Source organism: Lygodium microphyllum, chromosome 17, assembly GCF_053477565.2.
Source record: "Lygodium microphyllum isolate KBCC chromosome 17, Lygodium_microphyllum_v1.1.10, whole genome shotgun sequence".
Lineage (NCBI taxonomy): Eukaryota > Viridiplantae > Streptophyta > Polypodiopsida > Schizaeales > Lygodiaceae > Lygodium > Lygodium microphyllum.
In genome coordinates, this window is record NC_141151.1 from 52,099,138 (window position 1) to 52,243,316 (window position 144,179).

At 41.1% G+C, this 144,179-nt stretch overlaps 1 protein-coding gene and 1 pseudogene across 1 annotated transcript; one reads left to right on the forward strand and one right to left on the reverse strand.

Moving 5' to 3' along the window:
- Nucleotides 1-31,624: 31,624 nt before the first annotated feature.
- On the reverse strand, nt 31,625-71,852 carry LOC148021890 (uncharacterized). Its single transcript, XM_087697407.1, has 6 exons — nt 71,696-71,852; nt 71,481-71,600; nt 65,966-66,020; nt 65,276-65,356; nt 32,689-32,807; nt 31,625-32,588 (listed from the first exon to the last, which is right to left on the reverse strand). The coding sequence occupies exons 1-6, from the start codon at nt 71,746-71,748 to the stop codon at nt 32,381-32,383; spliced, it is 636 nt and encodes a 211-aa protein (XP_087553533.1). The 5' UTR covers nt 71,749-71,852; the 3' UTR covers nt 31,625-32,380.
- A 42,158-nt stretch (nt 71,853-114,010) lies between these two features.
- On the forward strand, nt 114,011-115,702 carry LOC148021891 (18S ribosomal RNA; annotated as a pseudogene).
- The last annotated feature ends 28,477 nt before the right edge of the window (nt 115,703-144,179 follow it).

Genomic DNA, 144,179 nt, shown 5'->3' on the forward strand with positions numbered 1-144,179 from the left:
GACAAATCCTGGAGGTGACCGAGCTCCAGCTGAACGACGAGACGGAGACACCGCGTCCGTGTCTCCACAGCAGCACCCCCCTGATCCTCTTGCAGTCGCAGTCCCTTCCTCTGGCCCAAGTCGCGAGCGTCGAGATCATCTGCTCGAAGCTGAAGCATCTGATCGCGCTGAAGCTGATCTAGCAGAGCGCCCTGACGAAGAACGAGACAGCTCCTGATCTGCTATCTCTCTGAATCTCCCGAGCTGATCTGGAGACATACGTGCCATCATCTCCTGAAACTCCTCATCGCTCATCCCTCGACTCATCCTGAAAATGTCGATACCTGCACAGATAAAAAATAATGTTAGAATAATCAATTTAAACTATACAAAGCACATTAATATAAATCATTTTTGAAAAATCCCTCTTAAAATGCATATCTTATCTACCTTTATGGAAGATCTAAACAACGAATTGAGTAATACAATTCTCCAAGAATGAAGTATTCTATGGTCCCATGTTAATCTCCTGACACAACTCTGCATACACTGGAAGGTCGATAGACATGTCACCACAAAAGAACGAGTCTGCCTCGTTCTCAAAAAATTCTACGACTTCTGTATTTCCATCATTGTTAGCCGATGTGGGCTCCAAGCTTGCGGTGGCCTCCACCCCTTGTAATTTCGATCCCTCTATTTGCATATTTTCTTCATCTATACCTGGAACATCGCTTTGATCGTATACTCTCGCACCTCGAGGAGTTGAAGGTATAACATACCACCATCGAGGTTGTCAGGGATTTGGATAGAAGATTACATGTTCATAAACACTTACAAACCGTCTTCAAACCATTGTGACATAAACCATGTCGTATTACAATTAGCAAGCAAATGCCTAGTTGTACCTGTTCACAATGGGCCGGCAACACAAAGGTGTCGCTCAAATCCATCCATTTTTTTTCAGAATCTATTTCGAGAAATCTAGATGGACCTCGTCGAACTGTTGCGCCAGCTCCTCCAAGTACCACTTTGAACCACTGCACGTCGAATATTATCATGGAGAAGCTACGGTAATCCACCGTAATAATACTTTGTAAATTCCCAAAATACTCCATCTCATCCACAACCGTGTTCGGATCCGTTGCTCGTCGCCGGCTCTCTTGCTCAAACCTTGCCATGACACCACAATCCATTGTGGAGTGCATTTTATCAATATGCTCCACCCAAAAATGCCGTCCGCGCGACCACGCTGCACTATATATTTTGTACTGCACATTGAAACACTCAAATTAGAGATAGCAAGCAAATTTAGATACGACACATTCTAAACCCCTCATTACCTTTGGACTACATCCCCTCGAGAACTCCCACTCCTCCATTGAGACCTCTGTCCCTTCGCTGGATGCTGCGGTCAAAGCTCCATGCAACCATCGTGTTGACATAAACCGCGGCATCTCCTCCATGCCTTCGGGATATCGAATCGGTCGGTGACGTGTACTGCATCAGAATTCAGCTCGCACTTCCTCTCGATCTTGCCTTGCAATCTGGTACTTGGCGAGCCACGTCTCCATGGAGGCATGGTGCAACATACAAAAGCGATTCACCTTCTCTTCCATTGAGGCATCCATTCTTTTTTCTACCCCATTTCCAACCACCACATCTCCAGTCAGCCTGTCATCGTCCTTCAGCGTCCATAGCATTTCATTGTCTGGTTCCACCGTTGGTAGCCATTGTGAGATATGCACTAACACCTCTGATACCAACCAACCTTCCGCCATGCTACCTTCCGGACGAGCTCGTTGTCGCACAAAGCCTTTCAGGGTTTTCATGAAGCGCTCCAGGAAGAACATCCATCGCGTATGGACCGGTCCAGCAATCTCCACTTCATCCACAAGATGCACAAGAAGGTGAACTTGTATCGTGAGCATGCTAGTGGGCAGGTATTTCTCAAAGAGACAGACCGTCTCAACTGCTCCCCGCCTTGCGGATTCAATAGAGGACGTCTTAATCTCTTTCTGTGAGATCCATTGCACCAAAGTCGACAGCTTGTAAATGGCCCCGCGAATTTCTGGAGTTAGGCATCCCGCGATCGCGATCGGTAGGACAAACTGCCACAAATGAGAAAGCATTAAGAATAATGGTCACTTTTCAAATTTCAAAATGTCCACGCTAATTAAAGTCCATTCTGTTCACAAACCTGACATATCTTATGCCAATCATGGGATTTTAGCCCAGAAATCTGGTCATCTTTAGAAAATATGGACCTGAGAGAACGCATCATACCCGTCGCAGTGCGGATAGACTTGATTACTTGCTTCACAATGCGCTCTTCTTTGGTAGACAAAACCCAGGGAGCGCGAGGAAGCTGCACTCCCCCTTCAGCACTCGACTACGGCCAAAGCGCCTCCATCTTACCTACCTCCTTTAAATCCATTCGTGACCCTATAGTGTCTCTCTTTCCTGTGATGTGGTCCCATAGCAAGCTGCCCACATTTTTGAAAATATGCATGGGATCCAACAAGTGGTTGACCTGTAAGTGGGTCCAATATGGCAACTCGTAGAAAACTGAGAACCGTTGCATTCCATTTGGATGTGAATCCAGGTTTACCATTTTCAGCTTGTACCAGCTTGCAGCGTTCATATGTGCTGGAGGTCGTCCAAGAAAATCTTCCCTGAGTTCATGATCCTCCGGCAAGAAAGCGGCGTGTCCTTGATATACCATCTTCTTCATGGTTCGTGACCTTCGGGAGTCTAACTATGGCCCACACAATGGACATGCATGATAACCTGAGGTAACGAGACCTGCAAGGCAATCCATGACCTAGTGAATACTTGATTGAATGAAATAAAATATAGATATTACCGGTGAGAACAAAGGTCTGCTCACTTGAGCACTCTCCCAATCCCGAAAAGTCATGCATCGTCCACATGAGAATGGCTCGAATGTTGGCTAACCGCCGACCATCGCGCCTGCTCATATCTTGCACCGTGGCCCCCTCCTCCCACAAAACCTTAAGCTCATCGACTAATGGACGAAGATACACGTCCATATTTTTTACTTTGTAGTGGCCCGGGACGAGCAAGCTAAGGATGAGATGTCCTTTCTTTGTAGAAAGCCATGGAGGAATGTTGTAGTTGACAAGCACTATAGGCCACACACTGTAAGAAGTCGAGCGCAGACTGAATGGGTTCACACCATCCATGGCGAGACCGAGCCGAAGATTCCTTGGCTCTCGCGCAAAGCCTGGGAAGGTAGAGTCAATGTGGCTCCATGCGCGCGAATCTGCTGATATTCGTTGCACTCCATCCGTGGACCTATTCTGCACATGCCACGTTGTCAAGCTTGCCATGGCAGACGTGCGAAACATGTGGTTTATGTGGGGGATGAGCGGAAAGTGTCTGAGGACTTTTTGAGGGATGGTCTGCCCTTGCAAGTCCTGTCGATACCTGTGAGCACCACACTTTGGACATGTCTCCATAGTCTCGTATTCATCTCGAAACAATATGCAGTCGTTGATACATGCATGGATGTTATTGTAGTCCATGCCAAGCTTTCGTAAAACATGTCGTGCATCATCACGAGACTCAGGCATGGTGTTTGCAGGTGGCAATATATGATATTTCAATAACCTGAAAAAATCATAAAACACCTTGAAAAATCCATCCATGTTTGCAATAATACTATTTTTTTTAAGAAAACAATGAAGTCTGTGTGCAAGGTACCTGAATAACTCAGTCACACTCGTATCGCTCCAACCGTATTTTGCTTGCACACTTAAGAGTGCAAGCAATGTCTTCAACCGAGATACTCGGCACCCATCATATAATGGTATGGATGCTTCCTCTCTAAGCGGGTCAGATGTCTCAACATCCATGGGAATCAATGCATCGATCATTGCCTCCATCTCAGGCTCCAAGATTGTAGGCAAGTCGGGAAGGTTGTCTGTCTCCTCTGGCATTGACGGTATAGATGGGCCTTGCGAGTGGTCGATTGGCTCCTGCAATCCATCCATCGCACGTCCACAAACTCTTCTAATTGGCCGCAAATAGTGCACTCCCCCTTGGGTCAAGACATCACCCCCCTGGATACAAAATTTGCCAACAAGACCCAATCTTATTGTGTATGGTTTTCACTTAGCTTGAGAGTACAATGCATGAAAAATGCTAACTTCAAATTACCGTTTGCTGAAAGTCTGCAATCGCCTGATCAATGATCTCAGATTGAAACTCGCCAAATCGTCGTACGTGTTCTATAGACAATCGGGGTTTTCGTCTAATTGCCAACTTGCATTGAGAGCAAGGACATGGGACACGCTGATTAAGATACGACTCACGGTTTTGAACAATAGGACCTTCTTCGTTTGCCATCTTATCTACATTATAGCAAACGAGGCTTAAATGGATAGCTTTATGGAGATGTACGTCAAGTTGCAAGTTGACCATAAACCTTGCATTGTATATAGTAGTCGAGAGATTTTCCGATGTTATATCTCGGCCTTGTATCATGCTCAACGATTTGTTTGTCCCGGTAGATAATTTTTTGTTATATCTCAACTTTGAGTATAAGTAATCCATTTTAAAATTAATGCGCGCCATCTATGAAATTTTATAACTATAGTAATAAAATTTATTTCAATCAATTCTACTCATAGTAATAAGACCTGAGAGAAATTATCCTATACTCAATTTAAAAGTTTCTTCTTCTATAACAATAATTTTGGGTTCATTTTGATGAAGTACGTGGCCGTATGCAAAGCACATTGCATACCATTATCAATACGTATATTATCTTAAATTTCCTTCCCTTCCCTCTCCCTCTCTTTCTCTCCCTCTCCCTCTCTTCCTCTATTTCTCTCACCCTCTCCCTCTCCCTCTCGTTCTCTTTCTCTCCCTCTCTCATTTCCTCCCTCCCCCTCCCTCTCCCTCTCCCTCCCTCTTTCTCCCTCTCCCTCTCCCTCGCTCCCTCTCCCTCCCCCTCCCTCTTTCTCTCCCTCTCTCATTTCCTTCCCCTCCCCCTCCCTCTCCCTCTCTTTCTCTTTTTTTCCCTCTCCCTCTCTATCTCTCTTTCTCTCTCATTTCCTAAACAAGCAAAAAATAAAGTGATTTAAACATCCTCCAAGCAAAAGGGAGAGGGAGAGATACAATGCACTCTCCCTCTCTTTCTCTTTCTATCCCCCTCTCATTTCCTTCCCCTTCCTCTCCCTCTCACTCTCTTTCTCTCTCATTTCCTCTCCTAAACAAGCAAAAAATAAAGTGATTCAAACATTAAACAAGTAAAAGGGAGAGGGAGGGAGAGAGAGAATGCACTCTCCCTCCTTCTCCCTCTCTTTCTCTTTCTCTCCCTCTTCTATTTCCTCCCCCTCCCTCTCCCTCTCCCTCTATTTCTCTTTCTCTTTCTTTCCCTCTCCCTCTCGCTCTCCCTCTCTTTCTCTCTTACTCTCTCGTTTCCTCTCCTAAACAAGCAAAGAAGAAAGTAATTTAAATATTAAACAAGCAAAAGGGAGAGAGAGAGAGAGAATGCACTCTTCCTCTCTTTCTCTCCCTCTTCCTCTCTTTCTCTCCCTCTCTCTCCCTCTCCCTCTCCTTCTCTTTCATTTCCTCTCCTAAACAAATAAAAGAGAACGATTTAAACCTTCAACAAGTAAAAGAAAGAGAGAGGGAGACTCACCAATGAGATATGGCGAGCGTGGGCGGCTTCTCTTTGCAACGAGGGCTCCTCCTCTCCTTCCCGAACAACGACGGTGGCGGTGGCAGCGGCGGCGGCGGCAGCAAGTCTCTTCCTCCTCTTCTCTCACAAATCCTTGGCTCTCTCCCTCGCTCTCTCCCTCCCTCTCGCTCTCAAAAGGCGAAGAAAAGAAAATGAAAACGGCGCTCTGGTTTCGGCCGCGCTTTTTTTCCCTGCGGCGTCGCTATTTGCGTCGCAAAATGTGACGCAAATAGCGATGCATATAGCAACGCCAATTGCGACGCCAATAGCGACGCCTATAGCGACGTCGATATCCGCCGTCGCTAATCGGCATCGCTATTGCCCCATTCCCTTGTAGTGAGCTATGTGCCACTCAATCTCATAGTTCCCAAATCCTTCAACAAATAGCTCCTGATCTCCTGCCTGCTTGTTGTCTCTTAATAACATTAGGTATTGGTGTTCAATGAAAAACCCAATACAATATATCAAAATCCTATGTATCTACTTTAAATGCTCCTAGCCACTAGATGTTGTGTTCTGATTAAACACTAAATGACATTGAGTGATTGTAATGATCTGATGAAAGTGCTCTATTCATCAAGATTATAGAGACCCTCTCTAGTTTTGTACATTTTAGAATCTCACTTTTATCAAGTTTAACCACAAATCTAGCCACTCCTTGTACCTCTTCTAGTGACAAGTCATAGAATCTAATCATTAAACATTATAGGATGGGAAATTCAAGGAAAATATTGTTAAATTCATTGAATACAACTTCCTTTTTCTTTCCCTTGAAGATATCCTTGACATGGAAAGGCTCACACAGAATCTCCACCATTTTGTTATTCACTCTCTGTCTAATAGTTCTAACCACATATGGCCTTAGGAATACGCAATTACGTACTTGTCCTTGCCTCATATTTGATTGTAAAAGCTAAAAAAGTTGTATATAAGCATCTTGACTGATACCAATATTATCGAATATCTTCTATACTAACTCAATATCCAAAGAATGATCCTTTATAAATGACTCCAAGCATTTTTCTTTGCCTTTTTAAATTTCTTCCTCTCCAAAATATCTTTTGAAACTACTAAAGGAAGAAGATGATAATAAAACTAAGATGCTTTCGAAGAATCTCTTTCACTTGCATTTGGTTGAAGAAGAGATCTAAACAAAATCAACATCACAAATCAATATAATTAATTATAAACAAAGTCATATTTCATATTTTTAAAGTGGAAAAAAATGTACATTGATTTTTAGATTCTTTTACTACAACCACCTTCTCCTCATTTGAGACTCTCAATATTTCTAAGAGCCTTTTGTTGATTTGTTGATTTCGAAGGTCTAAAATTGTTTGTTTTCGTTGATAAGATTTGATGTGTTTCTCCAATGAATGCATCCTCTCTTGATAGCCCTCTAGCTTCTGTAGTAACTCATTGTTATGTTTTAATAAAAGATGGTTCTCCAATTCGAGGACATCCTTTTATGCAATCAAGTTAAGTGTATGACCTAGAAACCCATTATAACTATCACCAATGAACCTCAACAATGAAGAGCTATTATAGAAAGGCGGACTGCTATTTTTGCTAGGATCTTTGGGATATAGCCACCATCTAACCAAAGATCGAGATTCTTCTTTCCTTCAAACTTGAGTATATGTTCTGTAGACTCTATAATAGTAATGGGTTTTGTTCTCATCCTTGTTGGTTCATACTCACTATCCAACTCAATATGAAGATGATAGAGAGGTCTTTTACTAAAGCTACAAAGATCATTGGATGAGTGATCCATAGCTAAGGATGTGTTTAGAAGATTGAATTGAAAAACTATGCGAATTAGAAACAAGAAGGAAAATGAAGAGGAAACTAGTAAGGATGGAAAATAAAGAAGAGAGTGAGAATGGACAGAAGTAATCAAACGTCGAAAAAAATTCAAATTGAATATTAGTTTTCACTTAAATGAGGATGAGTAAGATCTTCATTATGACAATCTTTGTCACCTTTATGTTGGTGGCCTAGATTTCTGAGAGATTTTTAGGCTTGATCTAACCATGAGAATATCACGACAATGACTTATTAACAAATTTTTGTATATCTACTTATCAAAATATAAAAGTTTTTAAAAATATAAAAATTTATTTTATTTTCTAAAATATTTTCTCCCTCGAGGATCGCTTACAGGGCATTTTTGAGACCTCAAAACTCCCCAAATGATCTGCTTGTTGTAGTTGCAAACATCTTCCTTGTGTGTACATATGATTATTGTTTTTTGGTGGACAAAATCTAGGACATCCTTCTCGTCGATCATGCACTGATATAAGCATTCATATATCTCTCGCTTTATTAGACAGCGATGCCTGATCACTTGTAGAAACTATAGGAATGGTAGGTCACACATGTGGCGAAGAACTGAGATTTGGAGAGTGTGTTGCTTTCCATGTGCCCAATACGATAAGTGATGTGACATTCTTTGTAGAACTCGATTTGATGGCTTTACATATATGTAGTAACTTTGCAAGATTGCCAAATAGTATCATGAGCTTCTTGCTGAATGGACTGAGCAAGCGAGCCTTAGCAAACACTCACTATCTGGTGCACTATTATATTGAACGTTATCCTTGTTAACATAGACATCACATAAATGATGATTGCATCAGCTTCTCTTATTGCAATGTAGCGTTTTTTTTTCTCTTACAACTATACTAAATATTGTTGTACTAATAACTAGAACTAGTAGTAGACCATGGTGGATAAGTTGCATAGTCTAGTTACAGGTGCTCATATGCTTGTTGTCAGCAATACGATATTATTCTTGGCAATGATGTTCTAGTTATAGTAACATATGAGGAAGCTCTTTCCACTACCCAATATGTTGCTAATGATATGTAGGCCGTATGTCACACCGATGAGATGGTTGTAGGCAACTTATAGTTCTATTTTTAGAGTACTATTAGGAATTGTTCGAAACTCTTTGATGAGTTGTAACATCTTTATCCTTATTGATGCAACACTTCTTTTGTAGTTAGAAGGTATTGTAGGTAGAGTGAATGTCACTAGGTTGTCTTTGATGAAAGGTATCTTTTGAATGATCATGTTTATTAGTTGGTGGGTTCAGCAAGTTTCTTTGCATTTGTCGTTAGCCACGAGACCACGAAGTTGGCACTCGATGTAGTAGTATGGAAATCTATACTTGCATTTACCATGGCTATTACTTTTGCTTATGTAGCATGCATGACAGTACCTATGAATTTGTTTTGCCATCACGAGTGCTCTTAATTTTCTTGTCAACAACAACGATCATCGTTGGATGGAATGTACACACATATCTTGTTTGTTGTGTTCAAAATGTTTGCATCATGTAACCATAGGCTGACATGTGCATGTAACGAACCCCTATGTTTGATCTCATACCTAATGACATGGTGCTGGATACGCCCAACACAAGCAACTCTAGCAAGGATGTATTGGTTGAAGAAAAAGTAGAACTTGGTGTGAAAAAAGATAGCGTACTCACAGATGGGACATTCTTTCCATGAGAATTCAAGATTGAGCTCCTTTACAATGCATTCCAACTTGTTGATCTTGGCCCACCTTCTACTGGTGGTGACCTCATCTACATTGAACATAAGGAAGAAATGAGGCAGGTCCCGTATGTCTACCATTGTTATAAGGTCCTTCAAGTGACATTGGTGCCAAGATGGGGATCTTGGTATTGAAGCAGGAACACTGTAGTGGAGGATGTGCCTAATGACCTCCTCATTAGAACTATGCATGTTTGCGCACCTACAGTTGTTGGCGGGTCAATGTCCCTTTGCAAGCAAGTTGTGCTTATGCTATTCACAATCAAGATAGCATGTTTTAGCTGGTATAGAATCAGGATGTAAGGCTTGTGTAAGGTGTATAGAGAGAATAGGGCTAATGCCCACATCTTGATGCATTCACTAAGATAGATGTTGCCATCGTAGGCACCGTGACCAAGTAGGAAAAGGAACAAAAACACTACATTTTCCAAGGTGATATCTAGGCAGGGCGAGCTTCTTGCAGGCAAACCATCCATCTTGAACATTTTTGTTCTTTCTACGAGATGGTTATTATTTCGTAATATGATGCATGCAAGCTCATGTTGATCGGCTCTTTGGAATGCATGTGTCGACTTGGCTCGACTATATTGTCCAGCAAATTATAACCTATCTCATCCTCATGTTCTACTTGGAGCATTGGTTTGAATGGAGAGCTTTCACGATGGAGCTCTATAATCCTTTCGATAGATTGCTTGCTAAGAATGCAAAGCCCTATCCTTGGATGTAGATGTTTTGTTATAGCCATGTACTTTTGGATTAATGGATTATGTAGCATGTCGAAAGTGAGTACATCTGCAATATCAAATGTAGTCAAGTCAATTCTAGTAGATGGCCATGAAAGCGATTCATGATTCCAAGAGACTAGAGGGTTATCAAGAATAGATCGATGGTCCAAGGTACTGTTTGCAATTGCTCTTGTCATTTTATAGACCAAGACGGATGTATCAATGATGCTCAATAGTTGAAGTCATAATAGCTTGGCATTGAGAATTTGTTTTTTGTAGTCAAGGAATAGTGAGACCATGTATTTGTTTCTATCTTTGCTCACAAGACATGGTCGGCATTTTGTTATCGTCAGGTCGACTCCGTATTGATGGCATGCAAGGATGAGAATAGTGCTTGACAAAGCTATTGTTATTTGTATTTCTTCTGTAGATGGATCATTCTTTTGCGAGATGACACCATGATGTTGCATTGCGACTATACCATAGGATGTGCATATTATTAGTCTTCCAATGATGCTTTCACATTATGTTAAGCAAGATTATTCGAATTTGACTATGTCGTACCAAGTTGTAGCAAAGGGTTTTAATGATGTTTTTCTACAAGTCATAGTTTTCCTTTTCCTAGGAGTCCTAAAGGATGCCCAATTTGTTTTTGCATAGCGTCCATTAATGTTGATGAGAAAAATACATTTTGATCATTCAACTACGCTACACTTGTTCATGAAAACAACATGCTATACTTTGTAAATACATTTCTTTAAAAGCTAATTTATGTCATTCATGTACGAGGACGATGATTTTCTTTTTTTTCTTATAAGTCTAACTAGCGTAAGTCTATCTAATAATAATATAACTGTTAATTATTACAAGTACTACTGATATTACACAAGTATAACTAATTAACTAATAATACTATAACTACTAATAAGTCTAACTAATTAACTAATGCTACATAAGTTAGTACTAACTAATATATTTACTAACTATAATAATATAATATAATCATTTAAACTAATGGTTTAAATTAAGATGAGGAAATCTAGTCTAATCGTTTAAACTAGTCATTTGACGTATGATTAAACTAACTATACAAAACAAGGACAAAGACTAACAAATCATATTGACTAATTATAATAAAATAATATTTAAAAATAATTGTTGTGATGACTAATCACATTAAAAGAACGAAGGGCAAAGATTTGAATCTAACCTTTTGTCTTGCAAACGTGATGACCGACGGACTGATGTATGCATCTCCACACACTTACATATGACCTTGCTTTATGAGTATGCTGAGAAAGAGGAGGATCTTGGTGAGTTGTAGAGTCCCAAAGTTGAAATCATGGACTATAGGTGCCTGTTTGGCAACAAGGATAGGTCTAAGTAGTCCTTGAAGATCAAGTACCTTCACATAAGTTATTAATGATGATTTTGATGAAGCCTTTGATACTGAATAGGGCTTGTGGGCTGCTCCTTTGATGCAGATAGAGATGGATATGTCTCTCAGGCTTAATCATGAGCACGGGAAGTGATTACGATAGCATGGACAACTAGGACAATACATGGGCAATGCATACCTTCTCTCTAGTTGTTACTGATGATTATGATGGCTCTTTTGTTGCTATATGGCATGGATTTTCCACTGGTTTGGTAAAGGAGATGGTGATACTTGATGTGTAAAGCATGGAAGTGTTTATTTATTAATTCAACAACTTTCATAAGGGAAAAAAGAACAAAATAGAATCTTCTAGAGGACCAAGGAAGATTCAGCATACACCTTAATGAGGATGGATGTTCTAAAACCATTCATTGCTATGTTAGAAAAATCAAGTGAAACTTCTATGACAAAACAACGGCTGAAGCATAGCAATTACTTAATCAATTTAGTAGACAAGTACTAACAATGGACAAAGAATTAACAGGAGGGTTGTTGATTATTAAAACAACCACTCCATCTTCTCCAACATTCATCAAGAGACCAACCATGAACTCATCTTGATAGCTTCCCAATATTCTTCTCAAAACACATATGCACCCGTCATCAGTACAAATTTTTGCAATCTACAAATCAAAATAAGCATTTCTTTAAAGAAACCATTTGTAATCAACATATGACCATTGCAAGATGGAACTCAAGCAACAAATACACCAATCAAGATACAATCCACCAAGCTAAACTCGGTTCGCATACATGCCATTGTGAATTGAAATAGTATAACTAGGGTGGTATTCACATATTCCACGTACCAACCAAACATCAAGATAAAAGCGTATATGCAAAGAATGAAAGAAAAATGGTATGGAATCAAGTGGTGTGCAAAGATACAAGATACACCATGTAAAGAGGGAAGTAACAATAGTAGTGTACCATCCATGTTTCATTAAAACACAAACAAAATTCGAACAATGTCAATGTTTGATCAATGTTTCTACCTACATTACCTATGCTTATTCAATCAACACTCTAATTTCCTTGATCAGGGCTTTGATTGAAGAGACTTGATGAGAGAGAGACAGAGAGACAAAGAGACAGAGAGACAGAGAGACAGAGAGAGAGGGATGGACAGACAGACATACAGAGAAGGAGGGAGGGAGGGAGGGATGGGGAGAGAGAGTTAGAGAGACAGAGAGATAAAGCGAAAATGACATTGATTGAACACAAAGTACAAGGGAAAAGAACCCAAGGTAGATTATTACAGTAAAGAATTTAAACTTAACCTCATGGGGTATGTAAAAAGAAAGAAGCAAGTTAATTCAATGGACACTTTTTTGTAGTAAGGTGAAACTCTTCAAGTGCATATGTACGTAGCAAGGTAATGTTAAGCATCCATTTATTTATTACTAATATGAATATAAAACTTTGCTTTTTAATTTATATATAAGGATACAATTGATACAATGGGTGAAGTGGATGTTCTTGACCATGCACCAAAAACTCAAAAATAAATGCACATGTGCTATGCAAGAATTAAAAAAATCAATGAGCTACATTCATTTATTATGAGTCGTACACAAGGACACCTAGAGAAAAGTCTTCCTTCAATACTATATGTGTGTGATTCAATAGACATTAGTTGACAAGCTTATGAGACAATTTCCTTGGCAAGTCAAACTCATATGAATAAAAATATATGCAAGTCTCAACCCTACCAAGACTTTGGAAATGTAAGGATTCCAAGTTATTATGATAGTAGAAATGTGGCAACTATGTATAGAAGAAAATAGATTTCTAGACTACATCCAAAATAAGATATTGGAACTCTACACCATATACACCGTGATATTTGTGGTCCAATGCAAACATTCTCTTTTGGAAACTACCTATACTTTGCGGCTTTCATTGATGTTTCATCTAGGATTGCACGGGTATATTCTTTGAAAGATAAGTTCGAAGGATTTTTGTGCTTTAAACTATATGTATATGGCTCAAAATTTGTAAGTACATAAAGTGGGAACTCTCTAGTACTCTTGTCAAGAGAGGGGACTATATATCTGAGTTTAATGCACATCTAGCTAAATTTGGGACAAACCACAAATGTACAATCTCATATACACCACAATAAAAAGATATAGCTAATTAAAAAAAGAGATCTATCATAAAGATGTTGTGATGCATGGTTAAACCTCATCTTTCCTACCCATAATGAAAGCCAACACTTTCCTAGTTGCATCATCAATGAATATGGTAAAGTAGGATGCCCCCCTATGGACTTTGTAAGAATATGCCCACATATGTCACTATGCACTAAGTCAAGAGGCTCGCTCCCTTTTCTATTTAAGTTTTTATTATGGATTGAACATGCATGCTTTTGATATAGACAATGGTCATAAACAAAAAAAATCAAGAGAAATCAAGTAACCAAATGAGATAGCATTTCCATTTCTTTTTTGTACATATGTCCCAACCAATGATGCCACAAATATACATTTGGTTGCTCATCGATTACTATGACTATATGATATTTGATCAAAGACACATGAAGCAAATATATAGTGCCACATTTGGCTCCTTTAACAACAATAAATGATCCCTAGTGGACTTTCCATGACTAACTCCAAAAGTAGTAGAGTATCTGAAATCATCTAGTTGACTAGTAGCTATCAAACTCTTAGTAAGCTTGGGCACTTGGCATGCATTCAAAAGAGTAAAGGTAGATCCATTCTAAAAGGCAAACTACTTATCACTTACATCAAATGTGTCACATACATAGTCATCACCAAGATGGACAGATCCATGTTTACTACTATCATATGAGTAGAACTACTCCTTATAAGGAGTCACAAGAAAAGATACACTAGAATTAAGTATCCAATCTTGAGCCAACTATCAATTTGCTACAACTAGCATGTGTGCAAGAAGAGTGGAAGTGAAGAGCACTTCACAATCATCCTTATGTGCAACCGCTACATTATTTCTTCAACCTTCACATTTCCTTTACCTTCCTTCTTGTCAACATCCTTATCCTCTGTAGCAATCCTTCTTTATATGTCCTACTTTTCAATAGTTGTAGCACTCTATGTTGTTTCTATACTTGGATTATCTCTCTTGTGTTTGTGGTTCTTGCCTTTGCCCCGTTGCTTGCCTTCATCTCCCTAAGTTGCCAAAGCTTGTCCATTCTTTCATTGACCCAAAGATTTTTTGTGAATCTCCTCAGTCAATAGACTTCCAACCACATTGTTAAACTTCAGCATACCCTTTGGAATTAAATTACTAATGGTTATCTTGAAAGTGTCCCATGAAGTTGGTAAGCAACATAGCAAGAAAATGGCTTTCACCTCATCATCGAACTGCAACCTTTGGGCATGCATCTAATTGAATATCATGTTGAATTCATTAAGGTGGGAATTTTGATAGTGCCCTTCTTCATATACAACTCAAACAACTTTTTTATAAGATGCACTCTATTAGAAGCAATTTCCTTCTCTTAAGTGTCATATAGCTTCTTCCATAAGTCATGTGGAGTGGTCTCATTCACAACCATAGAATATACAAATTCTACCAAGCATAGCCTAATAATGAATTTAGCCAATGTACCAACAAGCTCCAACCAATCCTCTTTAGATAAGTCTATTAGTGGGTCTCAACTACTTATTTTGAATAAGGATATATTGGATCTGCTTCAAGTTAGTACCATCAAACTTCTTGATATTATACATCTCCCTATCCATTACAAATGATGAAGACATTTGTGAAAGGCAACAATTAAGGATCAAGTAACAACAACCAACAAATCAACAAATGGTACTATGAAACTAGCACAATTTCTCTGGCACCTACTTGGTATAACCAAAATTGAGAGAAGATATAACATGAATCATTGCTCAACAATAGTGCTTATATCACTATCCAACCACTATAAAAATTGCAAAACGTTGTATCACTACATCAATACTTCCTTACAAATATAGTAGCATAACAGCATCCAACTATTTAGTACATCACTAAATTGATTTCCTTGGAATCACTGCAATATATCAAATAATAATGTTGTTGCCCATTCACAAAGCAAATATGCATGAATGGCATTTTGTAGTTATAAGAGTATACGCATCTCAAGAACTACTACTACGTATATATCAAAGTCTCTACTCCAATGATAGTTATTGCATACAATGGCAACTAATAATAAACTCCAAAATTGTGAAATATATAATCTACAACCTCTATCAAATAGGTTGCAACTTGAAACTACTTGTTTCTAACAGTTTGTCTCAGTGGTTACCAATACCTAGTAGCCTATATACAATGTCCATATAGTGAACAATGTAAGCCTTAACCTATTTCACAAGTTTTGGACAACTTGTGCAAAGTTGCAAAAAAAAAGACAAAAAGTTCTATGGAACACTTACAGTTTAAAAGCAAAGCCCAAATAGTCTCAATTCAAAAAATGGAGTAGACTACACCCTTATAGGATGTCCCCAAGTATTTGTTGGCCCCTTCATACATGTTGAATCTCTCCAAAATAGAGACTCTAAAGATTTTTGCTATGGCACTGGCTAGAGACTCCCGCTACTCTAGTACTGCTTGATGGAGCTACAAGGAGAATGGAGTTCCCACACATATGCATGCACACACAGAGAATATGCTATGCATGTGGTGCCTCAATATCTCTCTTGTGAGTAGCAACTTATTGCCTTTTCACTCAAAAACTAATGAATGGGTGTGTACATTTATAATTAGGGTTAGTGAGTAAGAGGGGCACCAGGCCATATTGGCCTTTACACTAATATTAATGTTTTTAATCAATTGTGGGTTAACTTCTTGCAAGCATAAATTATTAAGAGAGATAAAGTTATGCCTTAGCCATGACTTGATAACTTGAGGTGAGGTATCACTTCATTCGTGGGGTCGTTATTAAGGACAAGTCTATTGACCTTGTCAAGATCTCAAACTGACCAAAATCTTGCAGACTTGCTCACGAAAAGCCTCTCTACAGAGCGCTTTGCCTTCCTTAGGAAGTTGATGGGTGTTGGATGAGATGACGTCTTTCCTCGTCCTCTTGTATCTATGTACATGTTATACTATCTTTTTTCTTTTTTCTTCTCACATTTCATTGAGGCAAATTTTCCTTTAAATGGGAGGTTGTTAGGGGTAAAGGCACCTTTGCCTAGTTGCCCGTGTATTACTACACTAACAATACCCGCACTTGCACATTGCAGGCATAGCGCGCGCCCATCATTGTTGCTTCATTCTTTATTCTTTCAGTGACATTTGAATAAAGGGAAGGCTGGTCACACATTGTGACTATTGGAGTTCCCACATTTGGAGTCGCTCTCTTTCTTGCTCTTACTCCATCCACCATAGCTCTCACCTTAGTGCTCTCTTGTCTGATCCTTCTCACCTTTCATCTTTACCTGACCTATGGAACTTTAGCCATTCTACTAGTGGAATTCTTCGTCCCTAGCCTGAGAGTGGCCATCCACAAGAGAGATGGGATGGAAAGGAGGCATGGACAGAATTCCTAGTTGAGCTAGTATGCCTATATTAGAGACTCGACTTCAGCAAGAGGTGGACACCACTGCCAGAGAGAAAAGCAAAAATTAAGAAGAAGAGTATGAGGATGTTCGAAAAAGTAAGGAGAATATTGAAATCCCAACCAATAATAGCCCCAAATGCACCCATACCACCACGAGAAGATTGTTTTCCAATGGATTGGAATACGGAGCTCATAGTGTGGGAGAAAAAGAGAATGGTGGCCAACCCTTTGAATTTAATTCCAAATTCCCCTCCACCCTATGTAGAGTACTATATCAAACAAAGTGGTGGATGAGGTGATAAGTATGGAGAAAGGCTTGGTGATAGGTGGAACCAAGAGAGGGAGAAGCATCCAACGCAGTGGGGAATGGAAGCACCTGATTATTGGAAAAAAAAAGTCATGGAGGTGCCCATGATAGTGAAAGGCTACGAGTCCCAATCAAAGTGGAGGAGGAGAATCTAGGATGGCAACATGGATGCCTAAATGTCATTTTGCAACACACTACCCTTCAAGAGAGAAACAACCCCACATACATGCCATATCCGAGAAGGATAGGGATGGACTTCAACCCTGACATCCAACGGCAGGACGCCTTGACCTTCTCTGAGAATGACTTATGGGACTCAATTTCCCACATTCTCAATATGAGTTCACTTTTTGCCTAGATCCCACCTTTACCACTACTTGTAACTATCTTAGATTACTTAGGGTACTACTTAGATAAGATCCTATACCACAGGAGTACTCCCTCCCACTCCTATTTTTTTATCTTAATGTCGACATAGATAGTTGTGCCATGGCTAGGTTGATTATGCGAGCTGCTCTCTTACCATCCTTTTGCATGGCCCTCTTAGAGGACACAAACAACAACCGCTTCCCTAGGTGCAACCACCCATTTTTGTCTACAACTCCTCTCCACGTTAAAATGAAACTAAAAGAATATATGCAAGGAAAAGGCTTCCTTAGCAAGTCCCTTAAGCCCTCAACTTCTTCTCATGACCATGATGACGAAGATTAGTTCTTCGTTGCCTTCAAAAAAAGAAAAATAAAAGAGTAGGAAAACATAGAAGAAAATCACAAGACGAAGCAAGAAACTCACTACATGAGTGCCACAGTCACTATACCTAGGGGTCCTCAAGTTAGGTGCATCCAGTGGCCTCATTCAGCCGACTCTATCTCCCTAACCCCCTAGCCCCTTTTTGATTCCCCACTCCATACTTAGAGCACATCAAGGGCAGGGCATACCTAGGGAGGTCACACTCACTATGGTTAGACCTGTCTCCCTAAGCTTCACCCATCACACCTCCCTTATGCGCAAATCAGGTCCTCAAGTATGGGACAACACCCAAGCTTGGACCTACCACCTAATTCCACTAGCAAGAGCACATTACATCACACAATAAGGTGGACACACCCCCTAGGTTGTGTACTTTTCTTCTCCTTTCAGGTAAAGACAAAAGTGACCAACCACCGACCTCGGAGCCCCCACCACCTCAATCATTCGATAAGATTCTCTTCCATGACCAATCCCCACAAGGCCCTATCATCAACTCACATGACCACACTTCAACTCACCGAGCCCTCATCAACAAGGACCCGCTACCACCAGTGCCATCATGGAACTGGCACTCGACTAAGAGGGGGGTAATGTTAACCCTAGTGCAGGACAAGAAAATAAAAATAAAAATGAACCCAAGAAAATTCCAAAATGTGGACCCAATGAAGTCAACAAGAAGGAGAAAAGGCAAAAGCTATAAAGGCAACCTCAGAAAAATGCAAAAGATGGATGGTGCATTTTTAAATGAAAGATGCCCCTAAATTTTTATAAAAGAGCGCCAAGCTTCCTCTTGTGCAAATTGTAAAATCTAGACAGACATAGGTGAAGGGATAAGGTAAATAGAAGGAAATAGGAAAAGAGGACCTTGGCAAGATGCCCGGTCGTGTTAAAAAGGGGATGGGTGCCCAAAGGATTTAGGGCTTGTATATAAACTCAAAAAGTGAATGAGAAGCTCATTCTAGGTGTGTTGAAAAAGTAGCTCTCTCTTTTTTCTCTTCTCTTCCTCTTGCTTGTGCTTGAGAGAGGGAGTGTGAGAGTGTGAGCGAGTGAGTGTGTGAGGGTGAGGGACTGTAGTGGAGAAGCTCTCCATCTTCTCTCCTCTTCTTCTCTTTTCTTCTCTTACGCACACGGCTATGGTGGATGGAGCTTGAAGGTAGAGGGTTGAGCTTGTTTGAGCTCCCATCACGGATCATAGAGCTATCAAAGTGCTTAAGGGAGGAGGCTACTCATTCGGACACCAAGGTAAGCTCACTACACTCGTAGGATCATAGGTGTGTCGGCTAGGTGAGAGATAACCATTAGAGCTTCCTTAAAATGCTTGAAGAAATATGCGGTACATGGGTCTTGGCAGTTGAGCGTAAGCTCCAACTTCAATCCTACTTGATGATCTAACCTTTAGGATTGCAATAATAACGTCATTGAACCAAACATCAAGATCCACTATAGGATCTTTGCTAAAATTATCAAGATTTTGGTCCAAAGCAATGAGACTACCACCAACATAATGCCATCTACTATAATAAAAGCTAAGGATGAAATTTTGAGTAGCAACCATATATTTACAAGCTATGGAGTCTTGATCTATCTTACATATATTTTTTCCTTCTATCCTAGTGTCAGAGTCCTCATCAACAAATTGTATGACATGATCATATGTTAGTCTCCTCACTGAAAGCATGGCCTTTGATATTCTTATCTTAGCCATAGAAAAAAAATAAACAAATATATTAATAGACATAAATAAAGTAACTTTGCTTAGCGTGCTTGAGATATTAGATTTTAATGCTCTCTATATCTCAGAAAATATTGTATATCTATAGCCCTCACTAGTACCTGGACTTGGCAAAGGCCACTCAAAGCTTGAAAAAACTAGCAAAGGAAGGGGAGATATCGATCCCCATTGGTTGCACTGCATAGGGACAATATAAGAATGCTCATAAAAGAGTATTCCATTCTCTGCAAGCTCTATCTTCTTTCTACCTTTGTACATTTCTTCTCCAATCGAACCATGCATAACATCAATAACATCAACAATAGACTCGACCGATTGCCATTTCTTAAGATTAGAGGGGTAGACATTTACAAGATAAACAAATGTTATAATGAAAAACCTTAAACCAAGTTAAAGAAAAGAAAGACTTTAAGAATCAAATCCTTATAATTTGGTCTATGCATTGGAAGATTTGAAGTTTCAGGTTCCAAATATAGCTCTCTATGCATAAACACATGTTGCACCAGGACCTCTTTTATGCTATTATTATTTACTCCAAGCTTGAAATCTCGGATTTTACCCTTCTAAGCAAAGATGAATGAGCTCTCATATCTTCGTCTTTTTCCACGTTTTGCCTACTGCGTGGTGATCCAACTGCCTTTGCTAATGATAGTAGGAATCCATCTTCAATCTATTTGGAATGAGTTGAACACTAATATGGATGTGATTTGGGAGCTTGAAGGCCTTGTTGAAGGTCAAACTTTTGTATCCATGGCACAGAGAGAGAGAGAGAGAGAGAGAGAGAGAGAGAGAGAGAGAGAGAGAGAGAGAGAGAGAGAGAGAGGACTAGGTTACCACAAAGAAGGAAAAAACACGAGAGGGATAAAAGAAAGGAGGGAAAAAAAAAGTGCCAAGCTTTTTACTAATTTGAATTTAGATTAAACAAGTCATTATCATTAATCCAAACATATCATTAAATAAAAGTGGCTGAGACTATATGTCATTAATGCAAAGAATGTCATAATCATGAATATAAGAGGTTAAAAATAGATATTGATAATACAATTTGTGTATACATATATTTATTTATTTATTTATTTATTTATAAAATAATTTTTTACATTTTTTAAATAGAAGTTTCAATTTACAGAGGCTTTGCTCTTACTGGTCTAGAGCACTCCCTCTCTATCTTCTAAAAGGCGTTTTCGAGACCTCAAAACTAACCTAATGTGCCATGGAGGAGAAAGTGAATCGTTTTTATATGTTGCATCATGCATCCATGGAGAAGTAGCTCGGTAGGTGTATAAGCAGGCTGCCAAAAGAGAACAAGAGAGAGTATGATCAGAATTTCGACGCAATGCACACACCATAGATCTATTTGATATCTCGAGGGTATGGAGGAGATGCCATGGTTAATAGCTACGAGGTGGTTGTATAAAGCTGACTGCATCTTCATGCGAAGAGGTAATCTAGATTTTATACACAACAACTAACCTAGCCATTTTGATGTACAATACAAAATCTATAGTACGGCTAGTTTTTTTTTGCGGCAACATTTTCGAGTTGAGCACATCGACGAAATGAGATCCACATCGGACAATGATGTCATGGCAAAGTTTGAGCAAGAGAGTCGATGGCGGAGGGCTACAGATCTGAATACTATAGTAGATGAGATTGAGTATTTTGATAGCTTTCAAAGTGTCATCTCACTGGATTACTGTAGCTTCTCCATGATCATATTCGATATGCAATGGTTTAAAGTGGTATTGGAAGGAGTTGGGGTAGCTGTTTGGCGAGGTCCATCTGGATTTTTGAAGGTAGAATCCAAGAAAATATTAAATGATTTGTGTGGCATGTTTATCTTGTCGAGTCATTGTGAATAGATGCATGACCTTTTTTTGTTATTTTTTTATGACACAAAATAGTCACAAATGCTAATTCACTCTTTGCGACACACGTATATGTGATATTAAACAGGTAATCTTCTATCCAAATCCCTCTGCAGCACTAGTGTAGTGCACATCCACTAGGGTGTGCTGATGTGGGTGAGATGCGATGGTCAAGTGCACGTGTGCATTGAGGGTGCACTAGGTTATGTATGCAAAGGACTACAAAGGATAGCCCATGAAAGTGGTGTACTAGTGCATGAGGTATGTGCATGTGTGTGGTGTATGCACTTGTGTGATGTCCTATCGCACTAGTATGCAAGGTGTGTTAGTGCACACACGGACAGGGTGTGTGCATGTGTGCAGTGTGCTGGTGCACTAGTGTAATGCACTAGGAGTGTACTAGTGCACATGAAATAGTATGCAATGAGCCGAGTGTTATGATGTGGTCAAGTGCACATGTGGATTATGGAGTACATGGATATGGATTGAGTTGCAATGGTGTGCACCCAAGGGCGTGCACATTGGACTAAGTGTAGGGTGTTATGCTCACATTGGACTAAGTGTAGGGTGTTATGCTAGTGCACATGTGTACAATGATTTGTAGGGGATACTCAAGGTGCATTGGTGCATGTGTGAATAGTGCACAATGGTGCATATACGTGTGTACTAGGAGTGCACTAGGATGCTAGCTAAACTGTGCACATGGATATGCACTAGGAGGTGTGTGCTAGATTTGTGCAAGGTAAGTGCACTAGTGCAAGTGTAGTAGTGGGGGTACTAGTACACTTGTGTGCACTAGTTTTGTGTGTTGGGGTGCGTGATGATGTGTGCACTACGATGGTTCAAGATGGTGTGCACTAATGTATAGTGTACTAGGTTGAGGACACTAGTGTAGTCTGCATGTACGGTGTGCCGTATGCTAGTGCACGTCTAGTACACTGGTGCACTAGGATAGTGCACTAGGGTAATTCATGTACAACATATCCTAAGGGATGTGTGCCATAATCAAGGTGCAAGGTGAGTGCAATGGATGGTGCACAATGAGAATGCTAGTGCATGTGTACACTAGGGCATAGTGTCCTAAACTAATAAACTAGGGAGTGCTAGTGCACTAATATGCACTAGGGTGGAGTAAGGGAAGGAGGTGCATGTGCACCCCCCTTAGGCTAGTGCATTAGGGTTGTGCAAGGTAAGTGCACTTGGTGTGTACACTAATGGGTCCACAAGTGCACTTATGTGCACTACGGATATGATGTTGTGCCCTTGAATGCAATGGTGTACCCTATGTGCGAGAGATATGTGTAATGAGCATGTTTTGTGCACTATAAAGAAATATAATAGGATGAGTGCACAGGGATGGGTCAAGCAATGATGTACTAGTGCATAGGGCTAGTGCACTAAGATTCACCACAAGGTGCCACCTTCCTCTCTCCTACTTCTTGTTGACCCTCCCTTACGGACAAGGCAAGTGTCAAGAGTCAGAAGAGAGAGAGAGAAGAGGAGCACTATTGGGTGCACAAGTGGATTGGGCTAGGTGTAAGGATGGTGTGCACAGCGCATGTGTGCTAGGGTATGCTAGTGCACAAAAGAGACTCCAGAGACTCATGAATTTTACTCTACATGAGATAAAAGACTTCAACCCTACTTCAAAGAAGTAGTGAACAATCTTTCTCTTATCACTATTGCATTCCAATAGAATGAATTCTCCCTTGGCCAAGCCATCATCGCATTCTCAAAGAGGCCATGCTGCAAATGAATTGACCTTCACTACACCATTTATTTCATTGCATAGATGCACTACAAACACTCTTATTATCGCACAAGTACATGGATAAACTATGTATTTCACACAGGGAAAGGCTTCTTCTCTTCTTTCCCCTTTTGCTTCCACTCTATATGCATGGGAGGATCTATGGAGATTCAAAAAGGAATAGAAATGGAGACTCTATATTTGGTTGCAAGAGAGAGGGAAAGTTTCTTCTGGATTATTCCCTATGTCATTCCACTTCCCATTATCTTTAAGTATTGACTTGGTTCCATTAATTAAATCTCAAATGTTGGCCACCATCTAATGTTGCACACTTAATTTTCTTAAAGAGCTACCCTCATTGAACATTAAGGAATCTAAGAGCACCCACCAGTGCACATAGCCTAGTTGCATTGTGCATCATGCACCAATGCACCTAACTTTATTGCATACATCTCACCCACACTTTGCATCTTAGTGCACATACACTAGCATACCTTGTACACACCACCCACGCATTTGGTCAAACAAGTAAAGAAGCTTTGACCGCTTAACTAGCACCACCTTCTCCAAGCTAGATGTCACAGGTATCTCTTCAAAAGGTCCAAACTTGGTTAAAGCCCAAATTTTCATGATTGTTTCCTGCCCTCATGGTGAGCACTTCTTATGGAAGACCACTAAGTCTCCAACAAGGTTGCCAATGTACTCCTTCAAAGTTGAATCCTTATGTCGATCCACATGCCAAGCTCCTCCTTGCCTTGATGCAAACTCATCTATATACAGTATATCCTAAATGACAAAGTCACACCACTGTACACCCCCCATGTGCAATACCTTAGTCACACCTATGTGCCCTTGCACGCTAGCATCCCCATAAGTGCACATAGATTGTGCACTCCCCCAACACCAACATCACTTTGTCTAAGATACATCTCAATTCTCTCACTAAATCCTATTGTACAGTGCACTATCCCCATCCTTGCATATCAACCATTATGCACAACCCTTGTTCACTAGTGCACTACACTAGTGCATTAGCACATTGCACACATGCACTACACTAGTCTGGTGCACTACACTAGTGCATTAGCACATTGCACACATGCACTACACTAGTGCACATTGCACACCCACCATAGTGCACTGAATACCCCTCTAACCCCAAGACAAGTGCACACCACTATGCACTAGTGTCATGCACACTATCCTTAGTGCACTACACCTTGTGCACTACCCCAGTGCACTAGTGCACTCTAGTGCACATGCACTATGCACTAGCCCCATCCTAGTGCACTACTCTAATACACTACACCTAACACTATGCTCGTGCACTACACCAATGTACACACATTGTTGTCTCGTAGTGCACATGGATCCACACACACTTTACATACCACTATACCCATATCCTAACAACTAAGTGCATTTGCCTCACTATTATGTTAATCTCACAAGTTGCATACACCTCAATGCACTATGCACTAGTGCATAATTGTGTTTCAAATTTTGTGCTCATTGAGATTGTGCGAGTAGGCCAAACCCACAACTGTAGGAGAACTATGTCATATATTATGCCAAGTGAGCCACAAAATGTAGTTCCCTTTGTGATTCCAATTTGTGTGCACACCTTCTTGGATTTCAAGTTTGGAATTCTCTTCTTGGCCAAGGATAGGTATAATATACTAGATGTTAGTATAAGCTAAAGTAGACAGAGGCTAGACTAGGCACCATAATAGGTGCAAGTGTAGTCATAGACCTAACATAGACTGAGTGTAAACTAAACATTGGTGTAGCATAGGTGTAGGCATAGGCTAAGCATAGGTGTAAGTATTGTTGTAGGTCCAAACATAGGTGTAAGCATAGGCTAACTATAGATGTAGACATAGTGTACCATGCTACATTTATGCCATGTGTATGCCTAGTATACACATATACCTATGTGTATGCCTAGTATCCACAGATACCTATGCCATGCCTAGGCTATGCCATGTGTGGGCTAGGCATGGTATACACTAAGGGAAAATGTAGGCATACACCTAGAATACACCTAGTCTCTATGTTGTGCCTAGCCTATGCCATATGTGGGCTAGTTCTCATAGGTGTAGGCTAGGTTAGGCATGACATACACTAATGGCCAAACAAGTGCAAGCCTAGACCTAGCATATACATTTTTCTATGCCATTCCTAGCCTATGATGTTGGCTAGTGCCTAACTATCTATGCCTTGCATGGCATGTGCCTAGCCTACGCCAAGCTTTAGCCTACACCTACCCTATGGCATGTGTGGGCTAGGCATTGCATAGGAGTAGCCTAGCCTAGCCTAGGAATTGTATAAACTAAGGAAAAGAGAGGAAGTGATGGTAGGATGCTAAGTCAATGGATTGAGGGAGCAAGAGGGGGAGAGATAGAGAGAGCAAAGCACACATAATGTTCTTTTCTTGTGGATACAGTGATGATTATCCTTGTTCTTCATTATCTTTGCTTATATATGAATGTATACTGTATAGATATATAAGGGGTACCCACCTAGCCTTTGGCCATTGGCCTTTTTCCCAACAACCTCCCACTTAAAGGCCAATCAAATGCATAAGGTAACTTGGCCATTTTAGCCTTCTCACCTAACTTAGGTTTGTTCTCTTGGCTAAGTTTCAAACATGGAGATAAGAGAATACTTATAGCCCTCCCCCTCTACATATTGAAATGGTCAAGTATTTTCCCATTGTAATCTATTTGAGACAAATAAAGAACTTTCTTATGTTTTTTCTCATAATCTTTATGCAAACAGTATGGCTTGCACTCCCCAAATCCTTCATATTACAAGTTTCATGAAACATTTTCTTCAATGTATCCATACAATAGAGACTTTCTAGTAATAGCCATGTCATCCACATTAAAAATGAGAATAATAAGACTACCATCCATAGCCTCCTATGTGTAGAGAGAATAATATCACTTTGTTTGTATCCTTGAGACCTCATAAAAGCACCAAACTTATGATATCATTCCCTTGAATATTACTTCGGTCCATATAAGCTCTTGTGAAACTTACATATCAATTATTCCTTGACTAGCACAACAAACCCATGTGGCTATTGAATGTAGTTATTATCATGCAAATCCCCATGCAAGAAATTTGCCTTGACATCCATCTGAACAAGCTCCATATCCTCCTTGGTGACCAATACAAGCATTGTATGAAGAGTAATCACCTTGAATACTAGTAAGAGAATCTCATCAAAGTTTATCCCCCTTCTCTTGCTTGAAGCCCTTGGCTACCAATCTTGTCTTATACTTAGGTAATGTATGTGATGGTGACATTTTCAGCTTATAAACCCATTTTCTTAGTATGGCATTGTTTATGAAACACTCAATCTTTGATTGCATAGCCTTGTTCCACTCATGACTATCATCCCTCAACATAGCATCCTCATTACATGAATTTTCTCCACAATTTGTCACCGTGACATAATCTAGAGATAGATTATACATTTGTGGAGGTCTCAATACTCTTGTAGATTGTCTCAATACTTGCTCAACCTGAGCATTTTGTTGTCCCAATTAGTTATCATACTCAATTTGAGGCTACCCACCTGGTTGCGGTATATCTACCTCAATATTTTCTACCTATGCTAACCTACATCAGTGAGACATGATATTGATACAATTCTTTTCCATCCTCTTAAAACACCACCGTGTGTATCTCAATGGTGTTTACATGTTTATGCATATTCTCTTCATTGAAGATAACATCATGGCTACGTACTATCTTTTTGGCCTTTGGATCCATAATCAATATCCCATCTCTCCTAAATCTCTATTTCCAATAAAAATGCATTTCCATCACTTAGGATCAAGCTTGTTCCTCTTGTCTTTTGACATATGCATATTGGTCTCATAATAAATATGCATATGCATATTGGCCATGGACATATGCATTTCCACAACTAAGAATCAAGCTTGTTCCTCTTGACTATGGGAATATGCATATTGGCCTCATATCTAAACATATATAAATGATTTAAGAGGGTTTCATATCATACCGCACCTCTTCAAGAGCCTTTCTATTCAATGGCTTAGCAAATGATATCTTAGTCAAGTGAAAATAGCCTCATTCCAAAATCCATAAGTAAGACCTGCATTTGACAATATACTCAGTCCTTTCCTATATGTTCTATTCAAAAACTCCCTCTTGATACCTTGCATCTCACAAACATTCTAAAGGATATGAGAAGCATGCTCTCCCAAGCATTACCAGTGTGCAAGCATTTAAGTTTCTTTTTTGATTGATTCTTTGCATAAGCTAAGAATTTTTTAAATGCACCAAATGTATCACTCTTTTTATGAGTAGAATGAGCCCAAACTTTTTGTGGAGAATCATCAATAAATGTGACAAAATATCCCTCCAATGAAACTGTAGGCATAGGCCTACACGTGTCATTTGTTGAATCTTAATGGTTTGGGCTTCTTTATAATGGCATTCTTCTTATGTGACATTTTAATTTGCTTTGCATACATACAATTCTCATAGATTTAAATATTTAAAATTTTCAAAGAAGGAAAATACTATAAACGAGATAAATTATTCATTCCTGTCACAAACATGTTACCCAAATTGCAATGTCAAAGAGATACAGATGACTCCTTAGTGGCATCTACAATATTATTCTTTATATAGACACACACAAAGAACACAAAGATCCAAACTTTGGCCCTCTTGCAATACCAAGAGACCCTTTTGCATATCTTCTAAGATTGATTGCCTAAGACCACACAATATCCACAATCATCTAATTGTCCAATTGAGCTCTTTTTTAGGTCCTATGCATGTCATACATTTTTTTGCACAAAAAAAGAACCATTACCAAGTGATAGATGTGCATCTCCCACTCCAATAATACAACTACATGCAAAGTTGTTGCCTAAACTAATACATCCTTTTCTCCCTACATCATCAATAGCAAACCACTCCCTATGTGAAGTAATATGGAAGGATGCTCCTAAGTCAAGGAACAAATCCTGTGACATACTATCATCAATAGCAACAAGAAGTGCATCACCAAGAGTATAGACATATAAAACATCCCCATCATCACTGTTTCTATAAATAGTTTTTACTTCTGCAATCTTTTGACTTAGATTTTTCTTCATTTTTTCCATCCTCCTCACTCTTTTGCTTGCCTTTATCCTTGATATTCCATTCAATGTAATTGTTTTTTATATGAGCTTTTTTATTAGAGTAAAAGCATTCCACATCTTTCATTGTGTGAGAATTGCTTCTAGAGTTTCCTCTTTCATAGGATTTCCACCTTGCATTTGACCATTACACTAGAGCCCTTAATATCTACATTATTCAATTGGCTGAAGACAATGTTAAACTCACTCAAGTGGTTGGACCTAGATATCCCCTCTTACATAGGAAGATAAATGAGCTTCTTTAATCAGTAAACCTAAGATGTAGCGCTTTGCTTTCCATGGAGGTTACATATTTTTTTCAAACTCCATATGCATCACCATCTGTGTCCTTTTATAAGAAAGTGAGTGCCATCCAACTTATCAATATCGAAATGTATATTTTCTAAAGTAAATGTTGAATCTATAACTACTACAATAGATGCAAACTAAGAAGCAACTAGAATAGTATTAATTACACATCCAAGAAGACCAATACAACTGCAAAACTAGAGTGCCATCGCAAGGGCTGACTAATGGAAAATACAATGCAAATTAGCCCAATGTTGATGTCAAAAAATATTCCCATCACTCCTCAATGCAAGTTTTTTGCACCTTTTTGTAACTTTTTTGCAATTTTTCTAATCAAAAAAATCCCCCAAAAGATTGCATAGAAACATCTTTCATGTCCTCCAAACAATCAATCAACTTCTCTATAGTTTAAAGACAAACTAGCTAAACCAATTCACTAAAATATCCAAATCCAAGACTACAATGTGAAAGGGTTCCAAATCAAACAAATTCCTATAGGCTCAATGTGAATAGGGATCAATTAGAACGAGCTCAATTGCCTTAAGTGTGAAAAGGATTTAATCCTCAAAAGGTTTAAGCGTTTCGTTAAAATCCTCACCATACCTATAACTAATGAACAAGTGGCCTTTTTTCCATAAACAACATGAATGGGTGCAAGTTATGACATTAAAATTGACTCCTTCAATCCGATCCAACATATCCTTGATTACTAGTCGACCGAATTCAAAGCCCAAAGGCTTATCAATCAAGCACAAACAAATTAGCTTAAGCACATGAGATCCACTAGCCATTGGATGCAAGAAAAGGTTTAGAAAAATCTAATAGACCAAGAGTTCCTTGCTAATTAGGAGAGAGGAAGGTAATAACAGAAGGAAAGAGCAAGGAATGGGTTCACTACAATGTGTCAATTAGTGGGTCGAACAACAAAGAAGGGTGGCATTAGAGATCTTTAGGCCACAATAAAGGGAAATGCCCCAAATCCAAATGGAACCATATGGGTCATCCTAAATTTCTTTATTATTGCTAATTCTTTTTTTCCACATCTATACAAGCAAGGCAATGAGGGCAATTCAGGGAGCAAAAAAAGAGGGCAATAAGGAGAAAAGGGATTCAAACAAGGGATGATGATTATAGCTCCTCAGATGAAATTTCCATAAAAGGTGTCAACTTTTCAACATAAAACTGGATAGAATTCTTTAAGCTCACTTAGAATCATTGCATCATGAATCAAGATTGTGTTTTCATGGACAAGAGCATCCCGAGTTATATTCTTCACAAGATATATGAGATTCTGGATATTCACAAGTGTTTGTATAGGGATAATACCAAGTACTTCCTTTATTTGTGGCTAACTATGTAGGGCATTTTGTAGCGCATGAACTAGTTTTCAATTTTCTAGAAAATCCCCGAATGTATTCAAGATCATAGAGAATATATTTATTCTTCCAGATGTTCCATGCCCTTAAGGGGCTTTGTATATGCTTATAATCTAGATTATGAGATGTGTTTAGTAGGCAACAATTTTTAGTATTATTAGCCTATATATATATATATATATATATATATAATTTTACATACATACATACATATATACATATAAAAGGCAAACTTGGTGACTTCCATGTGATATACAATGTACGTTATAGGGCACATATGCATAGAATCTTGCTATTAAATCATTTTGAAATTGTGCAATTTGTTGGATCTTCTTAAAAGAACTCTCCATTTACATAATCAACAATAGAAGACAACGCTCACATTGTAATTTAAAAAGAACCATGTAGCTATTCATAGCAAAAATGCATACTAGCTTGTACACAATGCAACCAACACCTCGTTGCTTTTTTTAAGAAACCAAGATTGATCGCTTTTTATAATCATGTTTATACGTGTGGCTAAATGGCAAAAAACAAGCATGTTTATAAGGGTGTTTGTTTATGCCGTTACCCACATGCAATCTCAACACAATTGTAAGTGTGGTCTATAAATGTGCATATAACATGACTAAGATGCACTTGTTAGTTGTTATGTTTAATTCATAAAATGTGTATATTACTCGTCAACATACATTTTCCCTTGTAATATTCATTAATTATGTGTGTTCATGTCTTCTCTAGGACAGAAGCTAGGTCAAGAATTTGCATACTTAAGATGTTGAAGTAGAATATTCCTTACAATTCTAATGCTCATATTAAACCTTGTTAGTGAGCGTCTAGATGAGCACATGGTAAACATGTTTTTCTTCTTTCCTAGTTCACAAAGTTCTCAAGAGAAATAGAAATTGTGTAGCATTATGCATGCTCCAAAACCCTTCTTCATAGAGCAAGACTTTGGGGTTAAGCTTTGGGATACATCCCCTTATGAAATGCCAATTTGGCCACCACAAAATAGTAAACTACTTCAAGGTGACTTGCACATTTGCATGCATTTCCAAATGCCAAATGTATGAAATGCATACATTTATCAACATTTGTATTCGTAAACTAGCATTTGCAAACTATCATTTTAATTTGGTAAACTAAATCCAAAACTGCAAATATGTTTTGATATGGAACAAAGTATTATTTACAAGATACCAACAAGATACCAACAAAAATTCTCTACAAAAATGCTTAAACAACAAAAGTTCTCAATATGTTTGATATGCTTGCATGTCATCTATGAACAAAGAGTTATAGCAACTTTTGTTATACGTCTAAATGTCATGTTCTGTCTCTATTTGGTTTACACCTTGTAATCCTTGCAAGTATCATGTATTGAAGCCCTCCCTGAATGTGCTTTCACTATCTTGACCTTTATTTCATGATTCTTTGACCTTAGGTTCATGCACTTTTCTCACAATAATATGTTTGCACGCTAACTAAACTCTAGAATAGCATTGTATTCAAGAGTAACATAGGCTATGGCAAGATAAGATTTGGACTAGCTTTCAAAGATGAATTATTGCTGTGAGGAGGAAATTTTTGTTGAGAAGATAGCAGTTGGTACACATTCATGGCAACAAGGCATGACATACTCTGGGAGTAATATTGATGCAGCATGTGTCTTGAAAGAAGACACAGACACGTAACATTTCTATTCTCACCACCCACCAACCGGTCCAACAGCCACTTAATTGCCAAACATGGCAAGCACCCTTTGATAGCCAGTGCCTTCTTAGTCGATACAAATTGAGTTTTTATGATTTCGTTCCTAGACTTGGCACCCCATCAAAGAAGAAAAGTCTGATGAATATTTCTTTTTGGACTGATCAGTGTTTTCTTCATAGCTCGAAGAAATGATAACTACAACCATGAATTTTGGGGAAGGATTTTTCCTTCTCACACAATTTTGAGAAGGCTTTTTGAAACTTGAACAAGCTCTAGGATGAAGCAAACCTATCTTTTCCCAAATCTACTCGTGAGAAGATACCATTAAGAACAACAAAATGGGTGCCACATACATGCAGGAAGACAAAGTAGTACCTGTCCTCAAAACAGCAACCACACTGAAAGACTAGGAGACCCAAGGCTTAGGAAATATTGTAGCAGCTCTACTACTGCCAATCAGTCTCCCTCCTTGACTACAGCATTGGTCAACCAACATGGAACTTGAGATCCTCTAGAAACTTTGGACATCAAAAACTTCCAGCTCTCTGTGCAGTCATCATTTCCAATTGTCTTCACTTCAATACATGCAGAAGCCCTCTGTTCATCTGAATTCACTCTCACATTCACAATTTCATAGCTCTTACAGAGGATCAGTGCTTTGAACCTGAAAGTACCGAAGAATGAGTTAAACAAGGCCCATATTCTGTGTAGCAGGCCCATATTCTGTGTAACATCAACCTAAACAAAGCACTTGACTGCTTTACCTGGATCTGAACTTCATGGAAAAATGACCAAAATGATATAGGTCTGTTGGAAATCCAAAGTAGCAGGAGAGAGATCCTCCATCCAGAGTTCCTTCAGCATTTGCAAAATTATACATGACCTGAAAACATGCAAGGCTCAAAGTCTGGTACAAACTGGGAAAAACAGTCCTTCGTGGTCTTCCAGAAGTGTGGTTCTTTAACAAACTTTCTAGCCAAGCATTACGACTGAAAACAAGAAATCATAGACACAATGGAAATAATTTTCCCAGATTCACATACCTGCAAGAAAGAAGATTGAATCAGAACACCTCAGAAGCATCAACTCACTGTTGCAAAATGACAGCCAGCTATGGAGGAGAGAAAAGAGAGACAATGAGAGCATGCTGAAGCAAAAGAGTAGAGTGTACTTGCTGAACTCTAAGAGTGGTGACACAACTTATAACTTTAGTTGTGTTCACACTAAGAACTGAAAAAGAACTAAAGACTAAAACATTGGGCACTGCCCATAGAATTGGCAAATTCTAACACCCCCCTACAATGCCAATGTGGTAAAGGATAGGAATGATCAATCACCAAAGAGTAGCAAGTTTAAGGACTCGCGAAAAGCCTCAAACTTCTCATGAGGTAGTGCCTTGGTGAAAATGTCTGCAACATTTTCCTGTGTAGGAACATACATCAAGCTGATCTCTCCTACATAGCATCTCTCTCTGGCATAATGGTAATGCACCTCAATATGTTTTGTGCGAGTATGAAACGCAGGATTTCGTGCCACTGCAATAGCACTATGACTGTCAGAAAGAATGGGTCTAGGACCCTCCAATGGTAAATGTAGATCAGCCAACAATCTGCGCAACCATACACATTCCACTGTCGCCGTGGAAGCTGTCCTCTACTCAGCCTCACAGGACGAGGTAGCCCCTATAGGTTGTTTCTTGCTTAGCCATGAAATGCATGAACGGCCCAAAAAGAAATAGTGTCCACTAGTAGACTGCCTAGTGTCTGCATCACCAACCCAATCTGAATCACTCAAGGCCTGTAATTGCAAGTCCCCCCCCCCGAGAAAGAATAATGCATGTGGCTGAGTACCTTACACAAAAATACAAAACCCTGCAAAAGAGATCAAAATTTGCAAGCATAGATGTGAGCAGGGAGAAGCTCCAAAAGACAAAACAGAAAATAAATAAAAGAAAGAAAAGCTAAGTGGAGACAGTCACAGTAGTCTGCTATGGTTTTCTAGGAGGAAGACCATGGGCCTTGATATGACACTCCTCATTCACATGGCCCGACCTCCGGCAATGTGTGCAAAACCTATTTTTCTTAGGAATTTGCTGCCCAAGTTGTCGTGTTTCTTTGTTTCTGTCGAAGGAAGTGGTATCACCCTTATTTTGGCTTGCCTTCGCATCTTGTGAGTTCTTGCCACTGCTGGTTTTGCCTCCCAAAGAAGAGACAACCAACCCTTGCCCCTCTGAATGGATGTGTGTGGAGGACTTCTTGTGGACTTCATCACGCAACCTCGCGTAACGCAGCACTAACACTCCCAACTCGTAGAAGGTCAGCAATCTAGATAGTGAGATAATGTGATGGATAAAATAGAAGTATTTGTCGGATAGCTTGTTTATGAAGAATGTGACTTGATCATCATTTGGCTTTAGGGAGCCAGTAGTAGCAAACTCGGCGAGTAAAACACCGATATTCAACTTGACTTTCAAATCATCCCCTTCCTTAATGGAAAACTCCTGAAGCTCAAAATCGAGATTGATACGTCAAGTACGATCGTAAGCCGCATAGTAATCAATGAGATGACTCCAATGCTCAAATGTGAGGGAAAAATGCTGTAATTGAGAGTGGAACTCAGAAAGTAACCCCTGCATTAGCTCAACATTGGTTGTGGCATTGTGGCCTCTCCATTCATGGATGTGGTCTGGGTGAGCTAATCTAGGATCTCGGTACCAACGACAAGGTCCCAAAGTCCTTGAGATTTGAGCACTTGTTGCATGAATTTCAACCAAGTGGTGAAATTTGATCCATTAAAACGAGTCTTATGTGTGAAGACATTCTTGGTCGTTGCAACATGAGTGGTAGTACTAGGAGATGGACAAGGTGTGTAATGGGGCTAGAGTGGATAGGGAGGATAGGGAGATGGAGTGGAGTACACTTGGGAAGTAATCCGAAAGTGCCCACTATGCATACGAGAAGTGTGTATAGCAAATCCAAATATGGACGAGGGCAGATTGGGTATGAACATGGTAACCACCTACGGAGCCCATGGTAGAGGGATAGAGACATGGGGAGCAATGGATGAAAATCCCTGTGTAGGAGTGACCCAAGGGATGTGTGACGACAGTCCATAAGTAGACAATGGGTATCCTTGCATCAGAAAGGTCATGTGGGCGGTTTGTGAGTGTTTAAGGGTAGTGAGGGGAATGCCCATCACAGCCGTCCCAAAATGGAAGGATGGGGTAAAGTGGGGATAGGTGGAAGGTACAGTGTTAAAGGGTGGCATTCTCCCTAACCATGCACCAACAGGTGGAGTGAATGGAGGCTAGGTAGATGGTGGGATGGAGAAAGAGAACATGTTTTTTTGAAAGTAAAATGTGGCTAATTATATTACTCAAAAAAACTGATTACAACGGAGTGCTCATGCTCAACAGACTAGCTGGAGCTTATCCAAAGTCACAAATACATCATGTATACAAGCCTCTCAAGGTGGTTTGGGGGGAATAGGGGCAAGAAGCCATGGAGAGGGGGTGTATCGCCATCTGGGGCTGCCTACATCCATCACAAAGAACAACTCCTGGCCGCCCCAAGTGCGCATGAAATGACAACGGAGCTCCTGACAGAGCCTTGGACTCGCCCTGCACCTAATCCCATCGGCTACGAAGGGAGTGGATGATGTAGGTCCAGAGCTCTGCTAAGGTTGCATGTACTGAAAGTCTCTCTCCACCAAAAGCCTCTTGACACCGCACCTTTCAAATATGCCATCTAGTAAGACTCCCTATGATCTCCCATACCTCAGAGAGGTCTGCTATGCACTCTAGTACCTAGCGCATGGGTAGAGCCTCCAAACCGACCACTGCGCACGACCCAGCCTTGATAATGAATATCGTGTCTTGCATCCCGGCCTCTCCAGAGGTATCGCTGTGTCTATCTCCCTTCTCCTCAACTCCACTTCTCTCTAGCAGCCTGATACACACTGCAGCACCTCCTCGTTTGCCATCCTGTACACCTCCCGCCAAGTCTTGATGGTACGAGCTGGGCCAGCCTCCCAACCAGCCCACTGAATGTGGGGACGCTCGCCAATCTATGCCCCTTCCCGATCTTTGACTTAGGAGTTCCAGACCACCGGCTGACGGTATCTCCTCCTGGCAGCCTGGGGGGCTCTGGATTAGGGCCTTACGGAGGCCCTACCACATGCGGAGTAAGCTGCATAGAAAAGGTGATCTAGGGGGGGTGATCTGGGCTGACGTGAAAATCCATCTCAGGGACGGCCTCCATTCCCCGCCAAGTCTCGGTTTACAATCCTTAAGACCCTCCTGCAATAAGACTTTCCAGGTCTGCCCGCCTGGTGTGAGGCCACGAAACTTGCCCAAGAGGGCCATGCTCAGATACTCTGATCTAAATCCTAGGTGGACGCCCCACTCCATGCTAGAGTCCGGGTCTGTGAGAAAACCAACCGACTTTCACCAATTGATTTTTGCTCCCGCTGTAGAACAAAACACCTCAAGAGCCAGCCTCACTCTCTCCAGCATCAACTCATCGTCCTCTATGTAGAGCGTTGTGTCATCTGTATACTCTGAGTCTAACAACTCAGTCTCCTCTCTCAATGGAAGTCGAAGGCCGCGTAATCCGCTCACACGTGACCTAAGGAAGTGAGACATCGCCTCTGCAAAGAGTAGGAACAGGTATGGGGCTAGGGGACAGCCTTGTCAAACCGATCTCTCCAGGCAAAACTCCTCCCCTCGCCTTCCACCTATAAGGATCCTACTGGTGGCCAATCTGTAAATTGCGGAGACTCCGCGGATCCAAACTTGGGGAAAATCCAACCTCACCATGGTACTCTCTAGGAAATCCTGATCCACCCTATCATAAGCTTTCTCGAAATCCAAGAGTAATATGGCCAGTATTTGCCCGCTGTGCTGAGCCCACTCTGTCGCCTCAAAGAAGGTAAATACATTGTCTAAGATGCTTCTATCCTGGATAAAGCTTGTCTATGTGTCATGGATGATGTTTGGAAGCACGGGGCGTAGTCGTCTCCCAATCATCTTTGCCAGTGCCTTACAAGCCACTGACAATAAGGTGATCGGTCTCCACTGGGAAAGCTCCAACCGGTCTCCCCCTTTGGGGAGAAGACTAAAAAGGCCTACTGAAAAACTCCTTGGCATCTGTCATGAAGTGAAAATCTCCTGGAAGGCCATCATTAGGGGATCCTTCACCACTTCCCAGTAAGTAGTGAAGAAGTCCTCCCATACTGATCCTGAAGGCTGCGTATCCACTCCCCTGTGATGTGAGACTGGTGCACCTGGAAAAACTCCCTGCACATCGTGTCCCCCTTCTGCGCCCAGAAGGCTGCTAAGGTGCGGAAAGAGAACTCCGAACGCATGTTCTCTAGGCCAGCAATGGCTGCTCGCGCGCGCACCTCTTGTGCGTAGAGGATGGGATCCCCTAGTACCTCCTATAATAATCTCTGCGTGGCTGCGAGGTCCCGCCGGAGTGCTCTCTCCTCCTCCCAGCTCTGCTGCCTGGCCTGTATAGCTACCACTTGGTAGATTCTGCTCGACTCGGCTAAGACCTCTACAACCTCCTCTGTGATCTAGTCCCTCCTGTCCCACTCCCTGGTCCAAATCTACTCTATTTGTCTCATCACCTCCTCTCTCCTATAGATCAAGTCAAGGATCCGACAGGATCGTGTGTCTAGGGCAGACGCTGGGGGATCAAGTGTAAAGAGAACTAGACAATGATCGGACAGCGTGGTGCCAGCCAACTACTCAATCTGGCCTCCACGAAGGTCTCCCCACTCTCCCACATAAAACTTGTCCAACCGTTCCAGCAAGACTCCACCTAGCCGCCTATATCCCCAAGAGAAGTCCAACGAGCTCTCCCTCTTGTGGAAGGCAGGGTCTCTCTAGGCAACGCGTGCTCCAACTACCAGTAGAAAGACCTCCCATGTCTCCTGTTCCTCCCCTGCCATGCCCTGGTAGTTTCGGCCTCTGCCCTACTGGTCCTTTAAAGCCTCCAGGTTGTTGAAGTCTCCTCCAACGATCCAGGAGTCTACCTCTGGGAGTCCATCCGCGATCTCTACCCAGAACCTACTACGTGTCCTAACCTTCGTAGGGGAATAGACATTGAGGACTCCAAGGCACGAGTCCCCAATATCCAATCTGATCCATAGAACCCTCCCTGCCACTATCGTCCCATGGTCTCGTACACAAGTGGTGAGACTCCAGTAAGAAGACAAATGATAGCAAGAAAGAGAAGAGGGACAGTCAACCTAAGAAAAGCAATGTAAAAATTGAAGAGGTGAATGTAGTCACTCATGACAGTGATAGCGGGAGTGACGTACTCTTTGTCTCTTCACACTTTGGTGCACGTGCTTTACTTGCAGATACGGATGATGACATGCATATCTCGATTCTCGATTCAGGTGCTTCCTTTCATGTCACCCCTCATCATGAGTGGTTTTCCGCATATACAAGGGGTCGACATGGTATTGTCCATCTTGGGGACAACTTTGCATGTGACATTTCAGGTATTGGCAATGTGCAGTTACATTTTCAGCATGGCTCTGACTTTCCATTTCAACATGTACGGCATGTATCTCAGCTCAAGAAGAGCTTGATTGACACAGGGCAGCTAGATGATGATGGCTTTCATACCACCTTTGGTGATGGAAAATGAAAGATCTGTAAGGGATCTAGGGTTATTGCCAGAGGTTGCAAGAGTGATACTTTGTATCCACTTCATGTATCTAGTGTGCGTAACCATGTTGTTGTCATGACCAAGCAGCCAAGCGTTTCTTTGTGGCATGGTTGGTTGGGACACATGAGTCAAACAGGAATGAAAGTCCTTTCTCGTTTGGGTACTTGCCTTGTCTTCGTTATGCTGATTTTGAGCATTGTGATCATTGTATTTATGGCAAACATGCATAAAAGTCTCATAAAAAGTCTCTTTCGTTAAAATCTTCTCCTCTAAAGTTAGTACATTCAAATGTATATCAGATGCCAGGATTATTTTTAGGGGAAAAGAAATATTTTGTCACCTTTGTCGATGATACTACATGGAAGGTACGGGTTTACTCTATTCGTAGCAAGGATGAAGTGCTTGACAAGTTTAAAAATTTATTGGCATTGGCTGAAAATCAGACAGATAAGGCACTCAAGTGTCTTCGCTCTGACAATGGTGGGGAATATGTGTCCAAGGCCTTTCAAGCATTTTGTGACAGCAAAGGAATAAAAAGGGAGCTCACTACCCCTCATAATCCACCCCAAAATAGAGTTGCATAGCGTATGAATCAGACCATGCAAGATAAGGTCCGTACGATACTGTCTCATGATGCATTACTCCATGGTTTTTGGGTAGAGGCTGTTATGATAGCCGTTCACTTAATTAATCGGTCACCAAACAGGTCTTTGGGAGGGGGGAGTTTCCCAAGAACTGCGGTCGGGCAAGCCACCTTCATATAGGAGTTGAAAGTGTTTGGCTGTGAGGCTTTTATGCACATTCGTAAAGAAAACGCAGCAAACTTGAGCCAAAGTCTTGTAAATGCATTTTCCTAGGATATGGTAACGAGAGTGAAATGGAGTATAAATTGTGGAATCCCAAGAAAAGGAAAGTAGTACGCAGCAATGACGTTATCTTTAGGAAGATCGCATGCATAAACAGCCCGAAAAGACTGAGGAGGTCCGAAGGGTTGTATTCCGGGAAGAAATACCTTTTGGACAGCAAAATGTGCCCGCTATGCATCAGCAAATACCTATTGTAAATGAACCTGTAAATGTAGGAAATGATGCTGGAAATGATCAGCCAGCTATTGCCCATGAAAATGAGCCACTACATATGCCGGATCAGCCAGGACAGCAAGCTGTTAATACTGATTTGCAGGCTGAAATGCCAGGACAACATGTTGAAAATGGAAATCTGCAGGAATAGCCAGCAAACAATGACCATTGGGTTAGGAGATCGTCTAGGGCTACTAGACAACCTGACACATTTGTTCCTGGTGCAAACAATGTGGCTGATTATGTCATGTTAACAGACTATGGTGAATCATCTTGCTTCAAGGAAGCAATGGACAAACAGGACACCAAGAAATGGTATAAAGTTATGTTGTTAGAGATGGAATCTCTGTTAGCAGTCATGTTTGTCATGCCTTGTCATCTCCTGCCTGTGAGCCTCAGTCTGAGTCAGATGAGGACTTTAAGAGCTCTGACTTGTCTATCACTTGTTTTGACGGAGGAGGTAGCTCATTCTAGAGCACTCAGTTTATTGCATTTCAGTGCATTTTCTCCTCCAGTCGGGATTTTATGTGCATTTCCCGGGGCAGTTTCTGCATTCTTCAGCCTGCCTCACCTACCGGACATTGTCCACCCTTTCCGGGATTTTTCTGAGCATTCCTGGCATTTTTACCAGCATTAAATGCTGGTCGGACATATTTATGGCCTCAAATTTCAGGTCAGCCAGTTTTTGGGTTTTTTGGCTATTTATAGCCATTTCCCACTTGGCAGTCAGTTGTATTATCATCTTCCCTCCTCCTTTGGCAGGTGCACACTCCGACTTCGTCATCTTCCTCCATCTTTGGTGCTGCCATCATCATCAGCCTGTTCTGGTGCCCTCACTGACGCTCCGGGCTGCGTGCAGGGACTGATCAGTCCATTTCAGTGTATTCAGCATTCATTTCAGTCAGTGCAGATTTTCTTCCTTCATTCCCTGCTTTCTCTCTCCTCCTTTGTGTTCGTGTTCTTCTTCCGTTGCGCACTCTCACATGGTATCATCGCCTGACTGAGAGCACGGAGGACCTAACCTTGTGGAGAGATACATCACCCCTCTTCTGCTACTGTCCCCTCATCTCCAACTGCCCAGGCAGCCCCTCCAGGTGGCCATTCTTCTTGCGTTTGCTGCAAACGACTACTCCCGAGGCTGCCACGTCATCAAATGACCCCTCCTGCTTGCGTTTACCATCAGGCGGCCCCTCCTTCAGCTAGGCGACACATCATCAGGCTGCGTTTTGCAGATCTGGTGGTCATTTCCACTCCTGGTGGTTCATCTCCTACTGGCAACCCACTCCCAGGCTGTGTTTTGGTGCTTTCGGCTTCTGTTCTGGTGATCTTCATCGGATACCCTTGCGTTTTGCAGCTCCAAGTGTTTGTAGGCTATCACAGTCAGCGTTTTGGTGGTTGGTGACCAGACTGCTGGTCCTACTTCGACTTCGGCACAGTTTTCTTTGGTGTTTGGTGTTTTGCAGATTGGAAGACGTCTTCTCATCAGTTTACGGGCTTTGATGACTCAGATGACGAGCTTTTGTCTCGACACTCATCTGAACGGAGGCGTGAATTTTATCACAAGGACCGTCGTCCGGAGTCTATTCCTTTTTCTTGTCCCCCTTCTATTCATGTATCTCGGCGAACCCCTTCCAGTGGGCCGAAGATGCAGCCTTTGGTACCCCCTGTACAGGTACCCGTACTTCCTCAGCTGCCCAAAGAGGACCGGTTGGATGGCTCCAACTTTTCTCTATGGTCCTGCAAGGTGGAGTGTATCTTGGACTCCTTCGATCTTTGGGAGCTTGTTTCTGTTCCTATTCCCCGGCCTAAGGTGGATCCCGCAGATGGGACATCTATGGATCGTGCAGCATTATGGGATCGGCTCAATTCTAGAGCCAGATCTTTCCTCTTTCTGAGTTTGCAGGATTCTGTCCTTGCTCATGTTCACAGGTTGAAGACTGCAGCAGACGTGTGGAGAAAGCTCGCGTCTCTCTATCAACAGAAGACGTTTGCCCACCAGATATCTCTTGAAAAGAAGTTGCGGATGCTCGCTATTGATGATAGTCCTTCCATGAAGGACCACATCAACAGATTACAGGATATGAGGGATGAGCTTGCATCCCTCGATCGGACGATATCTTCTGAAGACATGGCTATGATTCTTTTGACTCAGCTGCCATCGCCTCAGTTTGATGTCTTCTACACCAGCCTTCTTACATCGAGGACCCGTGAGAAGCTTCTATGGGAGGAGCTATCCCCGCTTGTCTTGGAGCATGACGAGCGACTCAGAGAGGTCAGTGCTAGTGGATCCGACTCCACTAGAGCCTTTGTTGCAGGTTCGAGAGGATAGAAGAAGAAGAAGAGGTCAAAGGCTAAGAAGAAGGACAGTTCTTCAGGCTCTGACTCAGATTCAGAGCGACCGAAGTGCCCACACTATGGGAATGGGACACATCCCGAGGAGAAATGCTGGAAGAAGTACCCTCACCTTCGTCCGGGAGCGAAGGGTGGATCTACATCGGAGCCTTCTTCTACCTCTACACCCGTTGTTACCCATGAGTCAGTGTTCCTTCATATCCATGCTTTGGAGGAGGATCCTTCTTCCGTGGCTGCAGTGTCTTCTGCGCAGCCTTGGTTAGTGGACAGTGGTGCTTCGAGTCATATGACTCCCCGAGGTGATTTGTTACAGGATCTCTGTCCATCAGAGGGTTCAGTCACTGTTGGTGACATTTTATCGGTGCCTATTAGTGGTGTTGGCACATTGCCTTTGTTTACCGACCGACCTTCGAGCTCCTTTTCCCAGGCCCTACATGTTCCGGATTTGGGCCTTCCCCTCCTCTCAGTTTATGGCCTTACGAGGCTTGGCACACGAGTGATCTTCACCGAGCATGCCGTTGTTATTGAGGATTCTTTTACAAGAGCTGTCTTATCTACAGGTTGGCAGGAGAGCGGGCTTTACAGGCTCCATTCCCCTTCTTTGAAGCAGGGTCCTCCGAGGCAGTCTATTGCTACACCCGTTCCCGCTTGTGCACCTTCTATTCCATAGGTTCCTTCCCATCCCCCACCTTCTCCTCCAGTGGTTCCCTTGTACCCCCCATCCCTTTCAGAGGGGGACAATCTCGGTGATGCGGCTGTGGATTCCCTGGCCCCTAGTGTTTTAGAGGGGGATTCCCAGGATCGTGAGGAGTTCATTCAGCAGCAGTCTACATCGACGGACTTCATCGACCTTGGCATTCCTCTTGCCACCCCAGGATCCGTTTCTCCCTTGGCCTTCAGCCACATCCAGGATCTGAGAGGGGGTGTTAGCAGTCATGTTTGTCATGCCTTGTCATCTCCTGCCTGTGAGCCTCAGTCTGAGTCAGATGAGGACTTTAGGAGCTCTGACTTGTCTATCACTTGTTTTGACGGAGGAGGTAGCTCATTCTAGAGCACTCAGTTTATTGCATTTCAATGCATTTTCTCCTCCAGTCGGGATTTTATGTGCATTTCCCGGGGCAGTTTCTGCATTCTTCAACCTGCCTCACCTGCCGGACATTGTCCACCCTTTCCGGGATTTTTCTGAGCATTCCTGGCATTTTTACCAGCATTAAATGCTGGTCGGACATATTTATGGCCTCAAATTTCAGGTCGGCCAGTTTTTGGGTTTTTTGGCTATTTATAGCCATTTCCCACTTGGCAGTCAGTTGTATTATCATCTTCCCTCCTTTGGCAGGTGCATACTCCGACTTCGTCATCTTTCTCCGTCTTTGGTGCTGCCATCATCATCAGCCTGTTCTGGTGCCCTCACTGACGCTCCGGGCTGCGTGCAGGGACTGATCACTCCATTTCAATGTATTCAGCATTCATTTCAGTCAGTGCAGATTTTTTTCCTTCATTCCCTGCTTTCTCTCTCTCCTCTGTGTTCGTATTCTTTTTCCGTTGCGCACTCTCACAATCTCTTGAGAAAAATGGCACTTGGGAGTTGGTGCACTTGCCTAAGGGGCAGAAAACACTTCCATGCAAATGGGTTTACAAGATGAAGGTCACTTCTAGCAAAAAAAAAGGATTGCAAAGGGGTACAAGCAGGAGCATGGAATTAACTTTGATGAGATTTTCTCTCTCGTAGTCAAGATGACTACATTGAGAACCATTTTGGGCTTGGTTGCAGTTGAGGATATGGAGCTTATACAGATGGATGCAAAGAAAGCATTTTTACATGGTGATCTGCATGAAGACATCTATATGTAGCAACCTGAAGGGTTTGTGAAAAAAGGGAAAGAAAAGATGGTATGTAAACTCAAAAGGAGTTTGTATGGGCTGAAACAAGCACCCAGAGAATGGTATCATAAGTTTGATACATTCATGCAGTCTCAAGGCTTTCATAGAAGTCAAGTGGATCACTGCTTGTACACCAAGAAGGCAGCAGATGACAGCTTGATTACTTGGTTTTGTATGTTGATGGCATGCTGATTGTTGGCACAGATACTCATGCCTTGGATTCATTGAAGCAAAGTCTTCATGGCAACTTTGACATGAAGGACCTTGGTCATGAAAATCACATTCTTGGGATGCAAATACTCAAAGCTAGGTCGACAAGCTTACTCTATCTATCTTAGCAGGAGTATATCTCCAAGGTTTTGCAGCATTTCAATATGGAGGGGGGGAAAATAATTGGGGTTCCATTTTCTCCATATGTGAAACTCAGTGCAGAGGACAGCTCTACATCTGATGATGAAAAGGCTGAAATGGCCAAGATACCATATCCTTCAGCTATTGGCAGTTTGATGTATGCTATGGTTGCTACACGTCCTGACATTGCCTTTGTAGTGGGAATGGTTAGCAAATACATGGCAACCCCTGGCAAGAAGCATTGGAATGCAGTGAAAGGTATTATGAGATACCTCAAAGGCACAAAGGAGTTGTGCATCTGCTTTGGAAAGTAGAAGGCATTTGTTGTTGGCTTTACCCATGCAAACTATGCTGGTCATGCGGATTGCAGAAAATCCACTTCTGGGTGTGTGTTTACTTTCACAGGAGGAGCAATCTCTTGGATCTCCAGGCTACAAAAGTGTATTGCATTGCCTACTACAAAGGCAGAGTATGTGGCTACCACTGAGGCATGTAAGGAGGCTTTATGGCTTTCACGTCTGGTGGAAGAGCTTGGCATCACAGAGTTACCTGTTCTCCATTGTGATAGTCAAAGTGCTATCATGCTAGCACGGAATCTTGTCTTTCATGCAAAGACAAAGCACATACAGGTGAAGTACCACTTCATTAGAGATGTACTTGACAGCAAGAGCATTGAGCTTGTCAAAGTACATACAAATGATCATCTTGCAAACCTTCTTACGAAGGGACTTCCAGCAAAGCGGTTTGCTCATTACCGACAGATGATGGGAGTTTGATAGAGATATGTATTTCAGCTTTGCACATACCTAGACTTAGCTGATTCTTTTCTCCTCGTAAGGCACATTGCCTTTAGGCGGGAGGTTGTTGGAAATAAAGGCCCTCATGCCTTTAAATGTGCTCGGGTGTGAACGCACCCTTAGCACTTGTACTTACACATATATATCTATCTAAAAACCTAAAGGTACACACTCATCATTGTACCTAAAATCATGCACACTCTCTACTCTGCTTATTCACACTCTCTGTCTCTCGCTGCACGTAACGACTGACAGTCTCGATCTTCGTGCCTAACCCGTCACTATAATAAACTCCAAGGTATGTGCAATATCATGCTTACGAGCTTGCCTTCTAGTACAACCAGCCATGGGTGCATCCAGATGACTATCTTTCATAGTCTGTAAATACCATCAAGGCATTTGTCTTGCCTCCTGACTGTGCATAAACTCTTGTTGAATTTCAATTTCAGCACTTTGCTGAATATTCAGATCAGCCAATGGCTGATTTTCTACATTTTCCAAAGGAGCAACTGGCTGAACATTGAGTTCACTTGCTGAAACTCCAGCTGAATCACCAAATGTAATGGGCAGCAGCCCTTCAAATTCATCACGAGCAGTCTCATATGTGTCTAAACCAGCCAGGGACGGTTCTGATTTTTCATCAAATAGTACATCCCTACTGACAAACACCTTTTTAGAAATAGGATCATAGAGTCTATAGCCTTTGCTTTCACTGCTATCCATGAGATATAGGAGTTCCATTACCCCTGCATCTCATTACCCCTGCCCTGATCCATGAGATATAGGAGTTCGAGGTACAGTACATTCACTGCATAGTGTGTTTGCTGCATGAGCATCGTATATTCAGTAGTCATATCACGTCATTCATTCATTGTGTTCATTGTCTCTGAGTTACCCTAACCCTAATTGTGTTCTTTTATCAATCTGTGCTTTGTCGTACGGTTTCTGTTTTTGTTTCCGTGTTAGGGTATTTATTTACATGGTATCAGAGCCTAGTACTCTCTGAGAAACCTAGGCCTTTGATCTGAAAGTTCTACACAAGAAGCAAGAACAACAGTAGGTTCAAATGACTTCGAACACAACAACATCAATTCAGTCTCCAAAACCGACTATGCCGAGAATCGAGCGAGAGTGAGCCAATCAGCTTGCTCCACAAAGTTCTGACATGGTGGAAGACACTTCTGATTACATGGAAGAAAAGCTAGGCAAGCTGACCTCTGAAGAATACAAACTAATCATAGCTTATAGACGAAAGAAGATTGAGGAGCTCGATCAAAGAATTGCCCTTCAAGAAAAGCTTCTAAATGAAGGTATGCATAAATTTCTCTCTTCAGATGTTACACGTAAATCTGATGATGTTGCAGGGCCATCGAGACCTCCATCAAGGATGGGCCCCCCTCTTGGAGAACAAGACCCGGAGTATGTTCCTTTCTTTCATCCTCTTCCGTCCACTCCAGTGCAAGGTACTTTAGATTCGTATTTTGTTTCTTCTTTTACCTCTTCTACTTTGCAATATTTTGATAGAGATTATGTGGAAGAAAAAGTCCAATCTGTTGACTACAGAAAAGGTTCTCTTGAGGACCAATTCTTGTATGTTAGCGCACGTCATGGGGATTACAAGAAAAAGCCAGGTACCTCTTCTTCTAACCTACCTTCTTTTCAGTCTACTTCACAAAATCAAAATGAATTTGGTGTTTCTTTTTCTTCATTACATGGTGCATCATTATCTTCACACTTTCATTTCCAATCATTAATGTTAAAAATGAACAAAATGCATATACACCTCACACACCACATTTTCAAAACCCACTCATCCCACCACATTCTTTCGTTGCTTCTCCACTTCCATTCACACCATTTACATTTTCATTTCTCATACCATGCACATCCTTTAGGAACTCATTCTTCATTGCAACCTAGGTACCCCCCCCAGTCTCTCCCAAGTGTGAATCAGTTGACTCCACAGTTTGCCTCCATGGGTTTACCTAGTGGATCTTCTGGTTATACTGTTGTGCCCCAATCTCACTTTGGACAGGGCTTCCGTGTCCCAATGCCTCCACCTACACTGGCACCTTATGGAAACATTCATGTTCCAATGTCTCTACCTCAATCGGCACTCATTAGACACTCACAATCTACTTCTACCTACCCACCTCTACCCTCTCCTTCTACCTATCAGACATATCAACCTCCACCATCTTACCCCCCACCATCTTATCCCCCACATCCATCTTACCCCACCTACCCAACACCTCATGGTTCTAGCTCATCTTCTGCCAAGCATGAATTTAATGACAAGACTCGTTTTAACGGGTCAAAGCTTTACCACTTGGTCGAACTTGATGAGACATATCCTTGACTCCCAGAACCTATGGGATCTTGTGCAAGGGTTGGAATCCCAACCCGATCCTGCACTTGTCCCATACGAGGTTGTCCACTCATGGAAGGCTAGGAATGCCTCTGCTATTGTCGAGCTGATATAGGGCTTATTGCCCGAGTTTCATTCTTAGCTCCAGCATTTTAACTTAGCGTCTGAGAGATGGACAAACTTGATTGACCGCTATGCGGCTCGGGATAGGACCCATCGTATCAATCTTGACCATGAGCTCCAGCTTTTCAAAATCACTGACCAAGATGACTTGAAAGTCCAGTTGGCTGAGTATCGACGTCTTCTCGTTGAATTCTCCACTATAGGGTCTCCCAGGTTCTTTGGCGATTAGGTCACATTGTTCCTAAATTAACTCCCCATAAAATATTTCAATTTTGTGGAAGGTTTAGTTTCAAAGCCTACCATGCCTACATTCTATGAATTTGAGTGTCAGTTGTTGCGTTAAGTACGGTTGTTTAATCAGTTTCGTATGAATTCCTCTTCAAAGGGGGCTCTTGTAGCTCATTCTCAAAAAGGGCAACAAGGGAAGGGAAAACAAAATCAAACCTCTACTCAAAATCAAAATCAAAATCAAAATCAAAAGCAAAAGCAAAAGCAAAATCAATCCGGGGAATCACAAGGAATATCCCAATCTCTCAAACCTGGGTGGCAGAATGTACCTAAAAAGAATAGGTATTATCAACATTGTCCAAAGGCTGGCCATTTTGACGACGAGTGTCGATCAAAGGCAAGAGGCACAACACCAAAATCTAAGTCACAAACCCCCGCCCCTCAGTCGGGCAACCCCCGGCAAGGGAGGCAGGGTGATGGCAAGGGGCACTTTAAAGGTCAGACTCATACTGTCACCACTTAGCCATCTCAGTCAACAACATTCTCAACTCCAGAGGGCTTGTCTAACTAGTCTACAGAGACCCACATCGTCTCCATAGAGACATTCGATGCGAGTCTCATCCACATTTGTGAGTTGCCTCTTGACGAGGTTACCACAAAGGCCCACTTATCACAGTCGAGCACTACAGCTCATGTTTGGATTGTGGACAGTGAAGCTACACATCATATGACTCCTATAGCTGACATTTTTCATTCTGGAGCCCCTGCAGCCGAACAAGTCCGCGTAGGAAACAACTCCTCGGTCAAGATTCAAGCTCAAGGTTGCATTAGTTTTGCCACTGACAAGGGTCCGTATCTAGCTTCGCTGGACAATGTATATCATGTCCCTCGGCTTGGAGTGAACTTGTTATCTGTTCAACAGCTTTGCCAATTGAGAGGGCTTGTCTGACTAGTCTACAAAGGCCCACATCGTCTCCATAGAGACATCCGATGCAAGTCTCGTCCACATATGTGAGTTGCCTCTTGACAAGGTTACCACAGAGGCCCACTTATCACAGTCGAGCACTACAGCTCATGTTTGGATTGTGGACAGTGAAGCTACACATCATATGACTCCTAGAGCAAACGTTTTCTATTCCCAAGCCCCTGTAGCCGAACGGATCCGCGTAGGAAACAACTCCTCGGTCAAGATTCAAGCTCAAGGTTGCATCAATTTTGCCACTAACAAGGGTCCGGATCTAGCTTCGCTGGACAATGTATATCATGTCCCTCGGCTTGGAGTGAACTTGTTATCTGTTCAGCAGCTTTGCTGGTTGGGGCGAGCAATCTTCTTTACAACGACCATAGTCGAGGTCCTTGACTCTCAAACTGGTTTAGTGATTGCTCGCGGTGAGACACAACCTACTGGCCTATACCACATGACACATTTTCTGATCAAGACAACAGCTGCAGGCTCCGTGTTCCATAGCTTCCAGGCCTTAGCCACATCTCGGGAGCCTACGAACAATGAGCGCCTTTGGCATTTTTGTTTAGGGCATCTTGGTTATGACTCTCTTTATGAGTTGTCACGTTGTAAGGCGGTTAAGAGCCTTCCACGCTTGAAGCTAGCTCAAGATGTCTGTAAAGCATGTCAGCTCTTGGAAAGCAGCACCGTACCCCATTCGCTCAGCAAACCTCACATCGTGCAAAGGTGCCTCTCAGATTGATTCATGTTGATCTTTGTGGGCCGACATCCACTGCCGCCTTGAACGGCACACTATACTTCTTTTTTATAGTGGATGATCATTCCAAATACATGTGGGTATACTTTCTCAAGCATAAGTCAGATGCTTTCATGTATTTTTCTACTTGGATGCTGCTCGTTCATAACCAACAGACTAGTTGTCGCGTCAGTTGCATGAGGAGTGATAGCAGTGGTGAGTTCATCTCCCACGAGTTTTTCGAGTTTCTATAAGAGCAGGGCATCTCCCGCCGGCTCACCTCTGCCAACTCCCCTTCTCAAAATGGAGTTGTAGGGCATAGGAACCAGACAGTCATGGAAATAGCACGCTCTATGCTATTCGCAGCAGAGCTCCCTCAGCGCCTTTGGGTCAAGGCTATTAACACTTTGGTGTCCATCCTCAACCAGTGCCCGACTACGGATCTTCCTCAAAAGACCTTGTATGAGGCATTTTTTGGCTCTCGGCCTATTATTTCTCACTTCAGAGTCTTCAGGTGTCGTGCGTACACACACACGCTTGATAACAAGATAGGAAAGGTCACTCCTCGAGCTGATCTCCTTATTTTTGTGAAATATTCCTCTGAAGAAGCAAAAGCCTACGAACAAGGTGATTGTTAGACGGGATGTCATCTTTGACGAGGGATATCATGTAGTCCTCTACACAGAACTCCGATCCGATTCCTTCTTCCAAATCATCAGAGATCGTGCCTACTGAACCTGGTCTACTTCTCACTCCTAACATTTCCGCAGATTCTTCTGCTCCCAAGCCTCCTCCTCGAGACCCATTACCTTGCTAGTACCAGCAGACCATGCGAGATTCGGGGATCCTACCACTGGATTCCACTCATGAGGAACCTAGAAGATCTGCCTGGCTTGCTCCTCAAGCATCATTTGCATCATTGTTTACGGTTGATTATATAGCGCATTCTGAGTCGGATACATAGCAGAAGGCTCTTCGGTACCCTCAATGGCAAGAGGCCATGGAGAAGAAGTTAGAGAGTATTGACCGAAATGAGTCTTGGACATTAGTGGATCGTCCGAGCCACAAGAAAGTCATCGAGACAAAGTGGATTTTTAGGACCATGCTAAAAGCTGATAGGACTTTAGACAAGTACAAGGCTCGCCTTGTCGTGTAAGGGTTTCAACAGAAGCATGGCATTGATTATGAAGAGACCTTCGCCCCTACTGCGCAGTTGACTTTCTTTCAGTTGCTACTCGCGCTAGCCGCTCACCACGGTTGGCCGATATATCAAATGGATGTCACGAGTGCCTTCCTAAATGGTTTCTTGGAGGAGAAAGTCTATGTGAAGCAGCCACCAGGCTTTCCTTCAAGGAACCCTAGGGATAAGATATTCCACTTGCATAAAGCTCTTTATGGACTGAAGCAAGTGCCGCAGTCTTGGTTCCATAGGATGGATGAGTTCTTACAGACTCATAGATACCATTCTACCCCTTATGACCCGAACTTATATGTTCGATCTACTGCAGAGGGGCAGCTATATCCTGTAGACCTTGATGACTTACTCATCACAGGCTTAGATTCTGTTGCCATAGCGGAAATCAAGGAGCGGAAATCAAGATTGAGCTTAAAGCTACATTTGAGATGACAGACCTTGGTTTGTTGTCCTGTTTCTTGGGGATGGAGATAGTTCGTTCTGGGGACTGTCCAAAGAGCAAGTTGGGCTAGGCACTATTCGCCTAGGGTTTCTGCCATCATCAGATAATTCTACAAATATCTTAACCAAAGCGGTCAATCGGCCGGTTCTTCAATACTTGCTACCCAGGATCAGCTTAGGTACACCCTCCCCTACTTCTTCAACTTGGCGGGGAGAGGGTGCTTCCCTCTTGCTTTCCCTTCCCAGTTTGAGAGGGGGCAGCTTTACACTTTTTTTTTAGATATTACATTCATTTATTCTTTTATATTGTATTATGGACATTTGTAACTTCATCTCCACTGTCAGGATGACATGATTGTAAAAGGGCACTTGGACAAGTAAACAATTCCCTTGCGCGAGAGCACTGTCCCAATGACACCGTTGCATAGCATATTACATGAGCATGATACCTTGCATCTTTCTTTGCATTACCCCATGCATTGGCATTCTGTTCATGTAAACATGCATCTGTGTGCATTTATCCCTTTTCGGTTGTTTGGAGTGGTCGACTCTAGCATCCACCATATTCGTGGCATTGCACACGACAGTCTCCAAGGCAGTCTTTCCCAGCTTGCTTGCTTGCTTACTTTGCTTGTCTTGCTTGCTTGACATATTTGCTATACACACACCTTATCCATTTTCTTCGTCATCGACACCCAGTAATGGTAGGGATAGTATGCTTGTTTTGTAAAGGTCTTGGGTCTAACCATCCCTTATCACTCTCCCATTTGGGGCACGGATACTCAATAGGACGAAACTTAATTTGCAACCCTCACTTAATGCTTAATCTATCAAACCTAAAAAGCCCTAAAAAAAACAAAAAAAAAGTCCATAGTTGATTTCATCCGCCTTTGTAGGGCTTGGTAGGCCACTGGGCAACCGACGTGCACCCTTTGTCCAATACCCTATCCTCTCTAGGGTGATCACTTGGGCTCCCTTGGTAAGATAACCATTGCCTCTGTAGTCTTAGTAGGATACTAGGTAACTAACACACACCCTTTGTCCGATGCTCTGGGTGTTTTGGGGTGGGACGCCTTGGGATAAAAGATAAACCAAGAAAAGGCTTGACTAGCCTCTATTCTCATGGCACCGTTGTTGGACCTAAGAGAGGGTGTTGAGCTAAAAATGCATTAGCTTTACTTAAACAGCCCCAAAACATACTTAATTAATAAAGAAACCTTGTTTATTTAAAAGAAACGCGATCCTAGAGAGTTTCTATGTCTCATAAGCACAAACCCACTTGGGAGGGCCCAGCAAGACTGTAGGGTTTGCGGGGTGGAACACGAAGTGAACTTGGCAAACATGGAGAAGAGAAGAGAAGAGAGAAGAAACTTTGATGAATGGAATGATGAAGATCTGAATCATGGAGTGAATGTGATACAAGGGAACAAGGGTGCCGTAGCACAAGGAAGATGATGATGACAGCCACGAACCACAAACTGCAATGTCCTTCTAAAGGGGTGTGAGGGTAGGGGAGAGGCTGAAGAAAAGAGGTGACGGGCTAAATGAATCAGCCATGAGGAATGAATGAGATAGTGGCCTATAAATAGGCACAGTCAGTCTAGAATGGCACCCCTTTTTGGGACTGCAAACCCTAAACGCAAAACGCAGAAATGCAAAAACGCAAACTGCAGGTGAAGAGTGAAGGGTTTCTCTGATGCCAGGAGGCATATTCCACGGTGAATTCCGTGAGGTTTTACGGTGGATTCCGTAAACTTAGATGACCGGGGCTCATACACAAAGAGGATTCTTTGTGCGAGAAGTTGATGGGGACGCCTGTCCTTTTCGGGCGTTTCATTAATTTAGTGTGTACATGGGTGATTCCATAGCGGGTGATTCCGTAAAATGCATATTAAATTAATAAACGTTTATGAGTTTAGAGTGCGCACTCGCAATAAATTAAGGTTAGGATTTATTTCTAACCAGTTGATTTATTTATGTAGCTGAAGACTGCTAGGTATTCACTTTTGTCGGTTTAATTGTATTATTTTACTAACGATTGTGAATGCTTCAGTTGATGTGTAGAGATAGCAGCAGTGGCGGAGGAAAGCATTGGAGTCTAGCGGGTTTTCGACTTTTGGACTAGATTTTGATAGGCGCCACGCCTATATTTTGTTATGTCTATAGAGACATCGATTATTTATTATTATTTTGTATGCGCTTATGCGCCCGGATATATTATTTCTATTTGGACATTGAGATTGGGCGTGCCAGACACTATGGGCACCGTCCATTAGCTTTATTTTCCTATTTTTGTAGAAAGCAAACTCAAAAGCTAAAAGCTTGTCATATTTTTGTAATTGGGCTATTATTGAGCATGAAGATTGGAAATATACATAAAATACATGCTTTGTGAAGCACTCACACAAGGCATGGGGGAGATTGAACCCAATTTGTCTCTTGCCTCTTGTCGTACATGCTTTTACATGGGTTTTTGTGCAAAAAGGTAGAGTACTTTGTTCTTGGGGACCTTCCGGGATTCACCACGTGAGCTATCTGCGACTGATCTGCGCACCAGTGGTATCAGAGCGGAGCAGAGATCAAGAGCTTCCAATCGCTACCAATCTCGGGCGAAGGCGGAGCTCCAGGAACAAACGGGCTCTACAGTCAATCTCGTCGCGAACCGTCGATACAGGCAGACTTCTGGCGATCAAGAACCCCTGTTTCCACTATCAGATCACGAAGGACCAGGCTCTGCAGGCGGAGGACCACGCAATCATCTCCATCAACAAGTCGTTGAAAACCAGTGAGACAATTCTTAATCCTCTTCATTAAAATCTTAATCTTAAGCTTAGAAGCTTAAAAAAAAGCTTCAAACTCCACAAATCTTAATCGAGGTATCAGAAGATAGGCCCGAAAATCTCGCGCGGCCAAAAAAAAGGCCCCCCCCCCTCACGAAAAAAAAACGGCGGCCTGTTAGTCCTTAAGCTTCATAAGCTTAAGCTTAATTACTAAAGCTTAAGGCTTTCTGCAAGTCACACAGATCAAACAAGTCGGCAAACTCCGGGTCTCGCACTTCTGAAGTCAAGTTCCGCAAGTCGACGGTAATCAAGTTCTGCAAGTTCTGCAAGTCGGCCTAAGTCCAGCAAGTCAACAACTCTGCAAGTCTGCTAAGTCTGCAACTCTGCAAGTCAGACTAAATCAGAACTGACTAGTGCTTAAAACTCATAGAAGACTTGTTCGTATGCAAAAACTCTGAACTGGAAAGTTGTTCGCAGCAAGCTGTTCTACCTATCTACAAGTTCGTTGAAGTACTTTCAGCAAACGGAGACAGAAATATTGCAGAATTTCTGAAAATTGAAGAAGAAATACCCAAAAAATACATAGCCTTGTAACCCCAAATTTGAGCTACGCTCATCCCGCTAACCTGATTTTGAGTGAGAAAGGTTTGTTGAGTTTTACAGGATGACTACCCCACAAATGGATGATCCTATGGCTGAAGACGACCTACCCGAGCCTACCATGGAACAAAAGCTGGATCTAATCATGCTACAATTGGAAGAAGAGCGAAGGGCTAGGCAAGCATTGCAAGCGCAATTGACAAAGCTACAAAGAGCGTCCACTGATAAAGAAGAACCTCAAGCTGAAGATTTGATTCGACGTACCATCGACGCCACTCTTGAAGCACAAACCATTTACAAGGAATCCAAGATAAGTAAACGAAGTTTCAAGTTCCGCACTTTCAATGGCATAAGAGAAGGAAAGACTGTTTTATCATTCATTAGCCAGTTTGATGACTATTTCCATGAGGAAACTTATCCTGAAAAAGATAAAATCAAGTGTGTTACTAATCATCTGATAGACAGAGCATCACTTTGGTGGACTGTAGTCCGCAAGAGTATAGAATGTCCTGCTACATGGGAAGAATTCAAGAAGAAGTTCATGCAAAATTTCCTTCCACCGCAATTTCATGAGAAGGCTATCAAACAATGGGATTTACTTCAACAGCGAGATCGTGAGCCTATTCCACAGTATACAGAGCGTTTTTGGAATGCACTTCTACAGCTACGCATGCTTGAAGACGTACCAGAGACGACACATAAGCGGAAGTATATGTCTGGACTTCTTGGACATTACTACGCTGAAGTGAACATGTTCAAGCCTGCTACCCTTGAAGACGCCATCTCCTTAGCTCACGACACTGAAGATAAGTTACGCGGAAGAGATCGACGACCACAGTCATTCCAAACCAACGGTAATTATGGATCTAAACAATTCAATTCCAATTTCAGAAGGTTTAATCCAGGTCGTTTCTCATCACCATCTTTCCGCAAGAATTGGCCTAAACCACCTGCATTACCATCCACTGTCAATCCAAATCCAAAGCCTATTTCACAAGCAACTCCAAATATACCCAGACTCCCAGCCATTGCAAATAATGTGACCAAAGCTAAGCCAATAGTATGCTACAAGTGTCACCAGTCAGGGCATCTCGCAGCAAATTGTCATTCAAAGAAGCCATCAGCACATATTAACTACCTTGGAGCCATGGACGAAGAAGAGCATGAGGATATACCAGATTTCACTGAAGAAGATGATGATCCTACTACTACTTCCGACACTTTACCAGGTATGCCTACTTCACATTCATTGTTGACTATGAAATGTATGGTGCATGGAAAAGAAAGAACTATATTGCATGATGACGGTAGTACCCATGACTTTATTTCAGCAAAATTGGTAAAGGAATTAAAATTGCATATTGTACCTACGCATTATCGCATAAAAGCTCCATTTTTAGGCACTAGGTACAATGGCACACAAGAAGTTCAAGATTTAGAAATTCAAATTGGTCCATACATTGAAAGAAGAAATTTCTTAGTTGTCCTATTACAGTCAAGCGACATTATTCTAGGAATGCCATGGAGACACCAACATAATCCCAATATAGATTATTCCACACACACAATGAATATTAATTTTCAAGGAAAATCTATTACATTATTTGGTATGCATGCATCTCATATTTTTCCACTGCTTTCGCATACTCAAGCAAAACGTGCACTACGCAAGAATACTAAATCATATCTCATTTGGGTGAATGAATTGCACGCAAAGGAAAATCATATGCACCCTAGACATAAGGAATTTCTCGCATATTTTAAGGACTGTTTTGCAGAAGACCTACCACCAGGTTTACCTCCATCACGTCCAGAAGACCATAAGATTGACCTAATACCTGACACACAACCACCTTGCAAAGCCCCATATAAGCACAATCAAATAGAGCAAAAAGAAATCCAGAGTCAAGTTGAAGAATTACTAAATAGAGGCCTAATTCGACCTAGCAGTTCTCCATTCGGTGCAACTGTGCTCTTAGTCAAAAAAAAGAATAATACTTATCGTATGTGTATTGACTACCGAGCATTAAATAAGATCACTGTAAAGAATAGGTATCCTATACCTAGAGTTGATGACCTTATGGACAAACTGCAAGGATCTTCTATATTTAGTAAAATTGACCTTAAGTCTGTATATCATCAGGTGAGGTTAGATAGATCCGACATATTTAAAACTGCATTCAGGACACAGTTTGGCCATTATGAATTCTTAGTCATGCCATTCGGATTAACTAATGCACCTGCTACTTTCAGTAGAATGAAGAACCGTATTTTTCTGAAATATCAGTATTGTGTGATTGTTTTTTTTGATGATATTTTAGTGTTCAGTCAAAGTGAAAAAGAGCATTATGAGCATTTATCCTTAGTTTTTCAATTACTGAAAGAAAATCAATTGTTTGCAAATCCTGAAAAGAGTGAATTCTTTAAGACAGAAATAGAATATCTAGGTCATATTGTATCAAAAGAAGGAATAAAAGTTGATCCTAAGAAAATTGACGCAATATTGCATTGGCCTGTTCCTAAAAATATACATGAATTACGCTCATTCCTTGGTCTTGCTAGTTTCTATAGGAAGTTTGTACATAATTTCTCATTACTTGCTTTACCATTAACAAAACTTCTTAAGAAATGAATTGTTTATCAATGGACTGAAAATCAGCAGAAATCCTTTGATTTACTCAAACGTGCATTAACCAATGCCCCTGTTTTACAATTGCCTGACTTTAATAGACCATTCTTTCTAGTTGTGACCAATGCTAGCGGATCAGGAATAGGAGCCGTATTAATGCAAGACAACCATCCAATAGCATATTCTAGTTCTAAGCTGAAACTCTCTGAGCTTAAATATTCCACTTATGACAAAGAACTATTAGCAGTTGTACAAGCATTAAAACAATGGAAGTATTATTTAATGGGTTCAGAATTCATGATAAAGACCGACCAGCAAAGCATTAGACATCTACTTAGCCAATCCCAAATTTCTAACCGTCATATCAAATGGGCTTCCTTCATTCAAGTTTCCATCCTATCATTCAATACCAACCTGGAAAAGAAAATGTAGTTGCCGATGCATTGAGTAGAAGACATGCAATTCATAACATTTCTATCATATCTTTTGATTCTTTGATTGCTATGAAATACACATATCACCAGGATATTACTTTTCATTCTAATTGGCAAAAATTAGTTCAAAATAATTTCATTCTTGTTGATTCATTGTCATATAATGATGGATTTATGTTCTTTGAAAAGAGACTATGTGTTACTATTCCATTCCGATCTTTTGTTTTAAATGAAATTCATTGTCCCCCATATCAAGGTCATAGAGGTATCATTTCTACATTACGCATTTTAACTGAAGATTTTTATTGGCCGCATATGGATGCAGATGTATCTAATTTCGTTTCTGAATGTTTGATTTGTCAAAGAATAAAGAGACATCATGGTAAACAGTATGGATTATTAATACCTTTGTCTATTCCATCTAAACCTTGGGAACATATTTCTATGGATTTCATTACTTGTTTACCAAATACTAAATCTAACCATGACATGATTTGGACAATTGTAGATAGATTTAGTAAGCAAGCATATTTCATTGCATGTAAGAAAACTTTAACAGCATCACAAGCAGCACAGTTATTTTTGAAAACTGTTTTTACTAACCATGGATTGCCAAAAGTGATTATTTTAGATCGAGATTCTAGATTTTGTAATAATTTTTGGATTACACTGTTTGCAAATCTAGGCACAAAGATTGATTTCTCATCTGCATTTCATCCAGAAACAAATGGACAAACAGAAGCCACAAATAGCACCATTTTAGATCTTTTACGTGCATACACTATCTCTAAACCTCAGACATGGGATACTCATTTACATTTATTACAGTTTGCTTACAATAATACACCGCACACATCTACAAAGAAAGTACCTTTTGAAGTTATTTATGGATATAGATTACCTACACCTGTTGCATCTTTGTCTAATAGAATTCAGAGTGCTGATGATATTGCTGTTATGCATAACACTATTTTTGATGAGGTAAAGGACATGATTGCTAAAGCCCAACAATCATATACCAAACAAGCCAACAAGAAAAGACAAGCTATGAATTTCAAAATTGATGATTATGTCTGGCTTAGAATAGAAAAGCGTAGACTGCAAAGTGTAGATAGACATCCAGTTGTCAAATTAGCTCCTAGATTCTATGGACCATTTAGAATTATTCATAAGATTAATGACAATGCATTCAAGTTAGAACTGCCATCTCATTGGAAAATTCATAATACATTTCATATTAGTCTATTGAGACCATTTAGAGGCCAATTACCTATCCACCCTGTTTATGAAAATCCACCTTTACTAGAAGAAGAGACTGAAATACTTGAACCAGAAGCCATTATAGACACTGACTACATGACCACTAGAACTGGCCGAAGGTATTCTAGATATCTAGTGAAATTTAAGAACCATCCTGTAAAGGAAGCACAATGGATGCACGCTAGAGACTTAAAAGTTTTCCCCACTCTGTTAGCTCCACATTGAGCTAATAGCAATTGAGGTCAATTGCTATCCCACCCCGGGGGTATGATGCCAGGAGGCATATTCCACGGTGGATTCCGTGAGGTTTTACGGTGGATTCCGTAAACTTAGATGACCGGGGCTCATACACAAAGAGGATTCTTTGTGCGAGAAGTTGATGGGGACGCCTGTCCTTTTCGGGCGTTTCATTAATTTAGTGTGTACATGGGTGATTCCATAGCGAGTGATTCCGTAAAATGCATATTAAATTAATAAACGTTTATGAGTTTAGAGTGCGCACTCGCAATAAATTAAGGTTAGGATTTATTTCTAACCAGTTGATTTATTTATGTAGCTGAAGACTGCTAGGTATTCACTTTTGTCGGTTTAATTGTATTATTTTACTAACGATTGTGAATGCTTCAGTTGATGTGTAGAGATAGCAGCAGTGGCGGAGGAAAGCATTGGAGTCTAGCAGGTTTTCGACTTTTGGACTAGATTTTGATAGGCGCCACGCCTATATTTTGTTATGTCTATAGAGACATCGATTATTTATTATTATTTTGTATGCGCTTATGCGCCCGGATATATTATTTCTATTTGGACATTGAGATTGGGCGTGCCAGACACTATGGGCACCGTCCATTAGCTTTATTTTCCTATTTTTGTAGAAAGCAAACTCAAAAGCTAAAAGCTTGTCATATTTTTGTAATTGGGCTATTATTGAGCATGAAGATTGAAAATATACATAAAATACATGCTTTGTGAAGCGGTCACACAAGGCATGGGGGAGATTGAACCCAATTTGTCTCTTGCCTCTTGTCGCGCATGCTTTTACATGGGTTTTTGTGCAAAAAGGTAGAGTACTTTGTTCTTGGGGACCTTCCGGGATTTACCACGTGAGCTATCTGTGACCGATCTGCGCACCATTCTCAACACCCCCTCTCAGGCCCAAAAAGGGAAACAAGAGAAGAGTGAGGTGGAGATGCAATGCTACATGCTGAAGAATGCTCATGCAGCAGGTGCCACTTGGACAATGTCCCTCGTGGGAAAATTGTTCACTTGTCCAAGCACCCTAGTACAAAGATGATGAAAACATACAATGCATAGAAGGAATGTCGGACTTTGTGTGGTACCGAGAACCATAAGGATATGCCCGTACTCAATCTCGAGAGGTGACTCCAAGCTAACCAAGTGACCAAGGCAAGAAGATCTAGAGGACCCCTAAGATCCAAGATTTCCACCGCAAAGGAAACCTGTAGTAAAGAACAGTAGATAAAGTGAACTAGAGAACCTGAAACTCAACCTCAGGAGAGAAGCCACTAGCTTCGTGCATCCATGATGGAAGGAATACGAAGGCCTTGTCACCAAGTCACAGTTGAACCCACGAGGTCCTGATCAAGGTGGTACCTGAAGATCCTGGGTATCAGTAGAAGAGATGACCAGTCGAAGACAGCCACCCCAAGAAAGTAGAGGATGGGTGAAGAACTTCATGTGGAGTAGGTTCCCCCTCAGAGGTGGGAGGTGGAGGGGCCTCCGCTGAAGTCGAAGAAGAAGTAGATACCCCCTCTGAGGGCAAAGAAATAACATTCCCCTCTGAAGTAGATAGGGAATCCAAAAACTCATGGATCACGGACTCTGAAATGTCTGATGATGGAGGAAGTGCCACATGTCGTGCTGAAGAAGGTATCTGGGGTGCCGAAGAGCTCCCACAGGTAGCCTCTCGAACCTGAGTAGTCGAAGGTGGGGAAGGGTGGGGCTCAAAATGAGCAAGAGATGGGCAATAGCCGTCTCTCAGTGGAGCAGACTAGGTAGCCGAAGAAGAGGAAGAAGTAGAGCAGCCACTATCTCTCGAAGCAGCAGACTAACGAGGAGACAGTATCAAACAATCATTGTCTCTCGATGGAGCGGACTGCAGATCCATAGGTTGTGGAAGCCACTATACCTGAAAATAAGTGGAAGAAGACTATCGGAGCAAAGTTCGATGTCGACAATCTTCGGTGGGATGACCGTTCGTGCCGTAGTAGAAACACCCAGTAGACTGGTCATCTATTGGAAAAGAAGCCATGGATACCAACGTGCCTTACTGAAGAAGGAAGAGGTAAAAGAGGTCAGCCTCGAACCATGAACTGCAATGTCCGCCTCAAGGGGTGTGAGGGCAATGCGAAGCACGAACCGCAATGTCCGCCTCAAGGGGTGGGAGGGTAGTTGAAGGGCTGGAAGTGAGCTGCCAATGGGAGGAGGATGGACCAGCAGTAAGAGGTTGCAACCAATAGAAAAACGCAGGTGAGGAGAGAGAAAAACTAAAAACGTAGGCTACAAGAGATAGAAAGACTTAAAATGCAGGAAAAAACCTGAAATCAGCTCCGAACAGTGTGATATAGGCTGAAAACAGGCGCCAGCCTGTTGTAGACAGCAATGGCCAACTTGGACCGCAATGTCCTCCACGTCCAGGGTGTGGGCAGCAAGTTGAAACACATGAAATCTGCAAAAACGAGATTGTTTTCTGAATGGAGAGTGATCAGCAACAGTCGCTTTGCTGTAATCAGCTGCAAACTGCGGGTGGAATGCTAAAAACAAGTGCCAAACTGTAGATGACAGCAAGGGACAGCTGAGACTGCGATGTCCTCCGCGAAAGGGGTGTGGGCAGCAAGCTGAAAACACCTGAAACCTGCAAAAACGAGATTTTGATGTAGCGGAAGAAGAAGAGAAGTGGATGCCGAATCCGCCACTGGTCTTTGCCTTCACTGGAGTGGAGAATCTTTGCCGTTGTTTAAGCAGATCCAACTTTGATACCATATCAAAAGATGACATACCAACAAGACAGTAGGGTTTGTAGGGAGAAACACGGAGTGAACTCGGCAAACATGGAGAAGAGAAGAGGAGAGAGAAGAAACTCTGATGAATGGAATGATGAAGCTCTGAATCATGAAGTGAATGTGATACAAGGGAACAAGGGTGTCATAGCACAAGGAAGATGATGATGACAACCATAAACCACGAACCGCAATGTTTTCCTGAAGGGGTGTGAGGGTAGTGGAGAGGCTAGAGAGAAGAGGTGACGAACTGAATGAATTAGCCGTGAGGAATGAATGAGAGAGTGGCCTATAAATAGGCACAGTCAGTCTAGAATGGCGCCCCTTTTTGGGGTTGCAAACCCTAAACGCAAAACGCAAAAATGCAAAAACACAAACTGCAAGTGAAGGGTAAAGGGTTTCTCAACACTGTCTTCAACTAACCCCCCTTTCCCCCCTCCCCCCCCTCCACCATCAGTCCCTCCTCTTCCTTCTAGGTTACCCCTTGGCATCCCTTCTTTGTCTGCAACTCCTCCCCCTCCTTCCGCTTCTCCCTCAACTTCTCCCCTTCCACCCTTAACGGCTCCTTCATCTACTTCTTCATCATCGAGTATTACTACCCCTTCCTCACCTCCTCAGGTTTCCTCTAGGGTGATTGAGCCGTCAGAGGGGAAGTCTTCTTCATCGGGTGAGGAGAATCTACTTTCCCTTAGTAAGAGGGAGTCCCTTCCACAAATGCACCTTGGTCACCTTATATGTTAATGACCTCATTATCATAGGGAGCAACACACATGAGGTTGATCAAACTCGTCGGTAGATACTGGGCTACAAGTTCAACATGATGGATCTTGGGATCCTACACTTGTTCTTTGGATTGAAGATCTATCAGATGGCATAGGGCATTTTCATTTCCCAGTACAGGTACATCTCCGAGCTTCTTTCGAAGTTTGGTATGGCCAAGTGTCAGCATATTTCATGCCCCATCGACCCCAAGTCCAAGCTTAAGGTAGCAGGAGATTCCCTTAGCAACACCACCCGTTACAGGTGCCTTGTTGGCTCTTTGATCTAGCTGATCCACACTCGGCTAGACATCTCTTTTGTGGTGGCTTTGTTGTCTTCTTTCATGAAGACTCCTACTCAGGCTCACTGGCGAGCCGCTTTGTGCATTCTATGCTATCCACATGGGACTCGATCCTACAGAATCATATATGGAGAGAGGGCCACTCTTTCTAGATGGAGTGACTTCGAATAGGCAAGTGATGTGGATTCGAGACAGTCCACTACAGGTTATGCCTTCTTCCTTGGATCAGAAGCTATCTCTTGGAGCAGTAAGAAGCAACCTACTGTGGCCCTTTCTTCTACAGAGGCTGAGTATCGTGCCCTTTGTTCTACAACTATGAATGCAATTTGGCTCCATCGTTTGTAAGTGGAGATTGGCTATCCACAAACTAAACCTACAGAATTGCAAGTGGACAACCAGAGTGCCCTCGCTCTAGTGAAACCCAGTGTTTCACGCTCACACAAAGCACATCGAGGTTCAATGCCACTATGTTTGAGAGCAAATTGTGGATTCTGAGTTGGCGATAGCCTACTGACCTACTGAGGACAATATAGCAAATCTCTTCACAAAGCCTTTGTCCAAGGTTTCTTTGCTTCATCACATGAGTTTTGTTAGGTCTTCAGACACTCCTAGGATCTGAGAGGGGGTGTTAGCCTACCACTTTAGTGTTACCAGTCTGTCATCTCCTAGTTGTGAGCTCCTGTCAGAGTTTGACGGAGACATGGAAGCTCTAGCATTTTAGTGTGCATTTCTCAAGTTTCTTGAGCATTTTCTACATTTCCCAACTTGTGCCACCCTGTCGATCATTCTGCCTCCCCAAAATTTCGTACCACGTTAGCTGCATTTTTCAGTATTTTTATGGGCTGCTGACTTTAATGCAGTCAACCAGGTGGCAGCTGGTCGGCTAGAATCAGGTTGGCCAGTTTGGCATGATTTCTACTATTTATAGTAGGTGCTTTGGCAGGGGCAGATCATATTTTGCAGGTTGCTCCTCCAACTTTGGGCATACTCCTCTGTCTCTGGTGCTGCTGCTGCTGTCATCATTTCCAGCCTGATCTGGTGCCCTCACTGACACCTCGGGCTACGAGGATCCTTCTGATTGTATTCAGCATTTATTTCAGTCAATGCAGATTTATTTCTTCCTTCATCTTCCTGCTATCTCCTTCTCTTTGAGTTCTTGTTCCTTCTTCCATTGCGCACTCTCATATGGCCTATATACTACATTTGGGGGAGAGATTAATAATTCAAAGTTATTTCTAGGTATCTCCTATAATTCTTTGAAGATTCTTAAGTAACATATTGATCATCTAAGTCTCCTTTTTTAACAATCAACTACACTTGAATAGTCATCTAGATGACAACAACAAAAAGGTCATCCTTCTCAATAGTTTGATGAGAGAAGTAAAATTCAATGAGACTGTTACAACCCTTCAAGTGGCTCAAGAGAAGAATCATGAAGTATGAGAAGATGGTTATCATTCTCTTGGATGATAAATGGTGGAGAAAAAAACTTTTTCGTTTCATGACCTTGTTTCATGAAACGAAACAAAGTATGAAAATATGGAGGAGGTGATTGATCACACAAGGAGGGTTGGAAAAAGTGCTAAGTGTAAAAGAAAAACAGCCCCCATGCTCTTTTTAATAAAGAGAAACCTTTTTTTTTTTCAATTTCATTTCACAAAAAAAATTTCATTTCGCAACCCTATTTCACCAAATGTTTCGCATGTTTCAAGGTTTCGCATTTTGCTAGAACAAAACACATTTTTTGGTTACTATGAGCTAAGGTGAGCATAATGCTCTCTCTCTCTCTCTCTCTCTCTCTCTCACACACACACAAAAACTTAACCCACCTTAGTTCCTCTTCACAAATCATCTTACTATGATATCACAGTATCAAGGCTGATTTTATGGTATCTCCGCAAGAGCATGTAGAAAGTGGTTATAGATTTCCACCAGTACATGTAGCTACAGTAACATCATAGAACAATGTTAAGCCTCCTCTATGAGCATTAATTCATATATAACATGTACTGTTAGACTTTGTCGGTGGTATTTAGCATTTGATTTTATTTTACCGGTTCACTTTTTTGTTTTGCAAAACAAAATTGATCCCCCAAATCGATTCTACCTTGGGATCTGCATAGCCACTATAGGTGGTGCTATACACCCCATAAAAATGCATTCTCAGTCAATTCCCCACCAGGACATGCTCCAAAACAGAAATAAAGAAACAGAACCCTTGCACAAAGGACAATGTCTGAGTAAAAGTATTAAAATAAACTTATGCAGTAAATCTTCTCCTTCAACTGGACAGTGTACATTCGTGAATAAAGTAGAGAAGACCTACAAGTAGTAAGCTGACATTCAACAAGCGCACATTAGTAAAGTTAAATTCACCTCTAGCCCATGGTCCTTCCTGGGCTCATCGTTTTTTGACAAAGCATCCATCTGAAGTTTGACAGAATCCTCTGCTGTGAGCTGCAGAATGTGAAGACAAAAAGCATCCCAAAGTTTCAGCTCCAGACCAAATGTCGTAATACAAACAGAAATAAAAATATGTATGCCTATTTTTGAAACACCTACAAAGCTGTGTGCTAATTATCAGTGTCCTTATCACTGTTTTCAAATGTTTCACCACGGATAACATTCTTGATTCACAGTCTGAAACATGCCTGAATAAATCCCATAAACCGCACACTCAACCTTAACTTATGTTACGGCACCAGTTGCAAATGGCAATAACTTTTCTAGGATAACTCAAATATAGATTCTGATAGCAGGTGAAACTTTGACACCTATAAGACCTTACAAATGATATTAGGCAAAAGTCTCGCAATTGCTAAAACCAGAAATATCAAGGGGTAGACAGAAGGCATGCATCTATCTATTCAGATTATCATGCATGCATGCAAGAAAGAAGAATGTGCTATGTTTTTAGCTTGTGCATGTGTGATTATTTCAAGAAGATAAAAAGTATAGTCAGTAGGAAACCAATATTTCTGAAAAGCAAGCTCAGTTGAGCAACTACTCTCAAAAATACCACATTCTAGTTTGAGATGCAATCACCTAGTCTAGTGGAGCACTCACTGCAGGATGTGGGCCAACAAGAGGTCCAAATGGAGCAGCATCATTCCTTTCTACACTGAAAGACCAGAGACACAAAATAGCAGTCACGATCCATTAGAATTTTTCACTAAACAAATTTCAAGGCAAAAATAGCATCAAACAAGTTGTAGCAATCATCACGAACCATGGTTATGTGGTGACTTCAAATCAGGAATCCGAGTAGAGATAATAAATTATTGTACTGTAAAAGAAATGGGCATCATTACCAAGGTCATTAATCTGGGAAATTCTGGAGGCAGAGGAGATGGTAATAGTTACAAGCGCCTGAAGTTCTACCACTCAGTGCATGCAATACCATCCTCTCACAGGCTCTAGTTAAAGGCCCAAATATCCAACTTAATTTCAAACTGCCAACATAGAACTCTGGGCTACACAGCCAACTACTAGTGCATGTGCCATGCATTCTAAAGCATGAATATAAACATCAGCAAACACAAATATAAAACACCACAAATGGATTATAAACCAGATTGAAACCACTTCAGTAATTGTCTGCTGTAATACAGGGAGAGACGTTAAGACTGCTGATATAATAAAACTAGAATAGGCCTTATAAAATAACTTCCTAGTCAAAATATGACTAGGTGGACTGAGGCAAGCCAAGAAAGATCCTATATGAGTGTGTACTTGGGGATTGCCAGAGGGTTGCAAGCATGGGACATACCATCTGGTTACTGGCATAGGGCACAAGGGTGGTGTAACATGGTATGCAGGTGGTCTGGACCTTGTTCGTGTCTGTCCACCCCACCTTAGACTTCGACTACTTTAGCACATTGCACTCAACCCCTTGCGAACACAAACCATAGGTCCAAAGCATTTTTCAGGTCTATGTATGACCCCAACCGTAACCTGCAACCTTCACTTTGTTGTGCATAAACCTGGCATATTATGTGCAAGCTCGTGGGTTGGACAAACATATTGATGGCATGTCAGTAATTTCTTTTTAGAGAGTTGCATGACTCTTTGGTTTAGATTTGGATGCAATAAAAGATTTTGGATAACTATCCAATATGACAAGTTTTTCTTGCCTCACTTTGTAAGGATTCAGAAATGTGGCAATGGATGAACCACCTCGACACAATCAATGCCTATTTCATGACTCTCACACACGACAAGGGCTTGTGGTTCAAGTTGGGTGCACATTTAACAAACAAGCAAACTATTGAAAGAGCTAGGAATAAGTATGCACGAGCAAAGGGAAAAATCCTGAGAACTTCAGTATATGTGCAGATGCATGTATGCTTCAGATTTGGGTGAGATTTGGGACTGTTTTATTGCTGTTATAGAGGGATTTGCAGGCTGCAAGTGTTGTGATTAGAGTTTGCAAAGGATTTTGCATTAATTCAGGTGCTATCTCTTGCATCTTGAGTATCCGAAAAGAGAATTTTTGTGGACAGATTTGGTTCTCTCTTTTTCTACCGCTGTAGGTGAAGGAGTGCAGGGATTTTATACTGAAAATACAAGGGTTTGGGTGCTTGGCTCAAGGAATACAGTGTTCTTTGGGCTGTTTTGATTCAAGTGTGTCATAGGGATTTACCGGGCCTGTTTCAAGGTCCTACTTGCATTGTCTATGCAGAGATTGATGTATTGCAATCACTAAAAGATTTTGGACTGAAGTGTTTGGGTCTGAGCTATTGTCTCAGAAGTATTATTTGACTGAGCTACGATCTTGGTCACAAGGTTGTAAGTCTAAAAGCAATAGTGAAGTTGTACAGAGACTGGAGCAAAGGTTCTTTCCAAGCATAGTAGCCAAGAGTTTTGGAAATGGCAAGGTAGGAAACAGGCAATCCCTAAAAGATTTTGAACTGAAGTGTTTGGGTCTGAGCTATTGTCTCACAAGTACTATTTAATTGAGTTACTGTCTTGGTCACAAGGTTATAAGTCAAAAAGCGATAGTGAAGTTATACAAAGATCGAAGCAAAGGTTCTTTGCAAATTGCAAGTAACACAAGATACAGTTTGATTTCTCTCTTGCATATTTCTTTTGCCTACAATTTCTTTTGTCTCTCATTTGTCAAATCATATTCTTAGAATGCCAATGGTTTAAAGCCTAACACTTTATCCCCCTCCCCTCTGACAATGTGGCACGATCCTAGGCCATTTTAATGCTTTTCCTAGCAATCATCAACATCTCCTACATATCACACAAAAGCTCAACTACGGATTGCATTTTCACCTACTCAAGCTCTGTGGCAATCGGTGGTTTCAGCTCATAAAGGTACATAAGCATAAACGAGTTATAACTAGTTGCCAAATGCTTAGCATTGTTATAAGCAAACTCAATCTAGGGAAGATAATACTCCCAATTAGATTGCCTACGAGAGACATACACACATAGCATATCCTCCTTGGTTTAATTTATCCTTTCACTTTGTCCATCGGTTTTAAGGTGTTCCAAGAACGACATGGACAATCGAGTTTCCAATTTTTTAATATTTGTCTGCCAAAATTGGCCAATGAATTAAGGATCCTGGTCACTGACTATTTCATCAGGCAAATCATAAAGTCTATAAAGATATTCAATAAAGAGACCAACCAACTCATGTCTTTTCACGATTGTCTTTGTGAGAATAAATTGAGCCATTTTCATCAATCAATCAACCACAATCCAAATTACATTATAATCTCAATTTGTAGAGGGCAACCCACTACAAAATAAAATGCTACTCCACTTTCTATCGGGAATTTGTAAAGGATGCAACATCCCCACTTGTTTGTGTCGTTCAACTTTATGAACCTGACACTGCAGGCACTCATCCATATAAAACTAAACCATAGTTTTAATATGCAACGTAAAAAATAGCGAGCAACCAAAGCCAAGGTTTAGTTTATGCTAAGGTATCCAATGCTCGGCGCATCATGACACTTGAATAAAATTTATTTGTGGATATTCTCATCATTAAGTACACACACTTTGTCTTATTTAAAAAGTAATCCATTATAGAATACTTTTCTACTATCTTTCTCTCAGTAGCCAACCTTCGAGCATTTGAACTGCCAAAGCTTCCTGGGCTACAAGGTCCCTCTTAAACTAGTTGCCAAATCTTATCAAAGTGAAAATCGTTTTAGCAACGCCCCTTTAGATAATGATAGAAATTACTTGTGATTTCAAAGAAGAATAAGGCATTAACTTCGAAAATTCAACTAAGAGCATTGGCAACCAAATTAATTGCATCCTTTCTATAATAAATCTCAAAGTCAAACTCTTGCATAAGCTCCGGCCATCTAACCTTATAGCCACAGAGATCAGGCTCATCACAAAGATACTTTTAAGGAATGGTGGTCTATTCAAATAATAAACTAAACACTGTACAAATAATGATGTCATACTTTAAGCGCATGGATGACTGCCAATAATTCCTTCTCTTGGGTGTTATAACGTGTTTGGGCATCGGTGAGCTTATGGCTCTCAAATGTGATAGGTCGGTCATCTTGATAAAGAACGGTACCTAAAGCATAATCACTAGTATTCATATAAACCTCAAAATGTTTATTTGGATCAATAATTTGCAGGCCGGAGTAGATAAGATGAAGGATATGCTGAAATCTCTCCAATATTATGGCTATTGTCAAGACGACTGCTAGGCAACCAATTGGAGAAGAAAATACAAGACTATCAGTGAAGATCTCTCTGTATAAGTAGCTGCATATAAGAGACTGTAAGCAGACCCTCAAGAGTAAAGAAAACTCAAAAACACGAGTATCTAATGTAGGGCTCATAAAGAGGACTAACCTGCTATAGATGGCTTAAATCCACTGCAGCCTCCATAACGTGGCTGATGGTTGGGAAGTGTCACTTTTTTTTTTTGGGGGGGGGGGGGGGGGGTAACAACTGGAAACACACAATAATGATGAAGATAATGTATTGTACCGGTCCGTGGAGGGTGCAGCAATGGAAATGATGAAGAACAAGTTGTCAGCAGGCTGTGTGGACTCAAAACGCAGTAATATGGAGTGCCTAGAGCTCATGGCAATGTGAAAAAAACCTCCAAAATGAAATCACCTGCTTTTTAGGTATCACGATCAGCTGAACAAAACCACAAATTGAGATATCTACCAAGGTAGGGGAGTAGACAGTAGTGGTAGAGGGCTGAGGCTAAAGTTGTGTCAAGGGAATGATGAAAAATGAAAGAAAGAGAGAATTGTGGAGCGAAGATACAAAGAACAAGTTGTCAGGTTGTGTGGACTCAAAAGGCAGCAATTCGGAGTGCCTAGAGCTGATGGCAATGTGACAAAAACCTCCAAAATGAAATCACTTGCTTTTTAGGCATCACGATCAGCTGAACAAAACCACAAATTGAGATATCTGCCAAGGTAGGGGTGTGGACAGTAGTGGTAGAGGGCTGAGGCTAAAGGTGGGACAGGGGAATGATGAAAAATGAAAAAAAGAGAGAATTGTGGAGTGAAGATGCATGAATACCGATGCCCAATTTATAGGCACATGAATAACTACAAACCTACTAAAATAGAGGGGTCAAAGGCATGGGCACGTATCTCAAAGAATTTATTATAAGACCATCCCACTCAAGACTCTTATCTTTAGGCAAGTGCAACAAAACTTCATCACCTGGTCCTGTGATATGCTGCAAGCACTGCTCTGTCCGACTCTAAACTAAGTCGACCTACAGACTTTGGACCTCACTGCTTGAGTTGAAAGTGCCTAGACAGTCCACCTGGTCTACAATATGCAAAATGGCTGTGCCTGCACAACAGCTCCCCACTGCGTGTCTCTTGCTCATAGCCTGCCACCTGTTCGCAGCCTCTCTCTCGCTGACTGGCTGCATCTGCACATGGCCTGGTCATACCCGCCCCCTGGATCAGATTGAACCCCCTAAACGCCTAGTTCAGCATGTGCCGTCTGCTCCACAGATTTCACCGCACTGAATCTCTTTTTTTTTTCGCCATACTCTCTCTCTCTCTCTGTGTGCGCCATGGCATTGCCAGCCATGTGCACAAGTGCACTACATTCTCCCCCATTAGAACTATTCCCCAACTACGTTGGACCCCCACATGAGTGCGACCAACCTCTTTGAAGATTGCCACTAGTCTCTAGCGCATGGAAAGTGGTAGATGAACTTCACATTGTTACCTTCACTCTAGAAATATCCTTGTTTTCAAGCTAGAAACTTCATCCATGTGACATACGACAAAGAATCCTCCGAAACACCAACTAGAAACCGCCCAAGTGGCAAACCGCCTCTCCATCCTACTAAGGTCCACTCCAAAGAGATACCTACAACTCTAAACAAGAGAATCCCACCTCCAAGGCACATACTTGGTCATCCTGTTGACACTCCTTCGTGGCTGACACAACCAAGACCATTCTACATCTATCCCTGCAAATATCATAATCCATGTGAGCAAGCCGATTACCACCCAAGATATCCATCCCAAGGGCAATCTTTCTCAAACCGCCTTTGAGAGGTCGGCCGCCTATGTGACAACACCAAGTGGCAACGGCATCATCAATGGCTCACCTTTCCTCGGTGAGCTTCCTGTGAGAAGCACAAGCCCTGTCATCAAGCTTTGAAGAGTTGGAGTGCAGAGCTAGCGTGCTCCTGTGTCTCACGAGTCGCGTTAACCAAGTGATCGGATTCCTGCACCACGAGAAAAAGAAACGGAAGACCAATATGAGTGAAAGCGAATGAGACAGAACTTCTTCAAAATACTTAGTCTGAGATGGTGCGACCACCTGTAGCCGAGTGCCGAGTCTGGGAAATGCGCCATGATTACGGCCATGGCCATGGCTGAAGCTGCTGTTTCGAGGGTTGGCAACCCGGACGTTGGACGAACGAACACACATTCAGAGATAGAAAAGAGTTCTCAGAAAACAACCCCAAAAATTTTGTATTTTTTCGATTAGCAGGGTCACTAAAGTGAGTGATGGGAGGTCAAGAGTTCGAAACTTGGGACTGACAGCGTCTCTGCGGTGCCTTAGGCTAACCACACACCAAGCCACACCCCTTCCCTAATCTCATAAATACAGGGGCGCAATGACATGTGTTCAAAAAAATTAGCTCCCCAATTTTTGGGCCGCAAACATATTTGGATGGGCAAATAGCACCTGCCCAAGTGAGATCCGCACTCACGCCACATAAGACAATGAATATCCTCAATGAAAAAGTAAACACATTTAGTGGTGTTTGAGCTCTCTCCACCTCTCTCACACCTAATAGGCTTAACCACTAGGCCGCCATCATCTTTTTGAAAATACCTAGCCATGTTAGTCTCTAATGAACTTGCACCCAATTTGTTAGTTCTTTCAACTGGGCACGCAAGACTAGCAGTGTGTAACCACCCTTACCCTTAAGTATGCAAAGATCGGGATGAAGACTAAGCACAAATAATTCAAACCGGTCACATTTGTAAAAAAGAACAAGGTCATTAAAACCACGAACGCCTGCCCTCGTGCCTGGATTATTGAAGATGCTTTATTAGCATTGCTTGTTAACACATATGCTATTGTAGTAGCATTGTGACAATGTGATTTTCTTTGAAATTTTGCCTTTAGTTAACTTGAGTTAAGTAGTCTACTCTTTAGGAAAGAAAGCTAATGGCAAAAGGGTAATGCTCTTGTGCACCTCATGCACCCTTGTTCAACTCTAGTAGATTTTTGTAATTTAAGTGAGATTGTTAGACTTATTTGTAGTGTTTCCACATTTATGTCACCCACCATGTAATGAAACTCCTATGTCAACACAAAATTGGATATATGTTTACTTTGAAGAGTCTATATTGTTAGCATTACCCCTCAAGGCATTTGCATTACAATGTTGTGGTGGCACAGTGAATCTTCGTTGAAAGATTTATTGCATTTAACAATACTTTTAGCAAAGTTGAATTTTTCCTTATTAGGAGCTTTCTTTTGTGAAAAAATACTAACAAAAGAACAATACTCCTATGCATACTCATGCACACTAGTTTTATAAGAGTATACATCCTAGTTTTATAAGTTAAATTTTCATCATCAAGGATGAAGTGTTGAAAGATTAATCCATGTGTTTCAACTTTATGGTCTGTGTTAAGGAGGTGGAAGCTTAATCCATGTATTTCAAATTTTCGAATAAGTAATAGCTCAACACATTTGATTGCATGTGTCTTGTACAGGGTCTACTCGTACATGTTCCATGTGGTGGATGATTAGCCCTGGATCTTTGGAGGTGGAATGCATAAGAAATAAAAGTATGTTACATTGGACACAATTCAAGTTTCTTCTATGTAGAGAATAGTTGCTTCCATCAATCAATTACAAGCAACTATACCTTATGTGTGTGGTAGTTGCTCGTATTCAAAGTCATAAGAAGTCTCTTATTTTTGAAGAGGAGGGGATTTTGGGTGCAAGAATACTTGAAGCACTTGTGCATATTCAAACAATTTCATGGAGACCATCTATATCTACATTTATGTTTCACTTTTAATAGTTCAAGCAAGCATAGTGCAAACAAGGCTATGGATTATGTGTTTTAAGTTGAAGGCCAAGATCGACATTGTAAGGCCTTGTGTTGTATGGATTGTTCATGTAGTGGCTAGTTGCAAAGGGGGATGGGTGCACAAAATGATATTGTTATTTCAACCCAATTGGAATTGTAATGGGATGGATATCCATCCCAACTGAATAGCTGACGTGACATTCGTCCATCAGTTCCATTCATCACAAAACAATTAAGTATGTTCCAAGATAGATTGAATAACCATTACCATCTTCTGTGTTGCAAAGAGATTGGGAACTAGTAGATGGTTTAAAGTGTTTCAATGTCTTGATTGTCTTGCTCTATTGTTTCTCTTTATATATTCCCATCTAAAACTTTGTCCTCCTTATGATGTGCCAAAAACCAATTTGTTAGTTTGGTTGTGGGCCTTGTTTCCTTGGAGTACATGCTCACTTAAGGCTTTCATGCATTTTCTATTTAGTATGTGAATGAAATGGAGCTCGGTTTGTTGCATCACTATAGAGAGCTCATAGCATCTTACATTATCTTGTCAAAACTTATGGTCATGAGTTTGCTTAATGCATTTAAAGTCCATGTGTCTTTTGATAGGGCATATATCCCCATGGAATATCACATCAACATTGGCAAAAGGATCATTATGTTTCTACTTTATTTGCCAAAGGCAACTATCAATAAGCTTCTTTAGACTTTTCTTGTGCATTGAGAGCATGTCTAGCTTCTCTCATGACAAAGTTATTTTAGAATGGAGAATGAGTGGAATATCCAACGTTGAGTGAGCAATGGTTCCCCCTATATTATAGGCAACCTTGCTATCTATCCATCACTAAAGCTAGTGGCAACTCCTAATGTGAGAGCATTCTCTTTGACAAATCTTGATGGACCGAGCATTATAGATGCCGCTTTGAGGCCTGGTTTTCTGGGCATATTCTGGTGCTTCCTTGGGCTTTTCATTTTCAGCGATCCTACTTGGGGCCTGCTCAAAGTAGTTCTGAAGATTTTAGAGGAAGGGCTCTAAGTGAGTTTTGCAAGTTTGGGATATGCTTCATGTATCTGTGAAAGGTTTAATAGAAAGAAATATTGTAAATTCTTTTCTGCGAGACCAGTAATCCCTAAAAGAAGAATAATAATAATATGATGAAGAAGGAGAAGGAGAAGGGTCACTCCTTACACCAATACTATGACATTGGAGACTGCAATGGTGATGGCATTGACATTGCGCACAACAATGGCCGACATGACAAAGTCAATAATGAACTTGATGTTGATTCAGAAGCTAACTAAATGTCATCAATCATCATCATCAATATCTATGAGGAACATGAGTAGACTCACTACAAGAAAAGAGAGGTATAGCGACAGCGGGTAGCGACGCAGGAATAGCGGTGTCGTTATTTGCATCGCTATTTGCGATGCAAATAGCGATGCCCCACAGGGAAAAAAAAGAGGGCCGAAACCCGAGCGCGTTTCATTTCGCGCATTTTCATGAGACATTTCGAGAGGGAGAGCAAGAGTGAGAGAGAGAGCGACAGTTTTGCATAGAGGGTGAGAGAGGGAGAGGAAGAAGGCTTGCCGCCGCCGTTCCACTACAACAAAAAGGCCTCATAGACGCACATTTAGACGCAATTTTTGAATACAGAGAAAATCTTACGGGCGCGTCTATCCACCCGTCTATTTGCGCGTCTACCATTTTGCGTCTATAATCGCATGTATCAATGCATTTACACGCAAAAATAGACGCGCAATAGACGCACATATACACGCGCATATAGACACGCTGATAGACGCGTTTTTACAAGCACTGGTAGACGCGAACGGAAAACAAAAAATGTCATTTAAAAAAAAGATATTTAATTTCTTTTTTAAATTTGAATTATGGGGTGCATGTATAAGCGCGTGTAGTCTGCACTATAGACGCGCGTATAAACGCGAATTATCTGCAATTTAAACGCGCGGATAGACGCGCAAAACAGAACTAGAAAAAAAAAAACCAGAGAGCATGTGGTTGCAAAGCTCTCTGGTTTTTTTTTTTCCCCTCCCATACATCAGATTGTGCATTTGGGAAAAAGACAATGTATCTTACAGGCACGAGAATTGAAAATAAAAGTCCATGTATTCATTATATATCAAAAGCATTTACAAGGGAAGTTTAAGTGCTTGCGACCTAAAGCGTGGCCGCAAGCAGTAGGCTCAAAGATGGATCATACATATACAAGAAAAGAAGGCCTCATGAGGAGGTATGGTGCTCCTCTATGAATCTAAAGAGGAAACATCTTCGCTAGTACCACCATGGCTACTAGCATCGCTATCCCCCTCCTCGCTATGCTCCACATCCGGGTTCGCTTACACACACAAAAGATCAGGGTTGCTTACATAGACAAGGTGGAGAAAAAGTTATAATTAGCTATACTTTTAATAGGAAAGTAAGAAAAACATACCTCCTCTAGCTGTTGAATCCTCATGGCCCGGTTGTATTGGTCCTCAGTGATGAGACCCTCCTCATAGAAGTGAAGCCATGTGGCTACGCGGTTATGGCCTCGATAGTAACCTACCTCTCTAAGAGTAGGTATCCTACCAACGATGGTAGTCTGCAAAACATTAAGATATATACAAACAATTATGAGTCACAATATATTAGAATAAAATATATAAAGAATTGAAAGAAATATAAATTTTAAAAAACTAGAAATCAAAATATACTTACAAACTCTGCCTCCCACGACTCTCTACCGCTCGATCCGTAATGTGACGATCCCATGGTTTCCATTTGGATTCGTCGCGCCTCTACGTGCTGGCGACTCTTCACTTTCTCTGCTGCTTTCTTCTTGGCTTTCTTCCACTCTATGTGGTGGCACATAGGTGGTTGGCTATAGGCTCCACGCCCCTCCTCCTGCCTCCGCAGTGAGTCCCTGGCCCATGTCATGAGGTGGGACCTTTTGTTGTAAAGCATATCCCTCACTTTTGTGCGTCCCCAATCATCCGAGAATCGCTGACCCTCAGGATTTGGGTACCTCCTATGGACTGCCCTCAACACCTCCTGCCACAAGCCGCTTTTCTGATTTTTGAAGGCAATGAAACAATCTTTATACGTCGCATGCACGACAATCCTCATGTACGCCATTACATCCCTTCCCTCATCATCATGAAAGATGCCACCAGCATCTGTAACTCTATAGTATTGGCGTATAACCTTCTCTACGTGATCTACTGGTGAGGGTGATCACTCGCCACCTCCTAGGCAACCCCCACACAAGCCTCGTCCTCCCCCTTGACTCTCCCTCCTCCCTCTCTGTCGACTACCCTCTGCCTCGCTAGACGCACGAGCTTCTGCAAATACACATGCTTTCACAGATGCTTGTGGTTCAGCCAATGCATGTGGAGCATGTGGAGTACCTGCATATAAAGTACCTGCATATGGAGTACTTGCATGTGGAGTACCTGCATGTGGAGTTTGGGAAATAGTGCTAAGCAAAGACGTCAGAGGCGTCCCAGACATGACACTAAACACCTCATCCGCTATGGGAGAGCGGCCAAGGTGTCTGGTCATCTCTCCCATGAAGTCTTCCCTACTAGGAAAACCTCTAAAAAATGCATTGACCCCCCTGCCAAAGGAGACCAATGTATCATTCATGCGATCCAAATCCGGGTCATTACTAGATGAACCAGGATACGACATCTGCAAAAAAAACACAGAAAGACAAATTTATTTGCATACAAAAAATCATATATTACCTACATTTTCAAAGAGCTTTCTTTAGACATTGAGCATAAAACTTAAGTACTAATGCTTCTCATAAACAAGAAAACTGATAAACACAAACATGGGATTGGTCACATTCATCATTTCAAAAATATATTGTTTACTATCAGAACTGGGAGACTTGGCGCGTGTATCCCCGCGTCTAAATTGCAGGCTAGACGCGCTCTCAGACATGCTCCAGAGTTAACCTTCTGTCCAGCGCGTCTATCTTCGCATCTAAGATGCAGCACAGACGCGCTATCAGATGCACATTCTAGGTCAATGCGCGTGTATAATCGAGTGTAGGCTGCAGGTCAACCTTCTATCCAGCGCGTGTATCATCGCGTGTAGACTGCAGAGCATACGCGCTCTAAGACGCGCCCTCAGACGCTATGAGAGGAAACATTTTTCGCATCTATATCTGCGTCTACACTGAAATGTAGACGCGCTCGGTCGGCTGATTTTAGCCCGACGAACTGTTAGAAATGCGGGATCTAGAGCATGACATAACCGGAAGCTATGGAGGATGAAAGGAGAAGTCTAGACTCATGATGGAATGGACACTGTTTGTTACACAAGTGAATTAGGTTCCAAGATTGAGACTTGGACTCATAAACACAATCTTGTGTATGTGGACAATGACATTGACACTTTACTGAAATGAAAAGAGTACTATCATTGCATTAAGAAAGGAAGCAAGTACAATGCTTTATAGGAAAGTAGGAAACTGCAGTAGGCACCATTGTGCATATGGGATAAGTTAGCCTGCATATCCTTGACCCTGAGACTCCATACAAAGAGGCTGTTTGAGTGTGATTGCTGATTCTCAACACCCCTCCTCAATCACAACTAGTAAAGGCACAAAGTGTGTAGAGGCTGTAATGAGAACCACCTGCAAAGTGTGGGCATACCACAGACATGGCAATACACCAGAGGCTGTTGCAGAAAAAGCTAAGTGTGGGTACCATAAACATGGTGAACATCCAGAGGCTGTAATAGGGGCCTCACAAAGTGTACAGGGACTGTAATGCCAAGTTACATAAGGAGTTTTACAAAGCTTATGGCAGGAAGCATTAGGGCAAGGAAAATACAAGGCTATTAAAACAGTCTATCAAAATTATGAGAGTACAAGGACTGATGAGTCTTGTCCTTCCGATCCTGGTGATCTTCATCTTCTTCTTCCTTTGCTTCATTTTCTTCTTCTTCTTTGACTGCGACTAGATAGGCCTTTTGGGATCTCTTTCTTGCGTGGCAGAACGTCTCGGTGTGTCCGGTCCTTTTGCAAAAGTCACAAAAGAGCTAATCTTTCTTGCCTTTGTACCTGTTGCCAACATATAATGCATGCTCATCTCTAGAGGTACTTGGTTCTTCTTTAGTTTTTAGCTTCTTTTCTTCTTCTAACAGTGATGCCTGGATATCAACAAGTTCAGGATTTGGCATGTTGATTAGAGTTGTTGATACATTATTATATTCAGGAGGCAAGCTCTTAAGTAGAACACCGATGCAAACATCTTCATCCATTTTAATGTTGATTCCTGCAAGTTGGGTTAGGAGTCCTTCCATGTAATTAAGATGTGTGGCAAGTGATGTGCTGGACTTCATTTCAAGCCTGAAGAATTCAATTAGGAGACCATACTTTGATGATTTAGATTGTGCACCGAACAGGGTGTCAAGTCTTTTCCATGTATCCTGTGAGGTCTCACAGTTATCCACGTGATGGATATAACTGTCATCTAGCTCCAATTTGATAATGGCCTGGGCTCTGTCATCATTCTTTTGCCAAGTAGTTGCAAGGTCCGCGTCCTGCGGTTTCTTCTCTTTGCCATTTGTGATGGCCCAGAGACCCTTCTTCATCAGGATGAGCTTGATGCGGGTTTGCCAAGTGTGGAATCCGACTCCTTTGAATCGAGCATTTGGCGAGTCTTTGCCCATGTTAGATTTACGGGAACAGTAGCAAATCAACTTCAGACTTTATGAGATTTGAGCAACAGAAGAATTGATTGAGAGACACAAGTGCTAAAAAGCACTAACTGAGTGTCAATGAATACCAAATCTGCAAAAGTCTTTTACTCCAAGTGATCTTCCCCTTCTTGATTTGATGCTGATGCCTTTAGATCTGAGTGACAGTACTTTAACAAACTTCAGAGAGTATTGCTCAGTGATTAAAATCACTGTTGATAACTTCAGTGAGAGAAACAGTGAAAAATGTCAAGATTTTGAAGCTTTTGGCTATGGTGGAATTAGGGTTTCTGAGACAGGGGCCTGGTTTTTTGCTGATTGCAGGAGCTACAGTGCATCATTTTCAAAACTTTTTACATATCTAGGAAGCTTATGTCATGGGCTACCAAAGCCCCATGGAGATTGTCCAGATCGCGGGCTGTACGGCGCACGCAGAGGCCACGAACAGAATCCGCGCAGATCTGGACAGCGACAGTGAATTTCGGCAATGCTGGAGCCAGGGAGCATCAATGTCATTGATTATTGTGCCAAGATGAAGCGCCTTGAGCAGAGGAACAACTCTCCAGAAGAAATCGTGGGCTGAAATGGTCTGATTGAAGAGTTATGGAAGCTCCAAGCAAGGTAGGTCCTGGGTCTGGCTATGGCAGACACAGAGCAGAGTTTGGGGATTTTCACAATGCTGAGCTCCAGATGGTCCAATGTCCTGGATTGATGTGATACAGGGAAGCTTTATGAGTTGGGGAATACTTTTCTAGAAGGAAGCTCCAAGAGATTTGACCTGTGGAGTGAGATATAAGCAGTTCAATCTGACAGGGTGCTGCTGGCTATGGCTGCCATGGAAGCTTCAGTGAGAGTAGAGTTGAGAAAAGAAGTCATACACTGACACTGAGTTGGATGGAGGTTCAGAAGAATCAAGAGAGGCTGGAGAAGCAATGCCATGCCCAACTGGGCTCTGATACCATGTTAGAAATGCGGGATCTAGAGCATGACATAACCGGAAGCTATGGAGGATGGAAGGAGAAGTGTAGACTCATGATGGAATGGACACTGTTTGTTACACAAGTGAATTAGGTTCCAAGATTGAGACTTGGACTCATAAACATAATCTTGTGTATGTGGACAATGACATTGATACTTTACTGAAATGAAAAGAGTACTATCATTGCATTAAGAAAGGAAGCAAGTACAATGCTTTATAGGAAAGTAGAAAACTGCAGTAGGCACCATTGTGCATATGGGATAAGTTAGCCTGCATATCCTTGACCCTGAGACTCCATACAAAGAGGCTGTTTGAGTGTGATTGCTGATTCTCAACACGAACGCCATTGATGATTTACAAAATGCAATACATAATGGAATCACAAATCCTAAATACACAGACAGAGCAGAGAGAGGAAGAGAGAAACAGAGAGAGAGAGAGAGAGAGAGAGAGAGAGAGAGAGAGAGACTCACCTTGGGTGTTTGGTGTGGCGGGTGGTGGCGCTTCTTCCTTCTCCTTCTTCCTCTCCTTGGTAAGTTACCCTCCCTTGATGTTTGCTTGCTTGCTTGCTTGTTGCTTCTTCTTGTTCTCCTCTCTCTTGTCTCTTTCTTCCTCTCCTTGGCTTTCCTTTTTCCATTCTTGTGTGTTTAAAATGAAAGAAGAGGTGAGTCATGAGGAGGTGAGGCATGAAGAGACTAGGTGAGGCATGAAGAGATTGCATGTCAGCTAAACTCAAGCTTCAGAACCGCAAAAAATGCAGGAAAGAAAAGGCGCAGTTTGAAAAGAAATGATTTAAGTATGGTTTGAATTTTGACGTGTGCATCTATTTTTGCATGTATATGCGTGTCTATTATTCAAGTAGACGCAAGTATAGACGCAAACATAGACGCGGAAATAGACGCCAATATAGACGCGTACGTAAACGCGGATATAGACGCGCATTTAGGCTTTATCATGATTTTTTGTTTTTAAGATAAGTTTTGATAGTGAATTCTTATCATAAGTTTTAATATATTTATAAAAAATTTTGTGTATTTAAAATTGAGATCTTAGAATAATTAATACGCTAGCTTTAAGTCAGGATATCATGCATGTCCTATTTGCGGTCCCTCTCTAGTTTCCTCTAGGCCGGCACGTTTAAAGAAGGTTATCTACGACAATCATCATCGATTTCTTCCTATTGACCATCCCAAATATGTTCTCCCTACTAATGGAATGACTTCACAATCTCTAACTATTCGAGATTGGAAGGAGAGATGGATTAATACTGACAGCCACCCTCCACTCGGCATGAGTTAGTAAGAAGTGCATTTCTCTCGATTGACTTTAAAGTATTTAGCATGATGAATTGTTTACATAATATATTGTTTGTTTGTTAGGTTCTCTATATTTTTTAGTCTTCCGTACTGGACTGAACTCAAGATCAATCACTTGTTGGACCCCATGCACATATTCAAAAATGTTGTATCTACATTATGGGATCACTTGATAGGGGCTCGTGATTCAGTTAATGTAAGGGAGGATTTACGTAACATTGGTCGCATGAGATGAGCCTGGCCACGCATTGGACCCAGAGGAAAGATTGAGCTACCCCATGCACCTTGGATGTTGTCAAAGAACGAGGAAAAAATAGTGAAGGAACAAATATATAGCTTTCAAACACCCACAGGATGTATGAGATGTCTTAACGGAGCCTTCATAAAGAAAAAGAAAAGAGGTGTGGAGCAACTATCTGGTTTGAAGTCCCACGATTGGCACAAAATGATTCAAGTAAGGGTATCTCTAACCATGAATATAGTAATTAGTGGAGTAACTATGTGTAAACTTTGGGGTATGATGACTTTTTCCTCAACTAATCATTTGATCTATGAATATTGTTTACATTCAGTTCGTACTTCCTACTAGCATATCCCATTGTGTATCCAAAGATGTACGTTGTTGTCGCGTTAAGAGTTGAAGGTCTACCACCGGGGCTTTTAGTGTAGAAGAAGAGTTTAGGATTCAAGATTCAGAAAGGAAAAATGGATTGGGTTTTAAGAAGATTTGGGGTTTAGAAATAATTTAGGTACGGAAGAGGAATTCAAACCTTCTCACTTTGTACTTAGCATACATGAACAGAAGGAATAAGACTAATTTGATTACATCAAATGCTTCAAGATACATACATCATTTTATAAAGGATATTTTCAGATTTCTAATTCATTTATGAATGTCAAAAGCAAGCTCTAATGGCATTTCTTTCATGTACATAGATGAATTTCAATCCTTTGGGTCAAGTATATTGTTGATAGAATCAAATACATCCAAGATTTGGGCCAAAGATACATGAAATGAATGTGAAAAGAATAATTTTAGCTTCAGCCCTATTTTAAAACATAAAATTCCAGCCCATAAACAAATTCAAAATGAGTGCATAAACTCAAGAAGAAGCACTTTTGATCATCTATGAACAATGACCTGAAGAAAAGAGGTCATTTTCCTCAATTATAACCATAAAAAACCCATGTTTGCTCATAAAAATAGATCAAAATAGTGGGCTGCCCTGTTTATGACTAGTTATTTTAGCCCATAACAGTCCATAAGTCTTCAATATCCTCACCCTTTGCTTGCCCCAAAGTCACTCAAGTTCTTGGGCACAAGTCGGGCTTCATTGGACCAAGAATAAGGTAGAGAAGATGAGAGAAGTCGTGCATAAGAGCAGGCTGAATACTCTTTTCTCAGATTTCCCCTCTTTTATAGATAGTTTCAGCATGCATTTTTGTCAGACCAAAGAGGTAGAGAAGTGGAGCTCTCACCATGTTTACATCTTCAATAGTTGGGCCTGTTAATCTTCAGTTTGCATGCTTCATTTCATGCATCTCAGCTCTAGCTTTCTTCCAATCTCCCTCAGTCAGTGCAGCCCGCATTTTGCACCGAAAAACGCGGGCTGCTCTCTGCTCTAATGTGAGGTGTCCGCTAGTCCCAATCCACGGCACACCTTTTAGTAGTCCATCAGTAGGTTTTTCCATAAATGATGCCGCCCGGTGCTCCCTTGGAACATCACGGGATTGTCACTTAGGCCCTACCGAGTCTACTTCGCAACGGGAGAGTTCTGGCCGAACCCACTAGGATCGACCTGAAGACTTAGGTTCCTAAAATCGGATGGGTCTCCTAGCAGCCAGCTAGCGTCAGTAATTTCGAGTTCCACTTTTTAGAGGATTACTCAATCTGAAGCGGACTTGCCATTGCACTTGGTTCAAAGAGAATGGGAGACGGAGGGGAGTGTGGTACGTCAACCCTCCTGCCCATAAGGCAAAATCCCATTCCGGTCCCCTAAAACAATGCAAGTCGGCTCTACCTAATGACTACTTGGTCAATTTATCGTCTTCCTATTTCTATATTCGATGTAGAAAAGCTCCCAGCTAACCGGGACCACCCTACCATTGGACGGACCCGTCGGGGGTTACGCCCACCCGCTTTCCTCTGATGATGGGTCATCTTTAGTTTTTTAATTACCTACAACACATTTATTGGAACATATACAACCAGCTTCCTTAATTAGTCCATTTAGACACACGTTCCTTCACATAATTTATCTCACTAACACGCATACAATTCGAACAATAAAGCAACTTCTTTATTATATTGGAAGTCTATTACAATTTCCATCATTCCGTCCCAGCGGAAGATACACAGAATTCCATAAGGACATTCTGTCCACCAAGATTCCACCCTCATAACTAGTATTTAGGGTTCCAGGATCCCATCCTGGGTCATGAAGGGGCTCGTCAGATTCTTGGAACAATGCAGGATTTACAGCCAGAGCCCCCTCTGGCACCTACAATTCCTACTGCCCGAGACTATCCCTACTGACAGACCTTTCGCCTACGGAGCCGGTCCAAGCCTCTCGTAGCGATAATCACGACCCCCTTGGAGTAGGGTCTCGCTGCTAGCTTGGGGGTAGCCTAGCGCGATCCTTCCTTTTATTCTGTTGGCAATAATTTCAATCAAAAATCTAGATTCTAGCAAACACAAACAATCCTTTCAAATATGTATCAAATAGTGCAATGACAATCATCCCAACATGTAAATCACAGTTTCATATAACCAAGGTAGACCTTATCCTAAGGCAACCTTTCATGAGGATTCTTCTCCTCATAAAGAAGTGTTGAGTACACCTCTTAAAACACATTAAGCAGGGCATGAGTTTTCCATTTGGATTTACTTATCTAACATAAGCAAAATCCCTTAAGGAAATATATTGTGTCAATAATCTCAACAAGATGATCTTTAGGATTCCTAAATAGATAACCAGTTTCTATAACCTTCACTAATCAGTTCTTAACCTTGTCGCATTTTGATCATAACTCTATTGAATACGCATAAAGACATATGTACAATAACCTTTGACAATTAATTCTATCTTGATTCTATGCCTTAGTATCCCAACTATTCTAGCTAGAAATCATAGTGATTAATCGTTTTATGCTTGAACTAATATGTCTTTCTAGATGAGTTATCAGTTTAATGTGTAAGCGAAGAATATGAAAGCTAATATCCTATGTAATTTATCTTATATTATAAAATTGATAATCTAGTAATGAATAACCTGGTTTGGTGGCATGACGACATTAGGGACTTCATCTTTACTCACGCTCGCATTAGCCACACCCGATGTTCCAATTGTGGTGGCAATTCCCGCAACCTCGGGCACTCCCGTATCATTGGCAATACCCGTCGCTTGACCGGTTGCGTTGATTTCCATGGTTTTTCCACTTTGTCGCTTTGGAGCCATCGTCCACGAGAAGTTTGAGAGATAGGGAAGGTGGGATAGATTTTAGATGAGAGAGGGTAGAGAATATGGCTTAGTTAAAGATCGAGACAAGGGATTTGAGCTAGCTCTCTTCCTCTCTCTCTCTCTCTCTCTCTCTCTCTCTCTCTCTCTCTCTCTAGCTTCTCGCAGCCTCTTGAAGGAGTATTCTTCCTTCTCTCTTCTTCTCTCTCGCAGCCTCTCGGTGTCTCCTTATCTCCCTTATGCCTCTCCCATGCCTCGTATTTATAGTGAATTGGGGAAGAGGGCTTGTGGTTGAGAAGTGGAGCTCTTTGTGGAGGGGGATCTTGGAAAGATCAGTGATCTGATGCTCAGATCATAAATCTGATGGTTCCATTGGCTCCGAAAGGGGGGTAAAACTCCAAGACACTTGCTTAGAAAGCTCTCAGTTCACTCCTTCTTCTTTTCTCTGTTCGAAGTGCTGTCTACTGCCTGTAAACTGCGATCGCGGCGCGCGCGATTTCGCCAGTCACTTTTCTTTGTTTTTCTTTTTATAAAATCTTCAAACTAACTAACACATCACTTGTTTTTTTCTTTTAAATGACATCTAGTTCTAGAAATCTCCATATCTCTTTTTTTTTTAAAAAAATAAGATAATCTCTAAAATATCTAAAATATTCTAGTCTTGTCCAAAAGTCTAATATTTTTAGACCATCCAAACTATACACATTATCCTAGTGATTAATATAACTCATAAGTTTCGTTCACGTTGTAATTTACGTGAAGGATGGCCACGGTCCTTGCCAATTCGAAAAAAATATCGAATTTACGACTCTTGATTTCTCTAAATAAAATATTTTAAATTAAATAAAAATTATTAATAATTAATATTAGTTATTTTTTACCTTAGTTAGTCTTTAGTTAGTAATCTTACTAACTTATTAATTAACTAACTAACTTTTGAACTAACCAACTAACTTTTATTGTGTGGAAATATTACATCCTTCTCCCCTTAGAGAAATCGAGATGTCCTCATCTCGAGAGAAACTGTGGGTATTGTTGATGAAGAGCATCCTCATCTATCCATGAAGCATCTTCTTCAGGGTAATCCTTCCATTGGACAAGGTATTCTCTAAGGGTTCTACTCCTCAATTTTCTCTCCCTTACATCAATCACTCTGTCAGGTTGTAGCTCAAGGACTCCTTGGCTAGGTATTACAACTTGTTCATCATCAAGGATATGGTTAGGGTTAGCTACGTATGCTTTCAATAAGCTAACATGAAATACATTGTGGATTTTTATATTCTCAGGGAGTTGTATCTTGTAAGCGCTTGGTCCTAGGCACTTGAGAATCTTATAGGGTCCACAATATCTTGGACTTAGCTTCTTAAACTCACCTAAAGACAAAGAACTCTTCTTTGGATGGACACGGATGAAGACCATGTCTCCCTCTTTGAAGATTCGTTCTTGCCTTTTTAGATTAGCATACGCCTTTTGTCGATCCTTGGCAGCTTGAATATCCTGTCTGATGATCTTGATTTGATCATCCATTTCTTCTAACATTTTTCTCGAGGCTTCTACCCTTAGAGTAGGATCGGAAAAATTAAGTGGCATACGACAATCTTGACCATACAGTGCCTGAAATGGAGTCATCTGAATACTTCGATGATAGGAGGCATTATAGGCAAATTCCACTAAGGATAGATACTGAATCCACCTTTTAGGTTCCTTGCTGCAATATGCACGCAGAATATCCTCAATTACTTGATTAACTCGTTCTGTCTGCCCATTAGTTTGTGGATGATAAGCAGTACTGAAACAAAGTTGGGTTCCAATGGCTTCAAATAAACTCTTCCAGAAGTGTGATGTGAAAAGAGAATCACGATCACTGATGATCCTTTTAGGTAACCCATGTAACCTAAAAATCTCTTTTACAAAAATTCTAGCAATATCTGAAGCCTTGTAATTGGTTTTTGTTGGTAGAAGATGAGCGACCTTTGTTAGCATGTCTACTATTACCATTATTGAGTTATATCCTCCTTGTACAGAAGGTAACCCAACTACAAAGTCCATGCTAATAAATTCCCATTTCATCTGGGGAATGTCAAGTGGCTGGAGTTTTCCTGGTAACTTGACACGTTCAGATTTTACCCTTTGGCAATTTAAACATTCAGTGACATACTTAAGTATATCACCCTTGAGTTTTTGCCAGTAATAACTTTTCCTGACAGTATTAAGAGTTTTTGCATATCCTGGGTGTCCTGAAAAAGGAGAGTCATGTGCTTCCCAAAGTATCCTTCTCTTGAGAGTCTGACTTGAAGGAATGCATAGTCTCATTTTGAAATAAACAAGTCCTTCATCTTCATCTATAGAGAATTCCTGATACTTAGTCTTGAGTTTGGGATCTTGCTCCTTATTCTGAACTTCCCAAAACAATTGTTGATAGTCTGGGTCCTTATTTGCTTCATCCTTGGTCAACTCGATGATAGGATTAGTCGGCATCGATACCATTGTAGCTAGAGTTTCTGACCTAGATGGTTCTTCAGTGATAAGAGCATTAAGGAAGGCTTTACGGCTAAGGGCATCTGCTACTACATTTTCTTTACCGGGTCTGAACTTAATTTCAAAGTCATATTCCTGTAGAACCTCGATCCAACGTCGTTGCCTCATATTAAGATCAGGTTGAGTAAAAATCCACTTAAGACTTTTATGATCTGTGACTAAGGAAAACTTATTTCCAAGCAAGTAATGTCTCCATAATTTGAGAGCATGAATCACAGCTAATAACTCCAGGTCATGAGTAGCATATTTCTGCTCATGGATTTTCAACTTTCTTGAAGAGTAAGCTATAGGATGTCCTTCCTGCATTAGTACACATCCCAATGCAAGAGAGCTGGCATCTGTGACAACTTCAAATTCCTTGTTCAAGTCAGGTAGCCTTAAGATAGGAGCAGTTACCAGACTATGCTTTAGTTGCTCAAAGCTAGATTGTTCGATTGGCGTCCAATTAATGGCAACTTGCTTCTTAAGTAAATTTGTAAGAGGTGCTGCAATTTGAGCATAGTTTCTGATGAATACCCTATACCATCCTGTTAGGCCAAGGAAACTTCTCACTTCCTTGATAGTGGTTGGGGGCGGCCAATCTTGAACATCCTTGACCTTGGCAGGATCTACTGATATACCCTCAATAGATACTATGAATCCCAAGTATTCAATCTTTCTTTTGAAGAATGCACACTTCTTCTTCTTGGCATACAACTTGTGTGTTCTCATTGTCTCTAGGACAATGCGAAGATGTGGTTCATGATCCTCTTCCTCCTTAGAATAAGTTAGGACGTCATCGAAGAATACAAGGACAAAGTCATCAAGGTGGGGTCTAAAAATGTCCTGCATTAACCTGTTGAAGGTAGCTGGAGCATTTGTCAATCCAAATGACATCACAATGAATTCGAAATGGCCGTATCTTGTGTTGAAGGCGGTCTTTGGAATATCTTTATTCTTGACTCTAATTTGGTAATATCCTGACCGAAGATCAATCTTGGAAAAGATCTTTGCTCCTTGTAGACGATCAAGAAGCTCATCAATCCTTGGGATTGGGTACTTATTCTTTACTGTCACCTGGTTTAGCCCTCGGTAGTCGATACAAAGACGGAGAGTTCCATCTTTCTTCTTTTGGAATAATACTGGGGCTCCCCATGGTGAACTACTTGGCCGGATATACCCTTGTTCTAGCAGTTGCTTGAGTTGCTCTTTTAGTTCGATGGCTTCAGGAATAGACATTTTGTAAGGTCTTTTTGCCACTGGAGCAGCTCCTGGAACAAGTTTGATCTCATGATCAACTTCTCTTTCCGGAGGTAACTCAGTTAGCTCTTCAGGAAATATGTCAGCATACTCTTTTAACCAGGATGGTTCTTCTTCTGCATGATCATCTTGATTTGTCTTGTTAAGCTTGATCAAGTAAATAGGTAATCCTTTCTTCAAGCCTTTCACAATTCGAGAAGCTTTTGCCAATTGAACTTTAGGTTTCCCTGTTTCACCTTGTGTAGTTGCTATTTCACCATTCAAATCCTGAAATGTGACTTGACCTTTTCCACAATGGATATGAGCATCATTGGGAATCAGCCAATCCATTCCTAGTAAACATTCATAGGCTCCTAGGTTCATTACTCTGAACCTCATACTTGAAAGGTTTTCCCCTAGGTTAAACTCTACCTTGGCAGTTTGCTGTGTAGAAAGTACTTCCTTTCCATTTGCTAATTCCACAAGCAGCTTTGATGCATTTACAATATCTATACCTATCTTCTTAGCACACTTGGGTGAAATAAATGAGTGTGTACTTCCACAGTCAATCAAAACTTTAAATGATTTACCTTGGTGACTAGCCGGTGTCTGTATTACCGAATATTGACGATTTGGTCCTTTCCTGTGGAATGCAGCATGAACAGTTGCTCTTTCAATATCTTCTTCCATAGTAGGGTCTTCCTCCTTATTAGTCTCTTTTAGGGTAATATTTGACGTTCTTCCTCTTGCCATAGCTACATGACCACGACCTTGGGCAGCTCTGCCTTGACCTCGAAATTGGCCTTGGTGATGGTTTCTACCAAGCTTTGGACAATCTCTCCTGAAATGTCCTGTCTCATTACAATGGAAGCACCTAAGACCATCCCTGTTTCCTTGGGTAGGAATAAAATTTCCAACTGCATTGGATTTTGCCTTCTTCTTTTGTCCTTGGAAAAATTGTCCTTGGGTTCTTTTTGCTTGACCTTTGAATCCTCCTTTGTTCTGGTTATTGTAGCTCCAGAACTTATTGTGATTAGGCTTTGACTGTACTTCCCGCAAAATAGGAGCAGCTCGAATCAAAGCATCCTGGAGGTCTATGGGGCGCATTGATTCTAAACGAGTGTTCAGAGGATAATTTAGCCCATTGCAAAACTTGGACACTTGTTGAACCGTATCCATGGGGGGTGCATATTTAAGAAGAGAAACAAACTTGGAGTAGTATGCTTCCAAGGTCAGTCCCATTTGCTTCAAATTGAAGAACTCATTCATCTTTTGGGTGCGATAAGCTGGAGGTAAATACCTTCCTCTTACAGCTTCTTTCAGCAAATCCCAAGTAATGGTATTTTCAGGGACACCTTGATCTCGGCACCACTGCTTCCACCAAAGTCGAGCTTTGCCAATTAATTTTAGCTTAGCTATTATGACTTGGTTGGCTGGGATAGTTTCAGCAGCAGTAAAATAATCTTCCATCGATTCGATCCAAATTTCTGCATCAGCTTCCACATTTTCGCCTTTCCCATTAAACTCTGGAGGTTTGACTTGCTTCAATAAATTCCTTTTCTCTTGAGCTTCGTTGGGAATTGTTGTGGGTGCGAGATTCTGGGAAATTTTTAGCAATTCGTAAGTTAAATTTTACAACTCTATGTAGCGTCAATAATAGAGTTCAATACTCAAAATATCTCTCGCTTAGTCTTACTGAAACAATTCTCAAATCAACTTTCTTCCCATAAAATTAAATTGCAATTTCAGAGGTTTCAAGACAAAAATAATAAAAATAGGATTGCATTATTTCTTTGATTGATAAAGTATCAATCAGTCTTTTATTACAACGGATATACAAGGTAATCAGATGGAAGGAAATACATTATTCAAATGGCTCGCAGGCTCATCTTATTTTCTCTCAGGAAAGGATTCCCTACTACAATCTAAGTATGACACTCTGATACATCCTTTATGAAGTAACTTGGATTCGGAGAGTAAATATCTAGGAATCTATATTTTTGAGGGAGTTCAGGAAATCCCTCTTTTTTGTAGTTGCGGCGGCTAGAGCGACCTATGACTTTTATTCTGTCAGCCGGAAGGATCTTCGTAACTTCCCCATAGATATATTGGTTTAGTTTGATCTTCTTGCCTCTAGTATACAGGGTTGAGTTTACAGTGGCCTCATGAAATAGATAGATCTTAACAACTTTAAGATCTTCCATCCATTTTACCCTTTTCAGATTATTTTGAAGATAAGCTAGACGGCTTGCATCAATATAGCAATATCCTCCACTAATCATCCACCGTCTTTCACGATATAGAGGCGACGGGTTGTACAACTGATCTAGTACTCGCATCATCTGAATTCTCGAGGAAAAACTGGATGAATGCATAGCTGACATAAACATTACTTGAAAGATCAAGAATCGCTTCCAAGATTCATTACTCTGCCATAATTCAAAAAACATACGTTAATAAAGAGAAGAAAACATGTCCTAGGCTATGCTTAGAAAAAATAATATTTTTCTTAAGCTTACGTCGTAATCTATACTAGCGTGCGCTCTGATACCAACTGTGAGGTGTCCGCTAGTCCCAATCCACGGCACACCTTTTAGTAGTCCATCAGTAGGTTTTTCCATAAATGATGCCGCCCGGTGCTCCCTTGGAACATCACGGGATTGTCACTTAGGCCCTACCGAGTCTACTTCGCAACGGGAGAGTTCTGGCCGAACCCACTAGGATCGACCTGAAGACTTAGGTTCCTAAAATCGGATGGGTCTCCTAGCAGCCAGCTAGCGTCAGTAATTTCGAGTTCCACTTTTTAGAGGATTACTCAATCTGAAGCGGACTTGCCATTGCACTTGGTTCAAAGAGAATGGGAGACGGAGGGGAGTGTGGTACGTCAACCCTCCTGCCCATAAGGCAAAATCCCATTCCGGTCCCCTAAAACAATGCAAGTCGGCTCTACCTAATGACTACTTGGTCAATTTATCGTCTTCCTATTTCTATATTCGATGTAGAAAAGCTCCCAGCTAACCGGGACCACCCTACCATTGGACGGACCCGTCGGGGGTTACGCCCACCCGCTTTCCTCTGATGATGGGTCATCTTTAGTTTTTTAATTACCTACAACACATTTATTGGAACATATACAACCAGCTTCCTTAATTAGTCCATTTAGACACACGTTCCTTCACATAATTTATCTCACTAACACGCATACAATTCGAACAATAAAGCAACTTCCTTATTATATTGGAAGTCTATTACAATTTCCATCATTCCGTCCCAGCGGAAGATACACAGAATTCCATAAGGACATTCTGTCCACCAAGATTCCACCCTCATAACTAGTATTTAGGGTTCCAGGATCCCATCCTGGGTCACGAAGGGGCTCGTCAGATTCTTGGAACAATGCAGGATTTACAGCCAGAGCCCCCTCTGGCACCTACAATTCCTACTGCCCGAGACTATCCCTACTGACAGACCTTTCGCCTACGGAGCCGGTCCAAGCCTCTCGTAGCGATAATCACGACCCCCTTGGAGTAGGGTCTCGCTGCTAGCTTGGGGGTAGCCTAGCGCGATCCTTCCTTTTATTCTGTTGGCAATAATTTCAATCAAAAATCTAGATTCTAGCAAACACAAACAATCCTTTCAAATATGTATCAAATAGTGCAATGACAATCATCCCAACATGTAAATCACAGTTTCACATAACCAAGGTAGACCTTATCCTAAGGCAACCTTTCATGAGGATTCTTCTCCTCATAAAGAAGTGTTGAGTACACCTCTTAAAACACATTAAGCAGGGCATGAGTTTTCCATTTGGATTTACTTATCTAACATAAGCAAAATCCCTTAAGGAAATATATTGTGTCAATAATCTCAACAAGATGATCTTTAGGATTCCTAAATAGATAACCAGTTTCTATAACCTTCACTAATCAGTTCTTAACCTTGTCGCATTTTGATCATAACTCTATTGAATACGCATAAAGACATATGTACAATAACCTTTGACAATTAATTCTATCTTGATTCTATGCCTTAGTATCCCAACTATTCTAGCTAGAAATCATAGTGATTAATCGTTTTATGCTTGAACTAATATGTCTTTCTAGATGAGTTATCAGTTTAATGTGTAAGCGAAGAATATGAAAGCTAATATCCTATGTAATTTATCTTATATTATAAAATTGATAATCTAGTAATGAATAACCTGGTTTGGTGGCATGACGACATTAGGGACTTCATCTTTACTCACGCTCGCATTAGCCACACCCGATGTTCCAATTGTGGTGGCAATTCCCGCAACCTCGGGCACTCCCGTATCATTGGCAATACCCGTCGCTTGACCGGTTGCGTTGATTTCCATGGTTTTTCCACTTTGTCGCTTTGGAGCCATCGTCCACGAGAAGTTTGAGAGATAGGGAAGGTGGGATAGATTTTAGATGGGAGAGGGTAGAGAATATGGCTTAGTTAAAGATCGAGACAAGGGATTTGAGCTAGCTCTCTTCCTCTCTCTCTCTCTCTCTCTCTCTCTCTCTCTCTCTCTCTCTCTCTCTCTCTAGCTTCTCGCAACCTCTTGAAGGAGTATTCTTCCTTCTCTCTTCTTCTCTCTCGCAGTCTCTCGGTGTCTCCTTATCTCCCTTATGCCTCTCCCATGCCTCGTATTTATAGTGAATTGGGGAAGAGGGCTTGTGGTTGAGAAGTGGAGCTCTTTGTGGAGGGGGATCTTGGAAAGATCAGTGATCTGATGCTCAGATCATAAATCTGATGGTTCCATTGGCTCCGAAAGGGGGGTAAAACCCCAAGACGCTTGATTAGAAAGCTCTCAGTTCACTCCTTCTTCTTTTCTCTGTTCGAAGTGCTGTCTACTGCCTGTAAACTGCGATCGCGGCGCGCGCGATTTCGCCAGTCACTTTTCTTTGTTTTTCTTTTTATAAAATCTTCAAACTAACTAACACATCACTTGTTTTTTTCTTTTAAATGACATCTAGTTCTAGAAATCTCCATATCTCTTTTTTAAAAAAAAAATTAAGATAATCTCTAAAATATCTAAAATATTCTAGTCTTGTCCAAAAGTCTAATATTTTTAGACCATCCAAACTATACACATTATCCTAGTGATTAATATAACTCATAAGTTTCGTTCACGTTGTAATTTACGTGAAGGATGGCCACGGTCCTTGCCAATTCGAAAAAAATATCGAATTTACGACTCTTGATTTCTCTAAATAAAATATTTTAAATTAAATAAAAATTATTAATAATTAATGTTAGTTAGTTTTTACCTTAGTTAGTCTTTAGTTAGTAATCTTACTAACTTATTAATTAACTAACTAACTTTTGAACTAACCAACTAACTTTTATTGTGTGGAAATATTACATCTAACCGTGGTCAATTTTTGACCAGCCTAGGTCACTTGCTGGTCACCTAAGTCAGTTACTTTTGGTCCCATGTGGACCTAGTGGACTTTTGACAGTTTTTGGCAACATTTTTGGATTTTGTCCATATTTTTGTACCTGAATTAATGTGATTTATCTAGCAGACTGTCAATTACTTCTAGATGTTCAAGTTATAGATTCCCATAGACTTATTTTTCATAAATGTACATGGTATATCTGCAAATTATATGCTAAATACAAAAGAACTTGTATAACTAAGGTAGATATTGGATAACAATGCCTGAATTTTGTATGCAAATATCTCATATAATTCCCAGTGAAACTCTTCTGAGTTCATAAGAATCCCATGATTTATATCATGAACAATAAACTCTTTGACAACGTGATATCATTTACAAGATGGGAGAGCTTGTGAGGTGTGTATACACTGTATTTTTTCATTATATATCTTTGAATTTCTACACAAAAATAAACAAGCACATCATACATCTTGACAGATACGTGAGCTCGAAGGAAATTGATCCAAACACATTGCAAGATGCTCAAGTATTATCTGTTGAGGTGGTTTGTTTGGTGGAGGAAATTTTTCCTCAATCCATTTTAACTACTCAATTACATTTACTCGTACATTTGATTGATGAGATCGCACTTTGTGGGGCAGTTCATGTAAGGTGGATGTTTTTTCTTGAGCGCTTCATGAAAACCTTGAAAGATTTTCTGAGGCAAAAAGCACAGCCTGAGGGAAGCATGGCTGAGGGTTGGTTAGTGCAATCATCCCTTGTTTATATCTCTGAATATCTTGCTGAAGTGGATCTCTCTCAACCACGACTATGGAAAGATGATGAAGACTTGAGGATGACCTCTATAGTACCTCAAGGAAAAGGAATGAGTAAAGTGATAACAAAAGAAGAACTTCGTAAGTTAAATAGTTTTTGTGTGCTCAATAGTGATGTAATGAGCAAATGGGTGACACTATATAATGAAGCAAGGGCAAGAAGAAGAAGCGAAAGACAAGAATTTCGCATTAGATATGGACATAATGTCTCATTTCCAGATCATCTAAATGCGCTCCCACATCATATTGATATGGATTGGTTACATGAGCATGAGGAAATGGAGAGAATGGAAAAAGAGGAGGAAATTAATATATCTCAAGAAGAGTGGGAATACGCATGAGGTTGCTTATCAAAGGTGAGACATACTATCAATTAATTTGTTTCTATTTATTTTATATAAATAATTGACATGTTTGATCTTTTATCTTTTACTACTAGTGTACATTATTCAATGCACTTTGGTGTGAGGGTAAACATCTTCGGACTCAACGTATAGATGAAAAGAGAAATACCCAAGATTGTGGTATCCTTGCTCACTTCGAGGATGCCAATGGTACCATGAAAGGTTATTGTGGCTTGATCCAAGATATTCTGAAGCTTGACTTCAGATGATTCTTTATATATATACTGGATGTGAAGTGGTTTAAAGAAGTGGTAACAAATGGTGAGCATTGCAAATCAGACGTCATCCAAGTGGTTTTGTAATCATTGACTCTACAAAATTTCACCAAAACAAGAATGACACATTAGTACTACCTCAACAATGCGAGCAGGTATATATGCAAAGGCTAATTTTTTTATATGTATACATGTGATACATATATACAATATAATAAGTACTTAAGTTTTTTGCTTTTGTTTTTCAAATACAGGTTGTGTATCATCCAATGGTAAACAATAACCAATGGTGGTATGTCATCCCTATATCTAATCGTTCAAAACCAATATATAGTAATATTACCGACATGGAGATAGCAGATGACAATCCAACAATTAATGATGATGTGCATGATGACACCATAATGGATGATATGCGTGATATAGTACAAGATGAACCTCGCGAGGATGTTCAAGGAAACGTAGAAGAAGACAATAATGTGATTGTCGATGATATTGATGAAGTTATTGAGCAATATAGCAACACATCTGATAGTGGGATAGACTTATTTGTTTCGTTACCTCTTGGTAACATAGACCTAGAAGTAGATAGTTTAGCAAGGGCTGATCTCATTGAAGATGAGATGGATCATTCACTGTAACATACTTAATTTGCTTATTGATTCAATGTGTATTCCTAATTCTATGGTTTTTATCATGCGCACACGTGCATACTCAAGAATCAATAGTCAAGTTTAAAGCTAAATTGAAATTTCCATAATAAAAAGGAAGTATTTTTTATCATCTTCAAGTATGTAGAGAAATTACGAGATACATATTGCAATGCTTGCTACTAATTGTAAGGTTTCTGTCGCTTGCCGCTAATTACTTATATCAAGCTTGTCAACTGGAGGAACTGCCATTCATTAGAGAGCAATGAAAAAGTAATTATTAACTCTATTTTTTTACTTCAATGATTAAATGTGTATTCTTAATTCTATGGTTTTTATCATGCGCATACATGCATGCTCAAGAATCAATTTCAGGTGGCTAAATAATTATTAACTTTGGTTTTTTAATTATGTGAATTGCAATTTTAGGTGGTTAAATAATTGTGCATTTACTGGCTCATCTATATTAGCATCTATCTACGCGGATATATAGACGCAAAATTCGCATCTATTTACACGCACGTTTACATGCACTTATAGACGCTATGATAGACGTGCTCGACTTTGCGCATCTAACATGCGCGTTTATGCCTCGTTTCTGTTGTAGTGTTCGTGAAGGAGAGGAGGAGTCTTCGTCGCGAAGAGGAACAGCCCAAACCCTCGCCATATCTTTACGGTGAGTCCATTCTCTCTCTCTTTTGCTTGTTTAGGGTTTAATTTGTGTATATTGGAGGGAGAGAAAATGAGAGAGAAAGAGAGGGAGAGGGAGGGAGAGTGCATTCTCTCTCTCTTTTACTTTTGCTCACATGATTTGTGTATATATATTGAGAGGGGGAGAGGAAATGAGAGAGAAAGAGAGGGAGAGGGAGAGGGAGGAAATGGGAGAGGGAGGGGGAGGACGAGAGAGAGAAAGAGAGGGAGAGGGAGAGGGAGGGGGATGAAATGAGAGAACGAGAGGGAGGGAGAGTGTATTCTCTCTCTTTTTTATTTATTTTTTGTATAATTTGTGTATGATGAGAGAGGGAGAAGAAATGAGAGAGAGGGAGAGATAGAAAGAGAGGGAAATTAAAGAGAGGGAGAGGAAGGAAATGGGAGAGGGAGGGGGAGGAAACGAGAGAGGGAGAGGGAGGAAGAGAGAGAGGAAATGAGAGAGGGAGAGGGAGAGGGAGAGGGGGGGGAGACGAAAACATAATAGGGAAACGAGAGAGGGAGAGGGAGGGAGAAGAAATGAGAGAAGGAGAGGAAGAGAGCAAAAGGAAATGAGAGAGGGAGAGGAGAGAAAAAAAAAGAGAGAATGAGAGGAGAGAGAAAAAGAGATAAGGTGTTAAACATAATAGGCAAAGAGAGAAAGAGAGAGTGTGGGTGAGGGTGAGGGAGAGGAAATGAGAGAGGGAGAGGAAGAGAGAAAAGGAAATGAGAGAGGGAGAGGAGAGAGAAAAAGAGAGAAAGATCATTAAACCTAATGGAAAAAGAGAGAAAGAGAGAGTCAGGGTGAGGGAGGGAGAGGAAATGAGAGAGGGAGAGAAAGAAAGAAAGGGGAATGAGAGAGGGAGAGGAGAGAGAAAAAATGAGAGGGAGAGGAGAGAGAAAAAGAGAAAAAAAATAATTAAATCTAATAGAGAAAGAGAGAAAGAGAGGGACAGGGTGAGGGAGAGACAAGAAATGAGAGAGGGAGAGAAAGAGAGAAAGGTAAATGAGAGAGGGAGAGGAGAGAGAAAAACATGAGAGAGAGAGAGGAGAGAGAAAATAGAAAAAAATCATTAAACCTAATTGGGAAAGAGAGAAAGAGAGAGTGAGGGTGAGGGAGGGAGAGGAAATGAGAGAGGGAGAGAAAGAAAGAAAGGAAAATGAGAGAGGGAGAGGAGAGAGAAAAATGAATGAGAGAGAGAGGAGAGAGGAAAAGAGAGAAAGATCATTAAATCTAATGGGAAAAGAGAGAAAGAGAGGGTCAGGGTGAGGGAGGGAGAGAAAATGAGAGAGGGAGAGAAAGAAAGAAAGGGAAATGAGAGAGGGAGAGGAGAGAGAAAAAGAGAAAAAAAATCATTAAATCTAATAGAGAAAGAGAGAAAGAGAGAGTCAGGGTGAGGGAGGGACAAGAAATGAGAGAGGGAGAGAAAGAGAGAAAGGGAAATGAGAGAGGGAGAGGAGAGAGAAAAATGAATGAGAGTGAGAAAAAGAGAAAAAATCATTAAATCTAATAGGGAAAGAGAGAAAGAAAGGGTTAGGGTGAGGGAGGGAGAGGAAATGAGAGAGGGGGAGAAAGAGAGAAAGGGAAATGAGAGAGGGAGAGGAGAGAGAAAAAGAGAAAAAATCATTAAATCTAATAGAGAAAGAGAGAGAGAAAAAGAGAAAAATCATTAAACCTAATAGGGAAAGAGAGGGTTAGGGCGAGGGAGGGAGAGGAAATGAGAGAGGGGGAGAAAGAGAGAAAGGGAAATGAGAGAGGGAGAGGAGAGAGAAAAAATAAGATAGGGAGAGGAGAGAGAAAAAGAGAAAAAATCATTAAACCTAGTAGAGAAAGAGAGAAAGAGAGGGTGAGGGTGAGAGAGGGAGAAAGAGAGAAAGAGAAATGAGAGATGGAGAGGAGAGAGAAAAATAAATATGAGAGAGAGGAGAGAGAAAAAGAGATAAAAATCATTAAACCTAATAGGGAAAGAGAGAAAGAGAGGGTACCCTAGCACCTGCTACATAGTATCATAGTACTGGGTACTTGGCACTATGATACTAGAGTACTAGGTGCTAGATACTAAGATGCTATGATATTATGTGCTAGGTACTGAGTACTAGGTACTAAATACAAGTGTTCTATGATACTATATGCTAGGTCATAGAAAAAGAGAGAGATAGAAGGAGAGGATAACAATCTAAGAAAAGAAAAGAATGATAATAAAAATAAATTGTTTGTTGTAACGTAGACAAAATGGAAAACGAAGAAGATCCTATTGTTCAAGATCGCGAGGCGTATCTTAATCAGCATGTCCCATGTCCTTACTCTCAATGCAAGCTGGCAATTAGACGAAAATACCAATTGTCTATAGAATACGTATGACGATTTGGCAAGTTTCAATCTGAGATCATTGATCAGGCGATTGCGGATTTTCAGTAAACGGTAATTTGAAGTTAATATCAATCATGCATTGTACTCGCAAGCTAATTGAATACCATATACAATAAGATTGGGTCTCGCTGGTAAATTTTCTATCCAAGGAGGTAATGTCTCATCCCAAGGAGGAGTGCACCCTTTGCGGCCAATTAGAAGAGTATGTGGGCGTGTGATGGATGGAGTGTAGGAGCCAATCCACCACTTGCAAGGCCAATCTATACCGTCAATGCCAGAGGAGAGATGCACCCTTCCAGACCTACCTACAATCTTGGAGCCTGAGATGGAGGCAATGATCGATGCATTGATTCCCATGGATATCGAGACTTCTGATCCACTTAGAGAGGAAGCATCCATATCATTATATGATGGGTGCCGAGTATCTCGGCTGAAGATACTACTTGCACTCTTAAGTGTGCAAGTAAAATACGGGTGGAGCGATACGAGTGTGACCGAGTTGTTCAGGTACCTTGTACATACGCTTCGTTGATTTTTTTTTCGGTACTATTATTACAAACATTTGTGCTTTTTCAAGGTGTTTATGATTTTTTTCAGGTTATTGAAATATCATATATTACCACCTACAAATACCATGCTTGAGTCTCGTGATGATGCACGATATGTTTTACGAAAGCTTGGCATGGACTACAATAACATCCATGCATGTATCAACGATTGCATACTGTTTTGAGGAGAATGCGAGACTATGGAGACATGTCCAAAGTGTGATGCTCACAGGTATCGAGAGGACTTGCAAGGGCAAACCATCCCTCAAAAAGTTCTCAGACACTTTTCTCTTATCCCCCGCATAAACCACATGTTTCGTACGTCCGGCATGGAGAGCTTGACAACATGGCATGTGCAGAATAGGTCCATGGATAGAGTTCAACGAATATCAGCGGATTCATACGCATGGAGCCACATTGACTCTACCTTCCCAGGCTTTGCCCGAGAGCCAAGGAATCTTCGACTCAGTCTTGCAATGGATGGCGTGAACCTATTCGGTCTGCGCTCAACTTCTTACAGTGTGTGGCCTATAGTCCTTGTCAACTACAATATCCCCCATGGCTTTCTACGAAGAAAGGATATCTCATCCTTAGCTTACTCGTCCTCGGCCGCTATAAAGTTAAAAATATGGACGTGTATCTTCGTCCATTAGTTTATAAGCTTAAGATTTTGTCAGAGGAGGGGGTCACCATGCAAGATATGAGCAGGCGCAATGGTCGACGGTCAGCCAATATTCGAGCTATTTTCATGTGGACGATGCATGACTTTCCGGGATTCGGAGAGTGCTTTGGTGAGCAGGCCTCCGTTATCGTTGGTAATATCTATATTTTATCTCGTTCAAGCAAGTATTCACTTAGTCATGGTGTTGGAACATGTCTGATTACCTCAGGTTATCATGCATGTCCATTGTGCCGGCCACAATTAGACTCCCGAAGGTCACAAACCATGAAGAAGATGGTATATCAAGTACACGTTACTTTCTTGCCAGAGGATCATGAACTTAGGGAAGGTTTCCTTGGATGATCTCCAACACGTACGAACACCGCAAGCTGGTACGAGCTGAAAATGGTCCACGCGGAATCACATCCAAACGGAATGCGGCGGTTCACAGTTTTCTATGAGTTGCCATATTGGACCCACTTACAAGTCAACCACTTGTTGGATCCCATGCATATTTTCAAGAATGTGGGCAGCTTGCTATTGGACCACATCACAGGAAAGAGAGACACTATAGGGGCACGAATGGATTTGAAGGAGGTAGGTAAGATGGAGGCGCTTTGGCCGCAGTCGAGTGCTGATGGTCGCATGCAGCTTTCTTGCGCTCCTTGGTTTTTGTCCACTAAAGAAGAGTGCATTGTGAAGCAAGTAATCAAGTCTATCCACACTCCGACGGTATGATGCGTTCTCTCATGTCCGCATTTTCTAAAGACGACCAATTATCAAGGCTAAAATCCCATGATTGGCATAAGATATGTCAGTTTTGTACTACAAACGGATTGTAATTGGCATGCGCATTTTGCTATTTGAGTGTAGCCATTATTCATAATGCTTTCTCATTTGTGGTAGTTTGTACTACCGATTGTGATCGCAGGATGTCTTACTCCAAAAATACGTGGGACCATTACAGGTTGTCAATTTTGGTGCAATGGATCTCATAGAAGGAGATTAAGATGTCCTCTATTGAATCCGCGAGGCGGGGAGCAGTGGAGATGGTCTGTCTCTTTGAGAAATACCTGCCCACCAGCATGCTCACGATACAAATCCACCTTCTTGTGCATCTTGTAGATGAAGTGGAGATTGTTGGACCTGTCCATACACAACGGATGTTCTTCTTGGAGCGCTTCATGAAAACCCTGAAAGGATTTGTGCGACAACGAGCTCGGCCAGAAGATAGCATGGTTGAAGGTTGGTTGGTGTTTAAGGCGCTAGTGCATATTTCACAATGGCTACCAATGGTGGATTCAGATATTGAAATGCTATGGTCGTTGAAGGACGATGATAGACTGATTGGAGATGTGGTGGTTGAAAATGGGGTAGAAAAAAGAATGGATGTCTTAATGAAGGAGAAGGTGAATCGCTTTTGTATGTTGCACCATGCCTCTATGGAGACGTGGCTCGCCAAGTACCAGATCGCTAGGCAAGATCCAGAGGAAGCACAAGCTGAATTCCGACGTAGTACGCATCATCGACCGATTCAATATCCCGAAGGCATGGAGGAGATGCCGCGGTTCATGTCAACAAGATGGTTACATGGAGCTTTAACCGCAGCGTCTCGCAAAGGGACAGAGGTCTCAATTGAGGAGTGGGAATTCTCGAGGGGATGTAGTCCAAAGGTGATGAGGGGTTTAGAATATGTCGTATCTAAATTTTATATGCGACATCTAATTTGAGTGTTTCAATGTACAGTACAAAATATATAGTGTAGCTGGTCGCGCGGACGGCATTTTCGTGTGGAGCGTATTGACAAAATGCGCTCCACAATGGACTGTGGTATCATGGCAAGGTTCGAGCAAGAGAGCCGGCGACGAGCAATGGATCCAAACACGGTTGTAGATGAGATGGAGTATTTTGGAAACTTGCAAAGTATTGTTACGGTGGATTACCATAGCTTCTCCATGATACTATTCGATGTGCAATGGTTCAAAGTGGTACTTGGAGGAGCTGAAGCAATAGTTCGACGAGGTCCATCTAGATTTCTCAAAATAGATTCGGAAAAAAAATGGACGGATTTGCGCGACACCTTTGTGTTGCCGGCCCATTGTGAATAGGTGCATGGACTCATTTGTTTGCTAATTGTATTACGACATGGTTTATGTCACAATGGTTTGAACTCTCTTATACGTGTTTATGAATAGGTAATCTTCTATCCAAACCCCTGACAACCTCGATGGTGGTATGTTATACCTTCAACTCCCCGAAGTGCGAGAGTATATGATCAAAGCGATGTTCTGAGCATAGATGAAGATAATATGCAAATAGAGGGGTCGATATTGCAAGGGGTGGAGGCCGTCGAAAGCTTGGAGCCAGCATCAGCTAACAATGATGAAAATACAGGAGTCCAAGAATTCTTTGAGAATGAGGTGGACTCATTCTTTTGTGGTGACATGTCTATCGACCTTCCGGTGTATGCAGAGTTGTGTCAAGAGATTAACATGGGACCATAGCATACTTCATAGTTGGAGCATCCACTTACTCATTCATTGACCAATCGCTTATAAAGGTACATAAGATATGCATTTTAAGTGAGATTTTTTTAAAAAGGATTTATATTACTGTGCTTTGTATGATTTAAATTGATTATTCTAACATCATTTTTTGTTTGTGCAGGTGACATTTTCAGGATGAGTCGAGGGATGAGCGATGAGGAGTTACAGGACATCTTCACATGCATGTCTCCAGACCAAATCGCGAGATTCAGAGATATGGTAGACCAGGAGCTGTCTCAATCTTTGTTAGGGCGCTCTGCTAGATCTACTTTAGCGCGATCGGATGCTTCAACTTTGAGTAGATGAGCTCGGTGCTCACGACTTGGGCAGAGGGAGGGAGTGCTTTGGGATCAGGGGGATGCTGTAGAGATACACAGGCAGTGAGCCCGCGGTCGACACGGGATATCGGTGCGACTCCTCGCTCACGTGGCCCTTCCAGGGAGCGTGGCTCAGGCTTAAGTGGATGCTATGGAGGCACGTACGCGGTGTTTCTGCCTCATCGTTCAGCTGGAGCTGCGTCACCTCAGGGATTTGTCACACCCGTGGGGACGTCTACTCTAGTTACTTCGGCTTTTGCTCAATCGTCAGCAAGGTGGCACCCCTATAGGTGCCACTCTGAGAGATATTACCCCGGTCGGTACACCAGATGCATAAGGGTCTCCTGGATATACCCAGGAGCGTGGACGTAGATGGGAGAGGACCCATCTTAGGCAGACTCCAGGGGGATATGGATATCTAGTCGATGGTAGGTCAGAAGCCATCATTATGAATGATGAGGGGAGGAGGGTGATGGCTCGCACGAGAGAGTTGTGCCAACAAGTTTTTTGGCACAACGTCTTGGATCATTGGAAGAACATATCGGAGGGGAGCAAGGACTACATAGTAGCATCCTTGCACGAGGAGTTTCCAATTCCAGCCTCAGTAGATAGATTCTCTATGGGCTAGATGATGGATTGCATGCGTGCGTATATGTCACACAGACGATCCGACGCACGCAAGGCAATCAAGAGTGGGACTGCAAAGCCCGAGTGGTTAGATGCAGACGATTGACGCCGACTGAAGGAGGAGGCTATAGATTCTCCAGGACGTTGGAGTCAGCAGCGCGAGGTAGCGAGGGCACGACTCAAGGTCGGAGTGGTCCATCATCTTGGGAGTGGCGGCCACAGGACATATTTAGAGGACTTTGTAAGTTTTTCTTTTGTTTTGCTTGTTTATTTTTTTGCAATATTCTTTGTACTGACAATCATGTTTCTAACAGTTAGCATTTTGTTTTCTTTGCAGCACTCCATTACAAATCGCGATCCGACTGGCCTTGAGACTGGATATATAGAGAGGCATGGTCTCACTTCATTGATCGACCGATTGTATAGACGTGGCGGCCCTATAAGTCACTCATCTTTCTTGTCCGTAGTTACCATGTTTAATTAGAATGCATTATTGTATGGTGGACTGATGTGTTGTTTCTTTTTTTGCAGAGTCCATTCGATGCTCCTTTGCGACGGGATGAGCTTTCGGAGGGCGAGGATATGTAGCTCGCCCTTGGATCCCTGGAGCTCACACACCTTTATTTTTGAGTCGCTTGATCTATGTAGACATTTTCTATGTATTAGTGATATCTTGTCATGATTGTACCAATCGCTTATTATGCGATCATGTATTTATTTCATGTATCAATGTTATGATTTCAGTATATATTGTTTTTGTTTGCAAGCACATTGTACACAGTGTAGAAACTATTTTGTATGGCTCTAATAAAGCACACAGTGCTATATGTGGCAAGGCAGCTTGCCCTGCCACAAATTTTTTTTTTCCCTGTTACCGTCGCTATTAGCATCGCAAATTTTACTGCTCACGTTGTTATTGGCGTCGTTATTTACATCGCAAACCGTCGGTATTGGCATCCGTATCAGCGTCGCAAAATGCGACGCTGATACCGACTATTCTATGGCGTCGCTAATAATGATGCTTTTTGCGACGATGGGGGCAAATTTTGTTATTTGCATTTTTGTCGCTTTAAACGTCGGTATAAGGCCTATATCTTGTAGTGACTTGCATTATTGATAAGAGTGTAAAGTCCTTCCACATTCTAGTGCCTCAACTAGCTTTACAATGTTGCCCAATAACATGTCATCAAGTATGATGCTTTCCTTATTATGAGCATGCGAGCACCTTCCAGACACTTGCTATTTATGCAGGTTTTTAGTGTAGAAAATTCAATGCTTGTTTGACATCTTGTCCTAAGTTGTGTGCCAATATCTTTTTTTTGGGTGGACACCTATTTGAAGTCAATGAATCCTTCAATAGGTTGATACAGGTGCTTGGCTCAAAGTTGATGCTTGCTTTTTAGTATGAAAAAAGATGTAGATTGGCTAAGGATGCTCATTTCCAATCACCACTTCACAAGTTTTAAGCATTTGTTTGTACAAAGTTAGATGTGAGATAGGTTAATGTTCCTTTTTTGTAATGATTGCTATTGATACATATAATTAGTGTGTTTTATCCATGTATTATTTTATATGTAAATTTGAAATTGGAAATACATGTATGAGACCTCTCCATCATGGAGTAGGTGCTTCTTTTTATTATTAGTTTAGCCTTGTTTACCTCATCATTTTGAGATCATTTTATGGATCTAATTTTGTAATGGAGGAGTTAACTTGTAAGCCAGGCTACCAATCCTTGGATCTTAAATTCCTACGAATTCCCATAAGAAAACTAAGGTGAGCATCTTCTTCTTCAATTCTTCTATTCGTTACAGTTGTAACTTTTTGGTGTTCTTAAGTTCCTACAAATTCCCATAAGAAAATTAAGGTGAACATCTTCTTCTTCAATACTTCAATTCATTACATTTGTAACTTTTTGGTTTTCTCTCACACTCAAGATCGATTCCTCTCTATTGTGCACTTGGCTTGGTAATACCTGGGGATGGTTCACTTCAGGCAACATTCCAAATAAATAGCTGATAATGACTCACATTACCAAAAAAAATTGGTTTCTTTTAGTATAATAGCTTTTATAAGTTATCACTCACTTTGCTTTTATAACATATAAATCATCCCTAGTTAATTTTTTGGATAGTATGAAGGAACATTTCTTAGAAAATATATCCATGTGAAAACTATGTTTCTTTGTGAATTTTTTTCTTAATCACTTGTAATGAGATTTTGAATTATTTTGCAATATTAACCTTAGAACAATTTGTCGGTTGCATATATATAGTTTCATTAATTATGTGATGTCGGGACCTAAAATGGGCTCAGTGATAGCTCTATCACACTCAAGCACACTCTGAATCCTAAAACCCAACGCCCCATGGTCATGAGAGCATGAGTGACTAGAAGACACACTAGAGAACTTGACACTATCTAAAGCATTGTGTTCATAGTCCAATCCTAGTAACTACCTAGTCTCGATCTCCAAGCAAGAGTTTCCCAATATATAGGGTGTAACCACCTCTTGTAACACAGATGTAGGCACCTCCAATTGAGTGTGCCATGGCCTCTATTATAAGCATCCTCAAATTGGTTAGGGCTGGTTCCTGCCAATTCCCATTTCTTTTTCATAAATCATGACACTTTATATTCTCTCAAGCTCACTTTCATCCACTTAACATGTGAACCTATCATAGCTTGGGATTTCTCACACACAGAGTCATGATGAACCCAATTGCCATGCAATGATGTATGCGAAAAGATGCTTTTAATGCATGAAGTGTATGTCACATGCACAAGCAAAGTTTATGGGAAACCAATGTGTATGTGTTGAAAACAGTTCTTTTTTTCTTTCATGCATGCATAATTATGCAGTGCTTCGTTGCTCACATGCCTAAGGCATTGAGCCCTCCGTCTCATACTACCTTAGGCAAACACATAGCACATATTCATCCTAAATATGCTCAAGAATTAGAAAATGAAACCTTTCAGCATGTAAAGATTGTTTTCTTATGCCCCTTGTTATTTCTAAACACAATAGTCGCACCAGGGCTATCCCCATGCTATCAAACCATCATTTTCTTGTAATAAATTAGTTTGTTTCATTACATCTAATGTTTTATGGATTTAAATTTTCATGTTAGGATATGTTTTCCTAAAATTTCCTAATTTATTTGTATTTTAAAGCATTTATTTTTCATTTTAAAGGTAATTTTCCTATTTTTTGACCATTTTTCACATGAAAATCAAGAATAGTTAGAATAGACCAGAAATCAACATCAATTCAAAGAATTTAATCATATTTAACCCATGAGATCATAGCAAATCATCTCATAACCAAACCATGCATCAAATTTACCATCTTACTTGTAGAACCCAAATTGTCGAAATATGTCATGATGTTGACGTTCCAAGGTTGCTGAAGCATCCAACAAGTGCTAAGACACTCAAAGAGTCTCTATTACACATTAACAACATGGTTCAATGCTTGATTTTCACCCATCACGCCTCTCTTGCTCTCAATTCCCCATCCCCCTTCTCTCATACAAACAAATATTTGTGGTTACAAAGGAGAAGAGAGAAAGACTGGTTTTTAAGAAGAGAGAAATACTCAAATGCTGATTTTCCATTCCTTTATTTCATTGCAAATGTATTGTGTAAGTGGGTAGATCTCATAGAGGAGACTCCATTTCTCATGTTCGATGCAATGGATGGTACATACTACATGTGGGATGATCAAGCAAGCTCAAGTTGATGGCATCAATTTCTTCATGCTTTGTTGCTCCTCTCTCTCCCACAAATTGTGCATGATGTCTATTCTCATCTTGCCTCATGCCTCTTCAAATTTGCACATGCAAACCACTTTTTGGCCAATTTTTGGTCCTTTTAGTTGCTTATACGTATAAAGGTAATTTGATATAAGAAATGTAGCCACCTATTGATAATCAAGCTAGTTGGTATGATGCTCATACTTGACTTATGAGCACCCTCGAGAAAGGGGACAACAATGGATGCATCCCGCTCAAGAAGTCCACTCAATCCCGAGCCCAAAACCTAGCTTCAGATGCATGTAACAAAGTACACATAATTGCTACCCCTTTTTTCAAAATGAAAACAATTGACACACCAAGAATAAGGTGATAGCGACACCCTATGTTACATAGGTTAAGAACTCGTACCAAAGGAAGGAAATGAAACAGCCCTCTTGGCCTAATGAAATATAATAAAAAAGCACAACATTTAGCAACATGAAACACTCCCTTGATCCCTGCAAAACTCTCTTAACATGTAGTTTCTAGACCAAGGCATGGGCCACTCATGCCTTTATGCTACATGCATCAGATTATTAGTCAACCCCTACATAAATGACAACAGGTTTCTGACATATATGCCATTTGACAATTCTATGCATCATGAAAGAATGGAAAGGTGGTCTATCACTACATGTCTCATCATCCATACTAGCCATCGGTGTTTGTTGAAGAAGGACATCTCAACAACTAGCCCCCATAATAGTCTTGGGTTGATGTCATCAAATAATCTCAAAATGCCCTTGAGATCACAGTTCAAAAACACATCTTGAATGTAGGCATAATTTTCAAAGGATTTGTAAAGCGGTTCCACTAACAAGGAATTAACTAGCAAGTCACTAGTTCAAATATCATAAGTATATCAAGAGCCACCAATGGTACACACAAATAATGGGCCATTTGGCTAGATTTAGCCCCATTAATAAGGCATTGTATTCTACCACGTTATTAGTATAGGTAGCACCTAGATAAACATGTATTTTCATGATGACTCGATGACAAGGGACTTTGATGAAAACCCCAACACTCGCATCCTTGGCTAGTTCTGTAAAAGCTCCACCAAATCCTCATTGAACTCAATAGGGAAGCTTAAAAGAACCCTTCGATAGTGGTAGACCTTAATGTCCCAAATATGGATGCTCGAGATATGGAATCAACCGTCCCATTTGATGGCCTTGGTATTCTCTAAAAGTTTAGGCTAGATCATGGGGTAGCTACAAAGGCACCAAGTTTTAACAACAGTCCTCTACATGTAATATGGCTTAAGCTTATTGAAATCAACTTTGTTTTGAAACTCTACCCCTAAAATCCACAAGAAGGGCCATAAAGACATTATTCTTTATATGTACTATTTCATAAGGCTCATCCACTTGGGAATAGTTCTCAACACACATCATAATAAATAATCGATTTCTCCTTCTTGAATTTATGCTTCTTTGCACACAAAACATGAAGCACTTTCATTAACCTCTTCCCTATTAGTAAAGCTTACAACCTAATCTCATCAAGATGTGCTAGACAAGTTAATTGTTCTTGTAGTGCCTCCTCTTCACCTAAAGAATGATTCATTGAAAATCTTATAATAGGCAACTCGGTTTCAAAGGGAAATACAGATTCCTCCCCATAGAATAACTTGAATGAGGTGTGGCATGTTGCTCTATTAGAAGTTGTGTTATATGCCCAGACAACCACATACAAGTTTTTATCCCAATCCACTTACCTTATGACATAGCCTTAGACAAAATCCCCACAAACTATTTATTAGCACTCTCTACCTACCCATTTACTTGGGGGTTATAAGGTGTGGTCTTGTTATGCCTACTTTTTGAGAGCTTTAGTCAATGCTTCTATAATGTCATTTAAAAAGTGCGTTTTGTGATCAGAAACAAGCTCTTTTGGTGGATCAAAACAGTAAATAATTTGCTCAAAAATGAAATTGGCCATTTCCTTGGCACTATCTTTCATTGTGGCATGGGCTTTAGATCACTTTGTAAAGTAGTTTGTTGTCACAATAATATACCATTTATGTGTTGTGCACGAAGGATGCACTCGTCCAACAAAATCAACACCCCACTTTTCAAAAGGCAAAGTCACTAGAATGGGGTTAGGCGGCCACTTAGGATTTTGCTTAGCCTTGTGTCTATGGCAAATATCACAATGCTTTACATATTCGAAAGTGTCTTAGAAAAATGTTGACCACCAATATCCAACATGCAATGCCTTTTAGGCAATAAGCTGTCTAGCAAAACGACCACCACACGTTGAATCATGGCATTCTTCTATAATGAATGATAGCTCCTCATGCATCACACATCAATGATACAATTCATCCACATCCCTTCCATACAAGACATTTGCTATAAAGAAAAAGGAAGTGCTTAATGCTTAATCTTCCTCTTTTTAGACTTAGACAGATTTTTCATTAGGTTGCTTGTGGATAAATACAATGTAATGGAGGCATACCATGAGGGAATAGAGGTTGCATCAATCTTGCACAGATCCTCACAATCATTGATATTAGGTCACTCTTCCTTAAGCTCTCTAAAATCTACTAAACATTAAACAATTCCCTACAGCTTTAGTGGCTTATCTCATAATTGAATTCTTGCAAAGAGATCAACCATTTAGCCAAGCAGTCACACGGGGTTGAAGCTTATTTAACAATAGATGAAACCCCTCAACCTTTGTGAAAAATAACATCTTCTTGTATAGAATGTAGTTCTTGAACTTCTTGGTGGCAAAAACCATGGCCAAGTATACCTTCTCTAGATAAGTATGATGTAGATTTGAAACACCTAACTTTTGGCTTGTGAAAGTGTATTGTTGTAGCCAAAAGACATAGAAGACTTCACCCTTTAAGGAGCCTTTAACACTGACATTTTGGATAATTCCATCTTTAACATACTCAAATGCTACCTTACACAATTTTGTCTACTCAAATACATAGCTCTACGTGATAGAAGATTCATCAAAGGCAATGAATGGTCAGCCAATGTTGGATTGTAAAGTCATCTCAAGGAAAACTACAGTTTGGTGGTAAGAGGCAATGGAATAGCTATATCTAGGCATCAAAACACCTCACATGGCTTTTGGGCATATGCCTTTACATTCTCATTAAACTCGGTGATCTTAGAGGACACATGTTCTAAATTGTCCACTTGTTTTGGGGGGGGAACTCCCTATGAAAAGAGGTGTAAAACTCTTGCATAGTGGCAATAGAATTAGGTGCAAGGTGATAGTACCACTACGCTGCATTCCCTTTAAGTGCTATGATAAAAAACATCAGGTGATGGGCTTCCTCATTTATTTGATAGCTAAACATAAGATTTTGGAAGTCCTTGATAAATAATTCTACATCCTCATTTGGTCCACCATTAAATATTGATAGTGGATACTCTAAGGTGGGTAGTGCCAACATCCTTGTTGGAATTTGGATTGCTCGTTGTCGTATTGCTGCGCATTCGAGGTGTGAAGCCACCCAAAAGTCGTGTGTGTGATTTGATACTTTGTACATACTTAGTTGTTATGTTTGTTCTTTCATTGTATGATGAAGACGGAGAAGAATAAGGAATTTTGGTAGGCTGGTAACTCGAGATGCAATCTCATGGGTTACATTATTTCAAGATATGTCGATTATGGGCTTCGTGAAGATGTTTCTAACATCTACAACTGGATGTTCTATGTGTGAAATGGCAGTAGTATGGGCACAGAACCAATTGATCATGATGAGTCTGGAGAGCTTATCAAAGCGTATCTTAGCAAGATGTGCGAATGCCTTCCGAATCTGAATGGAGAGAGTGTTGTGGAGTGTGATCAAGTTTCTTCCATGCTCACAGTGACCTTTACGATAGGAGGGAAACATTTTGATCTTACGCTTGAGTAGTATATCTTGAAAGTTGGAGAGGGTAATGAAATGTAATGTGTTAGTGGGTTTATGGGTTTGGATGTTTCTTCAAGGCCTCTATGGATTCTTGGAGATGTTTTCATGGGCGTTTATCACACGGTTTTCGATTATGGAAAAACACGTGTAGGCTTTGCTAAAATTGTCCTACTTTCCTGAGGGAAAAATGAAGTTTTTTTTGGAAAAAGGGGAGAGCTTTGTTTTGAATCGGAAAGGGGGGGGAAAATCTGGTACTCTGCAACTGGATGAGGAGAAAAATAGAGGCGGAAGGAAAAAGGGGAGCCGCTGAAAACGGAAGGGGAATCGTTGTTGGGAAGGAAGCTTTCTCTGGGAGAGGATTGGAATCGAAAAGGATTTTTCGGGAATAAGAAGATCATACATATGGTAGATATATAGCGGAAGGAGACGCAGAAGACGAGGCCGTGATGCAGCTGAAGAAGGGATGAATGATGAAGGTGATCCAGAGTAGGTGAGTTTGGCATACAGAGAGCTTTGGAAAACGAAGCTTGTAGACGCAATAGAAGACGATGACAAAGAGAAGTTTAGCGAGCTACTGCGAAGTTAAAGATCGGTGATACAGCCTGCAGAAGACTAAATCAACGAATGATGAAGGAGGAAGCTCGTAGACAAGACAGACAGAAGGAGCCGCAAAAGACAAGAACGAGGCCAAATTGAAGTTGATGAACTGGCGAGCTCTTCAGAAGGGCGAGTAACTGTAGCTGAAGAAGATGATGAGAAAGAAATGGAAGACCGTGCGAGACAAAAGGAAGCAACCGACTCTCGGGCCAAGGTGATCTGAGGCAGTGCAGGGCATCTCGGGAGCGATAGGGATAATTTTTATAGATTCCTTCATTTCTCCGATCCGTACTCGGTAACGAGCCAAAGAATCTCCTTCTGTTTGAAATTGGATTTTCCAGTCCGATTCGTCGTAGCATTCGTAATGATCCACTTTTCTTAGATCCCATTGAATTCCCGAACCTCGTAGCATTGGACTTGATAATCCCCAATTGATAGCCTCTTCTCTTGCGATGAAACCGATTCCTTCGACCCGTCTAAGAAAGATTGGGTTATTCGTAATGAGTCGTTCGTATTCGTTAATTTTTGGTAGGCAATAGTGACAAAATTCTAAGCATTTGTCTACCCACCCGTAGGGTAAATCTGCGGCTACCCCTCCGATGCGAAAATAATTGTGCATCATTCGCATACCCGTGGCAGCTTCAAATAAATCATGAATCATTTCTCTTTCTCGAAATGTGTAAAAGAAGGGGCACCAACATCTGCCATAAAGGGACCCAACCATAATAAATGGGAAGCTATTCGGCTTAATTCAAGCATAATCACTCTGATATAACTAGCTCTTCTAGGTACTTGAATATTCGCCAACTTTTCTGGCGCATTCATGGTTACTGCTTCCGTGAACATAGTAGCTAAATAATCCCATCTTGTGACATATGGAAGATATTGCAAAATCGTTCGGTTTTCAGCAATTTTTTCCATCCCTCTGTTCTTCATCGAAAAATAAAAAAAAATTGAAATTGATCCTGGCTATGATGGTCTATATGTTGATGGACTGTTTCTATATCTTACCAATAAATAAGTTAATGGACTGTTTCATAATGTTCAACGTGTTGATGGACTGTTTCTCTATCTCATAATACTTACTAATAAGCTGTTGATGGATATGTATAACAATGTGAAAAAGGGATAAGAAAGAACCAAAGGACATTTGTTTTTAAAGAAAAAGAAGAAGATCCAATGCATTGGTTATGGTTTCGGTAAATGCATTGTACCATATTTCTTTCTTAATAAAAAAAGATGTTTCTAATTAAACTGTTTATAAGAGTTAAATGGGACAAATACATTGGTTATGGTTTCGGTAAATGCATTGGCTATGTTTTTGATAAATGCATGGGTTCTGGTTTCAGTAAATATATTATCTATGGTAAATGCATAGGTTCTGGCAATGATAAAATCATATCAAATATGTCTTTCATATAGTCAATCTTATTTGAAAGTAAATACATCGTTTTTTAAATGCATTGGTTCCGAGGAAAGCACTAGTTCAGGAGACTATATCAAAAACCAATAAGGAGAAAAGCCACTAAAAAACCAATAAAAACAGTTGTAATGACTATCGTACTTACCTAAAGCGTTAGCTTCTCGTCAATTCCTTCTATTTTCAGCCATACTTTACTCTCCTGCAATGAATCCTTTGGTTTCCGGTAGATGGAAGATCTGCATGAGCGATACAAGAATTCTTGTATAATAACAATCTTTGGTATCCGGAATGTAAGATGATTCGCCTTGCCAGTGGCCGTTCCGCTTACGGTTGTTAGTAAAAGCTAATAACTTACTAAGAAATCATCATCAACCTGCCTCATATGGCAGAAATTCACTAAAAAATTGGGCTTGATCCTGGCCCAGAATGAACGCTAGCGATATGCTTAACACATGTAAGTTGGATGTCATTTCTGTTCCAGTTTTATGGAATAATTGAAAAAAAAGTAGTAAACGGGTGCGTAACGCGCAGGAATCTGCCAAACAGTTCGGGCTAGATCCCGAAGCAACGCAAGCAATAAAGCTATGCGAGAAGATAATAAAGCGCTGTTTGATGAGCCTACGTAGTATTAGGTAGTTGGTTGGGTAAAGGCCAACCAAGCCTACGATGCTTAGCTGATCTTTTCGGATGACCAGCCACACTGGGACTGAGATACGGCCCAGACTCCGCCGGGAGGCAGCAGTGGGGAATCTTGGACAATGGGCGAAAGCTTGATCCAGCAATATCGCGTGGGTGAGTGAAGAACGTCGCAAACGCGAGGAATGGCAATACCGCTTGTAAAACCCTTTCGTCAAGTGTGCGATGGTGACAAAACTTAAAGAAGAAGCCCCGGCTAACTCCATGCCAGCAGCCGCGGTAAGACGGGGGGGGCAAGTGTTATTCGGAATGACTGGGCGTAAAGGGCACGTAGGCGGTAAGTTAGGTCGAAGGTTAAAGACGCCAGCCCAACTGGCGGAATGCTTACGAAACCAATTTACTTGAGTGAGATAGAGAAGAGTGAAAGTTCGTGCGTAGGGATAGAATCTGGAGATACACGAAGGAACGCCGAAGTAGCGAAGGCAGCTCTTTGGGTCTCTACTGACGCTAAGGTGCGAAAGCTTGAGGAGCAAACGGGATTAGATACCCCGGTAGTCCATGCCGTAAACGATGAGTGTTCGTTTTTGGTCTGCGGATCGGAAGCTCAGCTAATGCGTTAAACACTCCGCCTGGGGAATACGGTCGCAAGACTGAAACTCAAAGGAATTGACGGGGGCTTGTACAAGCGGTGGAGCATGTGGTTTAATTCGATACAACGCGCAAAACCTTACCAGCTCTTGACATAGAAACACTTGGCGTATGCACATTTGACATATGAACTAGTGTACTTGTTCTTAACGGGATAAGATAAAAATTCGTACAGGTGCTGCATGGCTGTCGTCAGCTCGTGTCGTGAGACGTTTTTGGTTAACTCCTATAACGAGCGAAACCCTTGTTTCATGTTGCTAAGACATGCTGTTTACAAAGGATCCATGCCGTCTTTCATCAGCAGCCGTACAGCTCAATGGTTGCTTGAGATCGACGGTATTCTTTTTATTGGGTGTTGCACTCATGAAAAACTGCCCGTAGTTTTACTATGGAGGAAGATGGGGATAACGTCAAGTCCGCATGGCCCTTATGAGCTGGGCTACACACGTGCTACAATGGCAATTACAATGGGAAGCAAGGCCGTAAGGTGGAGCGAATCCGTAAAGATTGTCTAAGTTCGGATTGTTCTCTGCAACTCGAGGACATGAAGTTGGAATCGCTAGTAATCGCGGATCAGCATGCCGCGGTGAATATGTACCCGAGCCCCGTACACACCGCCCGTCACACCCTGGGAATTGGCTCCGCCTGAAGCATTGAGCAGGGATCACTTATTAGTAAAGTGCATTATGCTTCCGTTAAGTGTAATTCACTTTAGTTTTAAAGGTGTTTCCGCTACATATTATGGTTGGGTCAGTAACTGAGGTGAAGTCGTAACATGGTAGTCGTAGGGGAACCTGTGGCTGGATGGATTCTTCCAGAAAGATGAAGATACAAGCTAAAAATCTCATATATGCGTTAATTAGCCTATTTTTTATCTGTTATTTTAATGATATTTTACTAGTAGCTAAAGGGCATTTTTGATGAAATCATTGTGGCCATTGTTTGTAGCTCAAGGAAGGAACCTTGCCAAGGAGATCCGGATAGTCCTGCTAGAAATAAGTTTTTAAAAAGCCCACATTACGCAAATGGGTTGGTTGAAAGCTAGCCTACGAGCTTTATAGTATGTACATAATGTGGCTATGTCATATGGTTAAACGATAAGTGGAAACGAGAGTACGGATAGATTGTAATGCTCCCGGATACACGTTGGAAAAACCAGCTTTTAGGCCTTATTCTTGCTTATTTGCAAATATACGTTGTAAAAAACCAGCTTTGCTAGCCTTATTATTGTCGACATTACTTTTGTTGATTAGCTGGCCGATCTTATTTTCTGCAAGTAAATTTTTGTTACTGTCTTCTGCTGTTGGATTGAACTGATTTAACATCGGTATGTAGAGGACCAGAACATGCCATTGAGGCAAAGATGAGCGTTCATCTCAGAAAGTTCATATGATTTTGTTCAATAAATCTACATAGTTTAATGACTTAAACCATTACGGATAGAAGGATTTGAACCTTCATGACTAAAGCCACCAGAACCTAAACCTAGCGTGTCTACCAATTTCACCATATCCGCAGGCTATCTATGCAGTAATAGCTAATAAGAACCTAAACTTTTGTTCATTAGATAGGACCAGCGCTTTAAACAAAAAAAAAGTTAATGTCTCGTCCCACGCGCCAGCGCTGCCAGAAAAGTTGAAATACTATCTCAGTCTCCTTGACTGACTCGTTTGTTAGCCTATTAAGAAAGAAAACACTATGTAAGCCTTTAGAAAAGATAACTTCGTTCATAAACGACGCAAAGCACTCTTAGGAGTAAAGGACAAACTGCATGAGAATGCCAACTTATTTGTATGCAGCATAATTGTGAATGGAGAAGGATTTGAACTTTTGGTCTTTTTACAAATACCTTGATTTTCAAGATCGCTCAGACATCCATTCCTTGTATTTCGCCAAATCTTGCACTTAAAATTGGCCTTAATTGACTATACTGTCAGATAACCATTCTAATGAAAGTATATAGGAACAAGCTTTAAAGAAAAAAAGAAAATAGAGTTCTGTCAATCGAATCAAATCCTTTCCTAGCAAAGCGAAAGAAGTTAACAGGTCTTTTTCGCCATTCAAGATCCCACAATAGCCAGGTCTGTTATTGAACTTATTGCCCTGATTTAATGGCTGGATTGTTTGCTTAGTTTCGGGCACTTTGCTTCTGGTTTAACTGAAGCACTTATGTAAGTTTTATTACTATTACCTTATTATGTATTTAATTTTTGGTTTTTTATGAAACGAGGTTTACATTAAGGACTAAGTGAGTAGCAAAGGATGCTGCTTACTTTAAAGTTATTGGCTTTGGCGTTGCAATTAGTTTTTAATTTACGCAACCCTGTTACGTGGATCTTTGCTAGCAGTGTCTCTATCAATTATTTATTCCAGTTCCAAAAAAGAATGTTCCGTACTTGCTTTCAACCGCAATACTATTCATTTGATATCCACTTGGTGTATAGCCCAGGATTTTTTCAAACCAATAGGAACAAAAAATGATGCTGTAAAAGAATCTTTTTTTCAATTATTTCTAAACCTAGGTAAGTACCAGTTGGTTAATCGGATGGACCAATGGATCTACCAAATGATTAGTTTAGGATTTTCTCTTTTAACTATTGGTATTCTGTCCGGGGCAGTGTGGGCTAACGAGGCATGGGGATCTTATTGGAGCTGGGATCCTAAAGAGACTTGGGCACTGGTGACTCGGTTAATATATGCTACTTATATTCATGCTAGAATGACTAATGGTTGGAGAGGGCAAGTACCCGCTGCAATAGCATCCATAGGATTTCTCTTGGTTTGGATCCGTTTCTTAGGGGTTAATCTATTGGGAATTGGTTTGCATAATTACGACTGGTTAGTTTAGAAACAGTGAAAAAGGTTGAATTAATCAGATTATTGAATTAATCAAATAATTTGATTAATTCAATAATCTGATCTGGTTACAAAAGAGTTTTGTGTGAAAATTGAATGCGAGCAGTAAACAGGTGAGGATGCTACGTGGCAGTAACAATGAGATGGGCACTGGCAAAAGCATAGTATGCTAAAAAGAATATATAGGAAATCTTATGGGGAATCCTAAGTTAAGTGGATTCCCCATCAAAGTTTTCCATATATAAACATTTTTTAACAAAATTTTTATCCTCTATTTTATTGATTAAATAGTAATAGATAAAAAAAATGAAAATGATACAACACCTTTCATCGCGAAATTATCGATCAAGGAAAAACAGTGACTACTTGGCTGTTCCACACGGGTAGAATCATGTTGGGGTACAAACCGATACCCAGAATCGGTAATAAAAAACAAATCAAAATGAAAATTTCTCTTGGTCCAATATCATTTAGGGACAAGTCTAAGTAATTAACTTTATTATAGCCAAAATATATTTTACGCAACATTGATGATAAATAAATAGGGGTTAATACTATACTGGTTGCTTCCATTGCAGTCACCAGTATTTTGAAAAAGGGGGAATAAGTTGTCTTGGTAACTATTCCTAGAAAAACTAATAACTCGGATACAAAACCGCTCATTCCCGGTAAGGCAAAGGATACCATTGAAAAGGCACTAGACATGGCGAATAATTTAGGCATTGAAATGGCTATTCCACCGAGTTGGTCAAGGGAAAGGGTCCGCGTTCGGTCATAACAAGCTCCTGCGGAAAAAAATAGAGCTGCGCCTATCAATCCATGGGAAAGCATTTGTAAGAGGGCCCCGTCAAGACCTGTATCTGTCGAAGAACCTATTCCAATGACTACGAATCCCATATGGGAAATGGATGAATAAGCAATTCTTTTTTTTAGATTATATTGGTTTGAACAAATTAAAGAAGCATAAACAATTTGGATTGATCCTATCAATACCAACCACCACGAAATTCTCGAATGAGCCTGAGATAGAATTTGCATATTGACTCGAATTGATCCATACCCACCCATTTTTAGGAGCACTCCAGCTAACAACATACACGTACTGTAATGGGCTTCTCCATGAGTATCCGGTAACCAGGTGTGAAAAGGAAAGATTGGTAATTTTACTGCTACAGTTACTAGGAATCCTGTGTACAAAAGTAATTCCAATGAAACGGGGTATGGCTTCACAATCAAGTCTTGAATGTTGAAGGACGGTGTTCCACTCCCATAAAAACTCATAACTATAGCTCCAACTAAGAGAAAGACGGAACCTAAGCTGTGTATAAAACGAATTTTGTAGCCGAATAGAGACGTCTCTTTCCGCCCCATATAGAGAGAAGTAAATAAATTGGGATCAATTCTAATTCCCACATAAAGAAGAAGAGAAGAATGTCTCGAGATGCAAATAGTCCTATTTGACCACTATACATAACTAGCATTGAAAAATAAAACAAATGTGTATTTTTAGTGACTGGCCAAAGTAGCCGACGACACTGCTGCAGTAGTAACAAGACCCGTAAGTAGAATCAGACTCATGGAAAGCCCATCTATGCCTAGCCTCCAATGGAATTGAATAGAGTCAATCCAACTAAAATTTTCAAGTAATTGAATGGATTGGTCGTGAATATGGAAATGGCAATAAAATATATAAGTGATTAATGCAAATTCTAATGTACAAATGCCTAAGGTGTACCACCGGACCATTCTACTGCCTTCACTCTGAAGAAATAATGGAATCAAGAAACCCGCAAAAATTGGGAAGAGAACGATTATCGTTAGCCGAGGTACGTTACTCATCATGGGTGATAATTTAATTGTCTTGAAAGTTTTTTGGTAAGTTCAGATCAGCATTCTGACTCATATCATTCCGATTCATATCAAGATCTTTTATAAAGATTCGAGTATGAATCGGTAATGGTATAAGAAAAAGAAAAAAGTAGTATTTGACTAATAATCTTTGATACAACTAATTAATAAGCTAAACCCGTGCCGCGAGTCGTTTCAGCTCCAAGATAAACACGTACACTTAGGAAATCTGTTGGACAAGCGGATTCGCATCTCTTACAACCTACGCAATCTTCTGTTCTGGGAGCAGAAGCTATCTGATTGGCTTTGCATCCATCCCAGGGTATCATTTCCAGTGCATCTGTCGGACAGGCTCTAACACATTGTGTACAACCAATACAAGTGTCATATATTTTTACTGAATGTGCCATTGAATCCCAAAAGATGCCTTAAAATAAGTTCTATTATAATGGCCTAAATCCACATAAAAGCATAAAAGTATGGAAACACTTTGTAAGACAGTGGAAAATGGATTTGCATATATGGTTTTGGATAAGATTATAAAAGGTATGCTTTCACTCATTTGTGTTGTGCCCATTGCAAAAGCAAACTCTCTTTCTCTCCCTCTTTTCCTTCTCTTCTCTTGTTGCATCTCTCTTCTTCTTCTCTTTGAGCTTCATTGGTTGCATCTATTCATTTCATCTTTTTCTTGCTCGTGATTTTCAGTGAGTAAAGAGAGAGTAGCTTCACAGCTACACTACCTAAAACACTACAACAACCATGGGTGTCCGGATTGGCTCCTTACTTCATCATCACGATGTGAAAGGATAGCAACGTAGGGAGACATTTGAGACTTCCTAACGATATACCCTGACACAACATAAGGAGTGCAATAAAGCAAAGACCAGATTTGACATGGTTTTTATTGATCTACATATGGTTACGAGTTGAGTGAGGTTTGATGTATTTTGGAGGAATCTTAGCTTTTTTTGTTGCTTAGTTGGTTTAGGTCAGCTTGGGCTTTGCCTTGTAGCTTCCCTTACCTCCCATTTGGCACTGTTGTTTAGGAGTCAATTTATTACTTGTGAGATAATAGTAGAGTAATTGTAGTAGTGCTTTGGAATATCTTTCTATTTTCTGCTATCCTCCTCCTTTGCCATTCTAGTTGCTTACGATTTTCCTTTGAAATCCCTTGCTATTGATTCTTTTTGGTATCCTCGTTCTCTGCTATTATACTGGCTCTTCTCTTTGCTTTGATATTCCATGCTATACTTATTCTTTATCGTCTTTCTTTCTCTTGATGGTTCTTGTGAACGTTTTTGCTTTTAATTGACTTCTGTATCATTGCACTCCGTCGTTCTGCTATTGTTGTTTATGTAGTTCCCCTTTTATTAATGAAATAAAAGGTGTTAATTTTGTAATAATGAAGACGTTATGTGGTTTTTTTCTTAAGAAACCTTCGTGAAATAAGCTTTAATAATATTATAAACATATCAATCATTAATATACCTTGCTTATTATGGCTAAGTGTTTAAAGGCTTCGGGATGTGTCAATATTTTAGAATTTTTGAGCATGAATGTAAAAAAGACAGCGAAAAGGATTTTACGTTATTTTCTAGACTTTCTGGACTCTCTCTCTCTTTCTAAGTTGAGTTGGCACTTCTTAGATAACCTAAAATCAAATCCAAAATAAGCATACAAAGCATGTTCTCATAATAAAGCAAACAAATAAAGTGTTCTTTTCTTACTTTATCAAAAACAAAGATATAATCAGGAAAAACCAATATAAACTGACCTAAATAAGGTTTTAAAACATAAGTATTATGAAAGTAGTCGAACGTTAATCAAACCAAAAGGCATAACTAAAAACTCATAGTATTCATAACTTGTTCGAAATGCAGTTTTGAAAATATCCTAAGCTCTAATTCTAACTTGATGAAAACCTTGCCTAAGGTTAGTCTTTGTAAAATACTTTGCACCTTTAAGTTAGTCAAACAACTCTTTTACAAAATACGCATATGAAGGAGGTGGTTTACACCTTCTCCCCTAATCAAGTTCACGTTCTGAGCGGGCTGTGGAAGGATCTTCCTCACAAGATCAATGAGAAGATCTCTGGCAGTTGGCTCAATTCCATCTTGTTGATGGGTCCTCTTGCTGAAATCCTAGTGCTCCCGAAGCTTCTATTAGAAGGTTCAACTGATTGACTTTCAAGAAGACAGGTTTTTAGATTGGATTTTGGCCATTTCTGTTATTTCCGCCATGTGCCATGGACTTAAGCAAGGCAATTTCTGTTTTACACATGTAAACAGGAGAAGATGAAGCACTGCTGTTCTAAATGCATCAGAAACAAGTGGAAGCATTGATTTTGATGATCTTTTGGAGTACCTTATAAATAATGTCCAGTAATCTGAAGAGAAATCCAAGTCTGTCTTCATTGATGGAATCTTAGTATATCTGAAAGACAAGGAATACTTTCATAATCACTTCTTCTTTGGGTATCCATACTCTTGCTACAATTGGGAATTGATTAGGTTGCTACCTTTCCTTCATCATGCAAAGTCTCGTAGCTACGATAGTGATGACAGTAGCATTGAGACAGAGCTTGTATTTCATACCCAAAGAAACTTAAACAGTCTATGATTGAGGATTCAGATTTGTGACCTTATAAGAATGTATGTGATAAATAAGAAGGATTGAATTCACAAGAGATCATTGATAATTCAGAGATTGATCCATCGACTTCTAACAGATTTGACTTCATTCTCTCGCTTGATCTTCTAACCTGAAATTTATCAAGGACTTCTGAAGTTGCGACATTGCTTTCGAAACCCTTCGACATCGTGTATGTATTAATGGTGGTAGTTGTGCTATACTTGATACACTACCTTGAATAGGAATAAAAAGGTTGATAGGTGGATTCAATCTACCACTATGGCTAGACCTAGGAGGTGTGATATGTCCAACTACTAGCAAGAGAGGTAAACTTCCACTCTTACATGCATTGGGACTTTTCTTAGTATGAGGGGCTATAAGAGCCTTTACTTTAAACAAAATGGTACTTTATCAATCAAGGGAATACTTTCAAAATATCTACGCACATCTCCTTACTTAATCTCCATGCTCCTCTCATGCTAAATATAAGAGATCTCTAGTTTTTGCTCTTGCTCTTGCCCAAGTAGCTCTCTCTCCACTTTTGAGCAAAGAGCCATACAGATAAGACCTAGGTTTAGGCTTGTCAACTAGGAATCCTAGTAGACTCTCAGTAAATGCACAACTTGTTAGAACTTGAAATAGGCCGATAGCGGCCTTATCCACTCAAGCGCACCCTCTAACCCTAAAGCCCAGCCCCCAATGGCCCTCTAGCCATGTGTGATTGGTGTTATTCATTATGTCTATATGGATGCAATTTGATGTCTTTCATGTTCAGATATGTTCTCCTAATTTTTAGCTTTTGCCTTACATCTTTAGGCATTTTTTCTATTTTTTGATATTTTTTTGCATGAAAAATCAAGAATATTCAAAAGAGATTAGAAATAAATATCGAATCAAAGAATTCAATCATATTTAGCACATGATATAACAACAGATAATCTCATAACCAAAATATGCATCAAATTTAAAATCCTACATGTAGACCCTGAAATTCTTGAAACATGCGTGTGATAATGTTGACACTCTAAGCCTATTAACACATCTCATACCTGCTAGTGCACTCGAAGGGCCTCCATTAGACATCAACAACATCTCCAATGCTTGATTTCCACCCATCACATCTTTCTCACTCTTGATTCCCCATCCCCCCTCTCTCAAATGAACAAACATTTGTGGCCATGGAGGAGAGAGAAAAACTATTTTTTGAGGAGAGAGAAAAATTGAAAAGCTTATTTTTCATTCCTTCATTTCATCTCAAACAAATTACATTTGTGTGTAGATCTCACACAAAGGAACTCCATTTCTCATGTTAAATGTGACAGATGGTACATATGACACAGGACATGATCACGAAAGCCTAAGATGATGGCACCAATTTCTCCGTGCTTTGTTGCTCCTCTCTCTCCCCCACAATTTGTGCATGATATCTCTTCTCATCTTGCCTCATGCCTCTTCAAATGTGGGCATGCCCACCAGATTTTTGGCCAATTTTCGGTCCTTTTGGCTACCCACACTACTTTCCAACATGTACAAAGGTGATTTGACATAAAATCTCAATTCAAACGTGCAAATTTGATGAGAAAAAGTTGGCAAGTAACTCCTCTACTGCTCACAAAGTCCACTTTGCACTCCCCTTCACTTTCGACTTGTAAAAGCTATGGGTGTTGCATCTTGACCATCTTGCAAAATGGACCACATTTGAGCCTTAAATCTTCATTTTTCACTTTAAATGGCTTGTAGATTTGCAAAATCACTTCAAAATTCCTGCAAAGTCCACCTTTAGATACTTCTCTCATGTTAGGAATTCTTTAAGTAGTTAATATAACCCTTATGTAAATTCCTACTTCATGAGTGCCATTGTTTTTTGTGTGAAGGAAGAGTGGAATTTAAATTTTCCAAACTATTTTGTATGCTATCTTTGTACTTGGCATTTATATTTTATTCTCATTATTTTAAATGCTAAAATTAGCCATTTTAAAAAGTTTATAAAATAAGGAGAGAGAACAAGATATTTCCCAAGAGAATCAATTGTAGCTGTACATTGCAGCCTCCCCTTATGCCACAATTGGATTTCTCATCCATACCAGTTCCATCCTCAATTGCCTCTCTCACTGAGCTTTGGTGGCCATGCACCCCCCCTAGGGAGGAGGACCACCTTAATGGCTCCTCTGCCTCTCCTTCATCTACAACCAACAATGCACTAACCTCAATTTTGATTATCTTTGGGTAACTCCCTACCTCCATTATATATGCATGTGGTCCTCTTCCCCCAATCCAATGACTTTCATTGTAGTGACCCTCTATGTAACTTTTTTGACTCGATTATTGGTAACCCTAACCCTTAATGTTAGTCACCACTAGAGGTTACTATTTTGGGCCCTATCAACTATTGCCATTGGTATTATTTTGAACCCTTAAGATATGAGGCTTCAGGTAGCTACAAAGGATACATTCCACAATAATGATATCCATACATGAAGCAAACCATGGAACCTAGAATTGCAAGGCATCCTGCTCTAGAGTGACTACTTAATATCTTGCCTTGCAAGATAGGGAACAAATTGAACTTGTCCCTAGCATGCCACGTTTGGGAAGGCTTAGATAGCAAGGCAAACATTGACTTCAAACATCCCAAAAACTTTGGAGGTGGTGGTGGGAGAGGAGTTGTCAACACCTCTACCAATGCTCCTTGAATTATCACCAAATCTAGCCCTCTACTTAACAGCAGTCAAATGACATATAAGATAATAGTTAAGGTTTCTATAATTGTCTCTATAAAAGCTATTAATAACTAGTGGACTAATTATTATCAATCTAGGTCTATGGATTGGTTTATGTCATGGAGCTAGACTTCTAGTTGATGATTTGAAAACTTGGAATAGAAATAACTAGGCGGTGTTAGGCTATAAGGTTATAAGATCTCAATACCTCCCACAAGACTATTTCTTATTCTTATACGAAGATGGGCAAATGGCCCTAAACATTTTGACCCATGGCCAATGGGTGCTCAAAAACTCCCCACTTAACTCTTTTTAGCCCCAAAAAACTATTTCATCTTCTTATGCAAAGATAAGAAAATGGCCCTAAACATTTTGAGCCATGGGAATTGGATGTTTAGAAACTCCCTAGTTACTATGTTCAACCCAAACCCCTTAAAAGCCCTTCTTTGAATTGAGCTTCATGACCTCCTAATGTTTTTATACCTCTATCTTAACCTATTGGGCTAAAAACTAGTCAAGCTAGTCAATCCACAATAGCATCCCTAAATCTTGGAAGAGGTTGATCTTAATGTTAACCTACATGAGTCACTAGAAGGAGTTGATTTGTGAAATGGGTTAAATGATTTAAGCAATGACATCTACAAAAAATTAAACCCTACAAAAATGTTTTTAGACTTTCGTTGATAAAAGGGGCAAAATAATAATATGAATAATCAAAATAAGAGTAGTAACACTCAAGGTAAAAAGAAATGGAAAGCTCAAAATAAATATTCCCCTCTCTTGATGGATTTAGCTAATCCCAAAACATTTAGCACCTTGGAGAAGCTATTGGGGGTAAAGGCACCTCCGCCTAGCTGCTCATGTATTACTACACTAATAGTACCCGCACCTACACACTGCAGGCGGCGGGTGTCTACCACTGTCACTTCATTCTTTATTCTTTTAGTGACATTTGAATAAAGGGAAGGTTGGCCACACATTGTGATTGTTGGAGTTCCCACATTTGGAGTCTCTCTTTTTCTTGCTCTTGCTCCATTTGCCATAGCTCTCATCTCCGTGCTCTCTTGCTCGATCCTTCTCACTTTCAATTGGTATCAGAGCTTGGCTCTTCAAGGTCTTGAATGTGGTCGGGCACTCCTTCAACATTCATTCAAATACTTACACTCTTGTCTTCACTCTTGGTAGCCATAGTCCCACCTTTCTAGCTTTTGATCAATCCCATCCTTCTTAGACAAGCATTGGGCCTTCTTGGGCAACCTCAAGGCATTCATCTACAGGTATTGGAGCTCTCATTCCACTCTTTATTTCAGTCCACAAGGTTTGAAGAGCAAGGAAGCCATGGCTCAACCCATGAAGGTTTGGAATTGAGCTCTCTCTCCTCTATGCCTATTGAGGCCTATTGGGAAGCTTCTTTGGGAGCCATAGAAGCTCCCTAACTATCAAGTAGTGCCCAAGTCCCTTAGCAACATAAAAAATGTGATTTTAGCAAGTTTCTCCATTTTCTCAGCCTATAAAAAATGTGGCCTTCATCTCCAGCACCTCTTGAGTCCATTGGCACTACAGAATGGTCACATTTGAGGCATATGAGCATGCTTCAACCATGGCATTGAAGGCTTGAGCTTGGCATTGACATTTGGGTTTGATATACTTCAGTCTAGGAATGTCATAATAGTCCATAGCCAGCCCCAAATAGTGCTACATTAGCATTTGATGTTTATGCTTGCTTGGTACTAGCTATTGATGCCATTTGGTACTCGAATTATGCTCGGATGTTATGGGAAGCTATGCATATGATATGCCATTGATTTGGTATTGATTTTGGCCTTGTTTATGCTTAATTTGAGAGTGAATTTATTGTTGTAATAGAGTAGGGATGAAGCTACTTAAATCAGGTTATGTTATGCCTATTGGTCTCGAGTGCTTCCCGGATTCTTGTTATGACTATTTGGATCCAAATGGAGGTTAGCAAATGTCTTGGATGGTTTCCGAATGTATTTTTGAGTCTCATTTGAGCTCCATATTAGTTGGCACTTACTTGATATTCATTGGAATGCTTTGCGACAGATGTTATACCTATGGTCTATGCATGACCTGTTGGTACATGCTTTGAAGCATATGTTAGTGATACATGCTACCTACATTGTTTGAGCTTCTTTGCCACTTGGAGCTTCAGTTGGGCTCGTACTTGGATACTTTGGAACCTCTTTGACTTAGGTTCATACATGATGTACTTGGATGCTATCAGATGCTTGATCGCTTACATGCTCTTGGTGCTCTCATGATGTATGGTCTTGGCTATGAGATGTCTTATGCATTTACATGCTATCTTAGAGCTCGGTTGCTCATTTGCCATTGACTTTTGTGCCAGTGAGAGTTTTATGATTATGGTCTTGCATTTACCCAGAGCTTGCAAGTTATGCATTTGAGCTATTACTTGAGATTTGAGACTAGGATATCTTACATGTCCTTGACTATGATATTTTCTTGGTATATGCTTCCATGTCTACTCTTGGATGCTTATGAGCTGATTCGATCCATCTTCATTGAGCATACACCAACAAGGTCTTGCCAGTGGTGTGTACATCTTGCTTATTACTCAAGGGATGTATCGGTTGTATTGATGTACTCTTATGACACATTTGGGTGTTTGGCTCATGTTCATTGGTTGTCATAATGCCTTTGTTATGCCTGATTGATGCAAGATTGGACTTGGCAGTCACTATTGTCATTGGGTCTCTATTAGCTCATTGTTTGCTCTCATTTAGTCACTGCTGTCATTTATTACATTAAGTTATTTTATGCAGACTGTTATGTATTTATTGGGCTGAATCATCTCATTTTGATATACTATTGATAGTACTTGGTGGATACCATCATTGATCACTTGTACTTTGCCATTTTGTATTGGTTTGCTCGTGGTTTTAAGTTATTTATAGTAGTATACAACAAGCTTAAGAGACTATTTGCACTGTTTCTAGCTTGCATTATGGCTAGTTCTTCCATTGATAATGCTATATTCAACATCATTAAGTTGGATGGTATGAACTATGGCTGTTGGAAAAGCCAAATATGGCTAGTGTTGGTGTAAAATAACAAGTTAATCCATTGAGATTGAGTGGGCAGTAGCCACAATGATGCCTAATGATGAATGGCTTGAGCTTGATGAATTATGTAAGTCCAAAATCATATTGTCTCTCACAGAACATGTACACTACAATGTAGTTGAGGAATCACAAAGTGCATGGGATCTTTGGAAGAAAATTAAGAACTTGCATGAAAAGAAAAGTCTTGCTTCCCAGATGTACTCCTTAAGACAACTTATGGATCTCTACATGAAGGAGAATGTGACTATGTCTGCTTATTTGAGCCAGTTCCATGCTATCCTAAAACATTTGGTTTCATAGGGCATTGATTTTAAGGAGGATGTGACTCCCTTGTTCTGCTTGGCACTTTACCTGAGTCTTGGGATGTATTTCGCACTGCAATCTATACCAACAAACTTGATGGGTTGAAATTGCAAGATGTAGAGAGTGCTCTTTTAATTGAAGAACAATGATGCTTCTCACAGTTTACATACTTTATTAGTTAGAGGTGGCAAAAGTGGCAAGAAAGATAAGTCAAAGGAAGGACTCTTAGAAGTCCCGGTCTAAGTCACGTGGACATAGCAAGTCTCGTGGATGTAAGTCTGATCTTACATGCCATTATTGTGGGAAAGCAGGACACATACGACCACAGTGCCATAAGATGCATGATGACAAATGCAAAGAAAAGGGGAAAGAAAAAGTGCATGAGAAATCCAATGATCGCAGCATTAGACCTACAGAGTCTAGCGTAAAGAATGAGGAGATAAATGTCATGTAGCCTGAGGGGTCTGATGGTGACTACATCTTAGCAGCCTCTTCATGTGATGCCTCTTAGATGACCGAGGCTCAAGCTATTCATGCACATTGTTGGCTCTTGGATTTGGATGCGTCTTTTCATGTGACCCCCTACCATGAGTGGTTTCATACTTATTTTTAGTGTATTTGGTACTGTGCGCTTAGGTGATGATCAATCTCTTGCCATTGTTGGCATTGGTGATGTCACTCTACAATTTCCCTCTGGTAGCACTTTTATCTTGCATAATGTACGTCATGTACTTACACTGACTAAAAGCCTTATGTTTGTTGGGCAGCTTGATGATGCAGGTTATTATATATACTTTGGTGATTCTGTATGGAAGATAACTCGTGGCAGGCTTGTTCTTACAAGAGGTGCCAAGTCTAGCAGCCTCTAACCCTTGGTTGTATCTAGTACTATTGGCCATGTGTTGTTAGTGGGTTCTATCTCATATGTATCTCTCTGGCATTCTTGTCTTGGGCATATGTCACTTAAGGGAACGAAAATGCTCAGTGCCTTGCACAATATCTTTCGCCTTTTGACTACTTGCATTTTGAGTCGTGTGATCATTATTTATATGGCAGGCAGACTAGGAATTCTCATAAAAAGTTTGGTATTCCATGCATGGGTGAGCCTTTGGCTCTTGTGCATTCAAATGTATGTGGACCCATGCCATGTTAGTCATTAGGGGGTGCGAAGTACTTTGTCACATTTATTAACAATTATTCACATAAGGTTTGGGCTTATCTCATAAAGTAAAAATCTGATGTCTTGGCTATCTTTGAGAGTGTTGGCTTGCTTTAGCAAAGAATCAATCTAGGCATAGGCTGAAATGCCTAAGTATTGAAAATGGGGGTGAGTATGTCTCGCATGCCTTTGAGCAGTTTCGTGACGAGCGGGGTATTAAGCATCAGTTGACCGCCCCTTACACCACTCCCCAAAATGGTAGTATGGTTGAGCATATCAATAGGACTATCTACCAGAGGGTCCGCATAGTATGCTTAGCCAAGTAGGCTTACCATAGCATTTTTGGACTGAGGTAGTCTCTATTTCTATGCATCTCATTAACAAGTCACCTTGCAGTGGTATTGACATCTAGGTTGCAAAGGAGGTATCGACAGGAAAGCCTCCCTCATATGCTCATTTGCATGTCTTTGGATGTGAGGCCTTTTGCCATGTGCCCAAGGATAAACACAATAAGTTGGATTCTAAAAGTGTGAAATGCATTTTTCTTGGCTATGGAGGTGTAGGTAATATGGGATATCTTTGGGATCTGCATGAGCGAAAAGTGATCCGCAGCTATGATGTTGTGTTCCATGAGGACAAAATGCATATGTAGCCTAAGAAAGTTGTTGAGATATGCATGGTTATCTTTCAAGAGGAGCCCCCTGCTCCCGCACAACTAGCTAGATAGCCTGCACCAGCTGATCCTCATGTCCAGGATATTAGACAGGATGTGAGACAAGATGTTACACGGGATGTTAGATAGGATATTGGACATATAGCATAGCCTGCATTGAGGCGTTCTATTGGAGATAGACGACCTCCTGACTGCTATGAGCCCTCCATAAATTATGTCTTGGTTACAGATGCAGGAGAGCCTCTCACCTATAATGAGGCTATGCGCAGGGGTGACAATCACTCTTGGGAGAGGGCTATGCAGTCTGAGATTGACTTATTGCATAAGAATCATACGTGGGATTTGGTTTCCTTTGCCTACTCGCAAGAGGGCTTTGCCTTGAAAGTGGGTGTACAAGTTGAAAAGTACCCCTGGACACCCCATGCCAGCATACAAGACCAGATTGGCAGCAAAGGGTTTTAAGTAGGAGATGGTGTTGACTTTGATGAGGGCTTCTCTCCTATGGTTAAGCCCTACGCTTAATATTGACTTTGGCTGCACAACTTGACTTGGAATTATATTAGTTGGATGTTAAGGATGGCTTTCTTACATGGGGACGTGCATGATGAGATTTACATGGAGTAGCCTAAGGGCTTTGTAGAGCTTGGCAGGGAATACCTGGTGTGCAAATTGAGAAAAATGCTTTTTGGCTTGAAGTAGGCACCTAGAGAATGGTATCATAAGTTTGATGCATTTATGGAGTCACAGGGCTACAATTGTAGTGCCATGGATTTGTGTTTGTACACGAAGAAAGCCCATGATGTATCTTTATTGATTTTGGTACTCTATGTGCATGACATGCTTTTAGCAAGGAAAGCTCATGATGAGCTAGATGCTCTTAAGGCTCAGGTCAAGAAGAGCTTTGAGATAAAAGATTTGGGATAGGCCTCTTATATTCTTGGTATGTGCATTACGCGTGGATAGGTATCAAGGACTACTCTATCTATCACAGAAAGAGGACATTCACAAAGTCCTTGAGTGCTTCCGTATGCAGGATGTAAAGCCTGTTGGTTGTCCATTTCCTTCTCATGTGAAGGTATTAGAGGCCAATTGTCCATAGAGAGATGAGCATAGGGCCGAGATGGCCAAGATTCCCTATGCATCCGCAATGGGCAATCTTATGTATGCCATGATAGCCACCCATCTAGATATTGCTTTTGAAGTTGGTGTTGTGGCACGTTATATGCCTACAACTGGCAAGAGGCATTAGGATGCCCTGAAGGGTATCATGAGGTACCTGAAGGGCATTGTTGATATGTGCATATGTTATGGTAGCCATGATACAGGAGTCGTGGGATACACTAACTTTGACTATGCAGGACATGCAGATAGTAAGAAGTCCATCTCTGGCTATGTGTTCACTTTTCTGGAGGTGTTGTTTGATGGATGTCCAGGTGCAAAAATGCACGGCCCTTTCTACTATAGAGGCCAAGTATATTGCAGCCACTGAGGCTTGCAAGGAGGCCATTTAGTGGTTGTTTGGTTACTGACCTTGGTATTGCAAATACTATCCCTACACTGCATTTGAATTCTATGAGTGCTATCTAGTTAGCCACCGATCTTCCATGCAAAGACAAAACACATTGAGGTAAGGTATTACTTTATTCGTGGGGTCATTGAGGACAAGTCTGTTGACCTTGTCAAGATCTCAATTGACCAGAATCTTGCAGACTTGCTCATGAAAAGCCTCTCTACAAAGCACTTTGCCTTCCTTAGGAAGTTTATGGGCGTTGGATGAGATGACGTCTTTTCTCATCCTCTTGTATTGTCTTTTTTTTTTCTTTTTTCTCACTTCTCACTATGGCAGATTCGCCTTTAAGTGGGAGGTTGTTGGGGGTAAAGGCACATCCGCTTACCTGCCCACGTATTACTACATTGACAGTACCCACACCTACGCACTGCAAGCGGCGAGTGCCCATCACTGTTACTTCATTCTTTATTCTTTTAGTGACATTTGAATAAAGGAAAGGCCATTCACACATTGTGACTGTTGGAGTTCCCACATTTGGAGTCTCTCTTTTTCTTGTTCTTGCTCCATCTACCATAGCTCTCACCTCCATGCTCTCTTACTCAATCCTTCTCACCTTTTAGAAGCCTCAGCCTTCATTTGGCCTAGAAAATTACAAGGAGACAAGTCTTCTCAAGCCTCCCAACCTAATTAAGGTTGAGGAGAGGGTGATGAGAAATTTGTTCATAGCTCCCAACATGACTTCATAAATGAAACTTGACATGGAGTTCAATGAATATGATTTTATGGATAGATTTGGGGAATCACAAGTTAAGGAGAAAGACCTCCCAAGAAGACCTATTAAGGATAATAAATCCACCCCCAAAATTATTATGGACTTAAGAGAAGGTTCTCCAAGGTGTCTTCACATGGAAGACTAGATTCTTGGCTAACTAGATAACACTCGTAGAATTTGAATGAAGTGTAGGGATAGCATCTGCAATACCAAGGTTAATAACCAAATGACCCAACCAAATGGCCTCCTTGCAAGCCTTAGGGACTGCAACATAGTTGGCCTTTTTAGTAGAAAGGACTGTGAGTTTTTGCACCCTAGACATCCATGAAACAACACCTCAAGCAAATGTGAATACATAGCTAGAGGTGGACTTCCTACTATCTGCATGGCATGCATAGTCAAAGTCAGTGTATCCCATGACTCTTGTATCCTAGTTGCCATAACATATGCACATATCAGCAATGCCCTTCAGGTACCTCATGATACCCTTAATGGCATCCCAATGCCTCTTGCCAGGTGTAGCCATACGTGCCACAACACCAACTATAAAAGTAATATCTAGACGGATGGCTATCATGGCATACATAAGACTGCCCACTACAGATGCATAGGGAATCTTGGCCATCTCAGCCCTCTGCTCATCTATTTTCGAAAATCGGCCTGTGATACCTTCACATGAGAAGGCAATGGATAGCCAATAGGCTTTACATCCTACATATGGAAGCACTCAAGGACTTTATGAATGTGCTCTCTCTATGATATATAGAGTAGTCCTTGATGCCTATCACATGTAATGCACATACCAAGAATATGAGAGGCCTATCCTAGATCTTTCATCTCAAAGCTCTTCTTGAGTTGAGCCTCACAAGCATCTAGCGCATCATGAGATTTCCCTACCAAAAGCATGTCATCCACATAGAGTACCAAAATCAACAAAGATGCATCACTGGTTTTCTCCATGTACAAGCACGGATCCATAGCACTACAACTGTAGCCCTGTGACTGCATAAATGCATCGAACTTATGATACCATTCCCTAGGTGCCTGCTTCAAGCCATAAAAACTTTTTCTCAATCTGCATACTAGGTGTTCCCTGCTAAGCTCTACAAAGCCCTTAGGCTACTCCATGTAAATCTCATCATGCAAGTCCCCATGTAAGAAAGTTGTCTTGACATCCAACTGATACAAGTCCAAGTCAAACTGTGTAGCAAAAGCTAAGACGGTCATCTTAACCACAAGAGAGAAGACCTCATCAAAGTCAATACCATGCTCTTGCTTAAAACCCTTTGCTACCAATCTGGCCTTGTATGCCTGCCTGGGGTGTCCAGGGGTACTTTTCAACTTGTACACCCACTTGCAAGGCAAAGCCCTCTTGCCACTAGGCAAGGAAACCAAATCCCACTTACAATTCTTATGCAATGAGTCAATCTCATACTGCATAGCCCTCTCCCAGGAGTGACTTCACCCCTGCGCATAGCCTCATCATAGGTGAGAGACTCTCCTGCATCTGTAACCAAGACATAATTTATGGAGGGCTCATAGTGGTTAGGAGGTCGTCTATCTCTAGTAGAACGCCTCAATGTAGGTTGTGTTGCTTGTCCAACATCATGTCTAGCATCTCGGCCATGAGTACCAACTACTGTTGTAGGTTGTCCAGCTTGCTATATGGGAGCAGGCGGCTCCTTATGAAAGATAACCCTGCGTATCTCCACTACCTTTTGAGGTTGCCTATGCATTTTTCCCTCATTCATGAAGCACAACATCATGGCTGCGGATGACTTTCCGCACCCTGTTAAGATGACAAGCTCAACACATGTGGACATTGATGATGGACCGCCTGGTTAGATGGGTCCACACGTCTACACTTAGCACGTCGGTGGTCATTATGACTCTCACATGGCCACTGACTCACTACTTATTATATTCAGGTTGTTACACCTATTTACAGCTGGCATAGTTATAGTGCCAGTCGACTAGTGTAGTCGGTTATGCATTGTTTGACTTAGTAGGCCACTTTCCTTTTATCTTGTATCTTATCTATACTTTGTGTACATTGTGAAGTGTGTGGAAGAAGAAGAAGAAACCAGCAAGAAAACGTTTTGGCCTCCATCTCTCTTCTTGTCTCTTGAGTGAGCTTCTCCTTGTGCATTTTGTGTGTGTTCGGCGCAGCATCTTGAGCAATCCCCTCCACCACGCGATTCTTGACATGGTATCAGAGCCGCACCACTGAGAGAGGCTGATTTCGAAGGTTGAAGCAAAGGGGAAGAAGCAAGGTTTGAGCAAGCAAGCCACAGGTAAGAAGCTCTCCCATCCTTCCACTCTTTCTCTTGGATAGTGCCTGTGGAGGCATCGGAAGCAGGGCAGAGCAAAAATCTCAGATTGCAGTGGGATTTGGTGTGCGCGAAGAGCATTGTATATTCTGCAGATAAGCCCTTTAGGGCTTGCCGCAGTTATTTTGGGCATTTGAGGCCGTTTCAAGGCCCGTTTTAGAGCCGCAAGTTGCGGACAGCAGTTTCAGGGTACACTGTGACTTCAGCTGTATCGACCGACAGTGAGTGCGCAGGTTATAGATTTCAGATCTGTAAGATTAAAGGTGTTTACCAGTGAGTAAACACAAGGTTTATCTGCAAACAAGTTGCAGATTGCATGTATTGTTGAGCAGACAGTGAAAAAGGCTGTCTAGTGTATTGCTGTGCACTACAGGTCGAGGATTGCAGAAGATTTGCTTGCTGTTTGGTATTATTCTTGTGATAATGGCAGAGAACAGTGGAAGCCCCATCATTGAGAAGCTTGACAAGAACAACTACCCTTCATGGAAGTTCCGTGTCACGAACTTTCTTATTGGAAAAGGCCTCTACGAGTTCGTTTCAGGTGAAGAAAAGGAGCCGGAGGTGAGTGATCCTCCAACTGCAGAAGAGATAAAGGCATGAAAGGAATGGAATGCAAAAGACAAGAAGGTCATGTATTGGTTGTCTGCAGTAATTGACAATAATATGTTGGGACACATTAGAAATGCAGAGAATGCATATGTAGCTTGGACCATACTTGAAAGTATGTTTTCTGTAAATACAAAGGCACGAAAGATTCAACTCAAGCAAGAGTTGAATACATTGAAGAAAGGGAAAATGTCTATCAATGAGTATGCATTGAAGGTAAGGAGCATTGCAGATGCATTGGCAGTGATTGATGCAATGCCCGATGATGATGATTTGGTGTCGTCTACCTTGGGTGGACTTAACAATGAAAAGGCTTGGAAGTCTTTTGTAACTTCCGTATATGTCAGAAAGCCATTTCCAGATTTTGATGAGTTGGTCTCTCTAATGATCATTGAAGAAATCAACATGCAGAGTGAGACATCTGAAAGAAGTGGTGAACAGGTCCAAGCTTTCTACTCCAGTTCTGGAAGGGGACGTGGCAGGTTCTCTTCAAGAGGCCGTGGTACAGGACGTGGTAGTGACAACCAGCAAAACAGATTGAATCAGCAATTTGGCGATATGCAGGTTTCAGGAGGTAGTGGTAACTTTAGAGGCAGGGGGAGCTTTAGAGGAAGTGGTGGATGGCAGAACAGAGGTTCTAACAACTTTGGTATTGTGTGCCGCTACTGTGGCAAAACAGGTTATATTGCAGCCCAATGTTATGCTAAGAGAGATGATATCCGCAATGGTAAGTTGCAGCAAGGAAACTATGCATCGTCTTCACGACAGAATGAAGACAAAAATGAACGTTTGTTCGTTATGCAGCATATGCTGAATGCTGTTACAGGAAAGGGAACACATGAAGATGTTTGGTATGTTGATTCAGGTGCATCCAATCATATGACCAGCCATGTAGAATGGTTTGGAGAGATGCAGGATTTGCAGAATGCAGGCTATGTGCAGACGGGTGATGACTCATGCCACCCAATTTCACACATTGGAAAAGTTCCCTTGTCCTTGCATGATGGTAAGACAAAGAGTCTTTCAGATGTATTACATGTGCCATCTATTACAAAGAACTTGGTGTCAGTCGGTCAAATGGTAGAGCAAGGGCTGCAAGTCAGATTTAATGCAAAGGGCTGCTTTGTAGAAGACTTCAATGACAAGTGCAGATTGGTAGCAAAGGGAAGTAGAGTTGGACGTATGTTCACTCTAGATGCTGGAATTCCTACTATGAATGCGGCTATGTATGCCAAAGGAAAAGGTGTTGTTGCAGACATTGAAATTTGGCACAAACGCATTGGACATGCAAATGTACAAAGGCTAAAATTAATGCAGTCCAAAGGGTTGGTTACAGGTTTGCCTACTTTTAAAGTTGCAGAATTTCAGAAGGTATGTGAAGTATGTCAATTTGGTAAGCAGGCAAGGCAACCTTTTTCACATGATAGAGATGTAAGCAGAAATATTCTTGATGTTGTACATACAGACATTTGGGGGCCTACACAAAATGTATCTCTTGGAGGCAGTTCATACTTTGTCACATTCATTGATGATTGTTCTAGAAAGCTGTGGGTATATTTTATGAAGGAAAAGAGTGAAGCGTTTGAGCACTTTAGAACTTTCAAGGCTGCAGTTGAAAGAGAAACATGCTTGAAAGTAAAGTGCCTGAGGTCAGATGGAGGGGGAGAGTACCTCTCAAATGAGTTCAGTGATTTTCTGAAGTCTCATGGGATAAAGAGACAGTTCACATGCAGGTATACCCCACAGCAAAATGGGGTTGCAGAAAGGAAAAACAGGCATATTGCAGAAGTTGCACGCGCCTTGATGGCTGAAAAGAATATGCCTAAGCATTTTTGGTCTGAGGCTGTTCATACTGCTGTTTATATTATGAACAGAACTCCCACAGCTGCAGTTCATGGTATGACCCCCGAAGAATGTTTTACAGGTAAGAAGCCTGATGTTTCACACTTGAAAGTATTTGGCTGCATTGCGTATGTTCATGTGCCAGATGAGTTGCGGAAGAAACTGGATCCAAAGGCTGAAAAGTGTGTCTTTATTGGATACTCTTTAGAGCAGAAAGGGTATCGCTGTTACAACCTTTTCACATGTAAGTTCAGAGTGAGCAGGGATGTCATCTTTGATGAAATGAGCAGCTGGTATGCATCTAGTGGTGATGCATTGGATGTTGATGATGATCATGACACTCATGTGCAGGCTGAAAAGCAAGAATCACGGACTCTTAGTGGACCAGAGACATCATCTAGTAGTCCTTGGTCTGGGAGACTAAGGAGTACCTCTACATCTTCAGGTGCATCTAGTAGCACTACAGGTAAAGACAAAGGAAAGAATAAAGTGTCAGAAGGCATTGATGCAGTTCTTGATGGAGACTCTAGTAGCTCAGAGACATGATGAGCTTGGCATTCCTTCAGTGAGAACTCCAGGTGTGCAGAGAGCACGGGCTGATGCAAAGACTCCATTGAGTGATCCAGTGGTACGCAGGTCTAGCAGGGTGAGATACCCTGTTAAAAAATTTGGTTTTGAAGGTTATGCAGCTCACCATTATGCTTATATGGTGAAACTAGTTGAGGATGTTGAGCCTACATGTTTTGAGGAGGCTGTTGGTCATGCTCATTGGGATGCAGCAATGGATGAGGAGATGGCTGCATTAGAGGCTAATAAGACTTGGGATCTAGTATCATTGCCAAAGGGAAAGAAAGCTATTGGATGTAAGTGGGTTTATAAGATTAAGCACAATGCAGATGGTTCTATTAGCAGGTACAAAGCTAGGCTGGTTGCAAAAGGCTATGCCCAGACATATGGCATAGATTATGATGAAACCTTCAGTCCAGTTGCTAGGATGGCAACTGTCAGATGTGTGATTGCTTTGGCAGCAGCCAAAGGTTGGAGGTTGCAGCAAATGGATGTAAAGAATGACTTCTTGCATGGTGATTTGCAGGAAGAAGTGTATATGGATCAGCCAGCAGGTTATGAAGATTTAGAGCATCCCACGTATGTGTGCAGATTGAAGAAGGCACTCTATGGGCTCAAGCAAGCACCTAGAGCATGGTCTGACAAGATTAGAGAGTATCTTGTCAATATTGGTTTTTATGTTTCTGATGCTGATCACTCACTTTATGTGAGAAAAGGAGATGCAGGTTTGGTCATCATAGTCATCTATGTGGATAACTTGATTATTACAGGTGATAGTGATAGTGGGATTGCTGAAGTCAAGGGTTGTTTGAAGATGAAGTTTGAGATGAAGGATCTAGGTGAGCTAAGGTACTTCCTTGGCATTGAGGTGGTCAGATGTGATGATGGTATATGGCTGTCCCAAAGGCAATATGGCTTGGATATGTTGTCCAAGTATGGTATGACAGCATGCAAACCACTTTCAGTCCCGTTGGAGCAGAATGTAAAGCTGAGTGCTGATGTTGGGGATGAGATAGAAGACCCTACTATGTTCAGGAGGATAGTGGGGAGTTTGATTTACATGACTATTACAAGGCCAGACTTGAGCTACGCTGTTGGTCTTGTGAGTCAATTTATGCAAGTACCTAGAAAACCACACTTGGATGCAGTGAGACACATATTGAGATATGTCAAGTCCACATTGCATTATGGACTTTTCTATGAGGCAGGTACAGATGTACATGTGTTTGGATACACAGATGCAGATTGGGCTGGTAGTATGTCGGATAGAAGATCTACCAGCGGATACATGTTCTCTCTTGATAGTGCAGCAGTTGCTTGGAGCAGCAAAAAGCAATCTATAGTTGCTTTGTCGAGTACAGAGGCTGAGTATAGAGGTGCTGCTGTTGCAGCATGTGAGGTAGTATGGCTGCAAAAGTTATTGGCTGATTTGGATGTGCAGGTGGAAGGTCCAGTTGTCATTTATTGTGACAACATGAGCAGTATACAGTTGGCTAGGAACCCTGTGTTCCATGCCAGGACAAAACATATTGAGGTACACTACCACTTTGTGAGAGAGAAGGTACTAGCAAGTGAGATTGACTTGGTGTATGTCAGCACACAGGATCAGATAGCTGACATCTTCACGAAGGCATTGGGTACAGAGAAGCTTCAAAAGTTTCGAAGCTTACTTGGAGTTGCAGAGATGCAGTTGAGCTTGAGGGGGAGTGTTGAGATGACAAGCTCAACACATGTGGACATTGATGATGGACCACCTGGTTAGATGGGTCCACACATCTACACTTAGCACGTCGGTGGTCATTATGACTCTCACATGGCCACTGACTCACTACTTATTATATTCAGGTTGTTACACCTATTTACAGCTGGCATAGTTATAGCGCCAGTCGACTAGTGTAGTCGGTTATGCATTGTTTGACTTAGTAGGCCACTTTCCTTTTATCTTGTATCTTATCTATACTTTGTGTACATTGTGAAGTGTGTGGAAGAAGAAGAAGAAACCAGCAAGAAAATGTTTTGGCCTCCATCTCTCTTCTTGTCTCTTGAGTGAGCTTCTCCTTGTGCATTCTGTGTGTGTTCGGCGCAGCATCTTAAGCAATCCCCTCCACCACGCAATTCTTGACACACCCTGTAAATCTTAGAGATGATATCCCATCTCACCTACATCTCCATAGCCAAGGAATATGGATTTCACACTTTTAGGATCCAGCTTATTGTGCTTGTCCTTGGGCACATGGCAAAATGCCTCACATCCAAAGGCACGCAAATGAGTATAAGAGGGAGGATTTGTTGTCCATATCTCCTCTACAACATGGAAGTCAATGCCATTGCAATGTGATCTATTAATGATATACACTACAATTGTAATTGCCTCAGCCCAAAAATACTATGGGAAGCTTGCATGGCTAAGCATAATGCGTACCCTCTCCTAGATAGTTCTATTCATGCGCTTAGTCATAATATTGTGGGGAGGGGTGTAAAGGGTGGTCAATTGACACTTAATACCCCACTCATCACAAAACTGCTCAAAGGCACGTGAGACATAATCACCCCCATTATATGTCCTTAGGCATTTCAGCCTATGCGTAGACTAGTTCTCGGCTAAAGCAAGCCAACACTGAAATACTGCCAATATATCAAACATCTGCTTTATGGGATGAGTCCAAACCTTGCGTGAAAGGTCATCAATAAATGTAATGAAGTACTATGCATCCCCTAGGACTGATAGGGCATGGGTCCACAAATATCAAAATGCACAAGAGCCAATGGCTCACCCATGCGTGACATACCAGACTTCTTATGCGAGTTCCTAGTCTCCCTACCAAATATAAACAATGATCACATGATGCAAAGTCAAAAGGGTCAAAAGGCGGGATATATTGCAAAGCACGAAGCATTTTCATTCCTTTAAGAGACATATGCCCCAAACGAGCATGCCAAAGAGATACATGTGGGATAGAATCCACTGCCAAAACATGTTAATAGTACTAGATACAACCAAGGGGTAAAGGTTGCCAGACTTGGCACCTCTTGCAAGAATAAGCCTGGCATGAGTTATCTTCCATATAGAATCACCAAAGCATATATGATAACTTGCATCATCAAGCTATCTAGCAGACATAAGGCTTTTAGTCAGTGTGGGTACATGATGTACATTATGCATAAAAAGTGCTACCAGAGGGAAATTATAGAGTGAGATCACCATTGCCAACAATGGCAAGAGACCGATCATCACCTAAGCGCACAGTACTAGATACATTATAGTAGGTATGAAACCGCTCATGGTAGGGGGTCACATGAGAAGATGCACCCGAATCCAGGAGCCAACACTATGCATGAATAGACTGAGCCGCGAGCCTTGGTCAACTGAGAAGCATCACATGAAGAGGTTGCTAAGATGTAGTCACCATCGGACTCCTCAGGTTGCATGACATTTATCTCCTCAATCTTTATGTTGGGACTTTGCATGTGTAATGCTGCGATCATTGGATTTCTCTTGCACTTTTTCTTTCCTATTTTCTTTGCGCTTGTCATCATGCATCTTATGATACTACGGCCGTATGTGTCATGCTTTTCCACAATAATGGCATGTAAGATCAAAATTACATCCACGGGACTTGTTGCGTCCACATGACTTTAGACCAGGACTTTTGAGAGTCCTTCCCATGACGATCATTATCTTTCTTGCCACTTCTACCACCTCTAACAGATAAAGCATATGAATTGTGGGAAGCATAATTGTTTTTCATGTTAATTTCTTCAATCAAAAGAGCACTCTCTACATCTTGCAATTTTAGCCCATCAAGTTTGTTGGTACAGATCGCAATGCAAAATACATCCTAAAACTCGGGTAAAGTGCCTCACAGAAACAAAGGATGCAGATTATCCTGAAACTCAATACCCTGTTGATAAAATGAAATTGGATAAAGTGAGAAGACAATGGGGTCTCCTCCTTCATGTAGAGATCCATCAATTGTTTAAGCCAATACATCTGTGAAGCAAGGCTCTGCTTTACATAAAGTTCCTAAATCTTTTTCCATAGATTCCATGCACTCTGATCTTTATCTTCAACAACATTATTATGGACCTCTTCAGAGAGTGATAAAATGATAGTGGACTTGCATAGTGCATCCAAATCAACCCAGTCATCATCATCCACATTCTTTAGTTTAATACCTTTGTTTCTTAGTGGCTTAATTTGTAATTTCAGTACCAAAACCTGCCATATTTGACATTTCCAATAGCCACAGCAATTTTAGAAGCATCGATATGCACATGGAAGGTTATGGTCCAATCCGAGGCTCATAGAATTGGTGCTATGGTTAGAGCCCTCTTCAACTCTTCATATGCGCATTAGCATGCTTCAGTCCATTCGCAGAAAATCAACAGCTTGTATAAAGGTCTTGCTATCAATGCGTAATTCAACACAAACTGTTGATAGTATCCCATATGGCCTAAGAAGCATTGAACTCCCTTGTAGTTGGTTGGGGGTGAAAGGTTGACAATAGCCCTGACCTTTGAGAAGTCAGTGGAAATGCCGTTTTTCGACACCACATGGCTGAGGATGCATCCATGCTTCACCCAAAACTGGCATTTCAAGGGGTTTAGGGAGAGACAATATAGGCGACACTGGTCAAAGATTGGTTGGAGTTTGTTTAAGTATTCCATCCAGGTCGAGTGAATGCAGAGGTCATCGACAAAGACTTCTAACTCCTTGCGAAGCATGTCTTTAAATATGGTGCACATGAGACGTTGGAAGGTGGCAGGGGCATTAGTCAATGTAAAATATTACACGGCGCAGCGAACAGAATCTGAGAAAGAGATAGAGAGTACACAACAGATAAGAGGAGTATCAGTAAAATCTTTAACTCCAAACAACTGATACAAAGATGGCTCTGTCCACCCGTGCGCTTCCACTATGTGAAGCTTAGATGGCGATCTAGACAGAAGATAGGTGAAGAGCTTAAGGCTAGCTGGAACAACAACTTTGACTGGGTGAAAGATGAGTGATCGATGGCTATGAAGGGGTTTAGCTTTTATAGCCTGTGAAGGCCATAAGGTTGGCCTGACCGACTGACCTACCATATGAGCCTCTACTAGTCGGCCAGGGAATATTCCAGGGAATATTCCCTTTACCATCGGGCCGCGTAATATTTTACATTGACTACTGCCCCTTTTAACTCCCTTATCCTGCAACTCGATGCAATGCGCCTCGAGTTGCTACCAGCTTAACCACTTCGTCTAACCCAAAGATTAGACCCACAACGGTCATCTTTTTGCCATCCGGTCACATAGACCTCATCTGATATACAAGTCATGACTCAACCAATGTCTAGGCTCACATTTGGCTTCTCCTCATAATGGGGGCCTTACAACTTTGAGCACCATGGATCATTGGTAGCACCTAATGAGGGTGGGGCATTGATCATATCTAACAGTCAACCCGAAAGGCATGACTATTTATGCAAAGACGCCCCATTCGATGGCGAAGGCCGTCTGTCGGCAGGATGCACTTGCACCTGGTTGTATCCTGAGAAGCCGTCCAGAAAACTGTAGGCCTCCTTGCCTTCCACTCTTTCAAGCATGTGCTTGGTGTATGGCAATGGATAATTATCCCTTTTGGTAGTAGCCTTCACCTTTTTATAATTGATGCACACTCTAATTTTTTCGTTTTTCTTCATCACAATGACTATGGGTGATACCTAGTCCGTGTGCTCAATTTCGTAAATGAATCTTGCTTTCATCAGCTTATCAATTTCTTCCTTGACAGCATGAGCATGCTGAGGATTCATTGGGTACGATCGTTGCTTCACCGGCACTACATCTGGTGTCATGGGTATGTTATGAGTCACTACACTCGGATCTACCCCTTTAAGCTCTTCCAAGGACCATGTGAACACGTCCACATACTCTCGAAAGAGAGAGACCAGACTTGCTTCCTCTTTCTCAGCCAAGTCATCGGCAATGAAGATTGGTCGGGGTGTCTCCCCTTCCTGGGCTAAGTTCACCTCTTTGAACCTGGCTGGTCCCTTGATCGATTCGCTTGTTTGCCCTTGCCATTTGGCACCCATTAAGATCACTACCCTATCTTCTTTCTTGAATTTCGTAAATCATTTTGGAAGGTCCCGTGGTTTTCGTTGCTCGTTTGTTCGGGTGTCCCTAGGTTGGTTCGCCCTTCCTTGCTTCAATCGTCTGTGCCTTAGGTGGACAAGTAAGTCCCTGGTTGTGCATCGGGTCTTGGGCGGCCTAGGTATTTTTGGATCACTATCCGAGCTCACCTCTGACTCAGAGTCGAACTCGCCGTCTTCGCTAGAAGAGGGGGGCTTCCCTTGGTGGTTGCAGTTCAAATGGTGATTATGCTCTAAGC

Coding starts and splice junctions, on each gene's coding strand:
- LOC148021890 (XM_087697407.1), bottom strand. CDS start 71,748: ATGGCCATGGCCGTAATCATGGCGCATTTCCCAGACTCGGCACTCGGC. Junction 71,601..71,695: donor GACTCGGCACTCGGCTACAG/GTGGTCGCACCA, acceptor CTCGTGGTGCAG/GAATCCGATCACTTGGTTAA. Junction 32,589..32,688: donor TCCATGAAGTTCAGATCCAG/GTAAAGCAGTCA, acceptor CGGTACTTTCAG/GTTCAAAGCACTGATCCTCT.